This window comes from Oncorhynchus nerka, linkage group LG2 (assembly GCF_034236695.1).
Source record: "Oncorhynchus nerka isolate Pitt River linkage group LG2, Oner_Uvic_2.0, whole genome shotgun sequence".
Classification (NCBI taxonomy): domain Eukaryota; kingdom Metazoa; phylum Chordata; class Actinopteri; order Salmoniformes; family Salmonidae; genus Oncorhynchus; species Oncorhynchus nerka.
The window spans coordinates 71,495,970-71,640,148 of NC_088397.1; the positions used below are offsets into that span (position 1 = coordinate 71,495,970).

At 41.8% G+C, this 144,179-nt stretch overlaps 3 protein-coding genes and 1 long non-coding RNA gene across 9 annotated transcripts; 2 read left to right on the top strand and 2 right to left on the bottom strand.

Annotated features, from left to right (window-relative positions):
- Positions 1 to 14,032: 14,032 nt before the first annotated feature.
- On the bottom strand, positions 14,033 to 64,002 carry LOC115141609 (uncharacterized). Its single transcript, XR_003865391.2, has 6 exons — positions 63,915 to 64,002; positions 58,029 to 58,136; positions 57,722 to 57,802; positions 54,257 to 54,347; positions 37,070 to 37,147; positions 14,033 to 14,221 (listed from the first exon to the last, which is right to left on the bottom strand). It is a non-coding gene; the product is annotated as an uncharacterized LOC115141609 (long non-coding RNA).
- Positions 52,144 to 61,522, top strand: lg2h20orf96 (linkage group 2 C20orf96 homolog). 3 transcript variants are annotated; one of them, XM_029680608.2, is made up of 10 exons: positions 52,146 to 52,581; positions 52,755 to 52,935; positions 54,246 to 54,382; positions 54,819 to 54,977; positions 57,262 to 57,361; positions 57,730 to 57,887; positions 57,981 to 58,082; positions 58,429 to 58,515; positions 58,715 to 58,843; positions 61,233 to 61,522. In XM_029680608.2, exons 1-10 carry the CDS (start codon positions 52,525 to 52,527, stop codon positions 61,272 to 61,274), a joined length of 1,152 nt encoding a protein of 383 aa, XP_029536468.1. In that variant the 5' UTR covers positions 52,146 to 52,524; the 3' UTR covers positions 61,275 to 61,522. The 3 variants fall into 3 exon arrangements, with proteins under 3 accessions (XP_064858356.1, XP_029536468.1, XP_029536460.1); XM_029680600.2 differs by having other exon boundaries at positions 52,149 to 52,581; positions 58,715 to 58,833; XM_065002284.1 differs by lacking the exon at positions 61,233 to 61,522 and having other exon boundaries at positions 52,144 to 52,581; positions 58,429 to 58,520; positions 58,715 to 58,832.
- A 23-nt stretch (positions 64,003 to 64,025) lies between the features above and the next one.
- On the top strand, positions 64,026 to 75,411 carry rem1 (RAS (RAD and GEM)-like GTP-binding 1). 2 transcript variants are annotated; one of them, XM_029680625.2, is made up of 5 exons: positions 64,026 to 64,113; positions 64,911 to 65,269; positions 71,682 to 71,764; positions 73,220 to 73,427; positions 74,153 to 75,411. In XM_029680625.2, exons 2-5 carry the CDS (start codon positions 64,936 to 64,938, stop codon positions 74,428 to 74,430), a joined length of 903 nt encoding a protein of 300 aa, XP_029536485.1. In that variant the 5' UTR covers positions 64,026 to 64,113; positions 64,911 to 64,935; the 3' UTR covers positions 74,431 to 75,411. The 2 variants fall into 2 exon arrangements, with proteins under 2 accessions (XP_029536485.1, XP_029536491.1); XM_029680631.2 differs by lacking the exon at positions 64,026 to 64,113 and adding an exon at positions 64,400 to 64,778.
- Positions 75,412 to 96,105: 20,694 nt separating this feature from the next.
- Positions 96,106 to 113,181, bottom strand: LOC115141614 (protein FAM219A-like). 3 transcript variants are annotated; one of them, XM_029680669.2, is made up of 7 exons: positions 112,899 to 113,181; positions 105,548 to 105,683; positions 101,606 to 101,708; positions 99,613 to 99,703; positions 98,658 to 98,741; positions 97,069 to 97,144; positions 96,106 to 96,541 (listed from the first exon to the last, which is right to left on the bottom strand). In XM_029680669.2, exons 2-7 carry the CDS (start codon positions 105,548 to 105,550, stop codon positions 96,359 to 96,361), a joined length of 540 nt encoding a protein of 179 aa, XP_029536529.1. In that variant the 5' UTR covers positions 105,551 to 105,683; positions 112,899 to 113,181; the 3' UTR covers positions 96,106 to 96,358. The 3 variants fall into 3 exon arrangements, with proteins under 3 accessions (XP_029536529.1, XP_029536520.1, XP_029536511.1); XM_029680660.2 differs by lacking the exon at positions 105,548 to 105,683 and having other exon boundaries at positions 97,090 to 97,144; XM_029680651.2 differs by lacking the exon at positions 105,548 to 105,683.
- Between the last annotated feature and the right edge of the window lie 30,998 nt (positions 113,182 to 144,179).

The following is a 144,179-nucleotide window of genomic DNA, read 5'->3' on the forward strand; positions in this document are numbered from 1 at the left end:
ACGGAATTGTCAAGAATGCCATTGTATGCTGTAGCATTAAAGATTTCCTTTCACTGGAACTAAGTGGCCTAGCCCGAACCATGAAAAACAGACACAGACCATCCTCCTCCACCAAATTTTACAGTTGGCACTATGCATTTGGGCAGATAGCGTTCTCATGGCATTGCCAAACCTAGATTAGTCGGACTGCCAGATGGTGAAGCGTAATTCATCACTCTAGAGAACGCGTTTTCACTACTCCAGAGTCCATTGGCAGCGAACTTTACACCACTCCAGCCGACGCTTGGCATTGCGCATGGTGATCTTAGTCTTGTGTGCGGCTGCTCGGCCATAGAAACCCATTTCATGAAGCTCCCGACGAACAGTTTTGTGCTGATGTTGCTTCTAGAGGCAGTTTGGAACTCTGTAGTGAGTGTTTATAATCAAGGACAGATTACTTTTAAGCCCTACGCACTTCAGCACTCGCCAGTCCCATTCTGTGAGCTTGTGTGACCTACTGTACCACTTCGCGACTGAGCCGTTGTTGCTCCTAGATGTTTCCACTTCACAAAAACAGCACTTAGGGTTGATCGGGGCAGCTCTAGCAGGGCATACATTTGATGAAAGGTGGCATCCTATGACAGTGCCACGTGGAAAGTCACTGAGCTCTTCAGTAAGGCCATTCTACTGCCAATGTATGCCTATGGAGATTGCATGGCTGTGTGCTCGATTTTGTACACCTGTCAGCAATGGGTGTGGCTGAAATAGCCTAATCCATTCATTTGAAGCGGTGTCCACATACTTTTGTTTATATACTTTATATGAGTAGCTGTTATGAGAAACTGTGTAAACCTTGTATAAACCCTTTATTAACCCTTTATTAGGGGTATCTTAAAGTAAAGTGTTCCCCATCTTGCTACTAGAACTCTAAACCTGGATGCAAATTCCAGCCTATGCCAATCAAACACAGATCCAGGCCTAAACACAGGTCCAAAGTCAAAGCCAATTAAGCACAGATCCAGTTCCAGATACAGGTCCAAAGTAATCATCAGGGCCAGAGGGTCTCTGTAGGTAATGTCAGGTAGCCTGGCGGTTATGAGTGTTGGGCCAGTAACTGAAAGGTTGCTCGTTTGAATCCCAGAGCCGACTAGGTGAAAAATCTGCCGATGTGCCCTTGCGCAATCTTTAATTGCTCCTATAAGTCACTCTGGATAAGAAGGTCTGCTAAAATGTAGAATCATAACAAACGATACCATCTTCCCATTTACAACAATGGATTCTTTAACCTGTCTCCTCCCCTTCATCGACACTGATTGAAGTGGATTTAACAAGTGACATAGCTTTCATCTAGATTCACCTGGTCAGTCTATGTCATGAAAAGAGCAATCCCTGCTGCAATCCTAATGGTGTATTATCACTATAAAATGTACTGGTGATCGTAGTAACTGACAGAGAACAGCACCCCTGCGATGTGACATCTTGTCTACAGTGGGAGGTCTGTGGGAGACAGTCTCTACAAGGGAGGATAAACATAAACACACCCTCAAAGTTGATCAGTGATGTAACGGCATTCCTCCTCCTCTTCTGAGGAGGAGAAGCGAGAAGGATCGGAGGACCAATGCACAGCGTGGTAAGTGTCCATAACGTTTATTTTAAGATATAAACTGAACACTATAAAAATACAAAACAATAAACATGAACATGAACGAAACCGAAACAGTACCGTGTGGCAACAAACACACACACTGAAAACAAACACCCACAACTCAAAAGTGAAACCCAGGCTACCTAAGTATGATTCTCAATCAGAGACAACTAACGACACCTGCCTCTGATTGAGAACCATGCTAGGCTGAACTCAAAACCCCGACATAGAAAAACACACATAGACTGCCCACCCCAACTCACGCCCTGACCATACTAAATAAAGACTAAACAAAGGAAATAAAGGTCAGAACGTGACAAGTGATCACAGAGCAGACAGACGTCTAGAGAGGTATTAGGTCGGCTGGATTGGGGGCCAGAAGAAGCTTTTAGCATTAATATTATTATATTCATAGTCATGAAGTACTAGTAAAAGCCTCATGGACATGCCATTCCTTGATGTTGTTTTGTAATCTATGCTAATTGTATGCATATTTCAAGCCACACCAAAGCTGGTGTGAAAACAAATGAGGCTCTACAAACAAAAGCAATCTGTCAGGAGAAAAAATATGAATGGTCCGTAATGTTAATGGTCCATGTATTGCTTTTCAGTAGCCAAACTAAATAATTTGTTTTGCTTGTTTAGCTTTAGAGAACAGTGAATGCATTCTAGTGAATACAAACGACTGTCATTGCTCTATGAAAGATGATATTGTTATGTTATTATATTCCTCTTGCCTAAAATAATTTGAATGAATGCTTTAGCTCATGTTAGATAATCCACTTGCCACAGGAACAAAAAAAAGAATGAAAGAAACAAAGAGAAAAAAAATCTGAACTAAATAGGAACTGCAGGTGTAAGATTGTTTTGATTAGGTGGTATACAGCTACGACTGGTAGTGACTTTTTTTAAAACAGTTTAGGAGACTTTACACAGCAAGTTAGGAGAATTAACGTAGCAGGTTAGGAGAGCTTACGCATCAGGTTAGGAGAATTAACATAGCAGGTTTGGAGAATTAGTTTAAGGTTTGGAAAAGAGTTAGGGTTAACTAAAATACTCTCCTAAACTCCTACGAAAAGTAACTTCCAGTCGTAGCTGTACTCCATCTAGTCGCAACTGTGTAAGATTGTCTGACTCTTGTCTGCTGATTAAATAGGCTACATGTTACTCCCTTACTTTACACTTAAAATTAATTCAACTACACTAATATTTTCTGAATCTTGAGGAAAGGCTGTGCTTTTCCTTTTGGTAAAGATAATTCTCTATATATTTTTACATTTAACTAGGCAAGTCAGTTAAAAAGGAACATCTTATTTACGATGACGGCCTACATCGGCCGAACCCGGACGACGGCCTACCCCGGCCAAACCCGGACGACGGCCTACCCCGGCCAAACCCGGACGACGCTGGGCCAATTGTGCCCTGCCCTATGGGACTCCCTATCACGGCCAGTTGTGATACAGTCTGGATTCAACCCATGGTGTCTGTAGTGACTCCTCTAGCACTGAGATGCAGTGCCTTAGACTGCTGCGCCACTCGAGAACCCATTTCATTGGACACTAGTGAGCAATATTTTGTATGGGAGCTATAAGACTTACTCCAGTGTACCTAAAACTAAAACTCCACCCAAGCCATCTCTGCAAACTATTAATTTTGATGTATTTTTTGTTTTCTTTTAATCATTGGGTGGTATGGTGCTGGGCTTCTTGACAACACTGAATTATTAAAAACACGGAATAATGCACCCATTTGCTGGTTAATAATTCATGCATGCATAAAGTAGTCTGCGTTTGATCAATTGTGATTTCATATTGTCAGCGAACTGGATTTCCATGAAGACTGTTTCATGGAGAGTCAATATGATGAAAGTTGTGGAGGGTAGCTTGTTTTAGATGGTGGAATAAAGTACCATCTGTGAATATTTCATTTCTAAATGACTCTATTGAAGTCAGCCTTTTTTAGTGCTAGGAATTTACAGTGTGTACTATACAAGAATATTTAAACACTAAACAGAATGATGTCAAATAAGTGTCGTTTATAGGGGAGAAATATGATTGATTCGTTTGTACTAATTCATGATTACATCACGAGCCCCTGTTTACATAAACATTGCTATCTACAGTTGCCTTACTCTACAGGAATATTGTTTTTACAATGATAGACAACTACAGTATGATCTATAATCTGGATTTACATAGCAGGTGTTATTGATCTAAATTAAATGGCAGTATTTGCTGGCTCCAAACAACTGTTATGCTCAAACCCATGTTTAATTTGAGCTCCAATGGGCCCTGGGCTTCCTGCTCTACACTTGTGGAATTGATGTCTGTGCACCATATGAGCAATGTGCCAGAGGCTTTATATCTAGTGACATCTACTGTCCACTGCCTAGAACTACTCCTCAAATGGGGAAATGGTTGGGGAAGAGACAGAGGCAGCTACAAAGATAGCTCTACAGAGGCTGATACAGAGGTACAGGGCCTTCAGGAAGTATTCACACCCCTTTACTTTTTCCACAATTTGTTGTGTTAAAACCTGAATAAAAAAAATAGATTTTGTATCACCGATCTACACGCAATACCACAATGTCAAAGTGGAATTTAGTTTGGAATTTAGTTTGTAGAACATTTTCTCATTTATAAACAATTAAAAGCTAAAATGCCTTGAGTTAACAAGTATTCAAACCCGTTGTTATGGCAAGCCTAAATAAGTTCAGGAGTAAAAATGTGCTTAACAAATTGCATAATGAATTGCATGGTCTCATTTCGTGTTCAATAATGGTGGTTAAACATGATTTTTGAATGACTACCCCATCTCTGTACCCCACACATACAGTACATTTATCTGTAAGGTCCCTCAATTGCGTAGTGCATTCCAAGCACAGATTCATCCACAAAAAAAGCAGATAATGAATATCCCTTTTCAAACTTGGGATGTTGTATCAATTCTACCAGTCACTACAAAGATACAGGCGTCCTTCCTAACTCAGTTGCTGGAGAGGAAGGAAACTGCTCAGGGATTTCACCATGAGGCCAATGGTGATTTTACAACAGTTACAGAGTTTAATGGTTGTGATACGAGAACTGAGCATGGATAGACAGCATTGTAGTTACTCCACAATACTAACCTAAATGACAGAGTGAAAAGAAGTAAGCACTTAAGGCACGTAAAGCTGCAATATGTAACTTGTTGGTCTACTTGTCCAAATTCACATAGAAATGTGATTTATAAATCTGTCATTCCTGTTGAAAGCAGGTCTAAGAGGCGCTATATCTGTTCTATGTGTGCTCTCTCTTAAGTTTCATTTTTGCATCTTTTACATTCGGTTTTGCACACCATCTTCAAACAGCTGAAAATACAATATTTGGGGTTATTAAAAATATATATCACAGTAGTTTAGATGGTACAACAATTCTCTACACTATGCATTGCTTGTTTTGTCACATAAACTGAAATTAAGCTAAATATTCCCATTTTTGCAACCAGGAAATGGCAAAGTGATTTCTGCATATTGCACCTTTAAATAATATTACTAAAACAAAAGTGGCAAAGAAATGACATTTATGTCCTGAATACAAAGCGTTGTGTTATGTTGGATTTGCCCCAAACATATTACTGAGTACCACGCTTCGTATTTTAATTAAGAATGGTGGTGGCTGCGTCATGTTGAGGGTATGCTTGTCATCAGCAAGAACGAGGGAACTTTTGAGGAGAAAAGGAAACTGAATACAACTATAAGCACAGGCAAAATCCTATAGGAAAACATGGTTCAGTCTGCTTTACAACAGACACTGGGAGACAAATTCACCTTTCAGCAGGACGACCTAAAACACAAGGCCAAATCTACACTGGAGTTGCTTACCAAGACAACATTGAATGTTCCTGAGTGGCCTAGTTTACAGTTCTGACTAAAATTGGCTTGAAAATGGCTGTCTAGTGCTTGAAGACCTTCAAAACATTTTAAAATAATAAATGGGCAAATATTGAACAATTCAGTTGTGCAAGGTTCTTAGAAACGTAACCAAAAAGACTCACAGTTGTAATTTCCACCAAAAGTGATTCTACAAAGTATTGACTCAGGGGTGTGAATACATACGTAATTGAGATATTTATCTATTTCATTTTCAGTAAATTTGCTAAAATGTATAAAAACGTGTTGTTACTTTGTCATTATGGGGAATTATGTGTAGATTGGTGAGAAATACATATATTTAATACATTTTAAATTCAGGCTGTAACACAATAAACTGTGGAATAAGTCAAGGGTTATGAATACTTTCTGAAGGCATACAGATGCTGCCACAGAGGCAGATATACAGGGAATGAAACAGAGATAGCTTTACAGAGGCTGATACAGAGGTATATACAGAGGCTGATACAGAGGTATATACAGAGGCTGATACAGAGGCTGATACAGAGATAGCTTTACAGAGGTAGATACAGAGGTAGATACAGAGGCTGATACAGAGGCTGATACAGAGATAGCTTTACAGAGGTAGATACAGAGGTAGATACAGAGGCTGATACAGAGGCTGATACAGAGATAGCTTTACAGATGTAGATACAGAGGTAGATACAGAGGCTGACACAGAGGCTGATACAGAGATAGCTTTACAGAGGTAGATACAGAGGTAGATACAGAGGCTGATACAGAGGCTGATACAGAGGTATATACAGAGGCTGATACAGAGGTATATACAGAGGCTGATAGAGAGGCTGATACAGAGATAGCTTTACAGAGGTAGATACAGAGGTAGATACAGAGGCTGACACAGAGGCTGATACAGAGATAGCTTTACAGAGGTAGATACAGAGGCTGACACAGAGGCTGATACAGAGGTATATACAGAGGCTGATACAGAGGTATATACAGAGGCTGATACAGAGGTATATACAGAGGCTGATACAGAGGCTGATACAGATGCTGATACAGAGGCTGAGACAGAGGCTGATACAGAGGTATATACAGAGGCTGATACAGAGGCTGATACAGAGGCTGATACAGAGGCTGAGACAGAGGCTGATACAGAGGTAGATACAGAGACTGATACAGAGCTGATACAGAGATAGCTTTACAGAGGTAGATACAGAGGCTGATACAGAGGCTGATACAGAGGTATATACAGAGGCTGATACAGAGGTATATACAGAGGCTGATACAGAGGCTGATACAGAGATAGCTTTACAGAGGTAGATACAGAGGCTGATACAGAGGCTGATACAGAGGTATATACAGAGGCTGATACAGAGGTAGATACAGAGGCTGATACAGAGATAGCTTTACAGAGGTAGATACAGAGGTAGATACAGAGGCTGATACAGAGTCTGATACAGAGGTATATACAGAGGCTGATACAGAGGCTGAGACAGAGATAGCTTTACAGAGGTAGATACAGAGGTAGATACAGAGGCTGATACAGAGGCTGATACAGAGGTATATACAGATGCTGATACAGAGGCTGAGACAGAGGCTGATACAGAGGTAGATACAGAGGCTGACACAGAGGCTGATACAGAGATAGCTTTACAGAGGTAGATACAGAGGCTGATACAGAGGTATATACAGAGGCTGATACAGAGGCTGATACAGAGGCTGATACAGAGGTAGATACAGAGGCTGATACAGAGATAGCTTTACAGAGGCTGATACAGAGGCTGATACAGAGGCTGATACAGAGGCTGATACAGAGATAGATACAGAGGTAGATACAGAGGCTGATACAGAGATAGCTTTACAGAGGTAGATACAGAGGTAGATACAGAGGCTGATACAGAGGCTGATACAGAGGCTGATACAGAGCTGATACAGAGGTAGCTTTACAGAGGTAGATACAGAGGTAGATACAGAGGTAGATACAGAGACTTGATACAGAGCTGATACAGAGGTAGCTTTACAGAGGTAGATACAGAGGTAGATACAGAGGTAGATACAGAGACTGATACAGAGGTATATACAGAGGCTGATACAGAGGCTGATACAGAGGCTGATACAGAGGCTGAAACAGAGGTAGATACAGAGGCTGATACAGAGGCTGAAACAGAGGTAGATACAGAGGCTGAAACAGAGGTAGATACAGAGGCTGATACAGAGGCTGAAACAGAGGTAGATACAGAGGCTGATACAGAGGCTGATACAGAGGCTGATTGAGAGGTAGCTACAGAGGCTGATACAAAGTCAAGTATTCACATGTGTTTTTTCTAAGATGTGCGTATTGTCACTTTATAAATCATGAGAGGTAGAAATGCTGCAAACATGCTGAGAAGGGGAAAATAACGTATTCTCAGTGAGATCTAGCAAGACATAAAGAAAGACGGAAGTGAAGCTATAGCCAGAAAGGGAAATGGAAAAATAGAAAGAGAAAGAAATTAAACCTAAGTAACAGAAACAAAAACTCTAAAGTCCTGTTTATATCTGGTGTTAACTTTGTCCTGATCTTGTCCACATTCTGATAGTGGCCATATTTAAACAGGTGCAGACGATTAAAATATGCATTGGGATCTGATCTTCCTGACCACCTCGGGAGGTAGACAGGAGATAATGGGGACAAATGGGAGACACCTGGTGGAGGTGGAGACAAGCACAAGACAGGTGAAACAGATCAGGGTATGACATGTAGAGCTTGATGATGAAGAATTTTTAAAATCCAAAATTATACTTTTGTTACATTGTTTGGTAGTTCAGCTGGTTAGCTAGCACTCAGTCTCATTGAACACAAAAAATTGCTAACGCTAGCTAGCCACTTAATATAACTTGTTTTCTCAAAATGTATGTTAGCTAAGTTAGCAATATTATGAATACAACTCAAAAAAGCTGTCGACAACAGAATACGATTTGAAAGCACTAGTTAGCTCCAAAGTGGTTATTATAGCTTTACTGCATGCTGACAAATTCTGAACCATTCAGTGGCTAACTACACTACAAACATAATTTTACCAAGTTCCCATGAAGCAAATGTAATGTCAGTCCACCATAACATACCCAAGTTTCCTTATTAGCAAGGGGTAGTGTGTATTTAATTTATTTGTGTATTAGAAACACAGTTTGGGATCATTGTGGGGGGATTTCGCCAGTGGTTGAATGGGGAATAGGTCTTCCCAGGAAAATGTTGTGCAAGATTGCAACATTAATCAAGTGGGGCGGAGGGTCAATTGGTGGAATAAGCTTCCATTTCAACTTTTACTGTAGGTGGAGTGGTTAAACTCAATAGACCTCCAACCCCACCTTCATTCTCTCCTTTTCTTCTGTACCCTCTACTAAAGTTTGATTTGATTTGACAATCTATGTCAATGTATAAACAGCTAATTCAGAAGCTGGTGCTCATTCAGAAGTCCCCGAGACACAAATTATATATCCAGGGCCCATCCAGCCCACTGTGATAAAGATTAAGCCAGCAATACTAGCAGGTACTAGGTTAACATTATCGCTAACATTGTAAGAACACTAAGGAACCAAAATCACACAGGGAATCACAATGCACATGACTTGTTTTCTTAATGTTGTTGTCAGTCAGTCACGACACCACCTCACACCTCAGGTACCCATGCCCCACGGGTCCCCATTACCCTCCCCATGTCCCTCCCTATCGACCTCAGAGAGTGTTTTTGTGTGTCCACTTTACGTTATAGAGACATTAGACCTCCTCCCTCCTTCTCTGTGAACCTGCTCTCCTGCTCTCTCCTCTTTGGCACAGGGCTCCACATGAATAAATGTCTCCATATCTCAGAGTGACAGCGTGCCGACCCCTACTGAGAGGGAAGCCGAGCGTGACCCCCCCAGCCAGGGCCCCTGCAGGGTGCCCATTATCAAACGCAGGCAGCAGGCCCTCACTACGGCTGCCCTAATCCTGCCTGACATTTTTTAGAGTCAAATGTTACACAACACAACCAATACGAGAGGAGAGGAAAATAACAAATGAATCTTTCAGAAGGACCCTATCAGGAAAAAAACAAAACGTAATTCTATCAATGTAGTTTTGGGTGACTTTCCTATGGTTGATTAGGAAAGGGCATCTATTTTTCTGGATTGGCAGGAATGCTACAGTACGTGACACCACTAAATTAGGATGTGGTTATACATGTAAAGATACACTAGGGGGTTTCATACAAACTCTGGGCATTAGTTCCTGTATGTATTTAAGCATCAACATGTAATGGTATATTTGGATGGTTGTTATTTTACAGTAGCTGAATACAGTAACAACCACTTAATATGCATTTTGAAGCGTAAGAACAAATCTTCCTCCTCTTCAGATTTTCATTATCACAATCTTCATCATCACCACCACCAACACCACCACCAACACCACCACTTTAAATTGAATTCAACATGTCATGATAAATTAAAATATAAAGAAAGAAAAGAGAGAAAAATTTGAGGGGAGATTTGTGGAGTTGTGTGTGGCATGTGTCTGGTCTGGGGCTCGATCGTGAACCTGGCTGGTGATTTAGCTCCAATCAAAGGAAAAAGAGGTGGAAAGTGTGAGGAGGTGGGTCGGGCTGGGATCTCCCCTGAGAGGGCACTCCACTCGCGTAATCAGAGAAGCAGACCTGTCGAAACAAGGAAGCGGATGAGGTGAGACGGGGTGAATCTTGGTGTTATGTAAAAGACACTGCGGATCACCCTGGCGTCTCCCTAGGTCTGCCAGACTAATGGGGCTTTTTCCGGATTAGGGCTGGATCAGAGTGGGTCTCTGGGCCTGTCTCCTGGACAAGAAGAGTATGGCGGAGTTGCCATGCCAATGAGGTCAGCTTGGTGCTCTGCTAGCTACGACAAGCCCAAGGACAGGGCAGAGAGAGGGTGCCAGGCCAGCCCAACCCACTGTAGCCTAGCCCAGCCCGCCCCCCAGGCGCCTGTGTCCTGTCTGCTCCCTGTGTGTGTGTGTGTGTGTGTGTGTGTGTGTGTGTGTGTGTGTGTGTGTGTGTGTGTGTGTGTGTGTGTGTGTGTGTGTGTGTGTGTGTGTGTGTGTGTGTGTGTGTGTGTGTTGTCTAGCATACAGCAAAGGATTACCCTCAGGGTGTCCGACAGCAGTGCTAATCTGGAATAATCTGCAGACTAGTTTGTGCTGTACAACACACAGGGAATCAACAAGAGCTGAGTGGTTTAGTGTTACGCACCGCTGAGTGATACCCAAACAGAGCATCAGGGCGTAATCAGCCCAGTCAAATACCAATAAATAAAATCCCTATATGTCCCTGTGGTGGCCACCCGGAATAAACCCTAGTACACTGAATTAAATAGTTTAGATTCGTTAGGATCTCAGGTCAGCAAAATTAAGTAGATTTAGATCGCATGGTAGATGTTTGTTTTATTTTGTTACAAATTGGTTAGGACCTTAGTATATCTAAATCTTTTCAGAAAACACTGCAAAGTATTCAAAGAGGTGGGGTTTCAGGTGTCTCCGGGGTGATTGACAGATGTGTTCTGAAAGCTGTTTGTTTTATTTTGTTCGTGTTGTATGTGTGGGTGTGTGTGTGTGTGTGTGTGTGTGTGTGTGTGTGTGTGTGTGTGTGTGTGTGTGTGTGTGTGTGTGTGTGTGTGTGTGTGTGTGTGTGTGTGTGTCAGGACATACATACATAAGCATGTGCAAATGGGTTGTCCACCTTCATTCTCCCCCCTATTCATCTGGACCCCCAGTGGAGAGACTGGCAGGCAAGCTACCAATTAGTGCCAATTGTCATTGAGGCAGCTTGGTGAGGCTGCCGACTGACTAGGCCAACAACTGGCCTGGGACAGACTGGTGGGCCTTCTGTCTGCTACTCACCAAGCCAACTCCCTGGCCCTGCCTTCTACCTTGGGTGTGTTCAGAGTTACAAGGTTGTGTCATTTCTGTCATTTGAAATGACACAATGTCCCATGGGTTGTAGATGTATAACATGATGTCAAGTGTGATCAAATGCACATCCTTTAGTGGGGTGCAGGGCCCCAAAAAATAATAAATAGAGTGTGCACACTCATAAGGTGCAGGATCTAAACATGATTTGTTTGTGAATAAAGGTAGGCTGTGGAGGTGATGAGTGTGTGAGCTCTATTAGCTTTATAAGATTTAGATGCACTATTGTAAAGTGGCTGTTCCACTGGATGTCATAAGGTGAACGCACCAATTTGTAAGTCGCTCTGGATAAGAGCGTCTGCTAAATGACTTAAATGTAAATGTAAATGTATAACATGTTTGAACACTTTTTAGTATTTACAACAACCCTGTCTGTTCTACTTGGTGTGTGTTCAGAGGCGCAAAGGTATTTTTCCTTTGAATAACATTTCAGAACACTTGTCAACATCCAACACATTTGCCATTCATTCCAGTTTCATGTATGTGTCATGGATGTTTGGACTGTGTGGTGGCTGCCTGTGATAGTTAGTGATCTGGTCCATAAAATACAATCACTCCTCCATCGGCCCTTTTTAACTTCAACCATGCATCAGTGCAGACAGCTAGCATTGTTTTAATTCTATAAGTCACATGAACTGCAATAGTGAAAATCCATGTTTACATCCCAAATGGCACTCTACTTCCAGAGTGCACTACTTTTCACCGGAAACCTAGGGGAGCTCTGGTCAAAAGTAATGCACAAAATACGGAATAGGGTGCCATTTGAGACGAAGCCCATGTGTTACTTTACTCCCACGTAAACTGTCCATAAATGCAGAACCCTCGTTCTACACTGATGATCTCCTGTCTCACACAGGGTGATTATTGCTGCACCACTCATATTAATGTGACTCATTAGCATAAAATGTGTGTGCACTCTGCCGGCCTCCACTCATTATACAGCATTTCTCTCCATTGACCATCTCCTGGAATTACCTCGATCTGCTTAATTGTGTGTATATGATATTGCATGCTCTCCCCCCTCCTCTCCACCAAAAGGAAGGGAAAGTGGATACCTAGTCAGTTGCACAACTGAAATGTGTCTTACACATTTAACCCAACCCTCTGAATTAGAGAGGTGCGGGGGGCTGTGCTAATCGACATTACTGGCCCAACGCTCTTAACCGCTAGGCTACCTGCCGACCCCGATCCAATGACTCCACCTCCAATGATTGTCAAACTACTCAGGTTTGCTGATGACACCACCCTAGTCGGTCTCATCTCTGACGACGATGAATTTGTGGAAAAGTTGACTGCCTGGTGCTGTCGCAACAACCTGGAACTCAACACAGTCTAAACCGTGGTGATGGTGGTTGACTACAGGAAATGCCCCTTACCATCTCTCCCCCCTGAGATTGATGGCTCAGCTGTCAGCACGGCCAAGTCATTCAAATTCCTGGGCAGCATCTCCCACAACATCACAGCGGTCACCAAGAAGGATCAACAGAGGATGCACTATCTGGACCAGCTGAGAAAACTCAAACTCTCCCTAACAATACTTGTTCGGTTCTACACGTCTATCATTGAGTCCATTCTTACCTCTTCTATCACCGTTTGGTTTGAATCTGTGTCTGCCTGCTACAAGTGCAAACTGCAGCTCATCGTCTGGTCATCAGAGAAGGTCATCGGCTGTCACCTGCCCTCCATCAAGGACCTGCACGCCTCCATGACAAAGAAGTGTGCATGTAAGTTCATCGCAGACCATGCCCACCCCGGACACCGCTTATTTCAAAGACTCTGCTCTGGCAGACGTTTTAGGTTAATCAAAACCGCCCGCCACCTGAACAGTTTCTTCCCACATGCTGTGGTCCTCATCAACTGGCCATCGGGCTCACAGGGATTAAGTGACTGCATTGGGCAGATTACTGCACCCTGTCATCAATGACCTCAATACTAATCTGCACCACAGGAGACTGCTAAGGGGAGGACGGCTCATAATAATGTCTGGATTGGAGCAAATGGAATGGCATTAAACACATGGAAAGCATGTGCTTGATCTATTCAATACCATTCCACTAAATCCACTCCAGCCATTACCACGAGCTCGTCCTCCCCAATTAAAGTGCCACCAACCTCTTGTGATCTGCACGAGGTACAACACTGTATATATTTGCTTCAGCAGCATCCCTCCATCTGCTTATACTTTACCGTTCAAAAGTTTGTGGTCACTTAGAAATGTCCTTGTTTTCCATGAAAACATACATGAAATTAGTTGCAAAATAAATAGGAAATATATTCAAGATGTTGACAAGGTTATACATAATGATTTTTAATTGAAATAATAATTGTGTCCAAACTTTGCTTTCATCAAAAAATCCTTAATTTTCAGCAATTGCAGCCTTGCAGATCTTTGACATTCTAGTTATCAATTTGTTGAGGTAATCTGAAGAGATTTCACCCCATGTTTCCTGAAGCACCTCCCACAAGCTGGATTGGCTTGGTGGGTACTTCTTACATACCATACGGTCAAGCTGCTCCCACAACAGCTCAATTATCATGGCACAAGGCGAGACCCAAATGAAGACACAGGAGGCAGATAGTTGGTCTTACAATGTTTATTAATCCAAAGGGGTAGGCATGATAATGGTCATGGACAGGCAAAAAGGTAAAAACCAGATCAGAGTCCAGGAGTTACAGAGTGGCAGACAGGCTCGTGGTCAAGGCAGGCAGAATGGTCAGGCAGGCGGGTACAAAGTCCAGAAACAGGCAAGGGTCAAAACCGGGAGGACTAGAAAAAGGAGAGTGCAAAAAGCAGCAGAACAGGAAAAACACTGGTTGACTTGAGTTTGAGTTTGAGTTTATTTTTAATTTTTACAAGGACAGTGCACATTAATCAACGTTTCAGTAAAAGTGCCGGTTTTAGCCAGCCGGCTAATTTTCAACCGCAGTCCCTGGGCAGGTTATTAAAAACAATTACAATATAGACAATAGCAACATAGAACAAGCAAGACATAGCAACATAGGACAAGCAAGACATAGCATACAGACAGAGCAACATAGGACAAGCAAGACGTAGCATACAGACAGAGCAACATAGAACAAAAAGCAGCAAGACAAAATTCATAAAAGCAACAAAGTGTTTCCACACCTCACAAGCTACAGACAACAGACAACATGGAGAGCAGCAACACACAGCTAGGGACCATGTTCACAAATCTGATTGACCTTTAGCCATGTCTTCAAGCATTTTGTGAAAGTGTGATATGTGGTGCAGTTATGTGTGTCTGATGGCAGTGTATTCCAGACATGGGAAGCTCTCACAGAGAATGCAGATTTACTAAAGGTGCTTTTCCTTAGGGGAACTATACAGTCACCTCTCATGGCAGACCTTGTGGATCTGCTGCCATATGCCTGGGTTTTCTGTTTAACAAAAATATTGAGTGGAGGGGGAGCCAGGCCATTAAGGATCTTGAATACAAGACATGCGTCGGTGTATTGCACAAGATTTTCCCAACTCAAGAGCTTATGCTTTCTAAGGATGTGACAATGATGATGGCTAATGGGCTTCCTATCAAGCACTTTGAGAGCCTGTTTGTAGACAGACTGAATAGGTTTTAATGTTGTACAGCAAGCTTGGGCCCAACTAGTCAAGCAGTATGTTAAGTGGGGGAGTATCATAGAATTGAAGTACAGTTTTGCTACCTCTGTAGTCAAACAATTTCGTATAAATCGGAAATTAGCTAGGTTGAATTTGGTTATTTGAATTACCTTTTTCACATGCTTTTTAAAAGAGAGGTTGGAATCAAGTATGATGCCAAGGTACTTAAAATCGGATACCACCTGGAGCTTCTCCCCTGACACATAGACATCTGGCTCAGTAGCATCTGTTGCCCTCTTTGTGAAGAACATGCAAACAGTTTTTTTCACATTGAGATGCAAACACGAGTCACTGAGCCACTTTGTAACCTGGACCATTACAGTAGTGAGTTCTTGTGCAGCTTGTTTGCTCTTTGCGTGCACATATATCACTGTATCATCTGCATACATTTGAACTTCAGACCCAGTACAGACAGAAGGCAGATCATTAATGTACAGGCTGAACAGGAGGGGCCCCAGTATTGACCCTTGGGGCACGCCCACATCATAGCTACGAGTGGGCGACAGCTCATTGCTCACTCTGACACACTGAGTTCTGCCTTCAAGGTATGATTTCATCCATCTCAAGGCATCAGGGGAAAAGTTGAACTTGGACAATTTTGTGATGAGAATCTCATGGTTAACAGTATCAAAAGCCTTCCTTAGGTCCAGAAACACAGCCCCAACAGCACCCCCTTTGTCCATCTTGGACTTCACATTTTCCAGAAGACAGCAGTTGGCCGTTTCTGTGGAGTGTTTCGCTCTGAAGCCAAACTGCATGGAGTGTAATGTGAAGGGGCTGTTGTTGAGGTGGGCAATCAGTTGTTCTGCTACACACTTTTCAACAACCTTTGATACCACAGGTAGTATACTAATGGGCCTGTAGTTACTCACGTCAGCAGGGTCGCCTGATTTAAAGATGGCCGTTATTATGGCCGACTTCCATACCCTTGGAAACACACCGAGACCAATAGATGTGTTGGTGACCTTAGTAATGGGGCCAATGAGTGACTCTTTGTAGTTTTTAAGAAAGGTAGAGTCCATCCCAAACACATCTTTGGCTTTAGAGTTCTTTAGTGAGCTAATCACCTTGTTCACCTTTGACTCAGAAACCTCCCTTATGATGAAGACAGGTTGAGTGTCATTCACTAGAACTGAGCCCAAGAAACCAGTGGAGGGGTTCTGTGTCAGTACCCTGACAGAGTCAATAAAGTAGGAATTGAAGGCTATTGCTATTTCAACTGCATCCTGTGTTAGATTGTTATTCACCATGATTTCTAGTCTTTTTGCAGTGTTACTGTAATGGTTTTCCTCCTCTTCGTCTGAAGAGGAGGTGTAGCAAGGATCGGACCAAGATGCGGCGTGGTAAGTGTCCATGGTTGTTTATTTAAAAACATGAACTGAACACTCAATGAATACAAAACAATAAACGTGAACAAAACCGAAACAGTACCGTGTGGCGAACAAACACAGACACGGAAACAATCACCCACAAACACACAGTGAAACCCAGGCTACCTAAGTATGATTCTCAATCAGAGACAACTAATGACACCTGCCTCTGATTGAGAACCATACTAGGCCGAAACATAGAAATTCCCAAAACCTAGAAAAACAAACATAGACAACCCACCCAACTCACGCCCTGACCATACTAAATAAATACAAAACAAAGGAAATTAAGGTCAGAACGTGACAGTACCCCCCCCCCCAAAGGTGCGGACTCCGGCCGCAAAACCTTGACCTATAGGGGAGGGTCTGGGTGGGCGTCTGTCCGCGGTGGCGGTTCTGGCGCGGGACGCGGACCCCACTTCAACATTGTCTTAGTCCGCCTTATTGTCCGCCTCCGTGGCTTTCTCACCATGGCCACCCTCTCAATGACCCCACTGGACAGAGGGGCAGCTCGGGACAGAGGGGCAGAAGCTCTGGACAGAGGGGCAGGGGCTCGGGACAGAGGGGCAGGGGCTCGGGACAGAGGGGCAGGGGCTCGGGACAGAGGGGCAGGGGCTCGGGACAGAGGGGCAGGGGCTCGGGACAGAGGGGCCTCTGGGCTGAGGGCCTCTGGGCTGAGGGGCTCTGGCGCCTCTGGGCTGAGGGGCTCTGGCGCCTCTGGGCTGAGGGGCTCTGGCGCCTCTGGGCTGAGGGCTCCGCAGCGGCGCCGGACAGGCGGGAGGCTCCGGGAGCGGCGCCGGACAGGCGGAGACAGCGGCGCCGGACAGGCGGGAGACTGCGGCGGCGCCGGACAGGCGGGAGGCTCCGGCAGCGGCGCCGGACAGGCGGGAGACTGCGGCAGCGGCGCCGGACAGGCGGGACGCTCCGGCAGCGGCGCCGGACAGGCGGGAGGCTCCGGCAGCGGCGCCGGACAACCGGGACGCTCCGGCAGCGGCGCCGGACAGGCGGGACCACCTGCAGGGAGGAGACAGAGAGACAGCCTGGTGCGTGGGGCTGCCACAGGAACCACCAGGCTGGGGAGACCTTCAGGAGGCTTGGTGTTAGGAGGAGCCTGAAAGACTGGGCTGTGGGGGAGCACTGGAGCTCTGGTGCGCAACCTTACATTTACATCATTTACATTTAAGTCATTTAGCAGATGCTCTTATCCAGAGCGACTTACAAATTGGTGCTTTCACCTTAAGACATCCAGTGGAACAGCCACTTTACAATAGTGCATCTAGGTCTTTTAAGGGGGGGGGAAGGGGGGGGGGTGAGAAGGATTACTTTATCCTATCCTAGGTATTCCTTAAAGAGGTGGGGTTTCAGGTGTCTCCGGAAGGTGGTGATTGACTCCGCTGTCCTGGCGTCGTGAGGGAGTTTGTTCCACCATTGGGGGGCCAGAGCAGCGAACAGTTTTGACTGGGCTGAGCGGAAACTGTACTTCCTCAGTGGTAGGGAGGCGAGCAGGCCAGAGGTGGATGAACGCAGTGCCCTTGTTTGGGTGTAGGGCCTGATCAGAGCCTGGAAGTACTGAGGTGCCGTTCCCCTCACAGCTCCGTAGGCAAGCACCATGGTCTTGTAGCGGATGCGAGCTTCAACTGGAAGCCAGTGGAGAGAGCGGAGGAGCGGGGTGACGTGAGAGAACTTGGGAAGGTTGAACACCAGACGGGCTGCGGCGTTCTGGATGAGTTGTAGGGGTTTAATGGCACAGGCAGGGAGCCCAGCCAACAGCGAGTTGCACTTCCCCAGGCTGGACAACTACTCTAGCCCGGACCCTCCAGAGTGCAGGCACAGGTTGAACCGGGCTGTGGGTAAGCACGGGAGATCTAGTGCTTACTACACGCACCTCTCCCTTTGGCTCCACTCCCACATTTGCCCGGCACGAGCGGAGCGCAGGCAGAGGACGCACTGCACCCTCCCAGCGCCCCGGAGACACAGCACGCAGAGCCGGCGCAGGATAACCTGGACCAAAACTGCGTACCGGCGACCAGACCCGCTGAGCAGGCACCATACCCCTGGCTCAATGCCCACACTCGCATGGCACTCTCGGGGGGCTGCCCTATAGCGCACCGGGCTATGGGCACGCACTGGCGACACTGTGCGCTTAACCGCATAACACGGTGCCTGACCAGTAATGCGCTGCTTATCATAAGCACGAGGAGTGAACTCAGGTCTGCTACCTGGCTTAGTACCACACCTCGTGTGCCTCCCCCCAAAATAATTTGGGGCTGCCTCTCGTACCTGTCGCACTGCCGTGCTGGCTTCGCCAACCTCATTCTCCTGTAGCCTTCCTTGCACTGCTCCATCGAATCCCAGGCGGGCTCCGGCACTCTCCCTGGGTCGACCGCCCACCTGTCTATCTCCTCCCAAGTCGTGTAGTCCAGACTCTGCTCTGATGCTGGCCGCTGTTGTTGATGCTGCTGCTGCTGTCGTCGCTGCGGTTTTTTACCACGCCGCTCGGTCCTTGGTGGGTGGGTGATTCTGTAAGGGTTTTCCTCCTCTTCGTCTGAAGAGGAGGTGTAGCAAGGATCGGACCAAGATGCGGCGTGGTAAGTGTCCATGGTTGTTTATTTAAAAACATGAACTGAACACTCAATGAATACAAAACAATAAACGTGAACAAAACCGAAACAGTACCGTGTGGCGAACAAACACAGACACGGAAACAATCACCCACAAACACACAGTGAAACCCAGGCTACCTAAGTATGATTCTCAATCAGAGACAACTAATGACACCTGCCTCTGATTGAGAACCATACTAGGCCGAAACATAGAAATTCCCAAAACCTAGAAAAACAAACATAGACAACCCACCCAACTCACGCCCTGACCATACTAAATAAATACAAAACAAAGGAAATTAAGGTCAGAACGTGACAGTTACTATGGTCTTTCCCTGTTAACTTTTTTAGATTCTCCCATATAAATTTAGAATTTCCCTTTGCTTCACCAATTATGTTAATAAAAAAGTTTGCCTTGGCCTGTCTGATTTCTTTCATCACCTTATTTCTCAACATGGTAAACCTACGTCTGTCATGCTCTAATTTAGATTTTAGGGCTATTTTTAGAGCATAATCTCGTTCTTCAATTTCCAGATTTCTCCATTTAGCCAAGGAAGAGTGCACTTTTGGCCAGGTTTGGATTTGATTTTCTTTAGGAAGCCATTTATTGTAGTCTGGATTGTGGATAGAAAAACCTGACTATCAGCTTCCACGTCTGTATAGGACAAGAGATCATTCCAGTTTATTCCCTTAATTGCTTTTTCAAAATAGTTTAATTCACTCTTAGGTATTCTGAGTTGATCCGGCTTTCTAACAGTAGAGAGGTTAAACCTGCTCTTAGACAGCTTTCTGGCTATAAGTGTCAGATTATGATCAGACAGCCCAGTAACCATATTGAATGATTTAGTCACTCTCTCTGGTTTATTACTGAACACCAAATCAATCTGTGTTTTAGAGCAACAAGTCACCCTGGTTGGCCCTTTAACTAGCTGTGTAAGGTCAAAGGTATTAGTGATCTGTTTGAGGGTTTTCCTACAACACTTGTCTTCATAATTAATGTTAAAATCTCCCATTAAGATGACCTCTTTCCCAAAATCACATTCCCTAAACATGGTATTAAACTGATCAAAAAACACACTTTTGGTGGAAGGTGGCCTATACATTCCAATGAGGGTAAAAGACATTTGAGGAGACAGTGTAACGTTCAGGCCGATACATTCTAGTTCATTATCACATGACCACTCAATTTGTTTACATCGGATATGTTCTTTAATGTAAATCATCACACCCCCTCCTCTTCCTTCAATCCTGTCTCTCCTGAAAACATTGTAGCCAGGCACAATCAAAGCAGCATATGGAGAGTGTTTATGGAGCCATGTCTCTGAGAGCCAGAGAAAGTCAAGGTTGGAGTCTGTGAGTAGATGTTGAATTTGATCACTTTTTGGAATGACACTACGAATGTTCAAGTGCCCCCCTAGTAGTCCCTTGGGCTCAGCTCGTGGGTCCCAGATGACTCGAGAGTGATTGACACATTGAAAAAAGTTAAATTTTCTGTGTTTTCTGACGGCTGGGTTTAGGCCGTTTTGTTTCGTTTTGATTAGGGGCAGTTCGGTAGCGCAATTAACAATCCCTCCTGCCTGCATTGGATGCGGGGAACTAATTAAAATAGCTTGCGTACCAGAAGCAGAGTCAGGGATCGCATATAGCGACTCTGGTATGTTTGAAGAGTCAAAATCTATCCTGGAGCCGGGTGAGTCGAGAGGACCATAGCACTTACCCACCTCCACAGCGGCGACGACCAGTGGACGAGGCCATCCACCGCTCTCCACTCCGGTGCGTATCACTGGCTCGGTGATATTGGGCCCAGGATTGAGTTATACATCCCCGGAGAGCAGGAGGGTAGTGAACAGGTAGTTTAACAGTTTCCGATAAATGTTGGACTTGTGTATGTTACGCCTAAGCGGTTCAGTAGAATAAGGAGCGAGGTAGACTTGGCCATTATTCAGAACATTATGGTATGCTGTGTACTGTCCGCTCCCGTGGAACGGTGAACCAATGTGTTTGGTGTTGATATTCTCCGGTTGTAGACTGATTGTGTCATCCCAGCAAGGACGCACTGAGATTATCAGTAGAGCAGCTACATAACTGACAATCATGGCAGAGTACTGGAGATAAAACACATAATTGCGCTTTAACTCTTTGCATGAGTTACTTAGCTGGGATCGGCGTACACCTGATGGTTTAGATAAAATTACAGCATTCGAATGAGAAGCGGCACCTGCCGCACCACCCTGTCTTCCGTCCGCCATTTTCCTTTTGGTCGAAACATACAAGACGAACTGGCACAGAGAGACAGGAAACACAGGGATAAATACACTGTGGAAAATAAGCGACACCTGGAGGGGTTGGAGACAATCACAAGGACAGGTGAAACAGATCAGGGCGTGACATCAATAGGGTTGAGATCAGGTGACTGTGCTAGTCACTCCATTATAGACAGAATACCAGCTGACTACTTCTTTTCTTTATAAATATATATTTTAAACTTCTTATGGGCAGGTGTGACAGTAGCGTCCCACCTGGCCAACATATGGTGAAATTGCAGTGTGCGAAATTCAAACTACAGAATTATCAATATTTAACTTTCATAAAATCACAAGTGTAATACAGTGTAATACATCAAAATAAAGCTTAACTTCTTGTTAATCCAGCCACTGTGTCAGATTTCAAAAAGGCTTTACGGCGAAAGCATACCAAGCGATTATCTGAGGACAGCGCCCCGCATACAAAACCATGAAAAACATATTTCAATCAGGCAGGTGCGACACGAAAGTCAGAAATAGCAATATAAAAAAGGCCTTGCCATTGATAATCTTCTTCTGTTTGCACTCCAAAAGGTCCCAGTTACATCACAAATGGTCCTTTTGTTTGATAATGTCCTTTTTTATATCCATAAAAACTCAGTTTAGCTGGCGCGCTTCAGTCAATAATCCACCCAGTTTCCCTCCATCAAAATGCATACAAAATGAACCCCAAACGTTACTAATAAACTTTTCCAAACAAGTCAAACAACATTTATAATCAAACCATAGGTACCCTAATACGTAAATAAACTATAAAATTTAAGACGGAGAATCGTTATTGTCTTCTCCTGGAGAAAATACCAAAGAACTCGCTCTCATTCACGCGCTTGGAAACACTACAGCCAAAATGGGAGCCACCTAGAAAAACTACAATTTCTGGCAAATTGAAAATAGTGGTAGGCTGAATTTTTTTGGGGGGGGATGGCTTGTCCTCAGGGTTTCGCCTGCCATATCAGTTCTGTTATACTCACAGACATTATTTGAACAGTTTTAGAACCTTTAGAGTGTTTTCTATTCAAATCTACCATTTATATGCATATCCTGGCTTCTGGGCCTGAGTAACAGGCAGTTTACTTTGGGCACGCTTTTCATCCGGACGTGAAAATAATGCCACCGACACAAGAGAGGTTATTGAATATCCAAGACATACAATATACTTGCAGGGAAGCCGCTCAACAACTACACCACACCAGTCATCCAACAGACTCCCATTCAGAGTTCCACACAGAAGCATCCAGGGTCAACGCCCTGCCCAAGGGCACGTCGACAGATCTCCCACAAGGCCAAAAAAACGGGGATCCAAACCCTCCAAGATCCCCCACAGTTCCCCATAGCTGTCCCTCAACCACCCAAGACCCCTCCGTCAGTCACCCCCCAAGAAAAAATAAAATAAAAAATAAAATAATATTATAAAAAATACAATTAATTCCATTTTCCACCACCAAGAACACCCCCAATGCACCAACAACTAAAAAAATGAACTCATGAGACAAAAGAAAACAGAAAACACCAATGCAAAAAATGCCTAAAAGTATTCGGATATAAGTAATTGACTTACCCGGTCTCTCCAGATCTCCGAACAGTACTATTTCTAGGGTCAATTTTAGATCAATGTCATGCATTTTCAGCCATTCCTGAACCTGAGACCATAAACAGGCTACCTGAGGAAAATACCAACATAAATGGTCTGTTGATTCTGTATCCTCACAACAAAATCTGCAGAGCTTCGATGATTTTATGCCTCAAATACTCAACATTTTGTTGATGGCAAGAATTCAATATAATAATTTTAGCTGAAAAGCACAAAGTCTTGAATCTGCGTCATTTTATATATCAACTCATACACCGTGTACCATGGAATCAGTATATCAAAAATCTCTTCCCAACTATTTTGCAATCTGTATGGCACAGTTGTCAACATACTGGTCCTCAAATGAAACTGGTATACTTTCCTATTTATGCTATTTTTATTCCTCTGTGAGTTTTGATCCTTTATACTGGGCAGACAGACCAGTTCCCTACCTCCTCCCGCTGCCACCTGCCTCCTCCATTTTTGGGGTGATGCTGTAATCAATTGGTTGCACTCTTGGATTGAGCAGACCTTCCCGTACAATTCTGATAACTTCATGAAAGACATAACTCTACCATTCCAATTTACAATATTGTTTAAGAACAAAATACCCTTTCCCATAAATACAGGTATTTTATCAACCAGCACATTTGAGTTCAGCCATAATATTTGTTGTAATATTTGTTCTGTCTTTTCAGCGGGATGATATTGACATTTTAACCATCTGTGCAATGCTTGTTTGAAAAAGAGAGATACTTTGAAAAAAGTATAATTTTCAATTAATCGAAAATGAGACATGGCAAACTGCACAAAGGCAAAAAGGCCATTTTTAAGCAATGGATGAGCTTTTCTTAGTAATCTACTTGAGAACCATTTAGGGTTCAAGAAAAACTTTTGAATAAGTGAAGCTTTTAGAGAGAGGTTTAGTGATTTTATATTTAATAATCTCAACCCACCCAATTTCTATTCATTACATAGATAGGCACGCTTTATTTTGTCTGGTTAGCGTCCCAGATAATGTGAAATATTTTTTTGCTGGTCACTTACCATAAGTAAGTGAGTAAACTGAGATATGACTAAGGAGTTAATCAGGACAATTTTCCCATAAATAGACAGGTATTTACCTCCATGGTTGCAGGATCTTGTCTATTTTTACAAGTGTTCTATTAAAATTAATTGTGGAGAGCTTATTTATATATTTTGTGATATGAATAACGAGTATGTCTACTTCACCATCAGCCCATTTTATACGTAAACTGCAGGGTAATGTAAAAGTAGTATTTTTTAAAGATCCAATACTTAATATTGTACACGTCATAATTAGGTTTTAGTCCAGAGAGTCCAGAAAAGTTATCTAGATCTTTAATGAGACATTGCAGGGATGTAGCTTGCGGACTTAATATAAAACTTGAGTCATCGGCATACATGGACACCTTTGTTTTTAAGCCTTGGATTTCTAATCCTTTAATGTTGTTATTGGATTTTATTTCAATAGCTAGCATTTTGATGGCCATAACGAATAGATATGGTGACAGCCGACACCCTGGTTTAACTCCTCTTGACAATTCAAAACTCTGAGAAGTAGCTGTTATTTACTATTTTACCGCTGAGGTTGCTATACATTACTTTTACCCATTTTATAAGAGAATCACCGAAATTGAAAAAAATCCAGGTATTTAAAAATAAAATCCAGTCTTACTTTATCAAATGCCTTTTCAAAATCCACTATAAATACCAAGCCTGGCTTTTTAGATATTTCATGATGTTATATTATCTCTAGTAGTTGTCGTATATTATATCCAATGTATCGTTCAATTTGATGAGTAGAGTGTTGGAAGCTATTTTGTAAAAGACATCGCTGAAGTCAAGGATTGGTAGGATAGTCAGTTTTATGAGGGTATGCTCGGCTGCAGGCTTTGTTACGAAATAGGAAGCCGATTCTGGATTTAATTTTGGATTCGAGATGCTTAGTGTGAGTCTGGAAAAAGAGTTTATAGTCTAACCAGACACCTAGGTATTTGTAGTTGTCCACATATTCTAAGTCAGAACCGTCCAGAGTAGTGATGCTAGTCGGGTGGGCGGGTGCAGGCAGTGATCAGTTGAAGAGCATGCATTTAGTTTTACTAGCATTTAAGAGCAGTTGGAAGCCACGGAAGGAGAGTTGTATGTCGTTGATGCTCGTTTGGAGGTTTGTTTTACACAGTATCCAAAGAAGGGCCAGATGTATACAGAATGGTGTCGTCTGTGTAAAGGTGGATCAGAAAATCACCAGCAACAAGAGCGACATCATTGATATATACAGAAAAACGAGTCGGCCTGAGAATTGAACCCTGTGGCACCCCCATAGAGACTGCCAGAGGTCCGGACAAAAGGCCCTCCGATTTGACACACTGAACTCTAGTTCAGGTCTAGTCAAAGTTGCTGTGGGAGGTGCAGAGCTATTGGCCAGGATAGGGGTAGCCAGGTGTTAAGCATGTCGTTCTGCCCCTGAACAGGCAGTTAACCCACTGTTCCTAGGCCGTCATTGAAAATAAGAATTTGTTCTTAACTGACTTGCCTGGTTAAATAAAGGTATAATTAAAAAAATTAAATGGCCGGCAATAGAAAAATGCTTATTCAAATTCTCGATTATCGTAGATTTATCAGTGGTGACAGTGTTTCCTAGCCTCAGTGCAGCGGGCAGCCATTCTCCATGGACTTTACAGTGTCCCAAAACTTTTGGGAATTAGTACTACAGGATGCAAATTTCTGTTTGAGAAAGCTAGCTTTGCTTTCCTAACTGACTGTGTATATAGGTTCCTGACTTCCCTGAAAAGTTACATATCGCGGGGGCTATTCGATGCTAATACAATACGCCACAGGATGTTTTTGTGCCGGTCAAGGGCAGTCAGGTCTGGAGTGAACCAAAGGCTATATCTGTTCTTAGTTCTACATTTTTTGAACGGTACATGCTTATTTAGGATGGTGAGGGAAACACACAAAAATTCAGTTGTAAATAATTTTGTCTAAATTAAAGATAAGTTGTCCTCCAGTAAACTTTAATTAAATTTCCAATATCCCCATCCACGTGAAAATTCTATAAGAGTTATGTGAAGGACAATTAGATGATGATGCGATCGCATTCTGTCTCCTATTTAAACTTTTTTAACCTTTGATGCAAGAGAGAAAGAGACAAGAAAGTAGTCAAAACAACTGGCTTGAGTCTCATCCATGTATATCTCACTAGGTCAGGATTTTTTTGTCTCCAAATATCCACTATTTCTGATGTGTCCATAATATTTGTGATTTCCTTAAGGGCACAGTGATGATAGTTTGTAGAGTGATTTACTTTACGGTCCATTGAGGTACTTAACACTGTGTTATAGTTTCCTACCACAATGATTTGATCTTTTGTTGCCTGTAGGTTGAATAAATTGGTATAAATATTTTCAAAGAAGTATGGATCATCCTGATTTGGACCATATAGATTAATGAGCCAAATCTCTTTTTCGTCCACTTTCATATTCAAAAAGATCCCCCTTCCTTGTGAATCATTCCTAACTATTTGCACATTCAGATGGAAATGTTTGTTAATTAATATCATCACACCTTTTGAGTTCTTTTGACACACAGTATAGAGAGAATACATTTTCATAGAGAACAAAGCAATTCCTTCCACCTCACAGAACTTGAGGTACGAAGAAATTTCATGTTCTGGAGAAAGTATAAAAGGTCGGTGAAGAATCCAGCTACGAACTGGTCCGTTTGTCACAACTTGGGGAAGCTCATGGGAGACGGTGTGGCCACATTACCATAACGTGGTTTATAATAGCCTCAGATATGAGGTTTACATCTAATTGTTGTATAAGATGAATGAGTGAGTATGATACTGTTTGTATAATATTATTTTGGACTGTTTAATGAAGAAAAATACAATTCCCTTTTGATTTGAACTAAATCAGAGGACCGCCCCTGAGCCCAGTTAGGGTCAGGCCTCCTGGGACAGCCCCTTTTCTTCTTTTTTTTAAAACTCTGTTTATTAAGTTTTACACACACACACACACACACACAGACAAGACAAAGCAATATAAATAATATACTCAACTAGAAAAAAAATACAAATAAAAATACAAATAAAAAAATAGCTTTAAAGATACCATACTTTAGACAAGTTAAACACACCAGGCAGAAGAGGTTAAAGGGCAATCTATAGTACAGGGACAGAGCAAACACCTCACCATTGTTCCTGTAAACAGTCAAGGGATAAGGGTGGAGAAATGCAACCACTCACAGAGAGTCATGGCCACAGACCGACCATCCACTGGACAGAAAAAAAGTTTACAATGCTTTAAAATAAATTTTAAAAAATGATTATTCACGTAGGCGTGAACAAAATGTAAAAATAAATGGGAAAAACAAGCTCACACTTCAGTCTCTGCCTGGGCAAGATGAACAAGGCATCTGCGGATCACAATCAATAAGCACATGGACCTTAATGCCCCTCCAGCAAAAACACAGAGAGAAGCTCCTCCAACCCTTAAGTCACAGACTTATTTTAGTATTAATTGGAATGCCATCAGAGGATGGACTGTTTAAAGTAAGACCGGAATGGAGTCCAAGCCTCATCAAACAGTTTGGGGTTCCCACGTGAATTGAATTGAATTTTTTCTAGTTTCAGAGAGCACAACACATCCCTCACCCAATATTTATAAGATGGGGGAGCTGCCATCTTCCAGTTCTGTAGTATTAGCCGTCTAGCTAAAAGAGTTGTATAAGCAACAGTGTCCGACTGGATTCTTGATAGGGGGGTACCCATGGGCAGTACTCTAAAAAGGACTGTAAGGGGAGACGGATCTATAACAGTGTTATATATATCAGAGAAACATTTAAATATTAATTCCCAGAAACCTGACAGTTTATGACAGCCCCAAAACATATGCAACAGTGTGGCTGGTTCCACTTTACATCTGACACAGGTAGGATCAAAATCAGAGAATATTCTTCCAAGTTTGGCCCCCGACCGACCAGTGGATACGGTGAACCACCTTGAATTGAATGAGGCTGTGTCTAGTGCTAAAAGAGGACGAGTGCACCCTGTGCAGCACAGATTCCCAGGCGTCTTCCCCAAGTTCCTCCCCCAAATCCTTTTCCCAAGGCACCAAAGACGGGTTCTGTAAGTCATGAATGATTGCATATACATCTGAAATTGCGCCCCTAGGAAGCTTGTTCAGCTCCAAGATGCTCTCTATAGCTGTATTCGCAGGCCTATTGGGAAATCCAGGTGTGTTAGCCCTGACAAAGTTTCTAGTCTGGAGATAGCGGAAAAAGTGGGATTGGGGGATATTGAACTTTTCCTGCAGCTGAGAAAAAGAGGCAAATGTATCATCAAAGAATACTTGGGCTAGCGAGGAGAGGCCTAGTGAGTGCCAAATGCCAAAAGCCCCATCATTCAAAGATGGAGGAAATAAAATGTTCTGATTGATTGGGCCTGATAGAGAAAAGCCTCGGAGGCTAAAGGCTAAACGGAACTGATTCCAAATTTTAAGAGACTGCTTTACAATTGGGTTGACACACCTTTGCCTAGGGACACTGGGAGAGACGAGCACAGCACAGAGGAAAGTGCTGCAGGTTTACACGATTCAGACTCCATCTGGACCCAGAGTGGTCTAGGGCCAGTAGGATCAGTCTGCAGCCAGTACAGAACGGCTCTGAAATTTGCAGCCCAGTAGTATGCCTGAAAATTTGGTAGAGCTAAACCCCCCAATGACCTAGGCTTCTGTAAATGTTTTCTACCAATCCGTGGTACCTTGCCATCCCAAATCAAATGCATGAATGTTTGATCCAGTGAAATAAAAAAAGATTTTGGAATAAAAATGGGTAAAATTGAAATAAATATAAAAATTTGGGCAACACATTCATTTTAATGACATTAATCCTTCCGATAAGAGAAAGGGGTAGCGAATTCCAAAAAGTAAAAGATTGTTTCAATCTGTCTGTTAGAGCAACAAAGTTTTCCTGAAACAAATTTGAACATTTCCTTGTCACTTTTACTCCCAAGTAAGTGAATTGATCCCGGACAATCCTAAACTGAGAACTTGTAAAAGAGCACTTTAAAGCAGCCTTGTTTACCGGAAAAAGCTCACTCTTGCCTAGATTCAGCTTGTACCCTGAGATTGATCCAAACTTTTTAAGAACAGATAGGGCACGTGGCAATGAGGTATCGGGGTTGGAGATAAACAAAAGGAGGTCGTCAGCATATAGCGAGACATTCTGCTCCCAGCCCGCCCTGATTATGCCTTGAATGGCATCATTAGAGCGTAGTGCAATGGCGAGAGGCTCGATTGCCAAAGCAAACAACAAGGGGGAGAGTGGGCAACTCTGTCTGGATCCGCGGTGCAAGGGAAAATAGTCAGAGGACAAGTTATTAGTCCGTACCGAAGCCATGGGGTAAAAACAAAGAATATTTATCCACGCAATGAATTTGGGGCCAAAGCCAAATCTATCAAGGGCAGCTGTTAGGTAATCCCACTCAACGCGGTCAAACGCTTTTTCGGCATCAAGTGAGACCACCAGCTCCGGGTCCTCCGACGCTGGGGAGTACAGTATATTCATAAGGCGCCTAATATTGAAAAATAAATGCCTATTTCTCACAAAGCCAGTCTGGTCAGAGTGTATTACTTGGTGCAGCAAGCCTTCCATACGGATGGCTAAAAGCTTAGCTAGGATTTTGTAATCACAGTTTAAAAGCGAGATTGGGCGATAGGATCCACATTCCAGGGGGTCTTTGTTTTTCTTTAGTAGTAATGAAATTGAAGCCTGATAAAGACTATGCGGTAGCGTTGAAGTATTGAGGCACTCTGCAAATAGTCGAGACAAGAATGGGCAAAGCAGACCAGAAAACGTCCTGTAAAATTTGGTTGGAAAACCGTCCGGACCCGGTGATTTACCACTTTTCATTGCGGACACTGCTGTTGCAATCTCCTCAAGTGTAAATTCTTCTTCTAGACAGTCATGGGAGTCTGTATCAATTGAAGGCATATTCAAGCCATTAAAGAAGGAGTCAATCAGCAAGGGGTCTTGAGGGGATTCAGAGGTGTATAGCGCAGAGTAAAATTGTTTAAATTGATCATTGATCTCTTTATGTATAACTGCGGTGGCACCAGACGGGGTCCTTATTTGTGGGATTAAACGTGAGGCCTCAGATTTATGGATCTGATGCGCAAGGAGTTTACTGGCCTTGTCGCCTTGTTCATAGACTTTGTATCGAGCTCACAAGAGTAACTGTTCAGCTTGCCTGGTAGAAAGCTCATCAAATTCAGATTGGAGTAGTTGGCGCTCTTTATGCAGATCAGAGGAAGGATCCGTAGCATACTTCTCATCCAGTGTGGCTATGGACTCGCTCAGGTCCCGAAGTCGCTGGGAGCGAACTCTGTTTTGGTTGGCTGTATAAGAAATCATTTGGCCACGTAGGTATGCTTTGAGAGACTCCCATATGGTAGAGCAGGACATACCTGGTGTTGAATTAGTTTCTAGGAATAAGGTGATTTCAGAAGAAATTAAATTGACAAACTCCTTATCTGAGAGTAAAATGGGGTTGAGACGCCATTGATAACACATAGGATGTCGCTGGGGAAACTCTAGTTCAAGCACTAATGGTGAATGGTCAGAGATAACAATACTCTCGTAAGTACACTGCCGAAGGTTAGGCAGAAGTTTTTTGTCCAAAAAGAAGTAATCAATCCGGGAGTATGTTTGATGAACATGAGAATAAAAGGAATACTGTCTATCTGTAGGATGTAGGAAACGCCAGGCCTAAGTAGGGCACATTTAGATGGGCCTGTATTTGTTTGTGAGGACTTGTCAAGAACTGGGGACATTTTACAGTTGAAATCACCCCCTAAAATCAACAAATGAGAATCTAAATTGGGAATAGCAGACAGAAAGGAAGAAATGAAACTTGTGTCATCCCAATTGGGAGCATAAACACTAGCCAAAACAAGAGGGGTAGAAAACAGTTCACCGGTTACTATGACGTATCGTCCCTTAGGATCAGCAACAACCTCTGAAGCTACAAAGGGAGTAGCTTTATCAACCAGAATAGCAGCACCTCTTGATTTACTATGAAAGTTCGAGTGGAACACTTGACCAGCCCAGTCCTTACGCATCCTAAAATGCTCACCAGTCCTCAAGTGAGTCTCTTGTAGAAATGCAATATTTGCATTCAAACCCTTTATTTGTGTCAACACCCTCTTACGCTTCACCGGGTTGTTAACCCCTTTGGTATTCCAAGAAATATACTTCATCGTATTATTTCGGCCCCTCTGGGCATTCCCGTTATTCAAACCTGTCATTAGAGCATAGAATGGAAAAGCAATGATCGCCCAAAACCCCCAGAATAACGGGAATGAGTCTCAGAGTAATAATGTACGGTGGTAAATGTTTGGAAAAAGTACAGAAAAAAAACAGAAAAAACTAAAAAGACAGAATGACAACATTAGAACTGAACAATTCAACCTGCCCCCCCCACCCCCTCCCCCCATCCCAGACAATACCTCCCCAAACGAGGTACAAGCCTAAATAGAACATGTTCTCTTCGCACAGTATGTCTGTGAGAGTGCGGTTTTAAACCTAAACCCACAGTCCCGCTCTCGTTTTGTTAGTGGATCAAGCAGCAAAAATAAAGATTTGTATGTATTTTTTCAAATAAAAAAAAGGCAAATCCCTTGTGCAAACGGAATGACAAAAGCACCACTTGTAGATGTATATAATTGTATTCCCAGTCTTATAACAGGCATTGAGAGAGAAAATAAATAAAATGTATAAAGGCTCTCAGCCAAAAATCTAATTTGAAGTAAGGAAATCGTAGTAAGACAATCAAAAATAATAGTAATTATATTAGTAGTCTAGTTGAAGCTGAGACAGCTTACAACCAATACCAAAAAAACTACGTGTGCGCAACGTTGAACGTTTGCTGGGCATAAATGACGCTCAAAACTTTTAAAATTAAAGAGAGGCCCCAAAAACCGTGTAGCCTCGGGAGACATTTACTGTTTACTGGGTCAATGCAAACGGATGCAGTAAACAAATAACCCAAAATATTTTGGGTCACTGAGACAATGTGTAAACAAACTAAATAGGTGAGCGAGATAAGGCACGCACACTAGATGATCAAAACATTAGATCACATCAAATAAGCCTGAATAGTTCCACCAACTATACAAGACTAGCCTGTTATATCTAAACATAATTGTACCACAGGTTGGTTACTTACTATCCACAGTTTGCAAGCAACAGTTGCTGAACTGTGAGCATGTTCAAGACTTCTTGATGTGACGTTGAATGTGAGCCATAGCCTCATCCGGAGATTCAAATGTGTAGTCTTTACCCTCATGAGATATCCATAAACGGGCCGGGAATCGCAGTCCATACTTCACACTTGGATGGTCCAGAAGTACTCGTTTGGCCTGTCCGAAAGCTGCGCTCTGCCTGGAAACAGTGGGGGAGTAGTCCTGGTAGATGGAAAAGCTCTGTCCTTGAAAGCTCAGAGTGGTATTGCGGGCTCGCTGGAGGATCTCCATCTTCTCATGAAAAAAGAAGAATTATGTCACGGGGCCTCTCTCCGGGGCGCAGCGACCGGTGGGCTCGATCAATCAGGGGCTTTTCATCTAAGGCAAGAACATCCTTCAGCAGCCCTGAAACGAAATCCGTGGCGCGATGCATTTCCACGGACTCTGGGACCGATACAAGTCTCAGATTATTGCGGCGAGAGAATCCCTCTAGACTCACACAGCTCTCCTTCACCTTTTTCAAATCCGCAGCTAGGCGTTTAACTTCAGCCTCCAGAGATGTAGTTAAATCGGAGACATTAGTAGCGGAGGTCTCCAGTGCTGCAATCGTTGTAGTGTGTGACGCAGTTGTTGTTTTGAGTAATGTCATTGCTGGCACAGTATCGTTCCGCAGGATGGTTAAATCTGCTTTGAAAGTATCAGAAACCTCCTGTATTCTGGCCTCAATCGTAGCAACCACCTGTGTTTTCATTTCAACTATCTCAGAGCGTAGTAGTTTGATGGCCTCGAGAATGTTCATTTCAGCGCCGCCAGGCCAAGCCGCGCCCCCGTGTAAAGTGTGCGTCCCCGGGCCCTCAGACTCAGGAGAGGGCAGGTCTTGTAGGCCGGGTTTTCTCAAAGTCATGCTTTTGGCCTTATGTTTGGTCGACATGCTGACATTCGGAAGCAAAGTAGTCTTGGTATTTACGGAAAGGGATCACCAAATTAATATTTGAAAATAAATACGGTTCTGCTGCAGAATTCACATAAACTTTAAGAATACCACGGGAGCAAACGGAAAACACGTCAGTCGCACATGGCGTCCCCTACCATCCCCCTCGGACAGCCCCTTTTCGGCCCTTCTGAATAAAACCCGCACTCTGGGTTTCGATCGGCAGACCGAGCTTACCTCAATTACGAGATGGTTAAAAGTTGCAGACCATGTTTTTCTCCATTATGAGAGGACAAAGGTTGTAAACCATTGCTGAATCTTTTAACCATACCACGTGGTTAAACTCTTAGACTATCGATACCGACAGAATAAGAACAAGTCTTTGATATTAATTACTACTACTCTGCAGCTAGGAATTCGGTATCATTGAACGCGAAGAACGACAACCGCCGAAGCATCCATTCTATAACGAATGAATGTCACTCTGAACTATCCCCTCTAACCACAACCGAGAGAGAGAGGGAGAGAGACGGACAATTCTACAAAAGTAAAGACACGTCACCGCCAATTTACATGGTTGAGTGTCTACTGCATGTGTGTACCATGTAGTGCGCATAGCCTTAATATTCATGATGTTAACTGTAATCCATATCGTATCACCATCATAGTTGCATCATAATTACCTATAACATCATTGAAAAACACATCCCAGCATTTCCATAGAAATTGACGTTTCACATGATCATGAAAGAGACCTTGCATTACTATTGAGACGGCATTACTACAGTACAAATGTATCCCGTACAATATGTTATTATTACCCAATGTCCATATTCTGATATCTTCCCCTTGCTTGTTGTAAACATATATAAACATGTAGACAAAGACATAGAAAAGATAGACAAACAAGAAACTTATTCAATATAGAACAGTTCTTGACAATAGAGAGAGAGAGGTGAGAGAGAGAGCGAAGAGAAGAGAAAAGAGAGAGAGAGAGTGAGAGAAAAGAGTGAGATTAAGTGTGTATGTATATGTATTATTCTGTATGTGTAAGTTAACATGAAATTTAGTTCATGTGTGTTCATATCCACATAGTGTTCAGATATTTTTACAGTTCCCATACTTTATTTTCGTAACCTGAAGTCCCTGTAGAATTTAGTACAGCCATTGTGTTATGGAGCTGTCACGGAAAAGCTGTCCATCTATAAAGAGTTTGTCCACAATGAGAAAGGCACGCTTACCCATCTCCCTCTGTTGCCTGTACAGGATACAGTCTCTTGCGACGTTTGTTTATCTCCCGTGGAAATTGGTAATTGAGCCCAAAGTTTGTCCCTTTAAGCTCCCTTTCCCTGCTTTTGATCAGCTCCTTTTGTTGGTAGTGTTCAAATTTTGCGATGATTGGTCAAGGACCATTGGTCTTCTCGCTCTGAGCTCCAAGTCTGTGTACACGGTGGAAAGCCACCTTGTTGAAGTCTCTACAGGAAGTTTCAAGGTGGATTGCATGAATTCATTGATCACGCCCTCTGGATTATTGGATGCGTCCTCAGGAATCCCAGAAAATATGAGATTTTCACACATGCTATGACTATGTATGTCTAGCAGCGACTCCTTCATCACCTTGTTTTCCCTGAGTAGACAATCCATTTTAGAATCGTGGATTTTTACCTTGGCTGTGAATGTCTTATTCTCTCCTTGGAGCTTGAGAATTTTACTCTGGCTGAACTCCAAACTCCCCCTCAGCCCTGCTACCTACTCACAGAACTTTTCCACTGTTGCATGGATTCAAGCCAGAACACGAGCCTCTACTTCAACATTAAGTAAATCGTCCATGTCTGTAGATGAATCTGTTTTTCTTTTTTTCTGTCGGGTTAGAGTTCTTTTGTGAGGTAGTCAGATCTTTCCATGATGGAGTATGTTGTTCCTCTATAGCGTAAATCTGTTGGTACTCATCGATTTCTCTCAGAATCTCCTTAGTATCCAGGTTGTGTACGTTCTGACCTTAGTTCCTTTGTTTTGTCTTTGTTTTAGTATGGTCAGGGCGTGAGTTGGGGTGGGCAGTCTATGTTTGTTTTTCTATGTTGTATTTTGCGTTTGGCCTGGTATGGTTCTCAATCAGAGGCAGGTGTCGTTAGTTGTCTCTGATTGAGAATCATACTTTGGTAGCTTTTTCCCACCAGTATTTTGTGGGTGATTGTTTTCTGTGTCTGTGTGTTCCACGCTGAACTGTTTCGGTTTTCGTTTCTGTCTTTCACTTTGTTATTTTGTATTTTGTATAGTGTTCAGTTTGTATTATTAAAATGCACACATACCACGCTGAAAATTGGTCCGACCTCTCTTACTCCTCATCAGAGGAAGACGAATCCCGTGACAGGTTGGCTCTTTACTGCAACCAGTTGTTTTTCAGAAGTTTTTAACAATGCGTCTTTCCCACGATGACAAGTGTTTATAGTAAAGCCACTGTTGTTTGGTTAGCGGTGTTTCCTAGCTGTTAAAAGCTAAATGCGTCATGGAATCCACGCGAAAACAAGTTTGCTATTCTTATTTAATTAATAGCCGTTTTGTTTTAATCAAAAATAACAAACCGGGTGTTTTCCAGCATACAGTGTTCAGCTGCGCACTCTGATGATGTGTGACGACCTGAGCTGACTGCTTCTTCCCTAAATAGTTATTGCATAGTTTGGAGCTGTGCTTTGGGTCATTGTCTTGTTGTAGGAGGAAACTGTCTCCAATTAAGCACCGTCCACAGGGTATGGCATTGCGTTGCAAAATGGAGTGATAGCCTTCCTTCTTCAATATCCCTTTTACCCTGTACAAATCTCCTACTTTACCACCATCAAAGCACCCCCAGACCATCACACCACCATGCTTGACAGATGGCGTCAAGGACACCTCCAGCATATTTTCATTTTACCTGCTTCTCACGAATGTTCTTCTTTGTGATCCGAACACCTCAAACTTAGATTCGTCTGTCCATAACACTTTTTTCCAATCTTCCTCTGTCCAGTGTCTGTGTTCTTTTGCCCATCTTAATATTTTCTTTTTATTGGCCAGTCTGAGATATGGCTTTTTCTTTGCAACTCTGCCTAGAAGGCCAGCATCCCAGAGTTGCCTCTTCACTGTTGATGTTGAGACTGGTGTTTTGTGTTTACTATTTAATGAAGCTGCAAGTTGAGGACTTGACACTCAAACTAGACACTCTAATGTACTTGTTATCTTGCTCAGTTGTGCACCGGGGCCTCCCACTCCTCTTTCTATTCTGGTTAGAGCCAGTTTGAGCTGTTCTGTGAAGGGAGTAGTACACAGCGTTGTACAAGATCTTCAGTTTCTTGGCAATTTCTCGCATGTAATAGCCTTAATTTCTCAGAACAAGAACAGAATGTTATTTGTTTCTGGCCATTTTTAGCCTGTAATCGAACCCACAAATGCTGACGCTCCAGATACTCAACTAGTCTAAAGAAGGACCGTTTTCAGCTGTGCTAACATAATTGCAAAATAGTTTTCTAATGATCAATTAGCCTTTTAAAATGATCAACTTGGATTAGCTAACACAACGTGCCATTGGAACACAGGAGTGATGGTTGCTGATAATCGGCCTCTGTACCTCTATGTACTGATGACATTCCATTAAAAATCTACAACAGTCATTTACAACATTAACAATGTCTACACCGTATTTCTGATCAATTTGATGTTTATGGTTACTGTTTCGCATGGACAAAAAAATTGCTTTTCTTTCATAAACAAGGACATTTCTAAATGACCCCAAACTTTTGAACGGTAGTGTATATACCCTCTGTAAATTGTATATTCCCACTGTGATCAGACTATACTCCAGAGTTGTATGTTTTATGGTTACTGTTCGATATTGTATATTCTGTATGATGTCTATATGGACTGTCTGTATTCCATTTGTATATTGTTTATTGCTGGCCTACCTGCCTGCCTTGACCTTGGCTGTCCTTGCCACTCCAAATCCAGTTGCATGGCAAGTTGTATATGGCTACTCCTCCTCCCTGTGTGTTCATAAAGATTATGGTCAGGTGGTTAAGACAGACAGACAGACACAGACAAAGCTACAGAAAGCCCCTCACACCCCTAAGACTTGTTTATGGGCACAACAACATGCTGTAAGTCAATAAGACGATAACATCATAACATGAGTTAAAAGTTTGGATACAAGAAACAAGATATTATTAATGTATTAGTGGTCGTTACATTCATAGTACCACTCCTAACCTTGACTTCGTCTGTGCATCCTCTATAATTATGGTCCGAGAACAGGAATAGTCAGTTGCATTTTACTACACCATGACACATTGTAATTTCATACACTGAGGTTCTGGGGTTAAACAGTGGGTGCTAATGGAAACAGACAGACAGACAGACAGACAGACAGACAGACAGACAGACAGACAGACAGACAGACAGACAGACAGACAGACAGACAGACAGACAGACAGACAGACAGACAGACAGACAGACAGACAGACAGACAGACAGACAGACAGACAGACAGACAGACAGACAGATGCCCAAACAGAACAGACGGACGGACAGACAGACATACAATGTTGGAGAAGTCAGTCAGGTCAGTCACACTCTGCTCAGCAACAGATACAGCAACTTTCCAATTAACCCTCCGCATGACCACGGTCACTCTCCCATACAGCCGTTATTGTTAGGCACCTTTTAGGAGGCACACACAACTTCCTCTTTTGTATGTCTTCCAATATTGACATTTATGAAGGCATCACATTGCTAGACTGGTGAGTGAGAGTTAGTGAGTGGGTGGGTTGAACCACTGCCTCCTAGTGAGCAATCACAGCCCCAGTCACATAGGCCTCATATGCTGCAGATTACTCCCAAGCCATAACCCAATACAGAGAGGAAGACAGACCAGCTAATTTACCAGCTGCTGTTTCATAACCTGATTAGAGCTCCTCAAGTGCCAGGCATACCCCGCTCATTAGAACCCTTGACTCCTATAGCCTTTCCTTCACATGACCTTGGTTAGCGTTGACCCAGCCCATGTGGAGTGTGTGTTTACACTCTCATACGCATGCACACACACGCACGCACACACAGGCACTGATGCACACATACAGACAGACAGACAGACAGACAGACAGACAGACAGACAGACAGACAAGACAGACAGACAGACAGACAGACAGACAGACAGACAGACAGACAGACAGACAGACAGACAGACAGACAGACAGACAGACAGACAGACAGACAGACAGACAGACAGACATGCACATACACACGGCCGTGTACAGTCTCCTTTAAGGACAAGAAACCTGCCTGAGAACAATGTCCTCCTTCCTTGAGCTCTGTTCTGCTCTGGGAGGCGGTAGGAAGGGAGGGAAGCGGTGCAGGGATGAACCAGGGAATGTTTGGCAGATTTTCAAATAGGGGAACATGGCGCCGAAGAGCATGGCTGACGTTTTACATTCTCCCAAACAATTGTGCTATTTTGTATTTTTTTTGCGTTTTGTGTAACTTATTTTGTCACTTATTGTGTACATAATGTTGCTGCTACCATCTCTTATGGCCGAAAATAACTTCTGGACATCAGAACAATGATTACTCACCGCGGACTGGAAGAAACTTTTTCCTTTAACGAGTCTGACGAGAAAGATATCCCGAGATCCACGCCTTTTGCGTGAAGAAAAGACGCTGGAAAAGAGGCCTCAGATCGAGCACCCTTCTGAGAATCCGGAGGCGAGCGAGTACACTCCCATTGCCTTACATTCTTCTTGCTAACATGCAATCATTCGAAAATAAAATTGATGACCTACGATTAAGATTATCCTCCCAACGGGACATTAAAAACTGTAGCATCTTATGTTTCACCGACACAGGGCTGAATGAAGATACGGACAATATAGAGCTAGTGGGATTTTCCATGCACCGGCAGAACAGAAAACACTACCTCTGGTAAAATGAGGGGTGGGCGTGTGTGTCTTTTTGTCAATAACAGCTGGTGCGCGATGTCTAATATTAAAGAAGTCTCAAGGTATTGCTCGCCTGAGGTAGAGTACCTTTTGATAAGCTGTAGACCACACTATCGACCAAGAAAGTTCTCACCTGCATTATTCGTAGCCGTCTATTTACCACCACAAAGCGAAGCTGGCACTAAGACCGCTCTCAACCAACTCTATAAGGCCATAAGCGAAGAAGAAAGCGGCGCTACTCACCCAGAAGTGGCGCTCCTAGTGGCTGGGGACTTTAATGCAGGCAAACTTAAATCAGTTTTACAACATTTTTACCAGTGTGTCACATGTGCGGCAAGGTAGCCTAGTGGACTAGTAACCGGAAGGTTGCAAGTTCAAACCCCTGAGCTGACAAGGTACAAATCTGTCGTTCTGCCCCTGAACAGGCAGTTAACCCACTAGGCCGTCATTGAAAATAAGAAATTGTTCTTAACTGACTTGCCTAGTTAAATAAAGGTAAAATAAAAAAATGTGCAACCAGGAGAGAAAAAAATCCTGGACCACCTTTGCTAGCACTGACTGTAATATGTTCTGGGATTCATCCAAGGGCATTGAGGAATACACCACCTCAGTCATTGGCTTCATCAATAAGTGCATTGATGATGTCGCCCCCACAGTGACTGTACGTACATTTCCGAACCAGAAGCCATGGATAATAGGCAACATCCGCATCGAGCTAAAAGCTGAGACTAATCCGGATGCTTATAAGAAATCCCACTATGCTCTCATATGAACCATCAAACAAGCAAAGCGCCAATACAGGATTCAATTCTTGACGCGCGACATCCCTGTCGCGGGATCATTTTCGTCAGCAACCCCTGAATAGCATAGTGCAACATTCAAATAATATTACTAAAAAATATTAATATTCATGAAATCGCAAGTGCAATATTGCAAAACACAGCATAGCCTTTTGTTAATCCACCTGTCGTCTCAGATTTCGAAATGATGCTTTACAGCGAAAGCAATCCAAGCGTTTGTGTAAGTTTATCGATAGCCTAGCATAGCATTATGTACACATAGCATCAGGAAGCTTGGTCACGAAAATCAGAAAAGCAATCAAATGAACCGTTTACCTTTGATGATCTACGGATGTTTTCACTCACGAGACTCCCAGTTACACAACAAATGTTCCTTTTGCTCCATAAAGATTATTGTTATACCCATAATACCTCCGTTTCTTTGTCGCGTTATGTTCAGAAATCCACAGGACAGAGCGGTCACGACAACGCAGACGGAAATTCCAAATAGTCTCCATAATGTCCACAGAAACATGTCAAATGTTTTTTTATAATCATTCCTCAGGTAGTTTTTTAAATATGTATTCGATAATATATCAACCGAGTGTGTAGGTTTTTCAATAACAGCAGGAGGAACAATGGCCGCTTTATTCTGTAGGGCAAAAACTAACTTTGAGAGCCCCCACCTATCCACTTACGCAATGTGATCTTTCACACTCATTTTTCAAAATAAAAGCCTGAAACTATGTCGAAAGACTGTTGACACCTTAGGGAAGCAATAGAAAAAGGAATCTGGTTGATATCCCTTTAAATGGAGGATAGGCATGCATAGGAACAGAAGGGTTTCAAAATAAGAGGCACTTCCTGATTGGATTTTCCTCAGGGTTTCGCCTGCAATATCAATTCTGTTATACTCACAGACAATATTTTGACAGTTTTGGAAACTTTAGAGTGGTTTCTATCCCAATCTGTCAATTATATGCATATTCTAGCATCTGGTCATGAGAAATAGGCCGTTTACTTTGGGAACATTATTTTTCCAAACATAAAAATAGTGCCCCCTAGCTTCAAGAGGTTAAGATTGAATCATACTACACTGGCTCTGCTCGCTCGTTGGATGTGGCAGGGCTTGAAAACTATTACAGACTACAAAGAGAAACCCAGACGCGAGCTGCTCAGTGATGCGAGCCTACCAGACGACCTAAATGCCTTTTATGCCCGTTTGAGGCAAGCAACACTGAAGCATGCACAAGAGCACCAGCTGTTCTGGATGACTGGGATAACGCTCTCGGTAGCCGATGTGAACAAAACCTTTAAACAGGTCAACATTCACAAAGCCGCTTGGCCAGACAGATTACCAGGACATGTACTCAAAGCATGCGAGGACCAACTGTCAAGTGTCTTCACAGTCTGTAATACCTACATGTTTCAAGCAGATCACCATAGTCCCTGTGCCCAAGGAAGCGAAGGTAACCTACCTAAATGATTACTGATCCGTGGCACTCAGCCATGAAGTGCTTTGAAAGGCTGGTCATGGCTCACATCAACAGCATCCTTCCGGACACCCTATACCAACTCCAATTCACATATTGCCCCAACAGATCCACAGATTATGCAATCTCAATTGCACCCCACACTGCCTTTTCTCACCTGGACAAATGGAACACCTGTGTGAGAATGCTGTTCATTGACTACAGCTCAGCGCAAATGGATCCTGGACTTCCTGATGGGCCGCCCCCAGGTGATAAGAGTAGGCAACAACACGTCTGCCACACTGATCCTTAACACTGGGGCCCCACAGGGGTGTGTACTTAGTCCCCTCCTGTATTCCCTGTTCACCATCATTAACTCAGCACCACCAATTTAACTCAGAATTACATTACATTGGGCTTGACCAAAAACTGAGCCAAAGGGATTATACAGGAGGCATAGCCAAACAAAGTAACTCAGTGTGGAGCTCCAATACAATTTGTCGCATGTACACAAACCCCTGACACACCTCTCTACTAGAGTCTTATTTATTAATGCTATTGGACGTGGAAGTGTTGCAACCAATCAAGGACCATGTGACTACTCTTGAACCGGCACAGAGTCTATTTAACTGGAGCCAGAGATACTGTGACTTCATTCACACACCACTGTGTCCATAGGGTACTGTCTAGATCTACAGTACTACTACATCATAACAAATACAACCTCGGGCTTTTGCTATTTCAAGACCTACTGTATATCAACCACATAACCTTCAAAATGCACAGAAAAGATCAGATCTGGTAAGTCATTGCATTTTCCTTTACTGGTTTTTGGGTGAGTTTTCCAGTGTGTATATTTTTTATAGGATTCAATCTGGACACCAGTGAAGTGCCAGCTGTTTTTGTGTGAAATCAAGTTGTCCTCATTACTTGAATGTTAGTAGAATATTATCTGTCTTTAATGGATTTGTTTTGTTAGTAATTTTCTTTACTTTTTTGTACAGAGTAATAATACTCATGTTGTTTCACGCTGCCTTTAGTCTTCTAGTTTTATGCATTCCGTGCTTTTGCCACATTTTATTGACAGCTTTCACAGTTATAGACATACCGGTACTGAGGATGTAAAGAGAGACATAGTCTTTTGTATAGATTTGGTTTCTTGTTCTGCTTAGGTTAGACAGATGAATACCTTTTTATGGAAATAATAAGTAGGATTGCGTGATTCAAGATTCCTGTAAGGCAACCCTCATGGTCTGTCTGCCAGACCATGACAACAGGACATCTCACTTATACTGAAGGTGTATCTGAGTATATACTATACCATGGTTGAGTTCAATTTGAAATTAAGTCCATCAATTCAGGAAGCACATTTAAATTCCAATTCAAAAACTGAAATTAAATTCTCAATAAATTTAAAAAGAGAAGCTATCAAAAGCTTTTCAATTTTTCAATTTCAATTGACCCTAACCCTGTGCTATACACCCATAATGTATGTTAAGTAAAATCACATGTAGTCTAGGATCCAAACTATTCCAGTTCATGCACATTCATGATAAAACTTACAAGACCTGTCTTAAAAAGATGTCAGATTCTGTGTGGGAACTAAATTGTCACTGAGGGGACCATGTTAATAATTATTATTATAATTTATGCCATTTAGCAGACCCTTTATCCAAGTATTGCCCATGACAGGATAGTTATTGTTCCCAGCTCCTGCTCTATACAGTCTGAGTTAGTGTTATCCTCTTCTTGTTCCTTTAGTCATGATGACTACCAGAAGACAGCCAGCTGGCTCCTGTCCCAGACGCAGTACAGGCCCAAAGTGGCCATCATCAGTGGCTCCTGTCCCAGACGCAGCACAGGCCCAAAGTGGCCATCATCAGTGGCTCCGGACTGGGCATGCTGGCTGATGCCCTCAAGTGCCAGGACTCCTGTCCTTACTCCGAAATCCGTGGGTTCCCACAGAGCACAGGTGAGAGAAAAAATGTAATATGAAGAAAGAAAGAAAGAAAGAGATATGGGAACTGGGAATATTCACATGGACCAAGGGCAGACGTTTGTGTAACATACACTGGTTGTTACAATAAGATAGACAACAATGATAAACATAATATACCTAACACACCACAATGGCCATGATGACATTAACTTGGAATCTTTGTTATGAAAATAGAATAGTCAGCTTTAAACATAGTGAACAAGTTTAACGGCGACGTTACATATGTGTTTTTGGAGGGTTGTTTATGTTTATGTGTGTGTGTGTGTGTGTGTGTGTGTGTGTGTGTGTGTGTGTGTGTGTGTGTGTGTGTGTGTGTGTGTGTGTGTGTGTGTGTGTGTGTGTGTGTGTGTGTGTGGCTTCACAGTGCAAGGACACGCTGGGACACGCTGGCAAACGTGGCAAACGTGTGTTTGCATGCAGGGCCGTTTCCACATGTATGAGGGACACTCACTCTGTAAGGTCAGTACCATATCACAGCGATCAGTATCGAGAAACAATGAAAAAAGTGTTAACGCACATCCCAATTGGCACAAATAGATGAAAAATAACAGCTGTTACTGTCCACTCAGGGAGCAAATATTACTACCAAGACACACACCATATAAGGAACTTCCTCATTCCTCATCAACCCTCACCCTTCCCCTGGTCATTTCTCAATCATGCACTAATCAAGCGTCGCCCCTCCTCAGTGTGTGTATATATATATATATATATATATATATATATATATATATATATATATATATATAGATAGGTGTGTCCAAGGGTTTGACTGGTATGTATATATATATATATATATATATATATATATACGTTTGTGTAATATATCAGTTTGTGTAGGTGTGTCCAAGGGTTTGACTGGTATGTATATATATATATATACACACCTACTCATTCAAGGGTTTTCCTTTATTTTTTATTATTTTCTATATTGTAGAATAATACTGAAGACTTCAAAACTTTGAAATAACATGTATGGAATCATGTAGTAACCAAAAAAGTGCTAAACAAATGAAAATGTATTTTATATTTGAGATTCTTCAAAGTAGCCATCCTTGCCTTGATGACAACTTTGCACACTCTTGGCATTCTCTCAACCAGCTTCATGAGGTAAACACCTGCAATGCATTTCAATTAACAGGTGTGCCTTGTTAAAAGTAAATGTGCATAATTTATTTCCTACTTAATGCATTTGAGCCAATCAGTTGTGTTGCGACAAGGTAGGGGTGGTATACAGAAGATAGCCATATTTGGTAAAAGACCAAGTCCATATTGTGGCAAGAACAGCTCAAAAAAGCTAAGAGAAACAAGAGTCCATCATTACTTTAAGACATGAAGGTCAGACAATGCAGAACATTTCAAGATCTTTGAAAGTATCTTCAAGTGCAGTTGCAAAAACCACCAAGTACTATGATGAAACTGGCTCTCATGAGGACCGCCAGAGGAAAGGAAGACCCAGAGTTACCTCTGCTACAGAGGATAAATTCATTAGAGTAACCAGCCTCAGAAATTGCACCCCAAATAAATGCTTCACAGAGTTCAAGTAACAGACACATCTCAACATCAGCTGTTCAGAGGAGACTGTGTGAATCAGGCCTTCGTGGTTGAATTACTGCAAAGAAACGACTACAAAAGGACACCAATAAGAAGATGAGACTTGCTTGGGCCAAGAAACACAAGCAATGGACATTAACCTGTTGCTTCTACTCGGGACGCTTGCGTCCCAACTAGAGCTCTGGAAATGCAAATGTGCTACGCTAAATGCTAATAGTATTAGTTAAAACTCAAAAGTTCATTAAAATACACATGCAGGGTATCGAATTAAAGCTACACTCGTTGTGAATCCAGGCAACAAGTCAGATTTTTAAAATGCTTTTCGGCGAAAGCATGAGAAGCTATTATCTGATAGCATGCAACACCCCAAAAGACCCACAGGGGACGTAAACAAAATAATTAGCATTTCGTCGTTACACAAACCGCACAATAAAATAGAAAACATTCATTACCTTTCACCATCTTCTTTGTTGGCACTCCTAGATGTCCCATAAACACTATTTGGGTCTTTATTTCGATTAAATCGGTCCATATAAAGCCTAGATATCGTTATATGTAGACTGTGTGATAAACGAAAAAAACATTGTTTCAAAACGTAACGTCATTTTTTAAAATTCAAAAAGTCGACGATAAACTTTCACAAAACACTTCAAATACGTTTGTAATGCAACTTTAGGTATTAGTAAACGTTAATAAGCGATAAAATTCATCAGGAAGCGATGTAAAGATCATTAGCTGTCCGTCTGGAAAAATGTCCGGCTAGAAACTCAACGAAAATATCCGGTCCTAGACCGGAGGAGATACGGTGTCCTGCATGTGTTTGACCAAGAAAAAACTCGAAGGGAAATGACAAGACTCTAGACACCGTGTGGAAGCTGTAGGTACTGCAACCTCAGTCAATTAATTGTGGTTCACCTTTATCAATGGGTTCAAATAGCGCATGGATATATTTTCCCATTTTCAGTGATCAGTTTTTCCTGTGCTTTTCGATGTAAATGCCGTTCTGGTAAAGCCACAGCAGTGATTTAACCAGTTTTTTAAACGTCTGAGTGTTTTCTATCCACACAGACTAAGCAAATGCATATACTATATTCCTGGCATGAGTAGCAGGGCGCTGAAATGTTGCGCGATTTTTAACAGAATGTTCAAAAAAGTAGAGGGTCGACTTAAGAGGTTAAACCGATGGAAATCTTTCCTTTAGTCTGATGAGTCCAAATGAGATTTTTGGTTCGAAGCGCCTTGTAAGACGCAGAGTAGGTGAACGGATGATCACCGCATGTGTGGTTCCCACCGTGAAGCATGGAGGAGGAGGTATGATGGTGTGGGGGTGCTTTGCTGGTGACACTGTCAGTGATTAATTTAGAATTCAAGGCACACTTAACCAGCATGGCTACCACAGCGTTCTGCAGCGATACTCTACCCCATTTGGTTTGCACTTAGTGGGACTATCATTTGTTTTTCAACAGGACAATGACCCAACACACATGCAGGCTGTGTAAGGGCTATTTGACTAAGAAGGAGAGTGATGGAGTGCTGCATCAGATGACCTGGCCTTCACAATCACCTGACCTCAACCAAATTGAGATGGTTTGGGCTGAGTCGGACCGCAGAGTGAATGAAAAGCAGCCAACAAGTGCTCAGCATATGTGGGAACTCTTTCAAGACTGTTGGAAAAGCATTCCAGGTGAAGCTAGTTGAGAGAATGCCAAGAGTGTGCAATTCTGTCATCAAGGCAAAGGGTGGCTACTTTGAAGAATCTCAAATATAAATGTAACGGGTGTCGTCGTCGGATAAGAAGGAATCGGACCAAAGCGCAGCGTAGTAAGTGTTCATGACTTTTATTTAACTGAACACTGAAACAAAAAGAACAAAGTGCAAACCGAAACAGTCCTGTCAGGTGCAGAAAACACTAAACAAAAAACAACTACCCACAAAACATAGGTGGGAAAAAGCTACCTAAGTGTGGTTCCCAATCAGAGACAACAATAGTCAGCTGTCCCTGATTGAGAACCATACCCGGCCAAAACAAAGAAATACAAAACATAGAAAAAGGAACAGAATGCCCACCCCAAATCACACCCTGACCAAACCAAAATAGAGACATAAAAAGCTCTCTAAGGTCAGGGCGTGACAATAAAATATGTTTTAATTCGTTTAACACTTTTTTGGTTTCTACAGGATTCCAAATGTGTTATTTAATAGTGTTGATGTGTTGTATTATTATACAATGTAGAAAATAGTAAAAATTAAGAAAAACCCTTGAGTGAATAGGTGTGTTCAAACTTTTGACTGGTACTGAACAAAAATATAAATGGAACATACAACAATTTCAAAGACTTGACTGAGTTACAGTTCATATAAGGAAATCAGTCAATTGAAATAAATTCATTAGGCCCTAATCTATGGATTTCACATGACTGGGAATAGTTATGCATCTGTTGGTCACAAAAAAGTAGGGGTGTGGATCAGAAAACCAGTCAGTATCTGATGTGACCACCATTTGTCTGATGCAGCGTGACAAATCTCCTTCACATAGAGTTGATCAGGCTATTGATTGTGGCCCGTGGAATGTTGTCCCACTCCGCTTCAATGGGTGTGCGCAGTTGCTGGAAATTGTCGGGAACTGGAACACGCTGTCGTACACGTCCATCCAGAACATCCCAAACATGCTCAATGGGTGACATGTCTGGTGAGGATGCAGGCCATGGAAGAACTGGGACATTTTCAGCTTCCAATAATTGTGTACAGATCCTAGCAACATGGGGCTGTGCATTATCATGCTGAAACATTGTGATGGCGGTGGATGAATGGCACGACAATGGACCTCAGGATCTCGTTACGGTATCTCTGCGCATTCAAATTGCCATCGATAAAATGCAATTGTGTTTGTTGTCCGTAGCTTATGCCTGCCCATACCATAACCCTACCACCGCCATGGGGCACTCTGTTCACGATGGTAACATCAGTAAACTGCTCACCAACACGACGCCATTGAAACCGGGATTCATCCATAAAGAGCACACTTCAGCCATCGAAGGTGAGCAGATGTCGGCAAAATGCGTTCTGTTCTAGGCCGAACAGGCCGTGGCTCAGGTCCTTGATGATCTTCTTGGCCTTCCTGTGACACTGGGTACTGTAGATGCCCTGGAGAGCAGGCACTGTGCCCCCGGTGATGCGTTGGGCTGACCTCACCACCCTCTGGAGAGCCCTGCAGTTGCGGGCGGTGCAATTGCCGTACTAGGCGGTGATACAACTCAACAGAATGCTCTCGATGGTGCATGAGGGTCTTAGGTGCCAAGCTAAATTTCTTCAGCGTCCTGAGGTTAAAGAGGCGCTGTTGCGCCCTCTTCACCACGCTGTCTATGTGGAAGGACCATTTCAGGTCCTCAGTGATGTGCACGCAGAGGAACTTTAATTTTTTTCCCCTCTCCACTTCGATGTGGATGAGGGTATGCTCTCTCTGCTGTCTCCTGTAGTCCACAATCACCTCCTCGTTTACAATCAAGAGAGGTTATTTTTACACCATTCTGCCAGGGCTCTCACCTCAGCCCTGTAGGCTGTCTCGTCATTGTTGGTAATCAGGCCTACCATTGGTTGTGTCATCAGCAAACTTAATGATGGAGTTGGAGACGTGCGTGGCTATGCAGTCATGGATGAACAGAGAGTACAAGAGGGAGCTGAGCATGCACCCTGTGGGTCCACCGTGTTGAGGATCAGCGTGGTAGAGCAGTGGTTGTTGCCTACCTTCATCAACTTGGGGTTGGCCTGTCAGGAAGTCTAGGATCCAGTTTCACAGGGCGTGGATCAGATCTAGGGCCCTGAGCTTGGAGGGAACTATGTGCAACTGGGTTTTTGACTGGACTTTACATGCTTATTCGACGCTAGCTACATGCTTTGTTATTGTGGACATCATGCATTTAGCTAGCTTGCTAATGTCGAGTAATAGTCGATCCGATGCTCCTGCCAATGTGAATAATCATTGTAATGTAGCCTACAGCTGAATGAGCCAAAAACGTATGCAAGTGCAGTTTTGACCATACTATACAGGCTTGTTAACATGCCTATTAGTATTTTATGGGTTTTCCATCTCAAATTGGTAGTTTTAGTTTATTCACTTCTTGATCAGAGTCTTGATCGAAAAGCCATGAGCAAAGTAGTCTCACGGAAGCTCTACCATTCCCGTAACGTTGTTTCAATATGGCTGTGACCACATCTCTCTCAACTTGTGTGAGGCGCTCGAAAAACGTATAATATTATGTTCTAAAAGCATTTTCATAACATCACGTTCAACAAGGTAACCTAACAATGACATGTAAAACAATGTTGTTGGTTGATTTGAGTGTTTTAGTTCCACTTAAAATTGCACCACTTTTCTTTTCTTGAGGAGAAATGTTAGTGGAGGCTTGACATAGTTCCTAATATGTATGCTCTATTGCTGGCCTTAAATGGTATGATTCTAGAGCATTATTAGAGAAAAAACGAATACAGGGGGAAACACTCTCACTCACAATTTAATATTATAATTTTAAGATTATAAGCATGACGTTTCATCCCACCAGGCCTTTATCAAGACCTTGAAAGGCTATGAGAAACAGTAGAACTTCACACTTTTCCACAACCACAGCTCTGCATTTGTTCATTAGATGAACAAACCTGCATGATGTTGACATGCTCTGCTACAAAGTGTTGACATGCTCTGCTCTCATGCATGTCAACATAATGTATGACTACTGTAGAGCATTGCTAGGCTATTCCTGACTCTGTTCAGAGTGATGAGATTGTAGATAAGAGATTCCTCCTTTAGGATAGCTAACTGAGTCCATGGTTATGTCCCAAATTGCACCCTATTCCCTACATAGTGTACTACTTCTGACCAGCGCCCATAGATTGGTGCACTATAACTAGTGCACTATTTGGGAATAGGGTACCATTTCCATTTGAGACGCACATGTGGTGGCAGAATTTGGGGTGAGCTGTTGTAACATCTCAAGGGATATGTTCTGTGTTGTGTTGCAACTTGTTTTGGGTTACCCCTATAATTTTATCTCTCTCCTTGTCTCTCTCTCTCTCTCTCTGTCTCTCTTTCGCTCTCTTTCTCTCTCTCAGACTACCTTTCCTGTGCGGGTATTTAAGCTCTTGGGGGTGGAGACCCTGATTGGGACCGATGCAGCAGGCTCACTGGCAGACAGCTACCAGGTTGGGGACATCATGATCATCAAAGATCACATCAACTTCCCTGGCCTGGCTGGGCTCAATCCCCTCAATGGACCCAATGATGACAAGTGAGTGAGATCTTCTAGTCTAGGTCAGTGGTTCCCACTTTATAATGGGTCCTACTAACTAATTACCACAAACACTTCCAGATAGATTATAAGTTCTAGCATGTTCCCAGATGTGTTTTTGTTCTCTTGCTAACAGTGCTAGATAGATTTGTCTATTTAAGTGGTTGGTGATTGTTGCCATGATAAGATATAATTTTATAAGATATAATTTTTGTGCATTAGACTTTTATTACTTCATAAACATGAAGGTCCCCACTTTAATACATTCTAGTATGTAGTAGTAGGTGTTTTTATCTTCTCTCCTCTTCTCCTCATAGGAATGAGCACAGCACCAGAGGTGGTGGTAGCCACACAATGTGGCATGAGGGTGTTTGACAACACTGAGTCAGTCAACCATGAAGCTCTTCTGGAGGTCAGCAAACTGCGCTCGCAAATGCTGCAGACGCTGGTCACCGAGCTGGTCAGCCGGATGGACATCAACAACAACGCGGTCTGAACTGAAGAGAGCAAGACGAGATGAGACACTGAAACCTGTCGACTTGTCATGATGAAAACATTCCACAGACCAATGTTACGTCTGAAATGGCACAGTATTCCCAATTCAGTGCACTACTTTTGACCAGAGCCCATGGCACCCAATTTCCTATAAGTAGTACACTATAGGGTGACATTTCAGATGCACAACAAGAATCTCAAGAGGATTTGTCAAAATCTTGCAGCTACTGGCCTATTATGCAAACATGGTGCCTAGGTCATTGTCTTGAATATTGTTTGGGTTAAATCAACAATAATCTCATCTGTTCAGTCTGTGAATATTGTACAAAATTGTGTAACTTTATACTGTCACTTGTATTTTGTGATATCACAACTGATGTTTATCTGTTGTATATTTTTTATTTGTTCTGTAAACAGGTTCGCTCAAATGGACAACTTTTACAACCTGTTATTTTTCAGCTGTATTAACTCATCTTTCTATGCACAATTGTGAGCTAATACTTGTTCACAGATAATAAGATAAAACATATAAAAGTGGAAGATTATAATGCAGCTCTATGTATGAGGAAACATGATGTATTACAAATCAATGTCACATATTCCAGCAGTAGAATGCCAGCAGCATACTACCCTGCATACCACTGCTGGCTTGCTTCTGAAGCTAAGCAGGGTTGGTCCTGGTCAGTCCCTGGTGCTGCTGGAAGTGGTGTTGGAGGGCCAGTAGGAGGCACTCTTTCTTCTGGTATAAAACTATCCCAATGCCCCAGGACACTGCCCTGTGTTGGGTGTGGTCTTTTGGATGGGATGTTAAACGGGTGTCCTGACTCTCTGAGGTCATTAAAGATCCCATGGCACTCATTTTAAGAGTAGGGGTGTTAACCCCGGTGTCCTGGTTAAATTCCCAATCTTCCCCTCAAACCATCACGGTCACCTAATAATCCCCAGTTTACAATTGGCTCATTCATCCCCCTCTTCTCCCCTGTAACTATTCCCCAGGTCGTTGCTGCAAACGAGAACGTGTTCTCAGTCAATTTACCTGGGGAAATAAAGGATAAATAAAATGTTCAGATAATTTTATAGATTGATTTATAGATTTTATAGATGTGCACATTTATATTTAAGATATTGCAGAGTGCTGCTTTTAATTCATGTAAAATACAATCTGTATTTTAATTGTATTGTTACTCAACTTTTGTCGGATATTGAGTAAGGATTGCACCGACATTCTGCGATGCTTTATCACATTAAAATACCTATTATGGAAGAATTGTGTTATCTCATTTCAGAGAAGTGCAAATCGCTGTGTCACACCAACTTGCTAAATTTGTATTTACTATTTTTGTTTCAAAATAAATGGTTGAACTAGAATGTAGACTAAATGCAAGCTACAAATGAATACAGGCGAAATATTGCCTGCTACGTATTGTAACGACCCTGGGTTTATAAACCCGGAAATCGAGCATGCTTTTGCGGCACAGTCGATAGCGCGCCAGACCTCGGGCTCGAGGGTTCGAGACCTGCTCCCTGCTGTTTCATTACAGTCTGTTTATCTCTCGGATCCGCGCTCAGTGTAGCCTTTCTGGTTACCCAAATTCGAATCCAGAATGTTTCGTACATAGCTTCGTCCATGTTCCAGTAGGTGGCGGTCTTTTTCGTCGTCGATGTGGTTGCTATGACGAAGAGAAGCGTTACAGAACATTCCGGAGTAACTTTTATGTTATGCAGCTAGACTACAGATACATTTGCAAGGTTGCAAGTCGTATTTATATTTCAAAAGTTAGAATGACTTATTATACTCCAAGTTCAGCTTTGGAATCAATTTATTACGACGTATTGATGTAAAAACATAATGAATGTACTGCCAAACCATCTTGTCAAGTCACTGAAGGAAGATTTCAAGAAATTGGTAAGTTCATTGTCATGATGATGATGATGATACATACATACATACATACATACATACATACATACATACATACATACATAGAAGATAGAGACAGAACCATAGATAGACAGACAGAGAGGCAGACAGACGGACATAAGTCACACACACAATACATAGTAGTAATATCTGTTTAGGATTACAGCAAGTGGGAGAGATGCAACAGGAGCAAGACAGAGCCCCCTCCCTGGGTGATTCTGCCCCCACTGCACAACAAGACTACTGGCTCACCAAGCGAGCGTTATCCAGCGACAGGGAGAGAGGAGAGTGGGACCTCCTCTGCCACCCATAACTTTTTTCCAACAACCGACAAGCCAGGTAAGCTATGAACTCATCTTTGAATGTAAAATATGTTAAATTTACATTTACATTTTACATTTAAGTCATTTAACAATCCAGAAGCGACTTACAAATTAGTGCTTTCACCTTATGACATCAGTGGAACAGCAATAGTGCATCTAGGTCTTTTAAGGGGGAGGGAGGAAAGGATTACTTTATCCTATCCTAGGTATTCCTTAAAGAGGTGGGGTTTCAGGTGTCTCCGGAAGGTGGTGATTGACTCCGCTGTCCTGGCGTCGTGAGGGAGTTTGTTCCACCATTCCAGAGCAGCAAACAGTTTTGACTGGGCTGATGTACTTCCTCAGTGGTAGGGAGGCATGGATGAATGCCGTTGTTTGGGTGTAGGGCCTGATCAGAGCCTGGAGGTAGTGAGGTGCCGTTCCCTCATCACCAAAGCACCATGGTCTTGTAAAAACTGGAAGCCAGTGGAGAGAGCGGAGGAGCGGGGTGACGTGAGAGAACTTGGGAAGGTTGAACACCAGACGGGCTGCGGCGTTCTGGATGAGTTGTAGGGTTTAATGGCACAGGCAGGGGAGCCCAGCCAACAGCGAGTTGATAATCAGACGGGAGATGACAGTGCCTGGAAGGACCTGCGCTTCCTGTGTGATAATGTTGCCATAAGCATGAACCTGTCACAGGGTGTTGTCAATCACGCCAAGGTTCTTAGCGCTCTGGGACTGGAGTTGTCAAATGGCGAGATCATGACTTTCATCCGTCTTTTCAGCTTGGAATCATCCACACTGAAGACATGCAGAGATGCTGAATGCCACCCCAGAAGGGGAAAGGAGAGATTAATTGTGTGTCATAGCAATGATAGGAGAGACCATGTGAGGTTATGACAGAGCCAAGTGACTTTGTATAAATTGTCAAACAGATTAACCTGGGGGACACCAGTGGTGACACGTGGTGAGAGAGGATTCTCGCCACGCCACCTGGTAGGAGCGACCTGTCAGGTAGGACGCAATCAAGCAGGCCGCGCCAACTCGGAGAGAGGTGGAAAGGATCTGATGGTTCACAGTATCGAAGGCAGCCGATCTAGAAGGATGAAGCAGAGGAGAGAGAGTTAGCCAGTGCGGAGCGCCTCCGTGATACAGAGAAGAGCAGTCTCAGTTGAATGACTAGTCTTGAATTGAGGAGATTAAGACTAGTCTTGAATTGAGGAGATTAGGTTGACATGCTGGAATGAAAAGATTCACTGAATGAAAATCCAGCTTCATATGATGCAGAAGGCATAAATTGTCAATGGGAAATTAACTAAAATGGTTGACTTCATGTTTTGCCTTTGACAGGGAAGTCTCACCCCAACACTGGCCATGAAGAGTCCACTGCGTCATCTATGGGACGACTCTCTCGACGGAGGAGGAACGAAAGAGTGAAGCTGGACCCCATCACTTTGAAGAAACAAGAAAATATCAAAACACTGAACGTATTTATAGGCTATATCACAAGATATTAAATAAGTGATCAGTAAAATCCTCAGCTATTGATTAGTAGACGTTCCTGTCATCATGTTGAGTTGATAGCCACAGTCAACCACTAGAGGGTGTAATACGCCATAAGAAATAATCCATGGCAGTAATAGATTTAGACCAGCTGTATCAAAATTATTACATGGACGGCATAGTTTCTGCTAGTTTTTATTATTTCCTTTTAATTTGTGTCCAATTAAGACAACCAGGTGAGGGGAGTTCCTAACTAATTAGTGACTTTAATTGATCAATCAAGTACAAGGGAGGTGTGATTTAGAGACACGTTATAAAGTGTGCACCAGACCACAAGATCTACACTTAAAACACAATACTGCATAAATAGGAAAGGTATTTAATTTGACATGTAAATAAACAAATAACAACCACTTTCAGTTGCTGATTATGTCGAGGAAGAAGGCCCTAGTGGAGCTGGAGAAGCACTGTGCATTGCTGCAGGAGAGCAACGTGCGTATGGCCGGGGAGATAGACAGCACAGACAGACAGTCAGTGTCCAGTGCCAGGGAATTCCTCATCAGGCATGACAAATTAGGGGTGAGTACATAGAATCTATGTCATTCTATTCCTCTATATCTGCTCTATTGACGACAGGACACACGCAAATAGATTGGGCAAGCATCTCACTGTCTATTCTACTGCACTCGTATGTAACTGTATTCTCTAGATATGATAGAACTACAGAAGTACCAAGTATACTGTAGATATGATAGAAGAACAGTTTTTGTCCTGGCACTACACAGCTGATTCAAATAACCAACTCATCATCAAGCTTTGATTATTTGAAACAGCTGTGTAGTACTAGGGCAAAAATCAAAATTTGCACACTTTGGGGTCCCCAGGGCTGAGTTTTGGAAACGCTTAGTTAGGCTATAGATCACCATCAGCTGTAACAGTCAGTTAGACTATAGATCACCATCAGCTGTAACAGTCAGTTAGACTATAGATCACCATCAGCTGTAACGGTCAGTTAGACTATAGATCACCATCAGCTGTAACAGTCAGTTAGACTATAGATCACCATCAGCTGTAACAGTCAGTTAGACTATAGATCACCATCAGCTGTAACAGTCAGTTAGACTATAGATCACCATCAGCTGTAACAGTCAGTTAGACTATAGATCACCATCAGCTGTAACAGTCAGTTAGACTATAGATCACCATCAGCTGTAACAGTCAGTTAGACTATAGATCACCATCAGCTGTAACAGTCAGTTAGACTATAGATCACCATCAGCTGTAACGGTCAGTTAGACTATAGATCACCATCAGCTGTAACAGTCAGTTACACTATAGATCACCATCAGCTGTAACAGTCAGTTAGACTATAGATCACCATCAGCTGTAACGGTCAGTTAGACTATAGATCACCATCAGCTGTAACAGTCAGTTAGACTATAGATCACCATCAGCTGTAACAGTCAGTTAGACTATAGATCACCATCAGCTGTAACAGTCAGTTAGACTATAGATCACCATCAGCTGTAACGGTCAGTTAGACTATAGATCACCATCAGCTGTAACGGTCAGTTAGACTATAGATCACCATCAGCTGTAACGGTCAGTTAGACTATAGATCACCATCAGCTGTAACGGTCAGTTAGACTATAGATCACCATCAGCTGTAACGGTCAGTTAGACTAGATCACCAGCTGATGGTGATCTAGTCTAACTGACCGTTAGGAATTATAACGGTCAGTTAGACTATAGATCACCATCAGCTGTAACGGTCAGTTAGACTATAGATCACCATCAGCTGTAACGGTCAGTTACACTATAGATCACCATCAGCTGTAACGGTCAGGTAGGCTATAGATCACCATCAGCTGTAACGGTCAGTTAGACTATAGATCACCATCAGCTGTAACAGTCAGTTAGACTATAGATCACCATCAGCTGTAACGGTCAGTTAGACTATAGATCACCATCAGCTGTAACGGTCAGTTAGACTATAGATCACCATCAGCTGTAACGGTCAGTTAGACTATAGATCACCATCAGCTGTAACGGTCAGTTACACTATAGATCACCATCAGCTGTAACGGTCGGGTAGGCTATAGATCACCATCAGCTGTAACGGTCAGTTAGACTATAGTCACCATCAGCTGTAACGGTCAGTTAGACTATAGGTCACCATCAGCTGTAACGGTCAGTTAGACTATAGATCACCATCAGCTGTAACGGTCAGTTAGACTATAGATTACCATCAGCTGTAACGGTCGGGTAGGCGATAACAGTGTGAGCACCTTTCTTTATATTATCTCAGAACCTGATATTCTCCTTGAGAAGTTAAGACGTACTAAGACTCTTGTAATGTAGTAAACCAATACCACCATTTGTACCATTACCTACCATTATATACAGTGGGGAGAACAAGTATTTGATACACTGCTGATTTTGCAGGTTTTCCTACTTACAATGCATGTAGAGGTCTGTAATTTTTATCATAGGTACACTTCAACTGTGAGAGACGGAATCTAAAACAAAAATCCAGAAAATCACATTGAATGATTTTGAAGTAATTCATTTGCATTTTATTACATGACATAAGTATTTGATATATCAGAAAAGCAGAACTTAATATTTGGTACAGAAACCTTTGTTTGCAATCCTTCAGGTTTTGGGGCTGTCGCTGGGCAATACAGACTTTCAGCTCCCTCCAAAGATTTTCTATATGGTTCAGGTCTGGAGACTGGCTAGGCCACTCCAGGACGTAGGAAAACCTGCAAAATCGTCACTGTATCAAATACTTGTTCTCCCCACTGTAGAAGCATATTATTGGTACCCTGAATAAATAAAGTCTACCCTGTTTCTCCGTAAGAGTTCTATAGCTGCATTCAACAGCTGGAGCCACAGTCAGATGGAGCAGGCCAAGACAGAGCTACAGGAGGCTGAGACTGCTGCAAAGAACAAACTTTCGGGTAAGTGGTGATATTATAAATAATGTAAAATGCAGAGGCAACAAAGTTCAGTTTTTATTAATTGAGATGCCTTTGGCAGAGTGAGAATTATAAATCATAAGCAAATATGGTAGTACAGTAAGTCAAGTGTGCATGTAAATTATGAATACTCTTTTGTTTTACAGTAAATGTGCCTGTGAATGTCGATATTAAATATTATTGTTGTGTGTGTGTGTGTGTGTGTGTGTGTGCATGTGTGACAGTGCAAGGAAAATCTGGTTGATTGGTGTTTGGGAACTCAAAAGGGAAGACGTGTTTGCATGCAGGGCCGTTCCCTCATTTATGATTGAAGTGTCTGTGGGTAAGCCCTTGGTGTGTTACCTTGCCAGGTCTCCATGAGCAGCTGAGGGGGGTGAAGGCAGAGCTGGTGAACGCCCAGGCGGAGCTCCACACCCTGAAGACCTACAAGGATAAAGAGTACCCCGTCAAGGCCCTGCGCATTGCAGAGATAAAGAGAGAGATTGAGAAACTCAAAGAGACACAGCAGGTCAACAGGTCTCTCTCAATGGCAACTTCCTCCAATAGAACGCAATAGGCTGTAGTCTCATATGTTGTGTGCTGTTCATTCCTGTGGTTCCAGGATGAGAATGAGGACGTGAACTTGCTGTGCCAGACAGAGATAGTGTACCTGGAGAGACGATCCCAACACGAAGAGCAGGAAGTCCTCTCTGTCATAGCTAAGGTAGAATAGGATTTACTTCATTGTTCCTCAGGGAAAATTGGACACACAGCACTGCTGTATACAAAAATAAAAATAAACATCTATTATCACACACTCGACACAAACATAATTCATAGGATACAATGGTCTATAGTTCTTTGTGGATGAATGATTCTCACTTGCCGCTAAAATGTTTTATACAAACATTCAGTAAGTATCAGCATAGGTCTATTTCTGAAGCGTATCTTGGATTATAGGTGAAAATAACAGTGGAGGTGTTTTGTAATGAGCTAAAGTCAAACTTTATTGGCAGGGGTAGATGTTGACACCATTTGTCATGGCTTTACTCCTTTCTCTCTGTTTTCAGCAAAATGTTTCATATATTCCCTGTGTCGTCAAACTGATGGCCGCACATAATCAGACGATAAAAAAAGAAATTGGAATCCACAAAAAGGTTTGGTAAATAATTACGAAAAGTTCTACCAATTTGATACTTCAACTAGTCATAATGGACTCACTCTAACTCCATACAGGTCATCATGTGAAAATAACCCAATTTTTATTTTTACCATGGCATTATCGGAAAATGACTAATTGAAAAGGTATTGTTTTCTTCCTTTCTGTGTCACTCACTCATGCTTTCAACATTTCAGGAAATTGCGGAGCTGGAAGATAAGAACAGAGAGCTGATCAAGAGTGTCCAGGAACTGCAAATATCACGGACCAACATCAGGAAAGACATCTTTCAAGACGTTTTCCCCAAATCAGATAAGTATGTCAAGGTGATGGAAGGCACTTTACTGTACACTGCTGCTCTTAATAGGTTGTGTGATATCACCAATCCATGCCATGAGGGTGGGCACTTTAGACAATCTGGCTTTGGAAAAGGTTCTTGAGGGGGACTTTAAAACACCCATCATTAACCTTTCCTGAAGACACATTGTCTAAAGTGCATCTCTAAAACTAAAACAATTACTAATGATAATTTACTTGCCTTCTTTTCTTTAAGAAACTATTACCAAAGAGTAGTACATTGACAACTCTAAGCAAAGAGTAGTACATTGACAACTCTAGGCAAAGAGTAGTACATTGACAACTCTAGGCAAAGAGTAGTACATTGACAACTCTAGGCAAAGAGTAGTACATTGACAACTCTAGGCAAAGAGTAGTACATTGACAACTCTAGGCAAAGAGTAGTACATTGACAACTCTAGGCAAAGAGTAGTACATTGACAACTCTAGGCAAAGAGTAGTACATTGACAACTCTAGGCAAAGAGTAGTACATTGACAACTCTAGGCAAAGAGTTACATTGACAACTCTAGGCAAAGAAGTAGTACAAAGAGTTGATTGACAACTCTAGGCAAAGAAAGTAGACAACTACATTGACAACTCTAGGCAAAGAGACAACTCTAGGCAAAGTAGTACATTGACAACTCTAGGCAAAGAGTAGTACATTGACAACTCTAGGCAAAGAGTAGTACATTGACAACTCTAGGCAAAGAGTAGTACATTGACAACTCTAGGCAAAGAGTAGTACATTGACAACTCTAGGCAAAGAGTAGTACATTGACAACTCTAGGCAAAGAGTACATTGACAACTCTAGGCAAAGAGTACATTGACAACTCTAAAGAGGCAAAAAGAGTAGTACATTGACAACTCTAGGCAAAGAGTAGTACATTGACAACTCTAAAGGCAAACTCTAGGCAAAGTACATTGACATTGACAACTCTAGGCAAAGAGTTGACAACTCTAGGCAAAGAGTAGTACATTGACAACTCTTGACAACTCTAGGCAAAGAGTAGTAGTAGTACATTGAAAGAGTAGTACAACTCTAGGCAAAGAGTAGTACATTGACAACTCTAGGCAAAGAGTAGTACATTGACAACTCTAGGCAAAGAGTAGTACATTGACAACTCTAGGCAAAGAGTTTGACAATGTCATAATACCAACCATATACTGTCGATACCCACTGAACTGTTGGCTTGTTTATCTATCTGACATCTTATCAGTGTCACAAAACCATCTAGACAGAACTAATAGACATGTGACAGGAATTTAACCTCTTTCTTGTTCCATCAAAATCGATGTCTCGGAAAGAGTAATGGGGTATCACCATCTAATATTACCCAGGGTTGAAAACAGACTTGTAGCGCCATCTTAAATTTAAATGAAGAAGCACAGCAGAGCGGAGTGAATCCCAGTCTGACATTAAAGGTTAATAAGGTGCTCAAATTTCCCCCCAGCCTGTTCCAAAGCAAGATGACACTCCACGCTGTAGACCATGAAAATCCCTCATACCTACAACTCATCAAATATGCAACCATAAAATGTTCCCCTCTGGGGAATACATTCATTTCACGTAACATTTTATACAAGGGAGATTTAATGTTGAATTAGGGTATTGCCGAAATTACAATGTTTTTGGAAAACCTCCTGAATCTCACTTAGCAATGACAACTTTTTAGCACTGACGTGTTTTAAGCCTAAGATAGGTTTACTATAAATATGAAGTTGAACTGTAAATGCAGATGTTCTAATTGGAATTAGCTGTATTGCCTCCGACTGATTTAAACTCATAATTTTCCAGGCTGGTAAATAGCGAGTCCGCACAGATACAACTGATTTCTCTCACTCTAGTCACTTTTGAGGAGAAAGTATGTTTATTTAAACTTACCTGTTTTTTCCCTTCTTCTGTGATATGATACAGTCTTCCATAGGGAAACGGCTGCCAGCTTGTTTATTCTGTATTTCAGAATTACTTATGGCAATGGGAGATGTTACTTTCCAATCATTTGTTCTCATTCAGATACGCCATTTTTAGGATGGAAAATGTAGGTCTTAAACATCAGAATTGAAGTGGCCTACAGTACATCTGTCATAGGATGTCAATTGGGGAACACACTTGATGTGCATGTACTGTATCATTTTGTGTGCAATGTTTATTGTTTATTTGTTCATTTGGATTGTAGGTATCCATCAAGAATAGCCCATACTTAATCATCACTTCATTTCTGAAGGGTACTTTGTAATGTCACCAAAATACTTTCATCCTTATGGCATTAAGCCTTCACAAGTAATTCACATTTCCAAATGTATACTAAGTATGTACATAAGGAAAAGGTGTTCAGTGTGCATTAAGGTTCTAAATGTGTGTCGTGTTCATTCCAGATGCACCCCGGATATGGAGGTGACCTTAAACATCCCTCGTGAGGAGTGGCTCCCCATTTAGATGTGTGACAGACTAGGAGAGGCACGACTTGTGTGTCGCTCGGCTGCATTTAAACCTGCTGGGCTCTTCTTGGCACAACCCCAGAATGTCTGTTATACTGAGTGCCCATCTTCTCCTACTACAGTGCCCAATCTTCTTAAACCAAGTTCTGCATTGTAATACCAGTCAACTGGGGCCAATAAACATTTGTGAACATTTCTAATAAATACCTCCATGGTTCAATTTCAAATCCTTTGCATATTCTTTCTTCTCTTTTTTTGTGCAGTGGAATCATATGCAATTGTATCAAAACCTCTCCAATGAGCATATACTATGTTTATTGGTGTGGTTTCATTCAGCTATTATTGATAGTCTATAATTGCCAGTTGAATGTAATTTACTGCCCATTATCACATTCTTCAATGTGCCGGTCCACAGAAAATCCTGTTTAATATTTAGAATATGTTCTGTTGTTTGCTTTTTTTCTCCACAGTAAGCGCCCCAGTGAGACTAACCACTTCAAACCCTCCCTTTCTTTACAAATCTCCTCAGACCCTGTAACTGTAGTTTTGGGAAGTCCCTGACTGTAATTTACTTAAATGTGGGAAAGAAGCTGGCATTCAGTGCAAGGCCTTCATCTGGCCATCGTACGGCCGACTGGTTTGATTACTTATTTTTTTCAGTTGGAAAACATTCAGCCAAGCCTCAGAAAATACAACTTCCTGGGAAGGAGCTCTGGTCTGTGGCTAGGGGTGTGAACTCTGCCCACACAGTGTTAGGACAGAACTGATTTACAGATGTGTGTGTGTGTGTGTGTACTGCTTTACTCAAACAAACTATGCAGCATACAGCATACAAGTGCTTTTAGTGGAGACTGGGCTCACTTTGAAGATATTTCTGTACTTTATAAAGAGTTAAACACTGGGGCTTGACTTGACAAATCTAAACAGAATACTCTACCAATAGACATGGAGGTAAGGATCAAACACATCCTGTCCCCATATTTCGGTATTTAGGTGGGGACTCTAGATTTCTTTCACACTCCTATTATTTGATTTCTTTAGCCCGCTCTAGAGCTTAAAATAGTTAAGCTATTAACACGAAACCAACTTCCAAATGTCCAGACTGCCCAAACTCAGATTGCTTGAAAATATTATTGATAGTATTTCTACTTTTTGAACTGTAACAATATTAAATGAGCTCCCAATGCATTTCAATGGCAAAAAAAGGCCCATAGACTTGAATGGTAAACCTCCCCAAAATTCTAGACCTATATCCTCCTACACCGTTTAAGTTATTAACACCAAACCAAAGTTGATATGTTCAGACTGCCCCAACTTAGATTGTTTGTCAAAGGATATTTGATACTATGTATACTTTTGGAACTATAACCATTTTTGTAATGTGCATAAATTAACATGGGTTTGAATGAGAACCATAGGAATACAGTGGTTGCTATCAAAATGGTCCTGCTCCTTGGTCAATTAAACTAGAATACCAACTATACAACATTCAGGCAATCCAAACTTCAATTACTCTAAAACCTTTATGAACTATGTAAAACAAAATGCATAAAATGTAATGAAATAACTCACCAAAAGTAATTGTTGGACCGTTCAAGCTAGAGACACCAAAACAACTTCTGGCTATCCTACCTTATCGATCGATTCTTCACAAGCTAGCAAGCCCACCACATTTTCTTCAGGAAATGTACTTTTATAGTATTATTTGATTTATTTAACCCACTCTAGCACTTAAAACGATTTAAGTTATTAACATGAAACCAACTACCAAATGTCCAGACTGCCCCAATTCGGATTGCTTGATAAAATATTTTTGACAGCATTTATACTTTTGGAACTATATCAATATTTAAATAAGCTCCCAATGCATTTCAATGGCAAAAAAAAGCCCATAGACTTCAATGGTAAAAATGTAAAAAATGTTCAGGCTATCCTAACTTGATTTTTTGGTTTACGTTTATCAATTATAACTTTATACATTTGCATTAAATAACTCACCACCAGTAACGCTTGTACCGTTCAACCTAGAGACACCAAACCAACATTCACATATTCAGGCTATCCCAACTTCAAATGATTTAAAACATTTATCAACTATAACTATATTACTGTAGATTTGCATAAAATAACTCACCAATAGTAACTCTTGAACCATAGAGACCCCAAACCAACGTTCTCATATTCAGGCTATCCTAACTTCAAAACTATAACTTTATACATATAAATATATTAGCATAATTTAACTACCAACAGTAACTTTTGAATTGTATAAGCTAGAGACACTAAACCATATTTTACATGTTCAGGCTATCCTGTCCAATAAATCAATACATTTTTACATCTACCTACTTTTCAATTATAACCAGTCACTACCATTACTACTGTAGTCACTACCACTATTTTAACTTATTTCACAACAATAAATACTTTCAAACAAGCTAGCAAGCACACCATATTTTCTTCAGGAAATGTAATTTTCTAGATGTGTATATAAAGCAGTGGTTGCCCTGTGTGGGCAATGTGCAAACATTAAAGGAACCTTTTAAGTATGTCTGCACTGTGGAGGTCAACATTGTGGTAAGAGAGAACACTAACAGTTTAGAACAGGAAGTGACTTACTTCACGTCATGTAGTCGGGGTGTGTTCTTCAATGAGATTAAAGTGAACTCGCACACGGGAAAAGTTGCAGCAGCAATGAGGAAATTAAATGAGGGTTGATTCGAAGCACGCGCATCATCAAAGGACCTGCTCCGCTGAAAACACGCAGCGTGTTCAAGCGCGCATTGCCTACATGCGTTTAGCGGGATTTACTGCACGGGTGAGTATCTATCCATTGGTGGAAAAATAAATTAGCCTAATTAACATACGCCATATCCATGTAGCCAACAACTTGTTGGACAGGAAGTGCAATAGCTTTTCACGAAAACTTTGGTTCATGACAGCAAAAACATTATATTGAAATGATTAAACCGCCGGCCGTCCCTATTACATTATTTAGTTGTTGACTGACAAAGTTAGTGGTGCGTCGAGTTTTCCAAATATTTGAAGTAGGCTACGCTATGGCTACGTCTTAGTGTTATCACTGGAGGTGATCTGAAACATTGGCTCTGAATGCCTTTGAACGTGTGTGTGTGTGTGTGAGACGGAGAGGGAGACAGAGAGAGAAAGAGAGACAGAAAGATGCGAGTAGAAGAACAGAGAGAGCGACCCCTGATTCCACTCTTAAATTTTTAACAGGGTTGTGGAACTTTGCAGGCTGTTGCCATGACTCCAGTGTATACTGTTACAATGTCCCATCAGCTATTCTATACAAGTGTAACAAAACTGATTGAAACATTGGAAGCTTGTCTTGTTACAAGAACAGAATGACAGCTCGCACACGGCTCTCCGACGCGCGAAAACTTTACTAGGCTATGGTGTAGTCTGTGCTTTGCTCTGAAATGGAGAATACTGGACACAATTAGAAGATTCATGGCTACAGTTGTGAGTAAATGAAAGACAATGTTATGTTTCAGTGCTATTTTCACTCCAGTAGGCTATGTGCTATTTTTTGTTCTATAGTAAATTATGACTTTATCACCTGATTATGCTGCATACTCTATTCTTCTTTTTAAGGAATGTTCTTTGCCTTTTCGCCAAGATGACACATACCCAGAGAGAGGGGAAAGAGACTTTGCGGAGAAGGGCAAGTACTCCTATCCCTGCCTCTCATCAGCCGGGGTCGAGAGACAGAGACCCGCCAGCCGACCTCCATCACCCTCCGCTCTGCCAGTCTGCCTCATACCATCCCGGAGACAAGTCTCTCCACTGCCGCGCCAATTGGTCTTCTGATGACTCAGACAATGACTCGGATGGCTCGGGAGCAGAATGTTTATACCGCGTTGTTTTGCTAGGAGACCACGGTGTTGGAAAGTCGAGTCTTGCCAATATCTTTGCTGGCATACAGGAGAAGGATGCTCACGACCATACAGGAGGTGGGTTTTTTACTAAGCACAATTCCAATGATTATTACAAGGCTATTTATGGTGTGTATAGCCTACTATCACAACTATTGGGTCGTTTTTTTGTCAATCTCTTATCAGTAACCTAAAAGAAATTCCTTTTCTCCTAATTAAAATCCACTAATGACTAATTGGTTATTAAATTAGTTAATTCATTTATGCATCTCTTTAACAATGACTTTCAGTAATTGTCTCTGACATTACCGTATCCCTGATAACCTTGGCTAACCGGTCACAACTACATTTATGGAACTCCTATAACTGGCACATGTAGAAGTGAGTGACCTCAAAGCGTTGATTGGCAGCTTGTATTGACCCATGCATTTGGGCATCCAGCTGTGATGTGGTTTGTGGAGGTTGTCCTTTTAAAATACCAATTTCTCTATAGTTCTCAATTTCATAATAGTGCGAAGAATATTTAGAAAACAAATGAATAATGAAACTTTTTGGTCATGCATGATAGGGTAGCCTAGACAGACAGTGGCTTCATTCGTTTGTGAGAGGTTCATGTTGTTGTGACCTGTGTGTGTCGAGTCATTGCTGATGGCCGTGGATGGGAGTGACTGGCTGAAGATGCATCCCAAATGGCACCCTATTTTCCTTTAATGGTGCACTACTTTTTTTGACCGTAGGGCTCTGGTCAAAAGTAGTACACTATAAAGGGAATAGGGTTCCATTTGGGATGCAGCCTAGCTGAATGTTATGAGTGGCCCTGTTGTTGTGGAGAGACCCATCAGCTGTCAGAAGGGCTGTGTGTCAGGGAGACCCGCTGGGACAGGACATCGTTTGACTGACACCGCCACCCAGGACCCTGTTCTGTTTGGTCATTTCTCAAACGATGTATCCCAAATTGCATCCTATTCCCTACATAGTGCATAGTGTCCTACTTTTGACCAGATCCCTGGGCCCTGTTCAAAAGTAGTGAACTAAATAGGACAGGGTTCCCCAACTGCCAGCCCGCGGGTGATTTTATTTGCCCCCCCCCTGCAAGTTGTTCAACATAAAAGACTGTAAAAACACTTGCACATCAGCACCAAGTGATTTTAATTTTGGAAATCTGTTCCAAGTATTCCCACACATAGTAGAGAGATATGTTATCGTATACAAATGTAAGCAAGGCTTGAAATTATTATGTTTTGTTCAAATGTTATATCTGTTTGGGCTTCTTGAGGTCGATTTGTAGTCTACAAATTATTTGTAATTATGTTCCGGCCCCCTGACCATCCGCTCAAGAAAAAATCTACCTGTGGCTGAATCTAGTTGATGATCCCTGAAATAGGGAATAGCCTCAGTGGTTGTTTTCAATGAGCTACATTTTGAGACGCTCTGATAAACTGGGAATGGAGTTCCCCCATCAAATGTGATATTACATGATTATTATAATGTTTGCAATTGGAATATGCACTGACTAGGCCCAGTGCATCTCTGTGGTTACTAATATGGTCACATTGGCTGCATTTACACAGGCAGCCAAATTAAAATATTTTTTCCACTAATTGGTCTTTTGACCAATCACCTCAGATCTTTTCACATCAGATATTTTCAGAGTAGATCTGATTGGTCAAAAGACCAATTAGTGAAAAAAATATTTGAATTGGGCTTCCTGTGTAAACGCAGCCTAAGATATTCTGATGTAAAGTTTATTTTACTGGAAAGAATTCCTGAGGTGATGTGTGGACATGTATTTCCATAACCTCATAATTTAGATAGATATAGCCTGTGTTTTTCCAAAAGATTAGAGGAAAACTTTTTCAAAATCTTTGTACTGTACATGTATTTTGCCAAATGCCAAAGCATGTGCAGACACAGCCAGACAGAAGATGGGAACTCCTACTGGAGAGAGGTATTGTAAGGAGATGGAATTCCTAAAGAGGCTATCCCAAACAGGACAGAGATGAATGATAAGAAGCAGAGAGGGGTTGCCCCTGTCTGTTCTAGTGAGCGAGAGAGGGGGTGGATGTGTGGGCTCAGCTCTCTTGTTTATCTTTGCTGGATGGTGAGGTTAGGTTCAGGTTCTGCTGACATGGCAGTTGTGTGTGTGTGTGTGTCCCAGCTCTTCAGAAAGATAAGGGCTCCCCTATGACACCTCCCCACCCCCACCCGCTCTGACATCTGTTTTCAGCCTGTCACTGACTGGTGGTGTTATTGTTATTTTTAGTGTCTTGTCACTTAGCTTGTCACACTGGCAGCAACTGAGCTGTTCTTCAAGTGGACTCCTTGTTTAGTTTAGAGCTGGTGTGATGAATGGCAAGTGTTTTATGAGGACAGAACAGCATTACGAGGAGATTACAACTCATGCCAATGTAGGCATATTACTAGACATATTACTTGATTGCTTGTTTAAAGGTTTTGACCTATATTGTAACTTCAACTCAACGACCTCAACTTCTAAAAGGTTTGCTGGACCATTTGTCATTGTCTTGTGCGGGCGGCTTTTACAATAAGGTTAGAGCTGAACGTGGAAAATGTAACAAGCTCTTTCACTCTTGGCCAAAGTGTGTTTTAGTCTCCCTGTCATGACGGCAAGGAGGATCTCATCAGACTAAACAAGACATGGCTCAATGATTTTTTCCACATCAAAAATTCCATGTCATGACATGGTAGTGGAAGTGTAATAACTCCATGGTCATGAGATGGTAGTGGAAGTGTAATAACTCCATGGTCATAGTGGAAGTGTAATAACTCAATGGTCATAGTGGAAGTGTAATAACTCCATGGTCATGAGATGGTAGTGGAAGTTTAATAACTCCATGGTCATAGTGGAAGTGTAATAACTCCATGGTCATGAGATGGTAGTGGAAGTGTAATAAATCCATGGTCATAGTGGAAGTGTAATAACTCCATGGTCATGAGATGGTAGTGGAAGTGTAATAAATCCATGGTCATAGTGGAAGTGTAATAACACCATGGTCATGAGATGGTAGTGGAAGTGTAATAACTCCATGGTCATGAGATGGTAGTGGAAGTGTAATAACTCCATGGTCATAGTGGAAGTGTAATAACTCCATGGTCATGAGATGGTAGTGGAAGTGTAATAAATCCATGAGATGGTAGTGGAAGTGTAATAACTCCATAGTGGATGGTAGTGTAATAACTCCAAGGTCATGAGCTGGTAGTGGAAGTGTAATAAATCCATGGTCATAGTGGAAGTGTAATAACACCATGGTCATGAGATGGTAGTGGAATGTGTAATAACTCCATGGTCATGAGATGGTAGTGGAAGTGTAATAACTCCATGGTCATGAGATGGTAGTGGAAGTGTAATAACTCCATGGTCATGGTGGAAGTGTAATAACTCCATGGTCATAGTGGAAGTGTAACAACTTCATGGTCATGAGATGGTAGTGGAAGTGTAATAACTCCATAGCCATGAGATGGTAGTGGAAGTGTAATAACTCCATAGCCATGAGATGGTAGTGGAAGTGTAACAACTTCATGGTCATGAGATGGTAGTGGAAGTGTAATAACTCCATAGCCATGAGATGGTAGTGGAAGTGTAATAACTCTATAGCCATGAGATGGTAGTGGAAGTGTAATAACTCTATAGCCATGATATGGTAGTGGAAGTGTAATAACTCCATAGCCATGAGATGGTAGTGGAAGTGTAATAGCTCTATAGCCATGAGATGGTAGTGGAAGTGTAATAACTCCATAGCCATGAGATGGTAGTGGAAGTGTAATAACTCCATAGCCATGAGATGGTAGTGGAAGTGTAATAACTCTATAGCCATGAGCTGGTAGTGGAAGTGTAATAAATCCATGGTCATAGTGGAAGTGTAATAACTCCATGGTCATGAGATGGTAGTGGAATGTGTAATAACTCCATGGTCATGAGATGGTAGTGGAAGTGTAATAACTCCATGGTCATGGGATGGTAGTGGAATGTGTAATAACTCCATGGTCATGAGATGGTAGTGGAAGTGTAATAACTCCATGGTCATAGTGGAAGTGTAATAACTCCATGATCATGAGATGGTAGTGAAAGTGTAATAACTCCATAGCACCTTTTATAGGTAGTAGGGATAAACACATCAGTAGAGTTCCTGGATGTCAAATATATTTGAGCAACTTTGCAAAACACCTTCATATTTTAGTTACTAAAGACAGATAAGCTTAAAATGGCCTAAATGATTCATCATAAGAAAATCTGATTCAGCTCACTGATATACATGTGTATGCTCCCATGTGGTTTATTGACAGCAGTCTACAAGGTTTCAAGCCTTAGGTCTCCATCAGGTTTCCATTCATAAAGAACAAGCCCAGATTATTTATATATATATATAATATATATAAATCTGGGCTTGTTCTTTATGTGTGTGTGTGTATCTCATATATAGAGAGATATTTCCAAATGACTTCACACCTGCTGACTGCAACCAATTGTAGACATATAGTAGTAGGAGGTGGTATGTAAAAATCCTTTCTGTATCTACAACAAGATGTAGGGGTGGTTTCCCGGACACAGACTAAGCCTAGCCCTGGACTAAAAAGCATGTTCAACTGAGAATTTCCATTGAAAGTGATGTTTAGTCTAGTTCGTTTAGTTATGTCTGGGTAACCGTCCCTAAGAGTTGTATTTGAATGTTTAGCAAAAGTAGCAGACCAACTAGGTTACAATTTGTACACTACAGTGGCAAGAAAAAGTATGTGAACCCTTTGGAATTATCTGGATTTCTACATAAATTGGTTCTAAAATTAGATCTGATCTTCATCTACGTCACAACGACAGACAAACACAGTCTGCTTAAACTAATAACACACAAATGATTGTATTTTTCTCATCTATATTGAATACATCATTGAAACATTCACAGTGTAAGTTGGGAAAAGTATGTGAACCCCTCGGCTAATGACTTCTCCAAAAGCTCATTGGAGTCAGGAGTCAGCTAACCGGGAGTACAATCATTGAGACCAGATTGGAGATGTTGGTTAGAGCTGTCCTGCCCTATAAAAAACACTCACAAAATGTTTGTTTGCTATTCAAAAGAGGCATTGCCTGATGTGAACCATGCCTCAAACAAAAGAGATCTCAGAAGACCCAAGATTAAGAGTTGTTGACTTGCATAAAGCTGGAAAGGGTTACAAAAGTATGTCTAAAAGCCTTGATGTTCATCAGTCCACGGTAAGACAAATTGTCTATAAATGGAGAAAGTTCACCACTGTTGCTACTCTGCCTAGGAGTGGCCGTCCTGCAAAGATGACTGCAAGATCATGGTGCAGAATGCTTAATAAGGTTAAGAAGAATCTTAGAGTGTCAACTAAAGACTTAATTAAATATCTGGAACATGCTAACATCTCTGTTTACGAGTCTACGATACGTAAAACACTAAACAAGAATGGTGTTCATGGGAGGACATCACGGAAGAAGCCATTGCTGTCCCAAAAAAACATTGATGCACGTCTGAAGTTCACAAAAGAGCATCTGGATGTTCCACAGAGTTACTGGCAAAATATTCTGTGGACAGATTAAAGTAAAGTTGAGTTGTTTGGAAGGAACACACAACACTGTGTGGAGATAAAAGGCCCAGCACACCAACATCAAAACCTCATCCCAACTGTAACCTATAATGGAGGGAGCATGATGGTTTGGAGCTGCTTTGCTGCCTCAGGGCCTGGACAGCATGCTATCATCAAAGGAAAAATGAATTCCCAAGTTTATCAAGACATTTTGCAGGAGAATGTAAGGCTATCTGTCCGCCAGTTGAAGCTCAACAGAAGTTGGGTGATGTAACAGGACAACGACCCAAAACACAGAAGTAAATCAACAACAGAATGGCTTCAACAGAAGATAATACGCCTTCTGGAATGGCCCAGTCAGTGTCCTGAACTCAACCCGATTTGAGATGCTGTGGCATGACCTCATGAGAGCGGTTCACACCAGATATCCCAAGAATATTTGTGAACTGAAACAGTTTTGTAAAGAGGAATAGTCCAAAATTCCTCCTGGCCATTGTGCAGGTCTGGTCTGCAACTACAGAAAACGTTTGGTTGAGGTTATGGCTGCCAAAGTAGGGTCGACCAGTTATTAAAATCAAGGGTTCACATACTTTTTCCACCCTACACTGTGAATGTTTACACGGTGTGTTCAATAAAGACGTAAAAACATATAATTGTTTGTGTGTTATTAGTTTAAGCAGACTGTGTTTGTCTATTGTTGTGACTTAGATGAAGATCAGATAAAATGTTATGACCAATTGATGCAGAAGTCTAGGTTATTCCAAAGGGTTCACATACTTTTTCTTGCCTATCCACCATCTGATGTAACTATTTCAACTCCTTTTTCTGTCTTCCTTTTAGAATGTTTTCCAACATTACTGAGGAATGTACAGTATGAAATAATAACATATTTTCTAATCTCTTTCCTGTCTATTGTTTGTTGGTTTAGAGGACACCTATGAGAAAACCATGACTGTGGATGGGGAGGAGACCATCCTCATCGTCATGGACACCTGGGAGAACGAGAAACAGGTACGACAATAACCATGAACCTGGTTTTGTCAACAAAAAATGGATTGCACAGTAGTGGCGAATATGATGTCTTCTTGCAACAAGACTCTTTTCAAAGTAAAAAAGGTGGAAAAAATACACATTTTAACAAGAAAAACAGGAAAAAACAAGTTCTATACCTTCATCTATTTAGTTTGTTTACCTTCAATATACATGGTGTATGGGGCCTCCTGAGTGGCCCATGGTCGAAGGCACTCCATCGCAGTGCTAGAGGCGTCACTACAGACCCAGGTTCGTTCCTTGGCTGTGTCATAACCGGCTGTGATCGGGAGTCCCATAAGGCAGCGCAAAATTGGCCCAGCGTCGTCCGGGCTAGGGGAGGGTTTGGCCAAGGGGGCTTTACTTGGCTCATCACGCTCTCGCGACTCCTTGTGGCGTGCCGGGCGCCTGCAGGTTGACCTCGGTCATCAGTTGAACAGTGTTTCCTCCGACACATTGGTGCAGTTGGCTTCTGGGTTAAGCGAGTGTGTGTTAAGAAGTACGGTTTGGTGGGTTTCGGAGGACGCATGACTCGACCTTCTCCTCCCAAGCCCATTGGGCAGTTGCAGCGATAAGGCCAGATCGAAATTGGAGAGAAAACGGGGGTAAAATTTCCCAAAAAATAAAAAGATACATGGTGTACTTGATGGCACTCGAGAGAGAACACAAACACTGACGTAGAGAAAATAAAAAATCATCTTGCCTGAAACAACCCACTGAACCATAAGCCTCCATTCTATTCTCTTCAAAACAACTATGATACCTAAAGGGCAACCCGTCATTGTGGAAAAATATATGTGCTCACTCTGTGTGCCTGTAGCAATACCCCATTGACTCACCCCCCAAAGTGGGGTGAATCCTGGTTGTGCTGGAGTCAGTGAGTGGTGCATGGCTCCAGTGGTATGGGGCAAGCGTCTGTATGGGACACTGATGGCTGTGGGGCCTAATTACTCCAGTATTGATTACAGCTGGGGAGTGAAGCATGCAGGCCAGGCTGCGTGTTGACTTGTCTGTACCTGGTAAGAGGAGATATAAGGACATAATGATGTCTATAAGGACAGTGGTTTGACTGTGTTTAAGGGCACCAAGTGTTTTTTAGAGGCAGAAAGTCAGATAGATGTACTGTATGTTTGACCAATGACCATCCCTGGAAACCAGAGTTCTGTATCCACAAATACATAGAAATCCGCTTTTGTCCGTCTGTCACAATTTGCATTTACCCTTTTTCGAATAAGGAAGTTAAAACTTCATGTTGACCATCACTAATCTTTTAAATGGACAAGGTTATATTTGACATCAAGGTTGGCTTCAATGATAACATCAAAGAACACATGCTATATCAAAGTCCAGATCCTGGCGAGCCCCCAAATATGTCTATCGTTGGTGAATGTTGAACTTTATTTCTGTTGGATAACAGTTTTCATTTGTTTCTCTCAGGAGGAAGATCAGAAGTGGGTCCAGGACTACTGTATGCAGGTGGGCAACGCCTACGTCATAGTTTACTCCATCACGGATCGCACCAGCTTCGAGAGTGCCTCCGAGTTACGCATCCAGCTACGGCGCATACGGCAGGCCGAGAACATTCCCATCATCCTCGTGGGCAACAAAAGTGACCTGGTCCGCTCCAGAGAAGTGGCTGTAGAAGGTAACGTTGATTCCAATGATAATGATGTTATCATTTAAGCATCTCTCCACATCTTCTTCTGAACAGTGATTTGATGACAGCCATTTAAGCAATATGAGCAGCGCTCTGCTTATAATAGAGAGTAAAATAGTTTGGCTTACAACAGTTCGTGTTGCATTTTCTGTGGACTTCATAGTCAAAACTACAGAACATTGAAATCACATATCAAATGTTGCAGTCCACACGACAGACTGTGGACTGTTCATTTAACATTCCAATAGTTGGATTTACAGCACACATCTCATACACTAACACTGTACTTAACAATGTCACTATAATTCTTGATGATTTGGTCAATGTTTTAATATTTCACCTGTTCTGCAGGTGAGAATAAGCTTGTTCTAATTCTGGAGCAATGGATCAAATGGATTTATGTTAGAAGTTTCACCTAATCCAGGGATTTTTCTTTGTATATTTCTAAATATGTGGACATTGTGTATGATTGAATGTATGGCACAGAGTGCCCATGTCACTTGTTTTTCCCTGCAGCCACTTGCCTACCAATAGAGGACCAATGGAATGGAAACCTCTGCAAAAAAATGTATTGGTTGCCTTGTGTGGCTTCTTTATTTATTTTAAATTGTCAGACCAAGTTGTCAGACCCAGACATTAATCTAATGTCGACCTCTCACACTTAAACACCTCTCGTTTGACCCTTTCTTCCTCTGTGCTCTGCTCTCTCCTAGAGGGTCGTGCGTGCGCTGTGGTGTTCGACTGCAAATTCATAGAGACATCTGCTTCGCTCCACCACAACGTTCACGAGCTCTTCGAGGGCATCGTCCGGCAGATTCGCCTGCGGCGAGACAGCAAGGAGACCAACGAGCGCCGGCGCTCCGTCTACAAGCGTAAGGAGAGCCTCACCAAGAAGGCCCGCCGCTTTCTAGACCGCCTGGTGGCCAAGAACAACAAGAAGATGGCGCTGAAGGTTCGCGCCAAGTCTTGCCACGACCTGGCCGTGCTGTAATGGCTGCTGTGTGGCGTGCAACAAGTGGTTCACACCGTCAGTGGTTGCAGACTCCAACGCTCCTCTTTGCCCTAACAATCCCCTTGTGGTAAAGGGGAAGAACATTGTTTGTTATTTTCTATTTATTTCACCCATTAGAAGCAATTGGGTTGTGGAAATGTGAGGCAATTGAGACTTTTTGTTGCTATATCCCAGATTTTCTGAGAATGAGTTTGCTAAACATACACCTTATCAACTGTTTGCCTTACATCTAATTAAATAGATTCCTAGACCAGTGTATCCAGACACAGATCTGACATTTAAACTCCTTTTTCGGTTTTCTAAGGTTTCTAAGGTTTCTAAGGTTTTCTAAGATTATTGAGGTATGAAATAATTATTTGAATGCACTGTATGATGTATTTTTGCCATGAGGAAAGCAATGTCCACAGTGGTACTTTACATAGATTTCACTGACTACTTGATTTCAAGGTTTTGCACTATGGGAGACAGTGATGTATTAGGAGGAATCAGTGGAGCTTCTTCTACAGCAATTATGTTTCTCTCTACCAAGAGAGCTCAAGTCTGGTTTGAGACTGTTCTGTCTGTGAGCCCATCAGTTCACAGCTAAATTACATGTGAATGGCGATCTTGTTTGGAAATCGACACCATCGCAAACTTTCCAAAAGGTTTATCCCATCATCTTCCTTTACAAGCACCTCCTACACTGGAAGGACCAGTAGGGTGTTACAGTGAAACTGTCATGGACGCTTTTGAAGAGGCGTGGTCTGGTTGACCACTGTCAAGAAACACCTTTGTATGATGACATGGTCCTGAAGAGACCAAAGAAGTGTTGAGTTCTTCAATGTCAGTGTTTGTGCCCACGTTGGGCGGAGAGAGGTATAATAATCACTTTTGTACAAAATTATGTTTTGAGTTTGTAAATACAGTATGTCAAGGATTTTTATGCGGAAATAAAGCAGTAGGAAATGTATTACCACTTTACCATTGTCTGCACTGGAATTTAAGGTATTTCTGTAAGCAACGCCTTCAGAGTATTATTAAAGGATCAAAATGAGCTATTTTTAAAAGCTTTTATAAAATATTTGAAAGAAATGAAAGAGATCGTTGCTAACCTGTGTGCCTCGTTTCTGCTTTCTCCTCATATTAGCTGAAGCAAAACCAGACTGAGCGATGTGAGCATAGACTCTTCAAAGGCTTTAAAGTACATGAGTGATTCTGGTGTAGCTTTCCATAAACCTGCTAAAGGAAACTCCTGGATGGGTAGAAACTCCTGTTAGCATCAAATTCATGTCCAGACACAGACATGTTTGCAAAAATAAAGTTACAGAGGGTCAAAGATCATACCCCGAAGACATGCTAAACCTCTCACCATTACCAATAACACGGGAGATTAGCATGTCATGGGGGGAACCCATAGCTGATATGGCTAACTTTCTTAAACAAATGTGGCTTCTACTGACAATTGAAATGTACAAACTATAAGGGAACAATGAGCAGATAAGAGGCAATCCTTAATTTCGATTAAGACATTCATGAGCAAGCTAAGATGGACGTAGTCAATATAACTATTGTTCAGCACTTTTGAAGTGTACAGCGACAGAATTCAGAACATGTGCCATTCTTACAGTATTCTCCCTGTACACCAAGTCAGAACCGTAGGTTAAATGAAGGGGGCGTATAAGCAGACAATGAAAGCTCTTACAATATTTGATGATGACATTTCTCTAAAACAGGCTATAGGCTACATGTACATCACCAACTCAGAACAGTAGACTAAGTTATGAGGGGGAAAGGGACGAAATTATTAGGGTGAGGCACATGGGCTACTAACAGCTTACTACACAACATAAACTTAGTATTACTTTCTTAGCTACAGTATACATATCTCCCTGGCATAATTTATGCACCAGCTTACAATATATTTTTGGACTCATCTTGTTGTGCTGTGCTCACTTGAACAGGAAGGTGGCAAGGCGGTCCTTCTTGTGGCAAAATGTTGTCATCAAATTGTGTCATTAACGTCTGGCATTCTCTGTATTTATGGTGCTTTCACGACAACTGGGAACTCAGAAAAAAACTATGAGAATCATGACGTCAGTGATTTCTGCCAGTAGATTGTCGTCATGATTAATGTTGATGACTGCTTGTCTAGATTGCTAGTATGATGCTGACATGATCAGTCCAATCAAAGCTACGGTAGCTATAACGTGATTTGATGTTATTTTATATCTGTGGCCAATGACCTTGAGCCTTCTTGGACGGGCATTTCTAATGTAAATCTATGGCAGCACCCAAGGGGCTTGAATGTTCTATCTCTCCCTGTAGATTTTGCTGTGATGTAGTGTCCCCATAAGTGACAGAACACTGAGACAATCACGGCGCGACTAAAGAATACCAACCCCTATGCCCCTATGTTTTTCGACTGGCTGCCCCACCACTACAGAAAGCACTGAGCTAGGCTGAAACACCTGCATTTTGGAGTTGCCTTACTCAATTGAGCAAAAAAGAGTTCGTATACAGCTTTATTTACTCAATTAATACTTAAAAAAAAACATTGTTTGCAAACTGATATGTGGCGCTTATTAATGCCAAAATAGCATGCAAAACAGGTATTTAATATATATTTTTATATATACAGTTCCAGTCAAAGGTTTGGACAGAGAAATAAGTCTCTTCATTATAGGGTTTTTCTTTATTTTTACTATTTTTCTACATTGTAGAATAATAGTGAAGACATAACAACTCTGAAATAACACATTTGGAATCATATAGTAACCAAAAAACTGTTAAACAAATCAAAATATATTTTAGATTCTTCAAAGTAGCCACCTTTTGCCTTGATGACAGCTTTGCACACTCTTGGCATTCTCTCAGCCAGCTTCATGAGGAATGCTTTTCCAACAGTCTTGAAGGAGTTCCCACATATGCTGAGACACTTGTTGGCTGCTTTTCCTTCACTCTGCGGTCCAACTCATCCCAAACCATCTCAATTGATTGTGGAGGCCAGGTCATCTGATGCAGCACTCCATCACTCTCCTTCTTGGTCAAATAGTCCTTAAAAATGTAACAGTATAGTTTCCGTCCCTCTCCTCGCCCCTACCTGGGATCCAAACAGGGACCCTCTGCACACATAGACAACTGACACCCACGAAGCATCGTTACCCATCGCGCCACGGCCCTTGCAGGGCAAGGGGAACAACTACTTCAAGGTCTCAGAGCGAGTGATGTCACCGATTGAAACGCTATTAGCGCGCACCACCGCTAACTAGCCAGCCATTTCACATCGGTTAAACACAGCCTGGAGGTGTGTTGGGTCATTGTCCTGTTAAAAAACAAATGATAGTCCCACTAAGCGCAAACCAGATGGGATGGCTTATCGCTGCAGAACCAAATCAAATTTGGACTCAACAGACCAAAGGAAAGATTTCCACCAGTCTAATGTCCATTGCTTGTGTTTCTTGGCCCAAGCAAGTCTCTTCTTATTATTTGTGTCCTTTACTAGTGGTTTCTTGCAGCAATTCGACCATGAAGGCCTGATTCACACAGTCTCCTCTGAACAGCTGATGTTGAGATGTGTCTGTTATTTGAACTCTGTGAAGCATTTATTTGGGCTGCAATCTGATTTGGGCTGCAATCTAATGAATTTATCCTCTGCAGCAGAGGTAACTCTTGGTCTTCCTTTCCTGTGGCAGTCTTCAAGAGAGCCAGTTTCATGATAACGCTTGATGGTTTTTGCGACTGTACTGGAAGAAACTTTAAAAGTTCTTGAAATTTTCTGAATTGATTGACCTTCATGTCTTAAAGTAATGATGGACTGTCATTTCTCTTTGCTTATTTGAGCTGTTCTTGCCACAATATGGACTTGGTATTTTACCAAATAGGACTATCTTCTGTACACCACCCCTACCCTGTCTCAACAAAACTGATTGGCTCAAACGCATTAAGAAGAAAATAAATTCCACAAATTAACTTCTTTACCTTTATTATTTAACTAGGCAAGTCAGTTAAGAACAAATTCTTATTTTCAATGACGGCCTAGGAACAGTGGGTTAACTGCCTGTGCAGGGGCAGAACAACAGATTTGTACCTTATCAGCTCAGGGATATGAACTTGCAACCTTTCGGTTACTAGTCCAACGCTCTAAACACTAGGCTACCATGCTGCCCCTGTTAATTGTTGTTCCACCTCCTACATATGCGATGACATCACCTGGTTTAAACATCTCTAGAGACTATATCTCTCTCTTCATTACTCAATGCCTAGGTTTACCTCCAATGTACTCACATCCTACCTTGCCTTTGTCTGTATACTATGCCTTGAATCTATGCTATCGTGCCCAAAAACCTGCTCCTTTTACTCTCTGTTCTGAACGTGCTAGACGGCCAGTTCGTATAGTCTTTAGCCGTACCCATTATCCTACTTCTCCTCTGGTGATGTGATTCATCCAGGTCCTGCAGTGCCTAGCTCCACTGCCACCCCACAGGTGCTCTCATTTGTTGTCTTCTGTAAACGTAAAAGCCTTGGTTTCATGCATGTTAACATTGTTTTACTCACTACTTTAGCACACTCTGCCAACCCAGATGTCTTAGCCGTGTCTGAATCCTGGCTTAGGAAAACCACCAAAAACCTTGAAATTTCCATTCCTAACTATAACGTTTTCCGCCAAGATAGAACTGCCAAAGGGGGCGGTGTTGCAATCTACTGCAGACATAGCCTGCAGAGTTCTGTATTACTATCTAAGTCTGTATCCAAACAATTTGAGCTTCTACTTCTAAAAATGAACCTTTCCAGAAACAAGTCTCTCACTGTTGCCGCTTGCTATAGACCTCCCTCTGCCCCCAGCTGTGCCCTCGATACTATATGTGAATTGATTGCCCCCCATCTATCTTCTGAGCTCGTGCTACTAGGTAACCTAAACTGGGACATGCTTAACACCCCGGCCATCCTACAAACTAAGCTTGATGCCCTCAATCTCACACAAATTATCAATGAACCTACCAGGTTCAACCCCAAATCAGTAAACACGGGCACTTTCATAGATGTCATCGTAACTAACTTTTCAATCAAGATCTCAGCGATCACTGCCTTATTGCCTGCATCCGTAATGGGTCTGCAACCAAACGACCACCCCTCATCACTGTCAAACACTCTCTGAAACATTTCTGCGAGCAGGCCTTTCTAATCGACCTGGCCGGGGTATCCTGGAATGACATTGACCTCATCCCGTCAGTAGATTATGCCTGGCTATTCTTTAAAAGTGCCTTCCTCACCATCTTAAATAAGCATGCCCCTCTCAAAAAATGTAGAACTAGGAATAGATATAGTCCTTGGTTCACTCCAGAACTGTCTGCCCTTGACCAGCACAAAAACATCCTGTGGCATTCTGCATTGGCATCGAATAGCCCCCGTGATATGCAACTTTTCAGGGAAGTTAGGAACAGGGAAGGGAAGTTATCTTTTTCAAACAAAAATTTGCATCCTGTAGTACTAACTCAAAAAAGTTCTGGGACACTGTAAAGTCCATGGAGAATAAGAGCACCTCATCCCAGCTGCCCACTGCTCTGAGGCTAGGAAACACTGTCACCACCGATAAATCCACTATAATTGAGAATTTCAATAAGCATTTTTCTATGGCTGGCCATGCTTTCCACTTGGCTACCCCTACCCCGGTCAACTGCCCGGCACCCTCCACAGCAACCCACCAAAGCCCCCACCATTTCTCCTTTACCCAAATCCAGATAGCTGATGTTCTGAAAGAGCTGCAAAATCTGGACCCCTACAAATCAGCCGGGCTAGACAATCTGGACCCTCTCTTTCTTAACATATCTGCCGAAATTGTTGCAACCCCTATTACTAGCCTGTTCAACCTCTCTTTCGTATCGTCTGAGATTCCCAAAGATTGGAAAGCTGCCGCGGTCATCCCCCTCTTCAAATGGGCTGACACTCTAGACTCAAACTGCTACAGACCTATATCTATCCTACCCTGTCTTTCTAAGGTCTTCGAAAGCCAAGTTAACAAACAGATTACTGACCATTTCGAATGCCACCATACCTTCTCCGCTATGCAATCTGGTTTCAGAGCTGGTCATGGGTGCACCTCAGCCATACTCAAGGTTCTAAACGACATCATAACCGCCATTGATAAGAGACATTACTGTGCAGCTGTATTCATCGACCTGGCCAAGGATTTCGACTGTGTCAATCACAACATTCTTATTGGCAGACTCGACAGCCTTGGTTTCTCAAATTATTGCCACGCCTGGTTTACCAACTACTTCTCTGATAGAGTTCACTGTGTCAAATCGGAGGGACTGTTGTCCGGTCCTCTGACAGTCTCTATGGGTGTGCCACAGGGTTCAATTCTCGGGCCGACTCTTTTCTGTATACATCAATGATGTTGCTCTTGCTGCTGGTGATTCTCTGATCCACCTCTACGCAGACGACACCATTCTGTATTCTTCTGGCCCCTCCTTGGATACTGTGTTAACTATCCTCCAGACGAGCTTCAATGCCATACAACTCTCCTTCCGTGGCCTCCAACTGCTCTTAAACACAAATAAAACTAAATGCATGCTATTCAATCGATCACTGCCCGCACCTGCCCGCCCGTCCAGCATCACTACTCTGGACGGCTCTGACTTAGAATACGTGGACAACTACAAATACCTGGGTGTCTGGTTAGACTGTAAACTCTCCTTACAGACTCACATTAAGCATCTCCAATTCTAAATTAAATCTAGAATCAGCTTCCTATATTGCAACAAAGCATCCTTTACTCATGCTGCCAAACATACCCTCGTAAAACTGACCATCCTACCGATCCTCAACTTCGGTGATGTCATCTATAAAATAGCCTCCAACACTCTACTCAACAAACTGGATGCAGTCTATCACAGTGCCATCCGTTTCGTCACCAAAGCCCCATACACTACCCACCATTGCGACCTGTACGCTCTCGTTTGTTGGCCCTCGCTTCATACTCGTCGCCAAATCCACTTGCTACAGGTCATCTACAAGTCTCTGCTAGGTAAAGCCCCGCCTTATCTCAGCTCACTGGTCACCATAGCAGCACCCACTCGTAGCACGCGCTCCAGCAGATATATCTCACTTGTCACCCCCAAAGCCAATTCCTCCTTTGGTCGTCTTTCCTTCCAGTTCTCTGCTGCCCATGACTGGAACGAATTGCAAAAATCTCTGAAGCTGGAGACTCACATCTCCCTCACTAGCTTTAAGCACCAGCTGTCAGAGCAGCTTACAGATCACTGCACCTGTACATAGCCCATCTGTAAACAGCCCATCTACCTACCTCATCCCCATACCGGTATTTATTTATTTTGCTCTTTTGCACCTCAGTATCTCTACCTGTACATTCATCTTCTACCCATCTACCATTCCAGTGTTTAGTTGCTATATTGTAATTACTTCGCCACCATGGCCTATTTATTTCCTTAACTTACCTCATTTGCACTCACTGTATATAGACTTTTTGTTTTCTTTTGTTCTACTGTATTACTGACTGTATGTTTTGTTTATTCCATGTGTAACTCTGTGTTGTTGTATGTGTCGAATTGCTACGCTTTATCTTGGCCAAGTCGCAGTTGCAAATGAGAAATTGTTCTCAAATACCCTACCTGGTTAAATAAAGGTGAAATAAATAAATAAATAAATAAATACAAATTGAAGTGCATTCCAGCTGACTACTTCATGAAGCTGGTTGAGATAATGCCAAGAGTGTGCAACACTATCATCAAAGCAAAGGATGGCCATTTTGAAGAATCTCAAATATAAAATATATTGATTTGTTTAACACTATTTTGGTTACTATATGATTCCATATGTGTTATTTCATAGTTTTGATGTCTTCACTATTATTCTACAATGTAGAAAATAGTTTGTTTTTTCAAATCTGAAAAACCCTTGAATGAGTAGGTATGTCCAAACATTTGACTGGTACTGTATAGAATTGTTTTAGCTAAACAGGTGGCTCTACCCCACCTGCCCTGAATGAAGGGTTGCCACTGATTAATGGTCCCCTCTTTGCTCCTATAACAGCCTCCACTCTTCTGGGAAGGCTTTCCACTAGCTCAGGCACTGATGTTAGGATTATAGGCCTGGCTCGCAGTCGGCGTTACAATTCATCCCAAAAGTGTTCGATGGGGTTGAGGTCAGGGCTCTGTGCAGTGCATTGTCATAATGAAATAGAAAAGGGCCTTCCCCAAATTGTTGCCACAAAGTTGCAAGCACAGAATCGTCTATAATGTCATTGTATGCTGTAGCGTTAAGATTTTCCCCTTAGTTCCTCACTGTAACTAAAGGGCCTAAGAAACTAAGGGGCCTAACCCGAACCATGAAAAACAGCTCCAGACAATTATTCCTCCTCCACCAAACTTTACAGTTGGCATTATGCATTTTGGCAGGTAGCATTCTCCTGGCATCTGCTAAACCCAGATTCGTCCATCGGATTGCCAGATGGTGAAGCGTGACTCATCACTCCAGAGAACGTGTTCTCCACTGTTCTAGAGTCTAATGGCAGCGAGCTTTACACTACTCCAGGAACAACATGCTAAAAGAGGGTTCTGATTGTAGTTATAGCAATGGCCTCATGTTATGGCAGCATTGATTGATTGGATCAACATATAAACTGATTTCTAGAAGGTTTGTTGAGATGAATTGCTATCTATATTGGGTGGCTCACAATACCTATAGATGTAAAGTAAAATCAGCATTACTGTATAGTTAAATATGAAGCGATATGGTGACCACCCACTGTAGCAGCACTGAAAGAAACATTTTGAAAGTGCAAATTGTAGATGTCAAATCCCCCAAAAGCATTGCTACAAGTTATTTCATCACTCAAATGCAAATGGTTATAGGCCTACATGTCACGTCCTGTTACCCAAGGGTCATTGAACTATTTTGACTAGCTTCTTCTAACTCAGTTTTCTATTCAGAAGAATGCCTCACTTGTTTTACTTCAGTGATTGTCACGTCTCTGGCCTCTAGTTCACCAGGCTGCTCGTTATGGAGCACACCTGTCACCAGCGTTACCCGCATGACACTCACCTGGACTCTATCACCTCCTTGACTACCTGCCCTTTATATGTCACTCCCTTTGGTTTCTTCCCCAGGTGTCATTGTTTCTGTTTCTGTTCCAGTGTCATGTCTGTGCGTTGTTTGTGTTTCTTGTTTTGTATTCAGTTGCGTTTATTTATTAAAACACTCACTCCCTGAACTTGCTTCCCGACTCTTGGCGCACATCGTTACAGTGATATACAAATGTACACTTTCTAAATGGCTCTTTACACTGTTGACAAACCTCAGACATTTTAAATACATTTTCACATAAGGTGCCAAACTCAACACATTTCACAGGAATGAGAAACAGTAGAACTTTAAATAGTCTGTGTGTGCATGCATGTCTGTGTGAGTGTGCCCACGTTATTGGAGACTGGGTTGCATGTGTTGAAACAGCCACTGTGTGTGTGTGGCGCTCCATGAGCAGCAGGCCAGGCAGGGGGCCAGGGCTGCATCAGGGACTGCCCTGACAGGGTTGGGTCAGCTCATTCCACTCTCCCCTCCTGTCACAGAACAGCGCAGCCAGAGAGGGAGAAGGAGGAGGGGATGATGCAATGTGCTTATTGGCTTTGAGCTCAGTGCATTGATTTGGTCTGGGTAATGGAAGGAATGCATTGCTCTACTGTGCACAACCCCTGAGGAACACACACATGCACAAGCATACACACACAGAATCATGTAATTTCATTAATTTAGGTGGAGTTATTAAGCCAAGATGCCTAAATTGAATGAAACATTGGTGTCATTACACATTACTCATCATCTATGACTGATGTAATGGTTGTGGACAACTCACACTGTAATTAACAAACAAATCTGACATGTTTTTACTGTACTGTCTGTACTGTACTGTTCTGCAATCATCATGTAGAGTTTATTAGATCCAACCTCTTAATATAATTTTTAATGGATGAGTGACAGTGAGAAAGGTCAGTCATCTGATAATCAACAATAATCAGAGTTTGGGCGACTCAGTCAGAGTCAGTCGACTAACATGCTGCATGCGGAGCACAGACAACAAAACAACAGAAAGCAGAGGGCAGAATGGAAAAAGTGAACAAGAGGGAGAGGAGAGGGGAGGTCCCGGGGGATACAGGAAGATGAACACTCTTGCACCAGGCGCGAGGCTGCTTCTTGTAACGTGTCAAGAATCTGCTGTCCTCCAGATGTGTCATATGTATACTGTCCAAATCCCCCAAAGAGATGTACATTTGCCCGGCCCTGCTTTCTGTTGAACAGCTAGCAGAGAGGAAGAGTGGGAATGGTAGAGGGAAGAGGGAGTGTGGGAGAAAGAGAGAGCAAGAGAGAAAGAGGGAGAAAGAGACAGGGGGAGAGAGAAGAGAAGGGAGCAAGAAAGACAGCAAGAGTGTGAGAGAGCAGGACAGAGAGGAGAGAGAGGGAGTTAATTACGGAAAGTTGGCAGCCAACAGAGTGAGCAACCAGCTGTGGCAGGATACAACGGAAAGAATGAGATTAAACCCAGACAAATGCAGGGTAATAACAGTTGTTTTTTTTCAAGACAAAAAAGATGAGTAATGATCATGCTCCTCATCCTCTGAAAATGTAACTTCCTCCCCTATCGTTTTGGCAAGATTGTCCAGAAGAGCAGACTGGTTGTAACATGGATAAAGAGCAGACTGGTTGTAACATAACACAGTAGTGGAGAGGGTAGCAAGTTTTAAGTTCCTCGGCATACACATCACAGACAAACTGAATTGGTCCACTCACACTGACAGCGTCGTGAAGAAGGCGCAGCAGCGCCTCTTCAACCTCAGGAGGCTGAAGAAATTCGGCTTGTCACCAAAAGCACTCACAAACTTCTACAGATGCACAATCGAGAGCATCCTGGCGGGCTGTATCACCGCCTGGTACGGCAACTGCTCCGCCCTCAACCGTAAGGCTCTCCAGAGGGTAGTGAGGTCTGCACAACGCATCACCGGGGGCAAACTACCTGCCCTCCAGGACACCTACACCACCCGATGTTACAGGAAGGCCATAAAGATCATCAAGGACATCAACCACCCGAACCACTGCCTGTTCACCCCGCTATCATCCAGAAGGCGAGGTCAGTACAGGTGCATCAAAGCTGGGACTGAGAGACTGAAAAACAGCTTCTATCTCAAGGCTATCAGACTGTTAAACAGCCACCATTGAGTGGCTGCTGCCAACACACTGTCATATTGACACTGACCCAACTCCAGCCACTTTAATAATGGGAATTGATGGGAAATGATGTAAATATATCACTAGCCACTTTAAACAATGCTACCTTATATAATGTTACTTACCCTACATTATTCATCTCATATGCATACGTATATACTGTACTCTACATCATCGACTGCATCCTTATGTAATACATGTATCACTAGCCACTTTAACTATGCCACTTTGTTTACTTTGTCTACATACTCATCTCATATGTATATACTGTACTCGATACCATCTACTGTATGCTGCTCTGTACCATCACTCACTCATATATCCTTATGTACATATTCTTTATCCCCTTACACTGTGTATAAGACAGTAGTTTTAGAATTGTTAGTTAGATTACTTGTTGGTTATCACTGCATTGTCGGAACTAGAAGCACAAGCATTTCGCTACACTCGCATTAACATCTGCTAACCATGTGTATGTGACAAATAAAATTTGATTTGATTTGATTTGATTTGATTTGAGGTACATCTTATCCAGTGTCCTGTGTGAATAAGTATGCTCTCTCTACCCTGCTGGTCATCTATGAACATTTAAACATCTTGGCCATTTTCTGTTATAATCTCCACCCGGCACAGCCAGAAGAGGACTGGCCACCCCTCATAGCCTGGTTCCTCTCTAGGGAGTTTTTCCTAGCCACCATGCTTCAACACTTGCATTGCTTGCTGTTTGGAGTTTTAGGCTGGGTTTCTGTACAGCACTTTGTGACATCAGCTGATGTGAGAAGGGCTTTATAATTGCATTTGATTGATACAGAGGAGACTGTTGTAACATGGATACAGAGTATACTAGTTGTAACATGGATAAAGAGTATACTAGTTGTAACATGGATACAGAATATACTAGTTGTAACATGGATACAGAATATACTAGTTGTAACATGGATACAGAATATACTAGTTGTAACATGGATACAGAATATACTAGTTGTAACATGGATACAGAATATACTAGTTGTAACATGGATACAGAGTATACTAGTTGTAACATGGATAAAGAGTATACTAGTTGTAACATGGATAAAGAGTATACTAGTTGTAACATGGATACAGAGTATAGTAGTTGTAACATGGATACAGAATATACTAGTTGTAACATGGATACAGAGTATACTAGTTGTAACATGGATACAGAATATACTAGTTGTAACATGGATAAAGAGTATACTAGTTGTAACATGGATACAGAGTATACTAGTTGTAACATGGATACAGAATATACTAGTTGTAACATGGATACAGAGTATACTGGTTGTAACATGGATAAAGAGTATACTAGTTGTAACATGGATAAAGAGTATACTAGTTGTAACGTGGATACAGAATATACTAGTTGTAACATGGATACAGAGCAGACTGGTTGTAACATGGATACAGAGTATACTAGTTGTAACATGGATCCATAGTATACTAGTTGGAACATGGATAAAGAGTATACTGGTTGTAACATGGATACAGAGAAGACTAGTTGTAACATGGATATAGAGTATACTAGTTGTAACATGGATACAGATAAGACTGGTTGTAACAGGGATACAGAGCAGACTGGTTGTAACAGGGATACAGAGCAGACTGGTTGTAACATGGATAAAGAGTATACTGGTTGTAACATGGATACAGAGTATACTAGTTGTAACATGGATACAGAGCAGACTGGTTGTAACAGGGATACAGAATATACTAGTTGTAACATGGATACAGAGTATACTAGTTGTAACATGGATACAGAGCAGACTGGTTGTAACAGGGATACAGAGCAGACTGGTTGTAACATGGATACAGAGCAGACTGGTTGTAACATGGATACAGAGTATACTAGTTGTAACATGGATACAGAGAAGACTGGTTGTAACAGGGATACAGAGCAGACTGGTTGTAACATGGATACAGAGTATACTAGTTGTAACATGGATACAGAGAAGACTGGTTGTAACAGGGATACAGAGTATACTAGTTGTAACATGGATACAGAGAAGACTGGTTGTAACATGGATACAGAGTATACTAGTTGTGACATGGATACAGATAATACTGGTTGTAACATGGATACAGAGTATACTAGTTGTAACATGGATACAGAGTATACTAGTTGTAACATGGATACAGAGTATACTAGTTGTAACATGGATACAGAGTATACTAGTTGTGACATGGATACAGAGCATACTGGTTGTAATATGGATATAGAGTATACTAGTTGTAACGTGGATACAGAGTATACTAGTTGTAACCTGGATACAGAGTATACTAGTTATGACATGGAAAAAGGAGAGATAATCTCCTGATCATAAATTGTACTTTGGGGCTCTTGTTTCAGGGCTATTTATTTAGTTGTTCTTTCATTTTGTTTTTCTGTTTATTTATGTTTTATGTGAGACATGTTTTTGAGCAAATATTATTATCAATACACATATTTAGTCATTTATCAGTGACATTGTTAGTGTACGGAAGGAGTTTTACAGCCAAATATTTGTTATATTTCCTCTCTCTCGGTCTCTCTCCCACACTTCCTGTGTGGACAGGCGCCATGGATATCACGATAATTCACAATCATTGAACCACAAATCCCCAAAACATGGATATCCTGCCAACATAAAGCCATATAAAACATTTCTTGTCACTTAAAGAAAAGCTAAGAACGTCAACCTCTTGTTGTTCCCTGTCTGAAACTCAAATAATGTCTTTTGTGGAATATTACTCTGAAACTACACTGTGTGATAGCAATATTGCCTGCCCTTGACATAACCTCAATGGAATTAAATAAGGAATATGTGCAGTTTCAATAGTGAAAAAATATAACTATGTTAGAAGAGAGAACATGCACCTCGGTTTGAATGGTCTTCTACGTGTCAATCAATACAAATTCCATGACTTCTCATATTGTACTCCAAAACTTGTTTCCCCCTAGATGACTAGTGCTCATGTCTTGGTCTCGTGCACAAGCCATTGTCATGTGAGGTTCAGACTTAACCAATGCAAAATACAGCCTTTTTCACTTATCATCCCAAACATCACTTACATTTTTTTAAAAATGAAAATCATGTACTAGTATTTGGACACTGTCTGCTAGTTTATTTACTTAACATTAGGTTGGTAACTGATCTGAGCTTAAGAAACCAGGTATATAAATATATCTTGCTGACTTCAGATATGCTCTGGATAAGAGCGTCTGCTAAATGACTTAAATGTAAATGTAAATGTAATGCACCGCTACATGGATTTTCCAAGAGAAGGCCTAGGTTGAAAGGGTAAGGGGGACAAGGTAGTGTAAAAATAACTGATTTATATTTAGTCTTTGGATCCCTCTGGTGGATGTACTAAATACCAACATACAGTCTACTACTGTTCTTACAAGTCAGTGGTTCGTTTGTATACTGTTTACAGCATCACCTGATGCCGACTTCGGTTCCACGTCATAGCAGTGATTTATGAAGGTTCTACTCCTACTACTTCAGTTTTCCAGTCTCATCACCATATGTTTTTGTTGTAGAGCCTCAAACGCCGACATGCAAAATCTCTTTGTGTGAAAGGTTGAAAAATAAAGTAGATGTAATTGCTAATTAAATAAGAGGGTTGTTTATTGGAAACAATTTTATCTCATCATAAACAACTTCCATAAGTCCTTAAATGATAGAACAAATAGGTTACTGAAGCCAAAGACAATAAAAAAATAATAATAATAAAAAATATTTAAAAAAAAAAAATATATATATATATATATATATATGTGTAAAATAATAATTGACAAAAATGAATTGCCCAAAATCCTCAGCGTGATTAAAATGTACTGATTTGTCAGAATTCTTAAAACCTCAGGGTGCCAAACTAAAATCTGATTTTGGTGCAGAATGTCCAGAACTGCACAGAACAAAACTATAAATGCAACATGCAACAATTTCAAAGATTTTACTGAGCTACAGTTCATATAAGGAAATCAGTACTGGTACTGGACCTTTGGATGCATATTGACATTTAACAGCTCCCGCTGTCTAGACTAGTCTGCACATGAAGACTAGTGGGTTCCAGACACTTAAACACATTATGCCCATTTTATAAACCCTACAGAATCCGTCCAACCCCCATTCATTCCCAGCAAATAGCCTAATTAATGTTAGCTAATCAACATGGATATACAGTGCATTCGGAAAGTATTCAGACCCCTTAACTTTAAGTTACGTTACAACCTTTTACGCTACAACTATTTCCCCCCCTCATCTACACACAATACAAATCAAATTGTATTGGTCACAAACACATGGTTAGCAGATGTTATTGCGAGTGTAGCAGCAAAATACTAGTGCTTCTAGTTCTGACAGTGCAGTAATATCTAATGAGTAATCTAACAATTCCACAACTACCTAATACACACACATCTAAGGGATGGAATAAAGAATATATACATATAAATATATGGATGAACGATGACCGAGCGGCATAGGCAAGATGCAATAGATGGTATAACATGCAGTAAATACACATATGAGAACAGTAATGAAAGATATGTAAACATTATTAAAGTGTTATTATGAAAGTGACTAGTGGGCCATTTATTAAGGTGGCCAATGATTTCAAGTCTGTATGTAGTCAGCAGCCTCTCTCTGTTAATGATGGCTGTTGGCCTTGAGATAGAAACTGTTTTTCAGTCTCTCGGTCCCAGCTTTGATGCACCTGTACTGACCTCACCTTCTGGATGGTAGCGGGGTGAACAAGCAGTGGCTCGGGTGGTTGTTGTCCTAGATGATCTTTTTGGCCTTCCTGTGACATCGGGTGCTGTTGATGGAATATGTAATAGGGGGAGGGCTATTACTCCACCCAAAAATACAGCATGTCATGAAAAAGGGACAAAGCCCCAAAAAACAGGTATATAAAATATACAGGGCGAGGTTTAACCTCTAATAATTATGCGGGACGAAACCTGTAATAACACTACACGGGAAGAGACCCGAAACAAGAAGTGCACAATACACATAGCACGAAAGCCGAAAACAACAAAGCACAGGCCTCGACAGTCTAGGTCTCGGTAGTTCTGGTCTTGACACCGTATCTGAAAGACGATCAGGTGAACCAGCAACTCATTGTTATGGTCCATATTCTCCTCTACTAACCTCTTGGTATACAGGAAGTTATACTTCCCACTGCCAGTCATGGAGAAAAGAAGATGGTATCTAGAACTAAAAGAACACAAGTGTCACTTCATATACCCAAACAAAACCTGACTAGCATTTTTGATTATATAAGGTTCTAAGGCCTATTTCTCAAATTTGATGATTTGAAACAAATGTAATATATGATATGTGATTAATACTTTTCGTATGATCTATAAACAGTGATAATATATAATATAAATAATAATAATAATATATGCCATTTAGCAGATAATTTTGTCCAAATCAACTTAAAGTTATGCGTGCATGCATTTTACATATGGGTGGTCCGGTGAATTGAACCCACTACCCTGGCATTGCAAGCATCATGTTCTACAAACTGAGCTACAATTACTCATTAATGATCTGTACAAAAAAAACTAAAAGACACTGTGTGTGTGTGTGTGTAACTCAGGGAGGCTGGCTGTGGGGGTTGTTGTAAAGTTTCTGGAAGAGACCGACCAGCTCAAGCAGGATGGTCACTCCACTACCGTTGGAGTCTGCTCCATGACAGCCACTGTTTCACACACACACGCACACAATGTGAATAAATGTCTATTTCACTAGTGCATACACAGTGTGATGTTGACTTACTGGAGTAAGGCTGTATGAGTCATAGTGGGACGAGATTACTATGGTGGGCACATCCTCTCCAGCACCAGGAAGTACACCCCGAAGGCACAGTGACCAATCACAATCTGTACACAAGTCTGACATGGCTATGTTGGGACCAGTAGGCCTAATAGAGTATTTCACATCCAATTATCCTTTTGAAACCAAATTGCATGATTCATGCATGCATAATACGCCATAACAATTAGCTGATTTCCTTGGTCATAGACAAGGTTGGAGAGACATACTCACCTCCAGAGTGATGATTGTGTTGTCAGTGATCGGCTTGATGTTGCTCACTAGAATCTGAAATAGGGTGGCTGTGACCATACACCATATACCGTCGAGACAGAATGAGAAATTCAATAAAAGAGAGAGGGAGAGAGAAAAATTCAAGCTGTGATGTATGAAAGATGCTGAACCAATTAAATGTATGACTATTCAAATCTCATTTTACATTGCGCTATATGCACTCCTCCTCCTCCTCCTCCCTCTTCTCTCCTTCCTCACAGTTTCTACCCCTTTCTTTCCTCGCCCCCCTCTCCAAACCTACTTTCCAAACCCTCCTCCTTTCACCTCGGACCAGTATAGAGGAGGTGAGGGTGGCTGCGGCGTGCTTGACCTCTTCGGACATATAGAGGTGCTCGTCCTCCATTCTCGCAGGAATGATGGTAGACTGCAGCAGCACTTCGCTCTCACTCACCATGAAGCTCTGTATAGAAGTAAAGGGTTAACGTTATATTGGCGTAATGTGCCACACACATCCAGAACATGTCAGGTGCCGGGTAGAGAAACAGACAATGGCATAAACCCGCAGATTGTCGTATACACCCAAGTGATGGATATTAAAACAGAACGGACGGGTGTAAACTTTATACTGGTGCAGATACTAAATAACTCTGGCCATGTGACCCTACCATGTTTTTCCTGCTGTATGTTGCATTGCTGCATCCTATAGGTGGTGAACTTAGGATACAGCAGGCAACGTGTAGGCATGCAGTAACTGAACACAGCAGTAGTGCAGCTGCTCAGGACAACATTCTCATTAAAATGGCTCCACGTCCTGATGATATCCTCGTACTGTCCTGTCACAGGAGCCGCTGTCCATCATCTGTCTCTGGGGATAAAGTCAGGCTAATCACCCCCTCTTCCCTCCCCACACCCTTCTGACCTGGCCCATAGTCACTGTCACACCCCCTTTCACTGGTGAACATAATTACTTTACACGCCCTTGGTCATTGCTTACAATTTGCTCTCAACATTTTTTTTTATCAGAAACTCTCACCAGGTGCAAACTTTACATCTGTTTTTTCAAAGATGGAATTATTTTTGGACAGAGCAAAAGACAACGTGCATTACAGAGTTGCTGACATTGTTCTATTTTATTCAGTTTTGTTTTTTCCCAGCCAGCACCTGACCATTGAATGTGCATATTTTTCCTGGAACTTGCATCACATCTTTTAATTCAGACCTCTGATATTTATTAGTAGACATGATACACTACACAGAACGATAACATTGTTACATACTGAAATTGTTTGCATCTTCTTTACAATCATAATAAGCGTCTGAATAAAAATAGACTATGGACAACCTTTTACATCCACAAAACGGCACTAAGCTCAAAATATTGTGAGTCCTGTAATATTCCGGTGCAGTTTCAGATGTAAAAGTGTTGCCCTCTGTGTCCATGTTAAAATGCATACCCATTTTTTCAAATAAATTAAAACATACCACTGGCAATAAATATCTTCCACTAAAATGCATTACTTAAGGCATACTCTACTTTAGTTAACTCAGGGGTGAGATTAAGTATGAACTCAGTTCAATGACAGGGGAAACTAACGCTTAGTTCTCAGCCAAAGCAGGTATACATTCCCATTGCATTTGCCATCGGGATGATGTTATCTTGAATGATGTAGACTAAGCGTTTTTCCATTTCGTGCCTACTGAACACAGTGTTCCCTGTTTTGTACCATCACAAACAAGAGGTATTTTCATTGTTTTGGATTGACCTGTTTGCACTTGAATTGTCCATCATTTGAGTGGATTAACACTGGAGTCAACCCTTCCTCATACCATTCATCGCACTACAGTGGAATGCATTGGATAACCAAGCGCCCAAAGCAGTATAGTAAAGAACATCCTTACATTTCCCATCCCTTTCTTTACATACAGTATGCTATACACAGTCTTGGATTGTTAGACATTCCCTTTCAACAAGTTGCAATTCTTCATGTGAAACATTTTACAGCGCACGCTGTGTTTGTGTACCGTGTGTACAGTGCATGTGTGGTTGCACAGACTCCTATGAATGGCTCGTAACTGTCGGTGGCAGTGAGAGAAGCACAAGGTGGCACTACAGCCTATTTCTGGAAGCACTAGTAGCCTAGAGAACATGGGCTGCTGTGGGTAAAGGTGGACATGTTGCCAAACCACTATCATTAGTACAAGTTTGCTGGTATCATCCCTGCTCCAGAAGTCAGAAGGAAGGACACATTCTCCATTTCAACTGGTATATTGATATAATCATTTATCACCATCTCTTGTTAACTTTCATGGGCATAATGGCCATAATGGATGGCTTCATTAAGAATGATTTATTTTACACCATCATACCAGGAAAGGAATGTGCCTTTGGCACAGTTAAACTACAGTACCCACACCCACTGGGTGTCAGGACTAGTAAATGGTATTACAGTATGGCAGGTACAGTACTCGTTAGCACATGATTGTGTTAGCACATTAATCCTATTAAGCACATTGGACAATGTGCTTTTCTTACCTATGTGTAATAATAATCATCTATTTTCATTCAACTGTTCAAAGCAATTTACACACACAAAAAAAGGAAAATATCCCAAGATCATAAGTACAATAGTAGACAAGTGAAGACAGCATGAACTGAAATTAACAATAAGTACAAGTAGAAGCAGGAAGAAATAATACACAATGATTTTTGAGCGGTAACTGAAACCTTTTAAGATTCAACGAAATATCCACTAAATAAGAAAAAATCATTTTCATTTCGACATTAGTAGAATGACACTAAATACACGCTGGCTTCACTAGCGTGGTCCCAGATAAGTTTGTGCCGTCTTGCCAACTCCTACGGTCATTGTCATGCCAAACAATGTGCAAGACAGCACAAACAAGTCATATACCAAAGTCGTAGATAAGAATAGTTATTCTGATGTCTCTGTATGTGACACACCTCACCTTCATGTAAAACAGAGATTTTGATGTCGATTTTTTAATTATGTTAATTATATTTCTGCAGGGGTGCGGATATCAACTCTAGGGGATTAAACACGTCTCACAACAACAGGGAAAGAATGAAAGAGGATAGAAGTAAGATAACTGCAAATCCCCTCAAATCAAAACTACTTTGCATTTCAACTAATGAGGTCCTTGGAATTGGAAACCTAAAATATATACATGGTCAAAAGTACATGGTCAAACGTATGTGGACACCCACTAGTCGAACATCTCATCCCAAAATAATGGCCATTAATATGGAGTTGGTCCCCCCTTTGCTGCTATAACAGCCTCCACTCTCCTGTGAAGGCTTTCCACTAGATGTTGGAACATTGCTGCAGGGACTTGCTTCCATTCAGCCACAAGAGCATTAGTGAGGTCGGGCACTAATGTAGGGCGATTAGGCCTGACTCGCAGTCGGTGTTCCAATTCATCCCAAAGGTGTTCGATGGGGTTGAGGTCAGGGCTCTGTGCAGGCAAGTCAATTTCTTCCACACCAATCTCGACAAACCATTTCTGTATGGACCTTGCTTTGTGCACTGAGCCCTGGAAAGGGCCTTCCCCAAACTGTTACCACAAAGTTGGAAGCACAGAATCGTCTAGAATGTCATTGTATGTTGTAGTGTTAAGATTTTCATTCGCTGGAACTAAGGGGCCTAGCACAAACCATGGAAAAAACAGCCACAGACCATTATTCCTCTCCCAACAAACTTTACAGTTGGCACTATGCATTCGGGCAGGTAGCTTTCTCCTGGCATCCGCCACACCTAGATTTGTCCGTCGGACTGCCAGATGGTGAAGCGTGATTCATCGCTCCAGAGAACGCATTTCCACTGCTCCAGAGTCCAATGGCGGCGAGCTTAACACCACTCCAGACGACACTTGGCATTGCGCATGGTGATTTTAGGCATGTGTGAGGCCATGGAAACCTATTTCATGAAGCTCCCGACAAACAGTTATTGTGCTGATGTTGCTTCTAGAGGCAGTTTGGAACATGGTAGTTGTGTGTTGCAACCAAGGTCAGATGATTTTTATGAGCTACGTGCTTCAGCACTTGGCGGTCCCGTTCTGTGAGCTGGTGGCCTACCTTGCCAGACATTTGTGATTTCATGGTGTTTATGTATGTAGCTGTATTTCCTTAAATCTTTTAAATGTTGTAATGCTGAAGTTGTTTAATTTTGGACATGATACACACTTAGACAACTATTCATTCTGTTCAATCAAATGTTTGTTATTTTCCCATGCTCACAGTGCATTGGCTGTTAATCCCTCCATACATACCGTAACAGAAACAAAGACTTTCAGGAGGACATGCAAAGGCGAAGATCTATTCCACAACAGGCAATCTTGGAAACACTGCATTCTTGAGTCCTTTTGTCCTTGTGTTTTATTCCAAGAATACTACTCAGACAAAAAAACCTAGTACCTCACTGGAACATAACAAACAAATGTACGCACATGTCCTACCATAGGAGTACATATTTTGTGCATTTTCACCCTTTTCATATCCACACTAATCCCAATAGACCTATTCTTCTGTTTTTTTCTCTCCCTCCGATTATTGCATTCTTTCTCCCTGTCGCCGCCCCAGTGGTGAGGTGAGCTCACTGCAGAGGGTGGAGTCATGGCGTATATTGTGGGAGGGGCAATTGGATCAGGCAGGCTGAGGAGGTGGTGGCTTGGCAGCATATGCAGGTGGGGTTGACTGATTTGGGCGGGATCAGATCCAGATCTTCATAGTCAGGGATTTCGTCGAGCCGGTAACCGTCCTTCAGAAGCTGGATGTTGAGATCCTGGTTGATCTGCTGCAGGGGACAGAGGAAAAAAACATAATCATTTCACAATCATAGTAATAAGAACCACACATCTCATTATTGAGTTGAAATCTTACTTGTTTTAGGTACAACACACGGAACTATAAAATTGCTATGGGTCGTGCTAGTGCTAGTCGTTGTATAGTCAGTCGTACACCTAACACCAAGTAATGGTGTCAAATGATTAAACTGTAGTGAGACAATAAGGAGAAAATGACAACTAAAACACATCTATAGACAGACACATATAGACGAATATATGAATAGAAATAAATGGTGATGAAGCATTATTGATGTCAGCAAGTGCTGATTGTAATGTATGGATAAATCATGACTGATAGAAACTCCTTAGTTATAAATTGACTAAAGTGAATGGTGGTCAGAGATGAGATTCAGGTTACAGGATAAAGGCCATGGGAATTAACATAAGCAGGACCGTGTCATGACAGGTTATGTAGTGCCTATGACAGCTTATAACAGGGTTAAGGTGAAATTAGCTGTATGTAGTGCATAGATACCTGGTCCCTCAGACATCTCACCTCGGCGGAGGAGTATCCAGACGAAGAGTATCTGGACATGTCAAAGTCATCATCACTGAAACAAGAAAAGATTAATAATAAGGTTCCTGGACCTCCCTAACACCAGGGGGCAACAGAAACAAGATTGATAGCAACAGTAAAAGAAGTCAAACATCCGTAAATAGTACAATATTGTACTATGGTGCTTAATTTCTAGACAAAAAGAGAAGAAGTCTCAACTCATTTTGGGATACATTTATTTATTTATTCTTTATTTAACTAGGCAAGTCAGTTAATGAACAAATTATTATTTACAATGACGGATACTTTCGAAATTGTTGAGTGTTCAGTGTTTCAGGGTATACTCTCCCAGAAAGATTTATGAAAATCAAAATGCAGTGCTATGTTATTTTATTTTATATCTCCAGGCATCTCCCTAGTAGATAATAAGGTACCACAAAGACTGACATTTCAGAAGGATTAAATTTATTCTAGCAGAGACAACCAGCAGAGACAATCTGAAACCTTCTTCTGATCCTGACTCCAGTAATGAGTCAGGATCAGCATTCTTAATGACGCTGAACTCTATCAGACACGGCCAAACTCAAGACAACAACCTCAACACAAACACGTACTGTATGCACTTTCATGTATTAAAGCATGTGTTTACGTGTTTCTTAGTGTGCGTTCGAGTAAGGGCACATAACATAATACAAAAGCGTGTGTGAGAGAGGAGACCGAGAACAACAATGAGAGTGAAATTGAGTGTGAGTGTGTGTAAGAGAGACAAAGAGAGAACAACAGAAAGAGAATAACTGAGGGAGTGAGTGTGCATGCATAGCTGGAATAAGGGAGACAAACAGGTGTCTCTCTCTGTGTGTGTGTGTGTGTGTGTGTGTGTGTGTGTGTGTGTGTGAGAGTGAGAGTGAGAGAGTGAACATTACATTATCATTTGGATGGGTGCCAGAAAGCTGGGATCAGTAAAGGAGATCCCATCGGCTGAGAACATGATGGAAAACAACAACAACACAGGGTGGGGGACCCATGAGTGCGTCCCAAATGGCATCCTATTCCCTTTATAGTGCACTACTTTTGACACAGGCCCTAATCAAAAGTAATGCACTATTAAAGGAATAGGGTGCCATTTGGGACACAAACCTTCTGTCTCACACACTACTACACTGTGCAGGGAGCACAGTAGGAGGGAGGACCCTGAGCCTCTTTTCCCGGCGGTACAAATCACAAGCCCTTTAATCCGGCACACTGGGAGAAGATTTCCCCTCATTTGGGAATGCCTCTGCCTGCTAAGAGAGAGGCTCGGAGCAGAGCTGTAACTGCAAACGTTTCTCGAGTCGTGTCACTCTTTTTTCTGGCAGGGGCTACTCTTTCAGGCTGTATGGAATTCAGGAAAGTAGTTCCCCATGCATTGTGACAGCGCTTTAAAAGGCTGAAGGCTCACAGTGGACCTCTGGAACAGGGCTGTTGGACGCGAGTTTTAGAGAAAGTAGCCCAAGACATTAGCAAGATGTGAGATTTGTTTCAATAAGGATTCTTTTTCTCGCCTTGTTTAACATTACATTCACTGTTACCTGTCTGTGTCCAGTGTTACCAGGGGCTTCTCATCCGGGCTGGTCTGGTCTAAAGAGGAGTAGCCTTTGTTTGGCACCACCAAACTAAAGAAGATGAGAGAAGAAAGTCTTGGAGATTAGAAGCATAAAACATAGGAGGTGTGTGAAGAGGAGGTGAGAGCCACCAACCCTGTAATCAAATTTAGCAGAAGATAAATGGGGGTACTCCTCAAAGTCAAATCTTAGCTAAATTCCAGTTACTGTGGCGCCAAAATGATGATATTCTGGTTTCCTCTTCTGATCTCTTGAATACAATAGACACGTGGCTAAATCTGGGACAAAACTGTGATATTATAAATACCATGAACCAGCCTCAACATCAGCAGCAGCAACTGTCCTAGTCAGCCACAGCGAGGGTTAGCACTCTCCTAGCCTGGTTAGTGCCCTTTGGGGTAATCTCTGGCCTTCAGAATAATGTGGCTGCTGCCTATAAACTGGGGCTCTGGGTTTAGAGGGAGCTGCTCTACCATATCTGATAATCCACCCAGGGACTAGGATTTACAGACAAAGGGAATGGGCCCCTGTTAGTGGGTTTGACTGAACCAGGCCCAAGGTTTTTCAACTAAAGTGAGTCTGAATGTATCATTCACAATACACAAGGATACCATTTCTAAAGTCCCTGTTTGAAATATTAATGGTTTATGTTTTAAATGTTAAGTGTTATCATAAACACTGGTTGGCTGTCCCCTTGCAGGGTTGGTGTAGAAATTCTTTGAATGGCTGTTCTTTCTCTGCATACGAGTTTACAGACAAACCTTTCTCTAACTTGTTATAGAATTTCAAATTGAAGGGACTGTACAAAATGTTACAAAAGAAGTCAACCAAGCACCAAGCTGCCGTGAAATGACGTCGGGACAAATAATAAAAAGAGCATGTTAAAAGCACAGGAAACCAATAGTGTGATCTTTATTGTTACCGTGTTCTGGCCATGACGTTGTTCTTCTTTGGTTGGTGGTTGACGGGGCTATTCTTTACTGATCCCTTCCTGGCCAGCTCTCTCTGTTTCTCTGCCAATCACAGGAGATTCCATCATATATATGAATGAAACTGTCACCCCATTGTCATCCGGGGAGTCCTTCCTGCTCAACACACAGTACTCAACTCAAAGCCTCCTGTTTCAGTGCAGACCGAATCGTTTTGCTATCTGACGTAAAACGATGACTGTCAACCCCATCCCCCTTTTTCGATCTGTATCAGGTGAAATACTACTACCCTTTTCCACAATTTATTCAATTTATTTGCTTGTTCATCTGCTTTTATTCATGTAGTGCAGGGATGGGCAACTTTGATGGGGGTGGGGGCCACAAAAAATCTGAACTCATCATGAGGGGCCGTAGTTGCTCACGGGTCTGCAATTCATGCAATTCTATTAATTTTCCGATGGGGAGAGCAAAATTAACTGTTTTACAGCAAATTTCCTACAATTATACACATTTTGAGACTGGCTAACAAAATCAATGGGGGCCCCTCGGATGGTAATTCGGCTATGATTACTAAATTTAGACAGCTGTCTGCTAGACTAACTTACCAAACTAAAATTGTTAAGCTGACATGGGATAATTGAGTGGCTGTCAGTGACTCACATAACATGAGAAAAACTGCTGACGCACAACCAAATTCTAATTTGCAACAGTTAGTCATCGACTGAGTAAAACAATTAAATAAGTTGCCCATTCCTGCTTTAGTTGGTCTATAATTTATTTGTTAACATTCAGGTCTATCACTACCTTCTACCTGAAAATGACTCAAATCAATATAAGTAGGCAACTGCACTGCCACACTGGTTGTGCTGACACAGAACACTGTGGTCATTGATACCTCATATAAGCCTAGCCCTACTGGAGGGGCATGTCAGTAGTTATTGTAAACTTTGGGCTTGACCTCTATATGACTTCCACACTGTGGAATGTGTGATTGGAATTCCCCTGCAGTGCAGTAAAGAATAACCAAGCTGCCAAGAGATGATTGTGATGCAAAGCCCAATTACCATAAACCTGACACTTTATTTACTTAATCTCTGAAGCACAGTGCTGCTGACCAACTGAGTGCAGGAGAGACAGAGGGAGGGAGATATGGTTATGGGATTGGAAGTTGTCACCTCATTGCTCTTTCAAAGTTGTTGCCCCAGAATACAGTGAGTAAATTCAGCCTGCCACTGCTAGACTGTCAATCAAAGAGGATCTTTATGTAGCTCCAGCAGAATCTGGGTATTGGCTTTGGCCAATAAACCCCAAACAACCATAGCAATGCTCAGGAAGATAAATACACTAAAACTTTATTCATGGAGGAAACAGCCCAGATATTCATATTCAACTATGACAATATCAGTCAGTAGCTCTATGCCGAAACATTCCACACAACGTGGTAAAGGAATAATGTTCCAGAAATACAGTTCATGGCAAAGAAGAATTGCATCACTTCAGTGCATCTGGCAGAACCTGCCTTTCTACATGGTTCATGCATGAAGTGCTGCATGTGGCCTAATAGGAAGAAAAGCAATATCAAAACCGTGAAGGTTCAATCCCACTTTTGTATACACCCATCAGAAATATGTATTGTGCTCACTCACAGAACACAGCGTTGTTGCAAAATAATAGATGAACTACTGACTGAGAGAATTACTTAATGAACTAATTAAAAGGGATACTGTGAGATTCTGGCAATGAAGACGTTTTTCAATTTATGAATTCACTCAAATGCTACAGCTGGTGGTTGTATGTTGTTAAACTGTATATTGACTGACAGACTGAATGATTTAAAAATGGATAGACAGATGGTCTTAGTGAAGGTCACCATGTGTTAGTAAACACAGGCACAGTGATGCTGTGATGCTGTACATATGTAAGGAACGAGGAGTGGAGAGGTGTGTGTGTGTGTGTGTCTGGTGGAGATGCTATAATAAGGCTCACCTATTTTCACTTGCAGTGGGGAGGGCTTGTAGTTCATGGCCACTGTCTCACCTTCTCTAGTGTCAGAGTCGACCTCAGAGGTGTCGGATGCTGCTGGGTCCTGCTGCAGAACAAAAACAGATGATACTTTTCCCATGTTTGATAAGGACATTTTCTATTAGATGTGTTCACATTTCAAGATTTGCTGTGGTTGTTTTACATTTGACCCCTACGGCACAAATCAGCTTCCAAAACAGGCAAACCATTGCAGCATAACAACAGGTGGAAATAGGGGGGGGTTATATTTTACTGTTCAGGTTAGGCTCTGCTCACGTGAGGTGAAAGCCGGTGACACAGGCCACTGTTCAGTGTGTGTACGTGTATATGTGCCTGCCTGTGACTCTGCTAGGTCAGTTGCCACTGCCAGAGCACTCTACTGGCGAGGCTGAGCTGGGAGTAGGCCAGTGTGGCTTTCTGTGAGTGACGGCACCCGGGGGTCTGTGACAGAACAGAAGGTATTCCTTTTGGAGCTCCAGTGGTAAGAGAGAGGGAAGAGCGTCCCAAATGGCACCCTATTCTCTAAAAAAGTTCATTACATTTGAGTAGTGCACGATAAAGGGAATAGGGTGCCACTTGGGACACAGACAAGAACTGCTGGGTGGTTGAGGGTCTGGTTGGCTGACTGGTCGGCCTACACCACTGACAGAGCCCTGCATTATGTTCACCAAAAGCCTAGCCCTGTTACAGCCAGCTAAAGTAGGCCGGAGTGGAGAACCCACATGGGCGAGGCCTGCAAGGCAGCCTGATAAAAACGCTGCATCCTCTCATTTACATTTAAGTCATTTAGCAGACGCTCTTATCCAGAGCGACTTACAAATTGGTGCATTCACCTTATGACATCCAGTGGAACAGCCACTTTACAATAGTGCATCTAAATCTTTTAAGGGGGGTGAGAAGGATTACTTTATCCTATCCTAGGTATTCCTTAAAGAGGTGGGGTTTCAGGTGTCTCCGGAAGGTGGTGATTGACTCCGCTGTCCTGGCGTCGTGAGGGAGTTTGTTCCACAATTGGGGGGCCAGAGCAGCGAACAGTTTTGACTGGGCTGAGCGGGAAAAAATGATACAGTACTGCTGAAGTAGGCTAGCTGGCAGTGGCTGCGTTGTTGACTTTGTAGGCTAGCTGGCAGTGGCTGCGTTGTTGATTCGGGGGCTAGCAGTGTTGATTACGTTACGTTACGTTGCGTTAAAAGAACGACAATAGCTGGCTAGGTAACCTAGAAAATCGCTCTAGACTACACAATTATCTTTGATACAGAGACGGCTATGTAGCTAGCTATGTAGCTAGCTACGATCAAACAAATCAAACCGTTGTACTGTAATGAAATGAAATGAAAATGTGATACTACCTGTGGAGCGAGGCGGAATGCGACCGGGTTGTTGAGTTCTAATCGGTAGACGTTGGCTAGCTGTTGGCTAGCTAGCAGTGTCTCCTACGTTAAGGACGACAAATAGCTGGCTGCGTTGTTGCAAAGAGAGACTGGCATGTGTAGCATTTATATCAGCCCTCTGGTTACAATGAAGAGCAAGACGTGCCGCTCTGTTCTGGGCCAGCTGCAGCTTAACTAGGCTTTTCCTTGCCGCACTCAACCACAAAACTGGACAGTAATCAAGATAGGACTAAACTAGAGCCTGCAGGACTTGCTTTTTGGAGAGTTGTATCAAAAAAGCAGAGCATCTCTTTATTACAGACAGACCTCTCCCCATCTTTACAACCATTGAATCTATATGTTTTGACATGACAGTTTACAATGTAAGGTAACAGCAAGTAATTTAATCTCATCAACTTGTTCTCTCTTTCTTTCTCTCTCTCGGAGGTCCTGAGCCCTAGGACCGTGCCCCAGGACTACCTGACATGATGACTCCTTGCTGTCCCCAGTCCACCTGACTGTGCTGCTGCTCCAGTTTCAACTGTTCTGCCTTATTATTATTCGACCATGCTGGTCATTTATGAACATTTGAACATCTTGGTCATGTTCTGTTATAATCTCTACCCGGCACAGCCAGAAGAGGACTGGCCACCCCACATAGCCTGGTTCCTCTCTAGGTTTCTTCCTAGGTTTTGGCCTTTCTAGGGAGTTTTTCCTAGCCACCGTGCTTTTACACCTGCATTGTTTGCTGTTTGGGGTTTTAGGCTGGGTTTCTGTACAGCACTTTGAGATATCAGCTGATGTACGAAGGGCTATATAAATAAATTTGATTTGAACAGCCACAACATTCATTACCAGATTCAGCTGAGGTCTAGAATTTAGGGAATGATTTGTACCAAATACAAATGCTCTTAGTTTTAGAGATCTTCAGGACCTGTTTATTATTGGCCACCCACTTCAGAACAGACTGCAACTTTCTGTTAAGGGTTACAGTGATTTCATTAGCTGTGGTTGCTGATGGGTATGTGTGACCGACCGGCTCAAATCGGTCTTAAGTAGCAAAATGTAAAATTGTGGCTTTTTTTATACATTGGATAAAAGTAGAGACTCAGAGATACAAAATGGTATATCAAACACTACAGTTGAGGAACAATGGGAAAGTAATTTTGCTTTGAAAGTTGATAAACTTTTGAGAAAATGGCCTTTGAATGTTTTGGTACTACTTCTGGAGAGCCCTTCTTTGTCTACACCCATTTAGCATTGTTCACACCCTCTTAAGCTTTAGCCAAACCCATTTCTTTAAGGGTTGATCAGAGCGTTCTGCAATAACAACAGCAGTCAAGCACACCTTTAACCTCTTAAGTCGACCCTCTACTTTTTTTAACATTCTGTTAAAAATCGCGCAACATTTCAGCGCCCTGCTACTCATGCCAGGAATATAGTATATGCATTTGCTTAGTCTGTGTGGATAGAAAACACTCAGACGTTTATAAAACTGGTTAAATCACTGCTGTGGCTTTACCAGAACGGCATTTACATCGAAAAGCACAGGAAAAACTGATCACTGAAAATGGGAAAATATATCCATGCGCTACTTGAACCCATTGATAAAGGTGAACCACAATTAATTGACTGAGGTTGCAGTACCTACAGCTTCCACACGGTGTCTAGAGTCTTGTCATTTCCCTTCGAGTTTTTTCTTGGTCAAACACATGCAGGGCACCGTATCTCCTCAGGTCTAGGACCGGATATTTTCGTTGAGTTTCTAGCCGGACATTTTTCCAGACCCAAATAGTGTTTATGGGACATCTAGGAGTGCCAACAAAGAAGATGGTGAAAGGTAATGAATGTTTTCTATTTTATTGTGCGGTTTGTGTAACGCCGAAATGCTAATTATTTTGTTTACGTCCCCTGCGGGTCTTTTGGGGTGTTACATGCTATCAGATAATAGCTTCTCATGCTTTCGCCGAAAAGCATTTTAAAAATCTGACTTGTTGCCTGGATTCACAACGAGTGTAGCTTTAATTCGATACCCTGCATGTGTATTTTAATGAACTTTTGAGTTTTAACTAATACTATTAGCATTTAGCATAGTGCATTTGCATTTCCAGAGCTCTAGTTGGGACGCAAGCGTCCCGAGTAGAAGCAAGAGGTTAAAGACGTTTATTATACACAGATTCAAAATAGCTATAGATAACAAATATGTGTTTTGTGGTTGTGACTCTTGACCATTTATTTTGGGACTGTTCTTAAATCAGAAGAATTTGGAATGGGTTAGAAGATTTTATTTGAAAAGGAACTACTATTAAAGTTAAAGTTACTATGAAAGACTGTGATATTATGTTTTATTTTGATCAAAATGATATGGACCCTGAATGAACTTTTATTGTTAATTTGTTTATTTTTAATGGCAGATCCTTTATCCATAAAATGAAGTGGGCAGAGACCAAACCCATCTTCACACTGTTTAAAAGATAGAATTGAAATATTATTTTGAAATTATCAGTAAGTGTAAAAACAAAAAAGCAAAATGTACCATAAAATAATTGATGTTATGTCCCAGCTAACAATGACCTGCTGGTCCGCCAGAGTTTCTTGGGTGGCACACCGTTAGCAGCTCGCAGCGGTCGGGCCTCCGGCAGCAGCATCGGCAATGGCTCATCTGTCCACTACTGTTCAACAGTAAAAGAAGTCAAACATCCGTGGAGGTCTGACCTTTAGTTGAAGAACTTCGGCATGTCGATATGCAGACGTGGTGTGTGATCCGCTGTAACACCTTCTCATAAATTGAATAGGTACTGCTACTATTGCTGAAAACAATATAAATATATATATATATACAGTTGAAGTTGGAAGTATACATACACCTTCGCCAAATACATTTAAACATTTACATTTAAACTCAGTTGATCACAATTCCTGACATTTAATCCTAGTAAAAATTCCCTGTCTTAGGTCAGTTACGAATGTGAAATGTCAATAATAGTAGAGAATTATTTATTTCAGCTTTTATTTCTTTCATCACATTCCCAGTGGGTCAGAACATACACTCAATTAGTATTTGGTAGCATTGGCTATAAAATGTTTAACTTGGGTCAAAACTTTCAGGTTGCCTTCCACAAGCTTCCCACAATAAGTTCAGACTGCTCTTACTCCCTCATTTTTCAGAATACAAGCCTGAAACAATTTCTTAAGACTGTTGACATCTAGTGGAAGGCATATGAACTGCAATTTGAGATCTAAGTCAATAGATACTGTAATGGCATTGAATAGAAAACTACAAAAAAAATTATACTGCCTGAATGGATTTTTCTCAGGTTTTCACCTGCCAAATCAGTTCTGTTATACTCACATACATTAATTTAACAGTTTTAGAACCTTTAGAGTGTTTTCTATCTAAATCCACCAATTATATGCATATCCTAGCTTCTGGGCCTGAGAAGAAGGCAGTTTAATTTGGGCACGCTTTTCATCCAAAATTGCAAATGCTGCCTTTGAAAAGCAGACGCTGAAGTAGTTCAAGAGGTGCCACACAAGTGTTATATTCAGCCCTTGGCTGAAGATTAACATTCAGAGAAATATGTTTTCTATGATTTTGAGGGTGATAAGTGGTCGGCAGAGGGGCCCAATTGTGCACTCCTCTTTCTAAAACACTTTAGAAAACCCCAGTACAGAAACTTCACGTTTATAGCGCACAATTCTAGAGCCTATGACTCCTACCTTCTTTTGAACCCCTTGATACAGCAAGGCGTTGCACCCAGTGTCATAGCTCAAGGTAGTAAAATATTGTGTTTTGTAGACCCCGCCTTCAACCAGAGATACATTGACAGTTTAAGCTTCTTATCCATGAGATTGGCTCAAATGCCAGAGGCCTTGAGTTTTGAAAACTCTGTGAAAGGCTGGTTCCCCCACTTCTTCACATCTGAGGAGAATCTACATTATATCGGATCTTATCCCAGCCCCGAAATGTACGTGTGTGATCAAATGTCTCCCAAAGAGCTAGAGAGATTCCTGACGTGGTACGAGACCCCTGTAGTTGTACAACTATTGCATCGGCATGCATGAAAACCTATAGTACACACTTTCTACCTACAGCCTCTATAGCTATCCCCTCGCCTGACAACTACCGACACCAATTCAAGTCATACTCTAGTGGGTCCATTCAATGGTTGGAGTACCTGGCCCAGGATAAAGACATTTTTATTCAACATGCTTTGAATAGGGGTGAGAAGGTGTTTGGGCCTTATCATGTAGATGGATACACACAGATTGACAGTGTTGAGACCGTGTTTGAGTACAACGGTTGTTTCTTCCATGGTTGTAAATCTTGCTTTGTGCCCAAGGACGTGTGTCCTAACCCAAAATACTTTTGGGGAAATGAACCAAGAGTTTCAAGACAAATTGGAATCTTTACAGGCTACTTACGGGTTAAAAGTTAATGTGATGTACGCATGAATGGATCGCACTCAAAAATTCTGATCCTCATGTTCGAGCCTTCCTTTCCAGCTATGACACACCAGAACCCTTGGAACCACGACAGGCCTTGTATGGAGGCTGTACCAATGCTTTGACATTGAGGTATGTAAGCGCAACCCGACGAGACAATAGGATATGTAGATTTTACATCACTTTATCCTCATGTAATGAGTTCCTCATGCTATCCTATGGGGAATCCTGAAATTATTCACCGCGACTGACTTACCCCAAATCTATTTTGGTCTGATCAAAGCAACGGTCTACCCTCCTAGGGGTTTGTTAATACCAGTGTTGCCTTACAAGGGACCTCAAGGAAAACTTTTCTTTCCCCTTTGTCGCACCTGCAGTGAAAACAACAACCAGGAAAACCCTTGTGATCACTCAGAGAATTCAACTGTCAAGGCTCTTTCTTGATCTAAGGCTCTAGAGATGGGGTATAGTGTGGCCAAAATCTTTGAAGTGTGGAACTTTTCCAGGAAATCAGACACACTTTTTAAAGAGTACATCAAGACCTTCTTGAGATGCAAGCAAATGGCTTCAGGCTATCCTGCATCGGTCACAGATCAAGAGAGCAAAGACAAGTACATTCAAGACTATCACGACAGAGAAGGCATACTTCTTGACCATGACAGAATAGAGGTCAACAAAACCAAAAGAAATGTGTCGAAATTGTACTTAAAATCTCTTTGGGGGAAGCTTTCACAGAGATGCAATATGCTAACAACGTCAATCATTAAAGACCCCGAAGGATTGTTGGAATTTTGTTTTTTCGGACCAATAAAAAATTTCACATTTTCATTCTTGAGTCAAGACATTGCCCTGGTGCAATGGAGATGTAACAAGAAGTGGGTTCTACCTCCGGGTAATGTAAATGTGTTTCTTGAAGCATTTTCCACGGCCTATGGCCGACTTGAACTGTACATGGAGCAGTTTCAGAGGTGGGTTCTGTACCATGAAACAGACTCTGTGGTCTATGTAAGCAAACAGGGTGATTGGAACCCCCCACTTATCAACTATCTGGGTGGTTTAACGAGTGAACTCTAAGATGGTGATCATATCACTGAATGGTGCACCTGTGGTCCCAAAAGCTATGATTTTAGGACTAAAGACAATCACGTGGTGTTGAAAGCCAAAGGCGTGACTCAAAACTATGAAAATGCCTGCGTATAAACTTGGAATCAATCACACGCTTGGTCGAGGGGTTCATAAATGATCGGAATAGTAACTTGGAGATTTTGAGCTCCAACAAAAAAATTGTTAGGGATATAAAGGGCTTCCATCTAAGGATTTTTTTTTTTTTTTACCTTTATTTAACCAGGCAAGTCAGTTAAGAACATATTCTTATTTTCAATGACGGCCTGGGAACAGTGGGTTAACTGCCTGTTCAGGGGCAGAACGACAGAGACAAGGACGTACCTTGTCAGCTCGGGGGTTTGAACTCGCAACCTTCCGGTTACTAGTCCAACACTCTAACCACTAGGCTACGCTGCCCCACTTACTAAAAGATTCAGGGTAGTCTATGACAAGAGACTAGAGGTCGACCGATTATGATTTTTCAACGCCGATACAGATTATTTATTATTTAAAATTAATTTGTAATAATGACAATTACAACAATACTGAATGAACACTTATTTTAACTTGATATAATACATCAATAAAATCAATTTAGCCTCAAATAAATAATGAAACTGGTTCAATTTGGTTTAAATAATGCAAAAACAGGGCCTCCCGGGTGGCGCAGTGGTTAAGGGCAGAGACTCTGGGTTCGCGCCTAGGCTCTGTCGTAACCGGCCGCGACCGGGAGGTCCGTGAGGCGACGCACGATTAGCCTAGCGTCGTCCAGGTTAGGGAGGGCTTGGCCGGTAGGTATGTCCTTGTCTCATCACGCACCAGCGACTCCTGTGGCGGGCCGGGCGCAGTGAGCGCTAACCAAGGTTGCCAGGTGCACGGTTTTTCCTCCGACACATTGGTGCGGCTGGCTTCCGGGTTGTGTATCGGAGGACGCATGACTTTCAACCTTTGTCTCTCCCGAGCCCGAGCGGGAGATGTTGTGATGAGACAAGATAGTAGCTACTAAAACAATTGGATACCACGAAATTGGGGAGAAAAAGGGTTAAAATTAATTAATTAATTAAAAAAATAATGCAAAAACAAAGTGTTGGAGAAGAAAGTAAAAGTGCAATATGTGCCATGTAAGAAAGCTAACGTTTAAGTTCCTTGCTCAGAACATGAGAACATATGATGGTTCCTTTTAACATGAGTCTTCAATATTGCCAGGTAAGAAGTTTTAGGTTGTAGTTATTACAGGAATTATAGGACTATTTCCCTCTATACCATTTGTATTTCATTAACCTTTGACTATTGGATGTTCTTTTATATGCACTTTAGTATTGCCAGTGTAACAGTATAGCTTCCGTCCCTCTCCTCGCCTCTACCTGGGCTCGAACCAGGAACACATCGACAACAGCCACCCCCAAAAAAGTGTTACCCATGCAGAGCAAGGGGAACAACCACTCCAAGTCTCAGAGCCAGTGACATTTGAAACGCTATTAGCGCGCACCCCGCTAACTAGCTAGCCATTTCACCTCGGTTACCCCAGCCTCATCTCGGGAGTTGATAGGCTTGAACTCATAGGACATCATGTTACACAATACATGTATGTTTTGTTCGATAATGTGCATATTTATATCCAAAAATCTCAATTTACATTGGCGCGTTATGTGCAGTAATGTTTTGATTCCAAAACATCCGGTGATTTTGCAGAAATACTCATAATAAACATTGATAAAAGATGCAATTGTTATTCATATAATTAAAGATAGACTTATCCTCTATGCAACCGCTGTGTCAGATTTTTAAAAAACTTTACGGAAAAAGAATAATCTGAGAACGGCGCTCAGAACCCAAAACAGTCAAAGAAATAGCCGCCATTTTGGCGTCAACATAAGTTACAAAAACACTATAAATATTCACTTACCTTTGATGATCATCAGAAGGCACTCCCAGGAATCCCAGTTCGACAATAAATGACTGATTTGTTCCATAAAGTCCATCATTTAGCCACTTGTTGTTAGCATGTTCAACCCAGTAATCCATCTTCATGAGGCACGAGCACTTCCTCCAGACAAAAACTCCAAAAGTTCTGTTACAGGTCGTAGAAACAAGTCAAATGATGTATGCAATCAATCTTTAAGATGTTTTTAACTTTAATCATCAACAAAGGTTCCAACCGGAGAATTTCATTGTCTGAATGGGAGCTAACACTCTTGTGACCGCGCGTCATGAGACCGAGGCTCTCTGCCAGACCACTCACTAAAAGAGCTCCTATGAGCCCCTCCTTTATAGTAGAATCCTAAAACCAGTATCTAAAGACGGTGAAATCTAGTGGAAGCCCTAGGAAGTGCAAGCACATAACTAACAGGGATTTCAATAGGCACTGTTTTGAAAATCGATTTCTCACTTCCTGTTTGGATTTCTTCAATGGGTTTGTCTGCCATATGAGTTATGTTATACTCACAGACCTCATTCAAACAGTTTTAGAAACTTCAGAATGTTTTCTATCCAATACTAATAATATAATGCATATATTAGCATCTGGGACTGAGTAGTAGGCAGTTCACTCTGGGCACGCTATTCATCCAAAAGTGAAAATGCTGCCCCCTATCCCAAAGATGATAACACACAGAAATACGAGCCTTAGTTCATTAATATGGTCAAATCCAGAAACTATCATTTCTAAAACAAAACATTTATTTTTTCAGTGAAATACGGAACCGTTACGTATTTTATCTAACGGGTGGCATCCTTAAGTCTAAATATTGCTGTTACATTGCACAACCTTCAATGTTATGTCATTATTATGTACAATTCTGGCAAATTAATTAGTTTTTTTGTTAGTAAGAAATGGTCTTCACACAGTTCGCAACGAGCCAGGCGACCCAAACTGCTGCACATACCCTAACTCTGCTTGCACTGAACACAAGAAAAGTGACACAATTTCCCTAGTTAAAAGAAATTCATGTTAACAGGCAATATTAACTAAATATGCAGGTTTAAAAATATATACTTGTGTATTGATGTTAAGAAAAGCAAAGATGTTTATGGTTAGGTACACATTGGTGCAACGACAGTGCTTTTTTCACGAATGCGCTTTTTAAATCATCACCCATTTGGCGAAGTAGGCTGTGATTCAATGATAAATTAACAGGCACCGCATCGATTATATGCAACGCAGGACAAGCTAGATAAACTTGTAATATCATCAACCATGTGTAGTTAACTAGTGATTATGTTAAGATTGATTGTTTTTTATAAGATAAGTTTAATGCTAGCTAGCAACTTACCTTGGCTCCTTGCTGCACTCACGTAACAGGTAGTCAGCATGCCACGCAGTCTCCTCGTGGAGTGCAATGTAATCGGCAGTCTATATAAGGTCCCACAGTTGACAGTGCATGTCAGAGCAAAAACCAAGCCATGAGGTTTAAGGAATTATCTGAAGAGCTCCGAGACAGGATTGTGTCGAGGCACACATCTGGGGAAGGGTACCAAAACATTTCCGCAGCATTGAAGGTCCCCAAGAACACATTGGCCTCCATCATTCTTAAATGGAAGAAGTTTGGAACCACCAAGACCTCTAACTCAATGACATATATACTTTTTTACATTGTTTGCAAACTGATGTGACACGTATTAATGCCAAAATAACATGTAAAACAGGCAACAAAAACGTGGGGCTCTGCCCCTCCTGTCCTGAATGATGGGTCGCCACTGGTGTGCATTAAGGTGTCTAATAGAATAAACGGCAAAAACAAATGTAGACTTATGTATGCATTACTAAAGCTTCCAGAATATTTTTTGCGAAGATGGAGGCGTAGTGGCTTCAAAACATCGCTGTCATCTAGTGTATATATAAATCATTGGCTGGGACTATGCATCAGCCGGAGACAACAGCTATTCACCCCACCAGCAGCAACCGTTAACATATCGAAGCGAGCTCTTCCCCATCCCCAATTCATAAGAAATAACACGTCACCAGTTTAGTTAAAGACTAATCGATGTCAACGATGGCCAGACGATGTCCATTCAATCAAATGTTATCGGTCAGAAGCAATGCAAACGACGACTCCATAAAATCATTGATTGACATTGTCAAATAGAATGGGATCATTGATTGACATTGCCATATAGAATGGGTTCATTGATTGACATTGTCATATAGAATGGGTTCATTGATTGACATTGTCATCTAGAATGGGACCCCAGCAAGCAGCCAGCGACTGGTGATTTGTATGAAAAGGATGTTCGACAAACCAACCCGTACACGCATTTACATTGTAGTTCTAGGCTTAATTGCAACATAATTTGAACACTAAAATGTAACAATAAACGCTACAACACATTACACTTACCAAGGGCTGTGTCTCTGTTACTGGGGGTACTTGGAACCTATCCATTTCTTTCTCCGTCATTTTGACGAATCGTTCGTTACACCGCCAAACCGATGTAAAGATCTAAACATTTGTAAGCATAAAAATAATCAAATAAGGCCTTAGTTTGTCGCAAGAATTATCTGTTAGTTTGCATGATTCTAGTTGGTTTCTGCCTATAACCACACAGTAAGGCATCAGTGGTTAATGAAGGCATGGTCCGAGGTGACTCAACCAAAACAGACAGAGATACGTCGATACCATCTTCCGGGTCTGGAAAAATATTTACATTATTCATGAAACCACCATCCAATGATGGACGAGCGATGGCAAGATGGGCTAATGCATGAAATAATCAATCTAAGAAATCACAAGAACGTCGACAATATAGGTATATATTATTTGATATATAGATCCAATTATATGACATATAGTCTAGGCACACTATTTTACTTTTATTTAACTAAGCAAGTCAGTTAAGAACAAATTCAAATTTTCAATGACAGCCTAAGAACAGTGGATTAACTACCTTGTTCAGGGATAGAACTGCATTATTTTTACCTTGTCAGATCGGGAATTCGATCCTGCAACCTTTAGGTTACTAGTTCAACGCACTAACCACTAGGCTACTTGCCACCCCACTATACAGTGCAATTGCCTGGCATATTTGTATGGATCATTCAATTAATTTTACTCTGGATGTATGCAAAATGTTAGAAAATTGGTACTCAGGCTAGGGAATTGCACTAGCAGCTTAAACTTTTAATTTCTCCCCTATTTTAAAAAGTTGTATAGCGTTATCAATACATTAATACGATATTTTTTATCAATAGTTTATCTATTTGACACAATGCCTGTACCTTACAAGACTGAAATCCAAGCAGGCAACGTTTTCTAGAGTTAACGTTATTAGCTAGCTAGCTAACATAGCTAATGTGGTGTCGCCGTGCTGCATGCACGATTGCAACATTGTAGTAACATTGCTAATAATAAGCAGAGTGACTGTTTTTCTCACTAATATATTAATGACATCTCAATAGTCTACACTCTTAGAAAAAAATGTTCCAAAAGGGTTCTTTGGCTGTCCCCATGGAGAACCCATTTTGGTTCCAGGTAGAAACCACATTGGAAAGGGATCTACCTGGAACCAAAAGGGTTCTACCCTTTTAGGTTCTATATAGCACATTTTTTTCAAAGAGTGCACAGTGGCTTCCTCTTTGTGTCCCCTGTCCTGGTACTGAACAGGTGAGAGGCAAATGCCTGATTGCTGTCATCTATAGTTTGATTTTCAGAACATTGCAGATGAAGGAGAGAAGACAAGCAGCCAAAGTGACTGACTGATTGACTGTAGACTATTGAGATGCATTCCTAGTGGTGCATGAAACAAATTTATGTGAAATATGTCTGTTTTGTATCGGAGTCAAATGCTCTATCCCAGCCGAAGGCACCTGCGGCAAAGGCTGCCAATGCTGTCAGCAAGAAAAAGGTATGTACATTTAGCAATCCATATTAGCATTAGGCAAGCCAGATTTAGCTTGTCAAAAACCTATGTGCTAATGTTGCTATTATTCTATGGCTATACCAACCTAATAAGGTAAATGTGGCGGTTACTGTTTGTGTTGGCCAGGATGAGGAAGATGGAACAGAGATAGGTAAAGGAGGAGATGAGTGGATGCAAGGAAAGACTGATCAAGCCCCCTGACCAACTGAATCTCACTGAAGCGGTGAGTATAGCTGGGTTGCGTCACAAATGGTATATAGTGCTCTACTTGTGACGAGAGCCCTGGTAAAAAAGTATTGCAATATGTAAGGGAATAGGGTGCCATTTAGGATCTGGTGTCAGGAGCCTTGAGGTGGCACCTATCAAAATGCCATTGAATCAAAAAGGATGAACAGTGCAGTTGGGATTAATTCATTTACAAGTTTTATGCAAATGCTCAGAAGCTGTTTGTCACTTAACCAGGAGTTGAAAGAGGAATTCATCATGATCCTGACTGAAAACAACCCACAGGATCCTCAGAATATTGTCTGTTACAGCTTCAAGGTAAAGTATTGCAGTAACCTCCAGTCTAATCCATGATTAAGTGAACAACTTCTTTCTTCTTGGTTCCATCATATAATGGATATTAATGCAAACAAACAAGATTTTCAAGTGACTTTGCATGGTGGAAATATATGAGCATTGTCCAATACAAATGCATGTGTATCATTGTCTTCTCTCAGGAGTGTTCTTGCAAAACATTTTGGGGGATTTTAGTCTCCATTTACCTTTGTTTCATCTGGCTGTGAACACATTGGACAATAGTGCAATATTGCATACAGAGTTTTTAAGGAGACATACAAACCCGTCTGCTGAAACGTTTGAGGCCTACTTGGATATACCTGGGCACCCTACTCTGCACTGGGGAATTTTCTGAGCAGACCTACAGCACCTACTGCTGCTTTCATCCTTCCACTTGACATTGTGGGCGGCAGGGTAGCCTAGTGGTTAGAGCATTGGACTAGTAACTGAAAGGTTGCAAGTTAAAATCCCAGAGCTGACAAGGTACAAAATCTGTCGTTCTGCCCCTGAACAGGCAGTTAACCCACTGTTCCTAGGCCGTCGTTGAAAATAAGAATTTGTTCTTAACTGACTTGCCTAGTAAAATAAAATACAAATTGTGCCCTGGATGTTTTTGGACTAATGACAAACTTGAACTCCACTTGTTTTTACTCTTTATGACTCTCCCGTGTCCCAGTGTAGCGCTTGCCACCCTCCCGGCTTTCCACCGACCTGTAATGGAAACTACATCCCCTCTAAGATGCTTCTCTCTTGGCTATCATACTGGTAACACAGCCTCCATTGCGTTGCTGATGGGCCACAGCATTCAATCGCATTGAGTTAGTCTCCGCTCTCACCTTGTTGTTATGCTGGAGAGTTTTGTGTCAATCTAACTGACTATCACACTGTGTGGATTGATTGAGTTTGTGCTTATTCCTCGACAACCTATTTTATTTGTGTGGATTTTAACAGAATTGTTACAAAATGGCATCTACCACTTTCCGCCATATGGGGAAACATACTTTTTCCAGATTGGCAGCAACCAACTTCAGAGACTATGGTGAACGTTTCATCCCATGTAGGAGCTGCACCTACTTTTCACAGTTATGGGATAATATTGTCCGGCCAAATTTCCAATGTGGAAACTATCAGCTTATTGAAGAATATATGTCTGAGCTGGACATCCACAGTATACAAATAGAGACATTGCAGTGTATCCTGGATAGGTCCCACTCTGAAATGGCTTTGGGGGTCCCATCCTGCTGACCAACAGTTTCACCCACCTGCATCCAGAGATTACTGCTCCTTCATCCTCTACCCTGTCTCCAGCACAGGGGGTTTGTACCACAAATACTACAGCTGGCTCTGGTCCATCAGGCAAAAGAACGGCCGGACCTCCCCGGCTGTTTCACCAGCTGTCGTCATCGGCTGCTCTATGGTGAGAAACATCTTGGTTCCCAGTGCAAAAACCCTGTGCTACCCAGGAGCACGAGTACATTACAAGGCTGCTTCCGACCATTCTACGACAGATGCCAGGAGCTGACAGTGTCGTAGTCCATGTGGGGTCAAACGTCATCAGGAGGGCTAGCTCTGAACTTCTGAAAATGGATTTTAAAGAATTGATTCTAGCATTGAAAGATTCCAAAAAGGGGCCAATAATTTCAGGTCTGGTACCATCGCTGGGCCGCAGATGTGAAAGATTCAGCAGACTACTGGCATTACACATCTAGCTAAAATATTAATTTAGCTCTGTTGGAATCACTTTTATAGATAACTTTGACACCTTCTGGAAACAGAAGACACTCTACAGGAATGACGGAGTCCATCCAAATCATCTTGGCTCCTGGACTCTGTCCAGGCATTTCAAGGCTGCATTGAGACAATGACTTAAAATTACCCAAGACCAGCTCAGTTAATCCCTACCATTTTGGCAATGAGTTGTCATAATGCTGCATCAAATGTACATCATCCCAGGGGTGTTGGGAGACACAATGTAAGTAACTTTATGTCCCCTTAACTGCCCTGAATACCTCTGTTGACCCTTCAGCTATTGTATGCAGTAATCATGTGCCTATGAACCAGAGTTACACTGTTAGAACTGAAGCGTTGTGCTCTAGTAGGAAGTCCGCTGTGTGCAGCTTACCGTGCACATCAGCTCCAATATAAATAAAATGAGCAAGTATACTTCTGATAAGCTTCCCAGTAACAAAAGCTGAAGAACATACGCACATCCAGGTACATTCCACAGGTGCTTGAGTTGTAGGCAAACAGAAAGGAAAACTCTGCACACTGCTGCTCATGCTCCCAGGAGATATTTATTAACAACGTTTCCACCCTTAGGTTTTTATCAGGCATCCATATCCCAGGTGGGGGTGGAAGGTCCTATACAGTATATAGGGGCAGTACTCAGTGACATCGCTTCCCAGTAAAGCATTAAAAACAATCAAGCAACCCAGAAAATTATATTAAAATACCATATTACCATATGTAGCCTAAGAAGAAATGTTTGTGAAGTCAATAACTGTAACGAAATTAGTCTTCCTCTGACGAGGAGTATGACAGATCGGACCAATGTGCAGCGTGCTAAGTGTTCTTCATTTTTTATGAAAAGACACTGAACACGAAAATACAAAATAACAAAGTGAAAGACATAACCGAAAACGAAACGGTTCTGTATGGTGCAGACACACAACAGAAAATAATCACCACAACTAAAATGTGGAAAACATGCTACCTAAGTATGATTCTCAATCAGAGACAACGAACGACACCTGCCTCTGATTGAGAACCATCCCAGGCCAAACACATAAATACTACATAGAAAAAAGAACATAGACTACCCACCCCAACTCACGCCCTGACCAAACTAACACGAAGACATAATAAGGAACTAAGGTCAGAACGTGACAATAACTTTCTTGTAAACAGATGACATTTATATTCTGACTATTTATGAAACTTACTTAGATAATACCTTTGATGATACAGTGGTAGCAATATATGGCTATAAAATCTACCGAAAATACAGAAATGCCAACAGGGGCGGTGTTGCGGTCTATATTCAGAACCACTTTCCTGTAAAGCTGTTGAAGTGATATGGCTACCGGTTCATCTGCCTCACCTAAAGTCCATTCTTGTGGGAAGCTGCTATAGACCACCAAGTGCTAACAGTCAGTATCTGGACAAAAATGTGAAATGACCCTGTCCTTCAAAGATAATTCGTAAAATCCAAATAACTTCACAGATCTTCATTGTAAAGTGTTTAACCATTGTTAATGAACGTGCACCTGTGGAACGGTCATTAAGACACTAAAAGCTTACAGTTGGTAGGCAATTAAGGTCACAGTTATGAAAACTTAGGACACTAAAGAAGCCTTTCTACTGACTCTGAAAAACACAAAAAGAAAGATGCCCAGAGTCCCTGATCATATTCGTGAACGTGCCTTAGGCATGCTGCAAGGAGGCATGAGGACTGCAGATGTGGCAATAAATTGCTATGTCTGTACTGTGAGACGCCTAAGACAGCGCTATAGGGAGACAGGACGGACAGCTGATTGTCCTCACAGTGGCAGACCATGTGTAACAACACCTGCACAGGATCGGTACATCCGAACATCACACCTGCGGGACAGGTACAGGATGGCAACAACAAATGCCTGAGTTACACCAGGAATGCACAATCCCTCCATCAGTGCTCAGACTGTCCGCAATAGGCTGAGAGAGGCTGGACTGAGGGCTTGTAGGCCTGTTGTAAGGCAGGTCCTCACCAGACATCACATGCAACAACACCACCTATGGGCACAAACTCACCGTCGCTGGACCAGACAGGACTGGCAAAAAGTGCTCTGCACTGACGAGTCGCTGTTTTGTCTCACCAGGGGTGATGGTCTGATTCGGTTTGTCGTCGAAGGAATGAGCATTACACCGAGGCCTGTACTCTGGAGCAGGATCGATTTGGAGGAGGAGGGTCTGTCATGGTCCGGGGCGGTGTGTCACAGCATCATCGGACTGAGCTTGTTGTCACTGCAGGCAATCTCAACGCTGTTCGTTACAGGGAAGACATCCTCCTCCCTCATGTGGTACCCTTCCTGCAGGCTCATCCTGACATGACCCTCCAGCATGACAATCCCACCTGCCATACCGCTCATTCTGTGTGTGATTTCCTGCAAGACAGGAATGTCAGTGTTCTGCCATGGCCAGCAAAGAGCCCAGATCTCAATCCCATTGAGCACGTCTGGGACCTGTTGGAGGGTGAGGGTTCAAATCAAATCAAAACAAATTTTATTTGTCACATACACATGGTTAGCAGATGTTAATGCGAGTGTAGCGAAATGCTTGTGCTTCTAGTTCCGACAATGCAGTAATAACCAACAAGTAATCTAACTAACAATTCCAAAACTACTGTCTTATACACAGTGTAAGGGGATAAAGAATATGTACATATGGATATATGAATGAGTGATGGTACAGGGCAGCATACAGTAGATGGTATCGAGTACAGTATATACATATGAGATGAGTATGTAGACAAAGTAAACAAAGTGGCATAGTTAAAGTGGCTAGTGATACATGTATTACATAAGGATGCAGTCGATGATATAGAGTACAGTATATACGTATGCATATGAGATTAATAATGTAGGGTAAGTAACATTATATAAGGTAGCATTGTTTAAAGTGGCTAGTGATATATTTACATCATTCCCCATCAATTCCCATTATTAAAGTGGCTGGAGTTGGGTCAGTGTCAATGTCAGTGTGTTGGCAGCAGCCACTCAATGTTAGTGGTGGCTGTTTAACAGTCTGATGGCCTTGAGATAGAAGCTGTTTTTCAGTCTCTCGGTCCCAGCTTTGATGCACCTGTACTGACCTCGCCTTCTGGATGATAGCGGGGTGAACAGGCAGTGGCTCGGGTGGTTGATGTCCTTGATGATCTTTATGGCCTTCCTGTAACATCGGGTGGTGTAGGTGTCCTGGAGGGCAGGTAGTTTGCCCCGGTGATGCGTTGTGCAGACCTCACTACCCTCTGGAGAGCCTTACGGTTGAGGGCGGAGCAGTTGCCGTACCAGGCGGTGATACAGCCCGCCAGGATGCTCTCGATTGTGCATCTGTAGAAGTTTGTGAGTGCTTTTGGTGACAAGCCGAATTTCTTCAGCCTCCTGAGGTTGAAGAGGCGCTGCTGCGCCTTCTTCACGACGCTGTCTGTGTGAGTGGACCAATTCAGTTTGTCTGTGATGTGTATGCCGAGGAACTTAAACTTGCTACCCTCTCCACTACTGTTCCATCGATGTGGATAGGGGGTGTTCCCTCTGCTGTTTCCTGAAGTCCACAATCATCTCCTTAGTTTTGTTGACGTTGAGTGTGAGGTTATTTTCCTGACACCACACTCCGAGGGCCCTCACCTCCTCCCTGTAGGCCGTCTCGTCGTTGTTGGTAATCAAGCCTACCACTGTTGTGTCGTCCGCAAACTTGATGATTGAGTTGGAGGCGTGCGTGGCCACGCAGTCGTGGGTGAACAGGGAGTACAGGAGAGGGCTCAGAACGCACCCTTGTGGGGCCCCCGTGTTGAGGATCAGCGGGGAGGAGATGTTGTTGCCTACCCTCACCACCTGGGGGCGGCCCGTCAGGAAGTCCAGTACCCAGTTGCACAGGGCGGGGTCGAGACCCAGGGTCTCGAGCTTGATGACGAGCTTGGAGGGCACTATGGTGTTGAATGCCGAGCTGTAGTCGATGAACAGCATTCTCACATAGGTATTCCTCTTGTCCAGATGGGTTAGGGCAGTGTGCAGTGTGGTTGAGATTGCATCGTCTGTGGACCTATTTGGGCGGTATGCAAATTGGAGTGGGTCTAGGGTGTCAGGTAGGGTGGAGGTGATATGGTCCTTGACTAGTCTCTCAAAGCACTTCATGATGACGGAAGTGAGTGCTACGGGGCGGTAGTCGTTTAGCTCAGTTACCTTAGCTTTCTTGGGAACAGGAACAATGGTGGCCCTCTTGAAGCATGTGGGAACAGCAGACTGGTATAGGGATTGATTGAATATGTCCGTAAACACACCGGCCAGCTGGTCTGCGCATGCTCTGAGGGCGCGGCTGGGGATGCCGTCTGGGCCTGCAGCCTTGCGAGGGTTAACACGTTTAAATGCCTTACTCACCTCGGCTGCAGTGAAGGAGAGACCGCATGTTTTCGTTGCAGGCCGTGTCAGTGGCACTGTATTGTCCTCAAAGCGGGCAAAAAAGTTATTTAGTCTGCCTGGGAGCAAGACATCCTGGTCCGTGACTGGGCTGGGTTTCTTATTGTAGTCCGTGATTGACTGGGTTAGGGCCATTACCCGCAGAAATGTCCGGGAACTTGCAGGTGCCTTGGTGGCAAGAACTGGCAAATCTGGTGCAGTCCATGAGGAGGAGATGCACTGCAGTACTAAATGCAGCTGGTGGCCACACCAGATACAGACTGATACTTTTGATTATGACCCCCCCCCCCCCCCCTTTGTTCAGGGACACATTTTTCCCTTTCTGTTAGTCACATGTCTGTCGAACTTGTTCAGTTTATGTCTCAGTTGTTGAATCTTATGTTCATACAAATATTTACACATGTTAAGTTTGCTGAAAATAAACGCAGTTGACAGTGGGAGGACGTTTCTTTTTTTGCTGAGTTTATATACTGTATTCTATTCTACTATATTTTAGTCAATGCCACTCTGATATTGCTCATCCTAATATTTAAATATTTCTTATTGCCATTATTTTACTTTTAGATTTGTGTGTATTATTGTGAATTGTTTGATACTACTGCACTGGTGTAGCTAGGAACACAAGCATTTTGCAACACCTGCAATAGCATCTGCTAAATACAGTTGGGCAAAAAAGTATTTAGTCAGCCACCAATTGTGCAAGTTCTCCCACTTAAAAAGATGAGAGAGGCCTGTAATTTTCATCATAGGTACACTTACACTATGACAGACAAAATTAGAAAAGAAATCCAGAAAATCACATTGTAGGATTTTTAATGAATTTATTATTATTTATCAACAAGCAAGATTTCTGGCTCTCACAGACCTGTAACTTCTTCTTTAAGAGGCTCCACTGTCCTCCACTCGTTACCTGTATTAATGGCACCTGTTTGAACTTGTTATCAGTATAAATCAAATCAAATCAAATGTATTTATATAGCCCTTCGTACATCAGCTGATATCTCAAAGTGCTGTACAGAAACCCAGCCTAAAACCCCAAAAAGCAAGCAATGCAGGTGTAGAAGCACGGTGGCTAGGAAAAACTCCCTAGAAAGGCCAAAACCTAGGAAGAAACCTAGAGAGGAACCAGGCTATGTGGGGTGGCCAGTCCTCTTCTGGCTGTGCCGGGTGGAGATTATAACAGAACATGGCCAAGATGTTCAAATGTTCATAAATGACCAGCATGGTCGAATAATAATAAGGCAGAACAGTTGAAACTGGAGCAGCAGCACGGCCAGGTGGACTGGGGACAGCAAGGAGTCATCATGTCAGGTAGTCCTGGGGCATGGTCCTAGGGCTCAGGTCCTCCGAGAGAGAGAAAGAAAGAGAGAAGGAGAGAATTAGAGAACGCACACTTAGATTCACACAGGACACCGAATAGGACAGGAGAAGTACTCCAGATATAACAAACTGACCCTAGCCCCCCGACACATAAACTACTGCAGCATAAATACTGGAGGCTGAGACAGGAGGGGTCAGGAGACACTGTATAAAAGACACCTGTCGACAACCTCAAACAGTCACACTCCAAACTCCACTATGGCCAAGACCAAAGAGCTGTCAAAGGACAGCAGGAACAAAATTGTAGACCTGCACCAGGCTGAGAAGACTGAATCTGCAATAGGTAAGCAGCTTGGTTTGAAGAAATCAACTGTGGGAGCAATTATTAGGAAATGGAAGACATACAAGACCACTGATAATCTCCCTCGATCTGGGGCTCCACGCAAGATCTCACCCCGTGGGGTCAAAATGATCACAAGAACGGTGAGCAAAAATCTCAGAACCACAGGGGGGACCTAGTGAATGGACCTGCAGAGAGCTGGGACCAAAGTAACGAAGCCTACCATCAGTAACACACTACGCCGCCAGGGACTCAAATCCTGCAGTGCCAGACGTGTCCCCCTGCTTAAGCCAGTACATGTCCAGGCCCGTCTGAAGTTTGCTAGAGAGCATTTGGATGATCCAGAAGAAGATTGGGAGAATGTCAAATGGTTAGATGAAACCGAAATATAACTTTTTGGTAAAAACTCAACTCGTTGTGTTTGGAGGACAAAGAATGCTGAGTTGCATCCAAAGAACACCATACCTACTGTGAAGCATGGGGGTGGAAACATCATGCTTTGGGGCTGTTTTTCTGCAAAGGGACCAGGATGACATATCCGTGTAAAGGAAAGAATGAAAGGGGCCATGTATCATGAGATTTTGAGTGAAAAGCTCCTTCCATCAGCAAGGGCATTGAAGATGAAACGTGGCTGGGTCTTTCAGCATGACAATGATCCCAAACACACCGCCCGGGCAACAAAGGAGTGGCTTCGTAAGAAGCATTTCAAGGTCCTGGAGTGGCCTAGCCAGTCTCCAGATCTCAACCCCATAGAAAATCTTTGGAGGGAGTTGAAAGTCCATATTGCCCAGCAACAGACCCAAAACATCATTGCTCTAGAGGAGATCTGCATGGAGAAATGGGCCAAAATACCAGCAACAGTGTGTGAAAACCTTGTGAAGACTTACAGAAAACCTTTGACCTCTGTCATTGCCAACAAAGATGACATAACAAAGTATTGAGATAAACTTTTGTTATTGACCAAATACTTATTTTCCACCATATTTTGCAAATAAATTCCTTAAAAATCCTACAATGTGATTCTCTGGATTTTTTTCTCTCATTTTGTCTGTCGTAGTTGAAGTGTACCTATGATGAAAATTACAGGCCTCTCTCATCTTTTTAAGTGGGAGAACTTGCACAATTGGTGGCTTCATACATAGACACATTGGCTTTACTCAAAGCTAGTAAAGATTGAAAAAACGAAGGGGCCTAGACAGATGCCCTGGGGAATTTCTGATTCTTTCTGGATTTTGTTGGAGGGACTTCCATTTTGTTAGACCGCTGCACCACTCGGGAGCCCTCTCTAAGGCACTGTATCTCAGTGCTAGAGGCGTCACTACAGACCCTGGTTTGATTCCAGGCTGTATCACAACCGGCCATGATTGGGCATCCCATAGGGTGGCGCACAATTGACCCAGCATCGTCTGGGGTAGGCTGTCATTGTAAATAAGAATTTGTTCTTAACTAACTTGCCTGGTTAAATAAATAACACCCTCTGTGTTCTGTTAGACAGGTAACTCGTTATCCACAATATAGCAGGGGGTGTAAAGCCATAACACATACTTTTTTTCCAGCAGCAGACTATGATCAATGATGTCAAAAGCCGCACTGAAGTCTAACAAAACAGCCCGCACAATCTTTTATCATCAATTTCTCTCAGCCAATCGTCTGTAATTTGTGTACGTGCTGTGCTTATTGAATGTCTTTCCCTATAAGCGTGCTGAAAGTCTGTTGTCAATTTGTTTACTGTAAAATAGCATTGTATCTGGTCAAACACAATTTTTTCCAAAAGTTTACGAAGGGTTGGTAACAGGCTGATTGGTCTGCTACTTGAGCCAGTAAAAGGGGCTTTACTATCCTTGGGTATGGGAATACCTTTTGACTCTCTCCAGGCCTGAGGGCACTTTCTAGTTGGCTTAAATTGAAAATAAGGCAAATATGAGTGGCAATATCGTACGCGATTGTCCTCAGTAATTTTCCATCCAAGTTCTCAGACCCCGGTGGCTTGTCATTGTTGATAGGCCACAATAATTTGTTCACCTCTTCCACACTCACTTTACGGAATTCAAAATTACAACGTTGTCTTTCATAATTTGGTCAGATATACATGGATGTGTAGTGTCAGCGTTTGTTGCTGGCATGTCATGCATAATTCTGCTAGGGGAGGCAGGTAACCTAGTGGTTAGAGTGTTGGACTAATAACCGAAAGTTTGCAAGATTGAATCCCCGAGCTGACAAGGTAAAAAAAATCTGGTGTTCTGCCCCTGAACAAGGCAGGTAACCCACTGTTCCTAGACCGTTGTTGAAAATAGAAATGTGTTCTTATTTTATAAAGGTAAAAAGGTAAAATAAAGGTAAAATAAAAAATTATCTTGCCAATGAAAAAATCATGAAAGTAGTTGGCAATATCAGTGTGTTTTGTGATGAATGAGCCATCTGATTTCAATGAATGATGGAGCAGAGTTTGCCTTTTTGCTGAAAATTCTATTTAAGGTTCCTCGAAGCTTTTCACTATCATTCTTTGTAATTTACAATGCATTCGGAAAGTATTCAGACCCCTTCCCTTTTTCCTCATTTTGTTACGTTTGCAGCCTTCTAAAATTTATTAAATTATCTTTTTTTCTCAACAATCTATACAAAATAACCCATAATTACAGGAAAACAGGTTTTTAGATATGTTTGCAAATGTATTTAAAATAAAAAACAGAAATGCCTTATTTACATAAGTATTCAGAACATTTGCTATGAGACTCGAAATTGAGTTCCGGGGCATCCTGTTTACATTTATCATCCTTGAGATGTTTCTACAACTTGATTGGAGTCCACCTGTGGTAAATTATATTGATTGGACATGGCCAATCACGATGAGACAGCCTATAGGGAGGAGGTCAGAGACCTGGCAATGTGGCGCCAGGACAACAACCTCTTCCTCAATGTGAGCAAGACAAAGGAGCTGATTGTAGACTATAGGAAAAGGAGGGCCGAACAGGTCCCCATTAACATTGACGTGGCTGAAGTTGAGCGGGTCTAGAGTTTCAAGTTCCTTGGTGTCCACATCACCAACGAACTAGCATGGTCCAAGCACACCAAGACAGTCGTGAAGAGGGCACAACAAAACCTATTCCCCCTCAGGAAACTGAAAAGATTTGGCATGGGTCCTTAGATCCTCAAAAGGTTCTACAGCTGCACCATCAAGAGCATCCTGACTGGTTGCATCACTGCCTGGTATAGCAACAGCTCGGCCTCCGACCGCAAGGCACTACAGAGGGTAGTGTGTATGGCCCAGTACAGCACTGGGGCAAAGCTTCCTGCCATCCAGGACCTCCATATCAGGCGGTGTCAGAGGAAGGCTCTAAAAATGGTCAAATACTCCAGCCACCCAAGTCATAGACTGTTCTCTCTGCTACTGCATGGCAAGCGGTACCGGAGCCTAAGTCTAGGTTCAAGAGGCTTCTAAACAGCTTCTACCACCAAGTCATAAGACTCCTGGACATCTAATCAAATGGCTACCCAGACTATTTGCATTGGTCCCCCCCCTCTTTACACAGCTGCTACTCTCTGTTGTTATCATCTATGCATTGTCACTTTAACTTCTTATGGCTGCAGAGGCACTATTGAGTAGCTTGGATGAAAGGTGCCCAGAGGTTCCCAGAGTAAACGGCCTGCTCCTCAGTCTCAGTTGCTAATATATGCATATGCATATTATTATTAGTATTGGATAGAAAACACTCTGAAGTTTCTAAAACTGTTTGAATGATGTCTGTGAGTATAACAGAACTCATATGGCAGGCAAAAACATGAGAAGGAATCCAAACAGGAAGTGAGAAATCTGAGGTTGGTATATATTCAAATCCTTCCCTATTGAAATCCCCTTGAGATATGAATGGAGATTCACTTCCTAGGGCGTCCACTAGATGTCAACTGTCTATAGAAATTTGAATGCTTCTACTGTGTTGTGGGACTGAATAAGAACAGAATGTGCCATGTGTCTGGCAGTCAGCCAGTTCCAGGTCACGCGCATAGCACATGATATCTTCCTGAGTTCCGTTCCTCCTCAAGACACAAAGGAATTCTCCGGTTGGAACTTTATTGAAGATATATGTTTAAAACATCCTAACGATTGATTCTGTACTTAGTTTGAAATGTTTCTTCGACCTGTAATATAACTTTTTGAAGTTTTTGTCTGAAGAAACGGTCGACCAGCACCAGCATTTGGATAGGTGTACCAAACGCACTAACAAAAGTACCAAACGCACTAACAAAAGTAGCTAATTGGACATAAATAACAAATCAAGCATTTATTGTGGACCTGGGATTCCTGGGAGTGCATTCTGATGAAGATCATCAAAGGTAAGGGAATATTTATCATGTAGTTTGTGGTTTATTTTGACTCCAAAATCGCGGCTAATTTCACTTAATTGTTCTGAGCGCCGTCTCAGATTATTGCATGGTTTGCTTTTTCCGTTAATAAAAAAAAAATCTGACACAGCAGTTGCATTAACGAGAGGTATATCTATAATTCCATGTTTATAACTTTTAAAAAATATATATATATTTCACCTTTATTTAACCAGGTAGGCTAGTTGAGAACAAGTTCTCATTTGCAACTGCGACCTGGCCAAGATAAAGCATAGCAGTGTGAACAGACAACACAGAATTACACATGGAGTAAACAATTAACAAGTCAATAACACAGTAGAAAAAAAGGGAGTCTATATACATTGTGTGCAAAAGGCATGAGGAGGTAGGCGAATAATTACAATTTTGCAGATTAACACTGGAGTGATAAATGATCAGATGGTCATGTACAGGTAGAGATATTGGTGTGCAAAAGAGCAGAAAAGTAAATAAATAAAAACAGTATGGGGATGAGGTAGGTAAAAATGGGTGTGCTATTTACCGATAGACTAAGTACAGCTGCAGCGATCGGTTAGCTGCTCAGATAGCAGATGTTTGAAGTTGGCGAGGGAGATAAAAGTCTCCAAATTCAGCGATTTTTGCAATTCGTTCCAGTCACAGGCAGCAGAGAACTGGAACGAAAGGCGGCCAAATTAGGTGTTGGCTTTAGGGATGATCAGTGAGATACACCTGCTGGAGCGCGTGCTACGGGTGGGTGTTGCCATCGTGACCAGTGAACTGAGATAAGGCGGAGCTTTACCTAGCATGGACTTGTAGATGACCTGGAGCCAGTGGGTCTGGCGACGAATATGTAGCGAGGGCCAGCCGACTAGAGCATACAAGTCGCAGTGGTGGGTGGTATAAGGTGCTTTAGTGACAAAACGGATGGCACTGTGATAAACTGCATCCAGTTTGCTGAGTAGAGTGTTGGAAGGAATTTTGTAGATGACATCGCCAAAGTCGAGGATCGATAGGATAGTCAGTTTTACTAGGGTAAGTTTGGCGGCGTGAGTGAAGGAGGCTTTGTTGCGGAATAGAAAGCCGACTCTAGATTTGATATGAGTCTGGAAGGAGAGTTTACAGTCTAGCCAGACACCTAGGTACTTATAGATGTCCACATATTCAAGGTCGGAACCATCCAGGGTGGTGATGCTAGTCAGGCGTGCGGGTGCAGGCAGCGAACGGTTGAAACGCATGCATTTGGTTTTACTAGCGTTTAAGAGCAGTTGGAGGCCACGGAAGGAGTGTTGTATGGCATTGAAGCTCGTTTGGAGGTTAGATAGCACAGTGTCCAAGGACGGGCCGGAAGTATATAGAATGGTGTCGTCTGTGTAGAGGTGGATCAGGGAATCGCCCGCAGCAATAGCAACATCATTGATATATACAGAGAAAAGAGTCAGCCCGAGAATTGAACCCTGTGGCACCCCCATAGAGACTGCCAGAGGACCGGACAGCATGCCCTCCGATTTGACACACTGAACTCTGTCTGCAAAGTAGTTGGTGAACCAGGCAAGGCAGTCATCAGAAAAACCGAGGCTACTGAGTCTGCCGATAAGAATATGGTGATTGACAGAGTCGAAAGCCTTGGCAAGGTCGATGAAGACGGCTGCACAGTACTGTCTTTTATCGATGGCGGTTATGATATCGTTTAGTACCTTGAGCGTGGCTGAGGTGCACCCGTGACCGGCTCGGAAACCAGATTGCACAGCGGAGAAGGTACGGTGGGAATCGAGATGGTCAGTGACCTGTTTGTTGACTTGGCTTTCGAAGACCTTAGATAGGCAGGGCAGGATGGATATAGGTCTGTAACAGTTTGGGTCCAGGGTGTCTCCCCCTTTGAAGAGGGGGATGACTGCGGCAGCTTTCCAATCCTTGGGGATCTCAGACGATATGAAAGAGAGGTTGAACAGGCTGGTAATAGGGGTTGCGACAATGGCGGCGGATAGTTTCAGAAATAGAGGGTCCAGATTGTCAAGCCCAGCTGATTTGTACGGGTCCAGGTTTTGCAGCTCTATCAGAACATCTGCTATCTGGATTTGGGTAAAGGAGAACCTGGAGAGGCTTGGGAGAGTAGCTGCGGGGGGGAGGGGGAGCTGTTGGCCGAGGTTGGAGTAGCCAGGCGGAAGGCATGGCCAGCCGTTGAGAAATGCTTGTTGAAGTTTTCGATAATCATGGATTGTATTATCATCTATATTTATGATGAGTATTTCTGTTGAATCGATGTGGCTTTATATAAACATGAACTTTATCAAACAAAACATACATATATTGTGTAACATGAAGTCCTATGAGTGTCATTTGATGAAGATCATCAAAGGTTAGTGATTAATTTTATCTCTATTTGTGCTTTTTGTGACTCCTCTCTTTGGCTGGAAAAATGGCTGTGTTTATTGTTGTTTGGTGGTGACCTAACATAATCGTTTGTGGTGCTTTCGCTGAAAAGCATATTTGAAATCGGACACTGGTGGGATTAACAACAAGACTACATTTAAAACGGTATAAGATACATGTATGTTTGAGGAATTTTAATTATGAGATTTATGTTGTTTTGAATTTGGCGCCCTGCACTTTCACTGGCTGTTGTCATATCATCCCGTTAACGGGATTGCAACCCAAAACTCTACCTACATGTCAATGACCTCGACTATTCGGTGCCCCCGCACATGGACTCTGTACCGGTACCCCCGTATATAGTCACGCTATTGTTATTTTACTGCTTCTCTTCAATTACTTGTTACTTTTATTTCTTATTCATATTTTTTTAAACTGCATTGTTGGTTAGGGGCTCCAAAGTAAGCATTTCACTGTCTATACAGGTCTACACCTGTATTCGGAGCATGTGAGTAATAACATTTGATTATATTTGGTTAGGATTGTGCGTGCCTTAGAGTAAAACAACCGACACGTGTTTGTGAGAGACTCACCTTTACACAGTATTAGTGTGTATCCAAAACAGTTCAGATGCTGCAGACAGAAGTTGGCAGATTGGATGTACCGACTTCAGATGAGTCCTGTGATGTTTGTGGGGGTTGTAGAGCAAAACCGAGAACACCGTTTGGACACGACAGACGTTTTTGTGAGAAGACCGATTTTCGGGATGTCTCATGATCTGACAAACATTGCTCTAGCTCTGCCTCTTTTCACCACATATGCAGTGGATTGGCGACATCGGCAGATGCAATTGATTGTCAACTGCAAAAAAACAGATGGGGATTTTTTAAATTATACTCATTAGATTTACGCGAGGCCTATGACATCAACTCTATGGTGAATACAGTGTGTGTGTGGTATTTTTGTGTATCATTTCGTTCTCACTGTAGTTTTGATGTGGGTTTGTATGGTTGTAGGATGAGCTGGTCTTTACAGACTTCATCAAGCTGTCATTTGGAGAGAGCCGTGTCAGAAAGACCAGAGGGCGTGCAACTTCCTATCAGGGGTAAAATCTGTCATCAACTGACACATCACTTCACACTGTTTGTTATAAGCATCAAGCACGATTTAAGTATTTGACAATGTTTGTCGTCCCGCAGCTTGTGGAACATGGTTTGACTTCCACAAACAAATAGACTACCTCTTCCTGTTTGGCACGAAGGAGGGCAAGATTCACAAGGTGAGATACAACTGATTTTATAATGAATCAATTGAAGTTAAGTAATCTTGGAGTCATTTTGTATAATTCATACAACAGTTGTTGTTTGGTTTTGGTTTGAACCGCAGTTGTGTATGTCATTTCATAATGTAGGTGACAAAACATTTTAATAAAAAAAGCTAGGTGTGTCAATCTAGGCCTGTCAGTCTAAGCTTTGTACTGTAGGTTTGACATTCTGGGCTAGGTTGATCACCCCGTTTGGTTCCTTGGAAGTGGAATGTAGGTTTTTGGTTTTTACATTGGTTGTGGGAATTAAGCTATACATATCCTGACCGGTAAAACTACATATATATTGTTTTTAACATTCTGAGAACAGAAGTGAACATTTTGCCTGTTCTGGGACTGTTTATTTGTAGGTTGCAGGAAGGTTCTGAGAATGTTTAACTCTGTTTCCCTGAAAATTTTCCTGGGAGGTTTTATTAATGCTCTGTCAATGGAAATTATAGGTTATTTTGGAGGTTTTTGAATAACGTCCTAAACTTTAACTGAATTTTTAATAAGACTTAGTAACACTGCTAGCTTATTTTGGGTTAACTTTTTTGAATTCCAAGCACACATAAGACACATGGAAATTAATTTACGTAGGCATTAATCATGTAAACACATTTGTTTTATTGTGACACAGTATCAGTGGGATTTGAACCTTTAATCTTGTGTTCTCTATCCATGGGATTAGTCCACTATACCACCAGGATGAGTGAGCATAGCATGTTTTTCCTGCATACAAAGCTGTTCAGTCTATTCAAACAGACCCCATTTCAAAGGAAAAAGCACTCATTAAGATCCGGTGTTTCCATTTAGTGGGTGCGGCCAAAACACCTGAACACACTTAACAAGATAGAGGATAGAAAGTTTTGTTGATGCTGAGAACAGAATGTCTGTTTTTAAATAACATTCTTAGAACGTTCTCTGAACATTACTAAAGATTTCTTGTGGTGTTTATGGATAATGTAACTTTCCTTTCCTTTTCATTGGCTAAACCAACTAAGCTCGTAATTTAACAACTTTATTTATATTTACAAATAGCATAAAAGTTTGTTGAGGCACATGAAAGTTCACATAGTTGAAATGGCATTTCTGCCAAAAAGAGCATTTTGATAAAAAACATATTTTTTTACGTTCAATTGGCTCTCCTCTGAAGTCATGACTTGTGACATACGCCAAGTTTCCTGAATCGGGTCACATATATATTTTCTAAGACTAGCTAGCTCCTTGAATTGTTTTGATTCATGCAAACTCGCACACATATACTCACTCACACCCGCACACACACAAACACAGTTACGTGTGATGTCACCTCTTGTTGGGAAACAGTTAGCCCTGGGACAAGTGTAATATCTTTGCTGTGACTTATTCACTATATATCCCCTTATAGAGCAACAGGCCATTTAGGCTTAGGCTGCACTTTGATTTATACCTTTAATTTAAATGCAAATGATGCAGCTTGCAATATAGTAGAGCGAGCACATTTGGTTCACAGCTATATTGTCTATCTGGAGTGGTTTAAGTGTGAATGTGAGAACTGACTCCTCTTGCTCTCTCACTCTTATTTATTATATATATATACACTACCATTCAAAAGTTTGGGGTCACTTAGAAATGTCCTTATTTTTTAAAGAAAATCACATTTGTTGTCCATTAAAATAACATCAAATTGATCCGAAATACAGTGTAGAGGCCCATTATCAGCAACCGTTACTCCTGTGTTCCAATGGCACGTTGTGTTAGCTAATCCAAGTTTATCATTTCAAAAGGCTAATTGATCATTAGAAAACCCTTTTGCAATTATGTTAGCACAGCTGAAAACTGTTGCACTGATTTAAAGAAGCAATAAAACTGGCCTTCTTTAGAATAGTTGTCTAGTTTGAGAAACAGATGCCTCACTAGTCCTCAGCTGGCATCTTCATTAAATAGTACCCGAAAAAACACTAATCTCAACGTCAACAGTGAAGAGGCAACTCCGGAATGCTGGCCTTCTAGGCAGAGTTGCAAAGAAAAAGCCATATCTCAGACTGGCCAATAAAAAGAAAAGATTAAGATGGGCAAAATAACACAGACACTGGACAGAGGAAGATTGGAAACAAGTGTTATGGACAGACGGATCTAAGTTTGAGGTGTTCGGATCACAAAGAAGAACATTCGTTAGACGCAGAAAAAAATAAAAAGATGCTGGAGGAGTGCTTGACGACCTCTGTCAAGCATGGTGGAGGCAATGTGATGGTCTGGGGTTGCTTTGGTGGTGGTAAAGGGGGACATTTGTACAGGGTAAAAGGGATATTGAAGAAGGAAGGCTATCACTCCATTTTGCAATGCCATTCCATACCCTGTGGACGGCGCCTAATTGGAGGCAATTTATAAATTACAATTATTTTGTCTAATGTCTTATTTGTTTTATTGACCCCAGTAAGACAGACTAGCTGTCACCATTGGCGTCAGCTAATGGGGATCCTAATAAATCTACAATATTGCTGTGTCTTTTCCAGTGCTCCACGGCTCCACTTCAGCCAGTTCCTGGAAACCTATAATGCTCACAACATGGCGGTGGATGCAGTTAAGGGGAACCACTTCCACCCCAAGGTTTCTCCTGCAGCTCTGACCTGGTCCCAGATCATGTGAAGATGACCATAGGAGTTGGCAAGACAACACAAACAGATCTGTGATCCTTCTGTTCTAAGATGACAGCCCAGCATTGTCCATATGAACCCTAGGTCTTACTTCATCTTTCACCCAACTATTACTTTACAAACTGTGAAAACTATTCCAAGATGTCCAACCATATTCATCACTTTCCTCACCCCCTTTCAATATAATTTGCCTGTCAGATAATTTGACAAACCCAATTAGATAGTTATATCAGTTATAATTAAATACTTTGCTGACTAAAGTCAGGTATCTCCAGTCGACTTTCCATGAAAACATTGTTTGGCTCTCTTTCATCAAGCCAATGTTTATGGCTATACACAGAACTACCAGCAGATGGCTTGAACACATCAAAAACACAGACGTGTTCAGTGCTTTTCAACTGGTTCTCAACTGACTTCAGTCTTGTCAGGACTGTGTTCATTGTGTTGATTGTTACCACTGAGATATTGACTATGCCTGCTTTGTTCTTTTGTTTTGGGGCAGACTGTTAGTCTACTTGTAAGTTTCACTCCACAAACATTAGTTTAGCACCTACCCCCAATCTGCCATAAAACCTGGTAATAATATCACCTCTTCAAACAGGTTGAAAGGGCTTTGAAAACAACAGAAACATCCGAAAAACATGAATACTGTATATTCTACATTGTTTAGGGGGCATGGTAAAGGAGACAGTTATTCACTTCAACCAGCTCTTCATTTTTTAACAGTAGTCCGCCTGCACACTTAAATGGTGATTTGAATAGGATCATGTGGATTGATTAGGTTGGCACTACTTTCTCCTTTTGATACAAGTCCTTGTAACTCCATCTATCTGAATGAGCTGTGAGTGATGAGTGATAAGTCACAGATATGATCTAGCCTGAGTCACAAAATGTCAGAAGTAGGTTACATAATCAGGGCTTCAGCCTGGCGGCCTGTGAGAATCTACTGATATCAGTCAGCTGCCCCCACACCCCCTTTATCCACATTATACTGAAGAAAAAAACTTCAAAATGCAACAATTTAAAAGATTTTACTGAGTTACAATTCATAGAAGGAAATCAGAAATAAATAAATCAATTGAAATAAATAAATTAGGCCCTAATCTATGGATTTTACATGACTGGGCAGTCTGCAGTTGTGAGGCCGGTCTGCAGTTGTGAGGCCGGTTGAACTTACTGCCAAATTCTGGAGGCGTCTTATGGTAGAGAAATTAACATTAATTTCTCTGGTAACAGATCTGTTGGACATTCCTGCAGTAAGCATGCCAATTGCACGCTCCCTCAAAACTTGACACATCTGTGGCATTGTGTTGTGTGACAAAATTGCACATTTTAGAGTGGCCTTTTTATTGTCCCCAGTACAAGATGCACCTGTGTAATGATCATACTGTTTAATCAGTTTCTTGATAATCCATCCACCCGACAGGTGTGGCATATCTTGGAGAAATGCTCAAATTTGTGCAAAATTTGAGAGAAATAAGCTTTTGTGCGTATAGGGATCTTAGAGGCAAGCCAGCAATGGGATGCAGGGTGGTATGCTGCTGGCTCACAAAACAATTTCACCATTGGGAGCATTAACAGTCACTGTGCAGGTCTCCTTCCGTTTTATATTCCATCCTTTCTTTGTCGGCACCTTTGAGATACGGCTGTTCACGAATTCTCTAACTTATCTTCCTGGATCCCATTCCCTGCTCTGCCTCATCTCTCTAAGACCCTTAAGACCTTGCAGGAAGAAATTGCATGCATTACAATACAGTGAGAAGAGAGAACCTTTTTGGTGGGATAAGAGAGGGTGTAGGTTACATTTACTCATCGACTCGAGTCTCACCCTAATGAAGGCTCTAGCATGACAAGGTGGTATTCATTTTGGTTTTCAAGCCTTTTCTCTTTCTCAAATGAGTAACGTCTGTATTTGTTCTTTTTGCTATTTACTTTTTACTTGTACCTGCAGCCCATCTCGAATAAACTTCCTCTCCCAATTATGATGAACAAGTACTGTGACTGGTCTTACATGAGTTTAGAGAAGGTGTGTATGATCTCACACTGTTTGAATCAACGTTGTTTTGAAATTACGTGGAACCAACATGGAATAGACATTGAATTTACATCTGTTCCCAGTGGGATGTCTTGTTTTTCCACTATCTTTAAGGTAAATATTGTAATCGTGGTTTTATAGTGTTAGTGTTTGTATCCATTACTGAGTCCTTTTACTTCAGTGACCCTGTCTCTGTAGGACCCCAAAGTTCATTTTGACCTGAATGCGGCCGTGGGAGATGGTCTCTTTGCTCCTCCACTATCTTCATTTGCAGTTTCCACTGGTGGCAAGGTAAGTCACCAAATTTAGGCAGAGAGATCAAAGCATGTCCTCTTTCAGTCTGTCTTAATTTATTCAGAAAATGTCTAAAACATTTACTTTCATATGGCTAAGAGGTGACAGCAAATTTATATGTGACGAAGCGCTATGAAACATCTGCTCCCTCACTTTGTCTGCACACAGACTGGGAAAACACTGGTGCTGTCTGATATGGCTGAACACTGGGTCTTCTACTCCAGTCCTCCAGGGCCGGGTATGACATGGTTCCTTGAAAATGACAGGATGCAATAGCCTACATATTTGCAGTAGAAAGATCTGGACTAATTCTCAACACATGTATCTAGAAAATACAAATTCAATATTATCTAATTGAGATGACCAATTCCTTGCATGAGTGATAGCAAGCCACGAGGTCAGCCTCTTTTAGAATGTTACCGCTGGCTGTGTGGGCTGCTTGCTTTGTCACTGCTGCTAATGACCAAAATTATCACTACACTGACATGGTGTTTGCTGTTCTTGTTGTTTTTTGCATAAACTACCGACAATAGTGCAGCTGCCCTACTGGGCTGACCAGGCTCTGGTGACTAAGCGCAAGGGGTGTGTGTGAGTGTATGTGTAATTGGCCTAATAATCTACAGCAATACTAAATGCCAGGATCCTAGGGTATCGACTGAAAAGGCAAGCTCTTCCTGTCAGGGTCGCTTGAATAATAAGGCACGCACACGTACACACACTCAGAGTTGTATAGACTCAAACTCTGACTGGAACTCACACCAGATGGTCCGAGTTGCATTCCCACTGATAATCTTTCTCTCTCTCTTGCCTTGCTGAATTGGTTTGTCACTGAGGTTACCAGCTGGAGTAGGTAAAGGTCGAACAACATGATCAACTCGATTTATTAAGAGAATATCTCATATTTTTCTATAAACAACTGTATGAACTGTCAGCTACAACACTCATTCCAAACAGCAGTAGTGTCGGCTTTGATTTCCATCATCCCACATTGTATTGCTTTTGACATTTGACCAATGTATTCCCCTTGCATTTGTATAAGATGACATTTCCCTGACTATTTGTACCAATCCTTTGCTTTTTATCAGGTCCACATTTGACCTTAGTGTCAACAAATATGAGGCCATCTGTCAGCAGCCGGTGGTGGCAGAGAAGAAGGCCAAGCTGACTCATGTTGAGTTTAACCCTTTCTCTACCCATCATCGTGGGAGACAACAGAGAGCCACTAGCCTCAAGCTCTCAGCTCTCCTGCTCAAGAAACACAAAGTAAGAGCCTTTGGAGCCCAGCAGCACTGGAGCTGTGATGGCAACTCTTAGCACTACACCTAACCTACTCTTAACAGTTACTTTTAAAAAAAAACACAATGCACTTAATTAGCCTCACACTTAGCCTACTCCTAACAGCTACTCTAAGCCCCACAAACACTGTTAATACTTAAGCAGTCAAGAAAAACATTTAGCAAGCAGTACTTTACCCAGGAGACTCCTGTGTATTGAATCAACAACAAGCCATGACACCCTGTTCCCTATATAGTGCACCACTTTTGACCAAAAGTAGTATATTAAATATTTTTTATATGTTTTGTGTGCTCAAGTGTGTGCTCAAGTGTTAGCAGTGTTTGTGGGGCTAAGAATAGCTGTTAGGAGTAGGCTACGTTTTTTACACATTTAGTTACATTACAGCCTTAACCTAAAAAAAATATGTAGATCCTCAGCAATCTATACACAATAACCCCTAATGACAAAGCAAAAAACGATTTTTTTATTTACATGTATTTTATTTACATGTATTTTTTATTTACATATATTTGTATTTACCTTATTTACATGTATTCAGCCCCTTTGCTATGAGACTCGAAATTGAGCTCACGTGCATCCTTTTTCCACTGATCATCCTTGAGATATTTCTACAACTTGATTGAAGTCAACCTGTGGTAAATTCAATTGATTGGACATGATTTAGAAAGGCACACACCTGTCTATATAAGGTCCCATAGTTGACAGTGCATATCAGAGCAAAAAACAAGCCATGAGGTGAAAGGAATTGTCTGTAGAGCTCAGAGACAGGATTGTGTCAAGGCACAAATCTGGGGTATTGAACGTCCCCAAGAACACAGTGGCCTCCATCATTCTTAAATGGAAGATGTTTGGAACCACCAAGACTCTTCCAAGAGCTGGCTGCCCAGCCAAACTGAGTAATCGTGGGAGAAGGGCCATGGTCAGGGAGGTGACCAAGAACCTGATGGTCACTCTGACAGAGTTCCTTTGTGGAGATGGGAGAACCTTGCAGAAGGACAACCATCTCTGCAGAATTCCACCAATCAGGCTTTAAGTTAGAGTGGCCAGCGGAAGCCACTCCTCAGTAAAAGGCAAATGACAGCCCACTTCGAGTTTGCCTAAAGGCACCTAAAGGCTTACAAGATTCTCTGGTCTGATGGAACCAAGAATGAATTCTTTAGCCTGAATGCCAAGCGTCAAATCTAGATAACACTTGGCACCATCCCTACGGTGAAACATGGTGGTGGAAGCATCCGGCTGTGGGATGTTTTTCAGCGGAAGGGAGACGAGTCAAGATCGAGGCAAAGATAAATGGAGCAAAGTACAGAGAGATCTTTGATGAAAACCTGCTCCGGAGCGCTTAGGACCTCAGACTGGGGCGAAGGTTCACCTTCCACAGGACAACGACCATGTGTACACAGCCAAGACAATGCAGGAGTAGTTTCGGGAATATCCTTCAGTGGTCCAGCAAGAGCCTGGACTTGAACCCGATCGAACGTCTCTGGAGATACCTGAAAATAGCTGTGCAGCAACGCTCCCCATCCAACCTGACAGAGCTTGAGAGAATCTGCAAAGAAGAATGGGAGAAACTCCCCAAATACAGGTGTGCCAAGCTTATAGCATCGTGCCCAAGAAGACTCTATCATTTCTGATGTTCATCCAGTTCGATTTACCATATATTTTTAACTGTGTTGTTTCACAAAAGTTCTGAACCTATATACATTTTACGGACACAGTATATTTTACATTAGTTATCTTGTTATTTGTACCAGCCTTCAGCTCCATTCAACCCCTCCCATCTATCTTTTAGCACCATCCATATTGGATTTCTATTTGCCATATATTTTTCAGCTGTGATGTTTCACCAAAGTTCTGAACATTTCTATTCTCATAGTTTCTATAGATTGTAAGTTGAAGATAAACATTTTTACTAAAAGTATTATTATATTATTGAGCGATTGACTTTGACTTTTCAAATCTCCCAGTAGTGCTATCTGCGGAGTTAGCTCCAGGTAATGTTTCTATTCTTCAGCCATTCCTCGACCTGTAACCAAAGAAAGAATAAATACATATGGACAGTACCAAAATAAACAATCGAATGACTCTGTCTCTTCGCAGCAAAATCTGCAGAGCTGGGAAGGTTATATCCCCCATACATATAACTAGACCGATTATGATTTTTCAAAGCCGATACCGATACCGATGATTGGATGACCAAAAAAGCTGATGCTGAATAATCAGCCGATTTTTTAAAAATATTTTTTTATTTGTAATAATGACAATTACAACAATACTGAATGAACACTTATTTTAACTTAATATAATACATCAATAAATCAAAGTGTTGGAGAATGAAGTAAAAGTGCAATATGTGCTATGTAAGAAAGCTAACGTTTCAGTACCTTGCTCAGAACATGAGAACAAATGAAGCTGGTGGTTCCTTTTAACATGAGTCTTCAATATTCCCAGGTAAGAAGTTCTAGGTTGTAGTTATTATAGGAATTATAGGACTATTTCCCTCTATACCATTTGTATTTCATTAACCTTTGACTATTAGATGTTCTTATTGGCACTTTAGTATTGCCAGTGTAACAATATAGCTTCCGTCCCTCTCCTCGCTCCTCCCTGGGCTCGAACCAGCAACACAAGGACAACAGCCGCCATCGAAGCTTCTTTACCCATGCAGAGCAAGGGGAACAACTACTAGAAGGCTCAGAGTGAGTGGCGTTTGAAACGCTATTAGTGCACGCTAACTAGCTAGCCATTTCACTTCGATTACACCAGCCTCATCTCAGGAGTTGATAGACTTGAAGTCATAAACAGCAATGCTTGATGCACAACAAAGAGCTGCTGGCAATACGCACGAAAGTGCTGTTTGAATGAATGTTTACGTGCCTGCTTCTGCCTACCATCGCTCAGTCAGATACTTAGATACTTGTATGCTTGTATGCTCAGATTATATGCAACGCAGGACACGCTAGATAATATCTAGTAATATCATCAACCATGTGTAGTTAACTAGTGATTATGATTGATTGTTTTTTATAAGATAAGTTTAATGCTAGCTAGCAACTTACCTTGGCTTACTGCATTCGCGTAACCGGCAGTCTCCTTGTGGAATGCAGAGAGAGGCAGGTCGTTATTGCGTTTGACTAGTTAACTGTAAGGTTGCAAGATTGGCCGTCATTGAAAATAAGAATGTGTTCTTAACTGACTTCCTAGTTAAATAAACAATTATGACTTGCCTAGTTAAAAAATGATGTGTTTTGAATCCGACATCGTTTTGCATATCAGTTCATATACCATGTGCCATGGAATCAGTACATCGAAAATCTCTTCCCAACTATTTTGCAATCTATATGGCACAGCTGTCAATGTTTTTGGTCCTTAAATGAAACTGGTATACTTTTTTATTTATCACAATTTACCTTAATCAATGTTGGTCTTTAATGTAGGGCCGACAGACATGTTCCTTACTTTTTCCCCCTTCCACTTGCCTCTTCCATTTTTGCTGTAATGCTTCAGTTAGTTAGTTGTAATTTTGGGTGGAGTAGACATTTCCATATATTTTTGTCAGCTGCATCTGTACTATTTATGATATCATGTATAAAGATGACACCTTTTTGGAATTTTTGGCATTTTTATTAATTAGTATATTTGAGTTTAACCAAAATATTTGTTGTACTATTTGTTATGTTTTATCTGGTGGATTAAACGGAAATTGCAACCAACTTTCTATGGCTTGTTTTAAAAAATAGCAATATTTTGGAGATTATTTAATTTTCAAATAAACAAAAGTGAGAGGTTGTAATCTCAATAAAAGGAAAAAAGGCCATTCTTGAACATTGGGTGAGACATTCTTACTAATTTGTTAGAGAACCAGTTCGGATTTAAGTATAACTTTTTTATGACTGACACCTTTAGTGAGAGTCTAATACTTTAAGCTTTAATCATTTCTGCCCCCCAAATTCATGTTCATTATATAAATAGGCCCTTGTAATTTTGTCTTTCCATTCCAAATAAAATTGAATGTTTTTTACTCATATAATTTTTAAAAACAGGTCACTAGGTGTAAGCAAGACCACAAGCAAATAGGTAAACTGGGATATGACTAAAGAGTTAATCAGGGTGATTTTTCTACAAATAGACAAATATTTTCCTTTCCATGGTAGCAAGATCTTATCTATTTTTGCCAACTTTCTATTAAAATTGATTGGAGTGAGATCATTTCTTTCTTTCGGGATATGTATGCTGAGTATGTCCACTTCACCGTCAGACCGTTTTATTCATAAACTACACGGTAATGTGTAAGTTGTATCTTTTAGTGATCCGATACGTAAATCACTTATCATAATTTGTTTGTAATCCAGAGAGGTTAGAAAAGGCTGTGGAGGGATCCAAATTGTGGATTTTAAAAAGAACATGAATCATCATTGCTCATCCATATATTTATATATTCTTAATTCCATTCCTTAGATTTGGGTGTATTGTGAATATGTTTGTATACTGTATGTTTGCCTTTACCTCCCTTATCTCACCTCATTTGCTCACATTGTATATAGACTTTTTTTCCTACTGTATTATTGACTGTATGTTTGTTTTACTCCATGTGTAACTCTGTGTTGTTGTATGTGTCGAACTGCTTTGCTTTATCTTGGCCAGGTCGCAATTGTAAATGAGAACTTGTTCTCAACTTGCCTACCTGGTTAAATAAATAAATAAAATACAAATATTGTGAAATTGTTAGATATTACTGCACTGTCAGAGCTAGAAACACAAGCATTTCGCTACACCCGCAATAACATGTGACCAGTAAAATTTGATTTGATTTGTGTCAGCGTACAATGACACGCCCTGAATTTCTAACCCCTTGATATTATTGTTGGATCTTTTTTTAACAGCTAACATTTCAATGGCAAAAATAAATAGATATGCCGATAGTGGACAACCTTGCTTTTCTCCTCTTGACAGTTTTAAACTTTCAGAGAAGTAGCCATTATTTAGTATTTTACATCTAGGGTTACAATACATAACTTTAACCCATTTTATAAGAGATTCTCCATTTATATATAAACTTCAGTCGTACTTTAACAAAAGTATTTTCAAAGTCAGCTATCAACACCAGGCCTGGTTTCCCAGGTTTTTCATAGTGTTCTGTTGTTTCCAGTACTTGTCTTTATATTATCTCCAATGTATCTGTCCCTCTCTGGCGCTCGAGGGTGCCAGGCTGCCCTTCATTATGCACACCTGTCACCATCATTAAGCGCATTAGCGCTTACTGGACTCACCTGGACTCCTTCACTTTGTTGATTGCCTTCCCTTTTTAATTCTATGCGCTAAGCATTTTGCTAGAATTTTTGCATCACACCACTGAAGTGTAAGAGGCCTCTGATTTTTTTAAATGGACTGGATCTTTATATTTACCACTTGGATCCAGTTTCAGCAATAATGAAATCAGACCTTCTTGTTGAGTGTCTGATAATCTACCATTTGTATAGGAGTGGTTAAAACATGCTAATAACAGTCGTCTGAGTATATCAAAAAGTATTTGGTATACCTCCACTGGTATGCCATCCAGCCCTGGAGTTTTCCCTGCCTTAAAGGCTTTAATTGCGTCAAGAAGTTCCTCCTCTGTAATTTGGCCTTCACGTTAGTCTTTCTGTACAGCTGTTAATTTTACATTATTAATAGAAAACAAATCCATACAATTAGATTTGGTTAGTGAAAATGGAGGAGACTGAAACGAAAACAAATGCTTAAAGTACTTTACCTCTTTCAACCATTGTTTGGTGAATCATGGGTGACTCCATCATTTGTAAGTTTCAGTAAATTATTTTTGGTAGCATGTTGAAGATTAAGAGGGCACCCTGCTGGCGTAGAGCTTGTGTAGAGCTTGTACACTAACATCCCACATCCCCCTTTGCTATGAAGCCCCTTAATAAGATTACCTTCAGAAGTTACATAATTAGTTAGATTGCACATAGGTGGACTTTATTTAAGTGTCACATGATCTGTCACATGATCTCAGTATATATACACCTGTTCTGAAAGGCCCAGAATCTGCAACAGTAATAGTAATAGAGTCTTGTATTGCTTATAGGGTTGATAAATAAGTGTTTATATTTTCAAAGAAGTATGGATCATCATTATTTGGACCGTATAGGTTTATGAGCCGTATCTAATTATGGTCCAATAACATATTTAAAATCATCCATCTACCTTGAGGATCTGTGTAGATGGATGTGTTTTTATCTGTACCATGTTGATTGAGTACTTTTGTGTTCCAGTTCCTTATATCTGAAGATGTATTATGTAGCTAATTATCCTTTCTTCTAATGCTGTCTTATCCATTTATAAAATACTATAAATGGAAAGTCTAATACAAATTATTTTCCTGCATTCCCTATCTAGAATGATATAGTGTAGTTGTAGTTTATTTCTTTAACAATTGTTGTATTTTATTTCTTTTCTATATATATATATTATTACAATCCCTGCCATGGCCAATAATGGGTGTGCATAAAAAATTGGAATAAAGTGCTATTTCGAATGCACATCGTTTTTGGTCTGAAGATTTCTTGACCCCTTTTCAGAAAAGACAAGCTAGCTTACAGTGCTACTGATGATTAGGTAAGCAGTGATCTAATGACGAGTAGTAGTTCAACTATTTGTTGATTTGAACAAATCAAGATTCTTGGGGATGTGACCTCACTGTGCCGGCCATCGATTGGGGACTAAATTGTTCATTGCCAGCCGCGGAGGAGCTTGTTGAAAGTATCAATCAATTGTACATTTATGTGAGCAGGCCCATGTCACATGCATTTCTCATAAAGGAAAAGCAACTTTATAATTGTTGGTGTGTCTAGCGGACATAAAACACCAATCATTGAAGGCCTTTGTGCTTTTTTTATTTTAACCTATAAGTAGTTCGAGCAAAAATGTATAGAGGGAGGATTTTTCATTATATCATTTTGTTTTTGGCAGGTTTCCGTTTGATGGTAGAACTTTTGGCCTGTAAAGTGGTCCTGTTCATTTTCATACTCACGTATTTGTTCTTTGACAGTTGACTCCCAGCGGCTGAGTTAGGCCATGTATTTTCCAGTCACTTATCATG

Coding starts and splice junctions, on each gene's coding strand:
- rem1 (XM_029680625.2), top strand. CDS start 64,936: ATGACACATACCCAGAGAGAGGGGAAAGAGACTTTGCGGAGAAGGGCA. Junction 71,765..73,219: donor CCTGGGAGAACGAGAAACAG/GTACGACAATAA, acceptor TGTTTCTCTCAG/GAGGAAGATCAGAAGTGGGT. Junction 73,428..74,152: donor CAGAGAAGTGGCTGTAGAAG/GTAACGTTGATT, acceptor GCTCTCTCCTAG/AGGGTCGTGCGTGCGCTGTG.
- lg2h20orf96 (XM_029680600.2), top strand. CDS start 52,525: ATGAATGTACTGCCAAACCATCTTGTCAAGTCACTGAAGGAAGATTTC. Junction 52,936..54,245: donor TCCAACAACCGACAAGCCAG/GTAAGCTATGAA, acceptor TGCCTTTGACAG/GGAAGTCTCACCCCAACACT. Junction 54,978..57,261: donor TCAGGCATGACAAATTAGGG/GTGAGTACATAG, acceptor TTTCTCCGTAAG/AGTTCTATAGCTGCATTCAA.
- LOC115141614 (XM_029680651.2), bottom strand. CDS start 112,958: ATGACGGAGAAAGAAATGGATAGGTTCCAAGTACCCCCAGTAACAGAG. Junction 101,709..112,898: donor TAACAGAGACACAGCCCTTG/GTAAGTGTAATG, acceptor TTTGTTCTGCAG/CAGGACCCAGCAGCATCCGA. Junction 96,542..97,068: donor TGAGATGTCTGAGGGACCAG/GTATCTATGCAC, acceptor TGTCCCCTGCAG/CAGATCAACCAGGATCTCAA.